Here is a 144,179-nt window from a genome sequence, read left to right as displayed (position 1 = left end):
TTATTTATAGTAATGTTTATGGACATAATGTACGTTGTCGTTAAACTAAAATAGTTGACGAAACAAATTCTCCCCAACGTAAAACTCCATAAGGTTGGGACCATAATGGTCCAGGAAGTTCAATTTATCGCGAGTCTTGCGCAGTCTATTATCAACCGTTTAAACACCCCACGTGACGCGCTCTCCACCAATAGGAGTAGATAAACCGTTTTGGGTATTTATGAATATTGATTAATATGATCATTGTGGTATTGAATTACGGCTAATAAAAAATAGGGCAGAAAAATAAATACAAAATTTGATACAAAATTAAAAACTTATCATACAAAAAATATACATTCATAAATACCCCCAGACAGTTCATCTACTCCTATTGGTGGAGCGCGTCACGTGGGGGTGTTAAACGGTTGATAATGACCAGCTGAAGCTGTTTATAGAGAGGTTGCGTGGGGGTGTTAAACGGTTGATAATGACCAGCTGAAGCTGTTTATAGAGAGGTTGCGTTGATACTGTGAGAAAAATACTAACGAATTTTAATTCGTTAAACAACAATTGTTAAAACAACAAAGATCCATATGAATTCAAACCTGCCGACTGGTCTCCAAACATTGAACTTTTCTCAGCAGTGTCGTAGCCAGATATTATTAAATACCGTTACTCTGGGCGCATTTAAGTCCATTGATGCACTATACAATCAAATTGGATGGGTGACGGAGGTAAAGGTGCACATCGAGGGAAATTTGCTGTGAAAGTAAACAAACTTTGCAGTTTTACTCTTGAGGCCGCACTTATTGCGAAACATTATTTATTTTGTATGGACGTGGACATGGCTACCAACTACCTACCACATCACGGTACCACCACTGTAGAAAACAAAATTATGTTCAAATCGGAACTGGGATTTTAGCAAAACGTATGACTTGTTTTCGGCAATGGTGGTGCGGTATTTGGCTGGCCTTCATCGGCACTCCAGATTCAACTATCTGAAGGGGGCGATTCACGTTGACAAAAAACATTGGCATAGATTTGATTTATTTTTAGATGGTTTATTCACAATACAACAAAAATATTCTCGGCCAGAGGCCCGAAAAACATTTTGTTCATGTCATGTACACATTTAAAAACTTCAATATACAAAAGACAAGATTGAAGAAAGCAAAGATGTCTTAAGCAAGTCAAAATTAAATTTAAAGGCAGTGGACACTATTGGTAGTTACTCAAAAATAATTATTAGCATAAAACCTTACTTGGTAATGAGTAATGGGGAGAGGTTGATAGTATAAAACATAGTGAGAAACAACTCCCTCTGAAGTGGAGTAGTTTTCAAGAAAGAAGTATTTTTTCACGAATTTGGTTTCGAGACCTCAAGTTTAGAATTTGAGGTCTCGAAATCAAGCATCTGAAAGCACACAACTTCGTGTGACAAGGGTGTTTTTTCTTTCATAGTTATCTCGCAACTCCGACGACCGATCAAGCTCAAATTTTCACAGGTTTGTTATTTTATGCATATGTTGAGATACAGCAAGTGAGAAGACTGGTCTTTGACATTTACCAATAGTGTCCACTGGCTTTAAGAGAGTTAAATTAGAGAGAAAACAACGATACAGGCAGTGGACACTATTGGTAATTACTCAAAATAATTAAACGTTACTTGGTAACGAGTAATGGGGAGCTGTTGATAGTATAAAACATTGTGAGAAACGGCTCCCTCTGAAGTAACGTAATTTTCGAGAAGTAATTTTTCACGAATTGATTTCGCGAACTCAGATTTAGAATTTGAGGTCTCGAAATCAAGCATCTGAAAGCACACGACTTCGTGTGTTTTGTTTCTTTATTGCTATCTCGCAACTTCGACGACCAATTGAGCGCAACTTTTCACAGGTTTGTTATTTTCTGCATAAATTGGTCTTTGACAATTACCAATAGTGTCCAGTGTCTTGATGAACAAAAAAAACATTGTGGACTGGAATGGAAGTTCAATACTCAAGGGTCATCTCAAAAGACTCTAAAGACATTTTAAGTCAATGTATCTTGGCTGCTCTAGTATGCGCCTGTGTGTCTACATATCCGTAACAAAAACAAGCAAATTACATTGGGGCAGCTGAGTGCTAAGCTTTGTTCTACTAATCCTACCTCCATGCTTTAAGATATTGCTTATTTTAATATTCCCCTTCTTTCATCATTTATATTTAAAAATGTCAGAAACCAGAGGGCTGGGTTGTCTAAGAAAATTGTTTCATTAATGTTTCCTTCAAATTCGTATTGTTTTTTATCTGTTGACACGTGGACGATCTGTTTGTCCTGTGTTTAGGCAACTTCTTCTTTGTCGTCGAGATCTCCAAAGCCCACTCCGATAATTCCTCATTTTAATTTAAGCCATGCTTTGTCGTCCTCCGCGGCTGTTTCAACAGGTTCAGATTGTTTGCCAGCCTTTGCTAGGCCCTGCTTGGTGCAAAATAATCGATTGTTGGCGAAAAAAATATTCACGGTCTCCTGGCTTACGATTTACATTTAACCGTGATTTAACTGAGCACATGAACTGCTTTGGTTTGGGTTTTTTGCACCGTTTATGCGTTACGTTATAGTACATATCATAACAAAGAACATTCCCATAAAATGTGCATTGTAAAAGCACAGTGCTAAAAACAAACATAGGCATACCCTTTATTGCTTAGAATAAAAATTTAAAAACCTGCAGGCAATATATATATTATACACATATATATATACAAGTATATGAAATGAAATCGTAAATATAAGTAAATATATGAAACACGTTTTTTAATAATGAAAAATTGTTATAATAAAACTTTTTATAAAAGTTTCAAATGTAAATAGAACTGAACTAACACATATAAAAGTATATGAAGCGAAATCGGTTCCTCTAAAATCATTCAGTTTTCCACAATTAAAAGGCTAAAAACGGAGCTTCAACGTTAACCAAAATACATCAACAGAAAGAGGAAAGAACATTGTAAACACTCACCACTCCATCTCGGCCACCATCTACACGGTACATGGTAGGTGGTTTCCCACGGATGCTGTAGAACCTCAATTCAATTGATGATGTCATCGTCAGCCAATCACCGTGCAGGAAAACCATCTTGTCTAGTTGCTTTTTTTCGTAATGTGTTTTTTTTTTTGACCACCGGTGGAAGTTGCTGTATCCTGACTGGACTACGAACGATCCGGTCTCGGTTTAAACATTTCCAGGTAGAATATGAAATAATCTACCCATACATACTAATTGGGGACTGTTGCCGACGTTCGTAACAGGAAAATTTGCCGTGTTTTTGTGACTTGTTTTCTCCGTTTTGGGAGCGTAATTTTTCACGTACAAATTTCTGTTAATATTATTATTATTATTATTTATTCGGCCAGTGTCAAAAACAGATACATACAAGTAGAACAAAGGATAATAAGACTTCAAAAAAGGTAACTTAAATACAGGGTTATTAGAGGAGCGGGATTAGACAAAAGGGTACAGGACAGGTACGGGATGTGGAGTAAGGAAGAGGAAGGGACAACAATCCATTCTAAGACGGCCAGGATAAACAAAAGCGTACTACTACACTATGACTCAAAAGCCTGCTTATCCAATCCTCGAATAGAGTATAAATTTAAAATAATCACTATAATAAACACTTAGATACGTTAAAATAAACAAATATAAATATATCTTTTAGTAAAACTAATAGAAAATTTGAAGCACTAGATAGATATTTGATAGATTATATAATACACATTATTTGTTCCCTTTTTTTGTTTCGAATTCAAGCAAAAACAAGTTCACATAAAAAGAAAAAATGCAATATGCACCCAGGAGTCATCATCTCATGCTAGACATGCTGAAATCAAAGATTGTTTTGATCAAATAAACTCAGTAAAATATCAGATAAGCCATGGAAAACACAGACATAGCAACAATTCTAAGTCAGACTTAGAATTGTTGGCTGTGTTTTGAAAAGTTTCTCTGATTTACTGTTACACACTTATCTTTGTTTGCAACCCCTGTTCCAGTTCCGCTAAGCATTTTTTTCTAGTCACATACTATTTTTTCTAGACTTCAAAATAAATAAAAACCAACTACAGCGTCCTTCACTTCATGGGATAGTAACTCAACCCAAGATTGCAATCTTTTCGAACGGCAGTGGACACTATTGGTAGTTACTCAAAAATAATTATTAGCATAAAACCTTACTTGGTAATGAGTAATGGGGAGAGGTTGATAGTATAAAACATAGTGAGAAACAACTCCCTCTGAAGTGGAGTAGTTTTCAAGAAAGAAGTATTTTTTCACGAATTTGGTTTCGAGACCTCAAGTTTAGAATTTGAGGTCTCGAAATCAAGCATCTGAAAGCACACAACTTCGTGTGACAAGGGTGTTTTTTCTTTCATAGTTATCTCGCAACTCCGACGACCGATCAAGCTCAAATTTTCACAGGTTTGTTATTTTATGCATATGTTGAGATACAGCAAGTGAGAAGACTGGTCTTTGACATTTACCAATAGTGTCCACTGGCTTTAAGAGAGTTAAATTAGAGAGAAAACAACGATACAGGCAGTGGACACTATTGGTAATTACTCAAAATAATTAAACGTTACTTGGTAACGAGTAATGGGGAGCTGTTGATAGTATAAAACATTGTGAGAAACGGCTCCCTCTGAAGTAACGTAATTTTCGAGAAGTAATTTTTCACGAATTGATTTCGCGAACTCAGATTTAGAATTTGAGGTCTCGAAATCAAGCATCTGAAAGCACACGACTTCGTGTGTTTTGTTTCTTTATTGCTATCTCGCAACTTCGACGACCAATTGAGCGCAACTTTTCACAGGTTTGTTATTTTCTGCATAAATTGGTCTTTGACAATTACCAATAGTGTCCAGTGTCTTGATGAACAAAAAAAACATTGTGGACTGGAATGGAAGTTCAATACCCAAGGGTCATCTCAAAAGACTCTAAAGACATTTTAAGTCAATGTATCTTGGCTGCTCTAGTATGCGCCTGTGTGTCTACATATCCGTAACAAAAACAAGCAAATTACATTGGGGCAGCTGAGTGCTAAGCTTTGTTTCTACTAATCCTACCTCCATGCTTTAAGATATTGCTTATTTTAATATTCCCCTTCTTTCATCATTTATATTTAAAAATGTCAGAAACCAGAGGGCTGGGTTGTCTAAGAAAATTGTTTCATTAATGTTTCCTTCAAATTCGTATTGTTTTTTATCTGTTGACACGTGGACGATCTGTTTGTCCTGTGTTTAGGCAACTTCTTCTTTGTCGTCGAGATCTCCAAAGCCCACTCCGATAATTCCTCATTTTAATTTAAGCCATGCTTTGTCGTCCTCCGCGGCTGTTTCAACAGGTTCAGATTGTTTGCCAGCCTTTGCTAGGCCCTGCTTGGTGCAAAATAATCGATTGTTGGCGAAAAAAATATTCACGGTCTCCTGGCTTACGATTTACATTTAACCGTGATTTAACTGAGCACATGAACTGCTTTGGTTTGGGTTTTTTGCACCGTTTATGCGTTACGTTATAGTACATATCATAACAAAGAACATTCCCATAAAATGTGCATTGTAAAAGCACAGTGCTAAAAACAAACATAGGCATACCCTTTATTGCTTAGAATAAAAATTTAAAAACCTGCAGGCAATATATATATTATACACATATATATATACAAGTATATGAAATGAAATCGTAAATATAAGTAAATATATGAAACACGTTTTTTAATAATGAAAAATTGTTATAATAAAACTTTTTATAAAAGTTTCAAATGTAAATAGAACTGAACTAACACATATAAAAGTATATGAAGCGAAATCGGTTCCTCTAAAATCATTCAGTTTTCCACAATTAAAAGGCTAAAAACGGAGCTTCAACGTTAACCAAAATACATCAACAGAAAGAGGAAAGAACATTGTAAACACTCACCACTCCATCTCGGCCACCATCTACACGGTACATGGTAGGTGGTTTCCCACGGATGCTGTAGAACCTCAATTCAATTGATGATGTCATCGTCAGCCAATCACCGTGCAGGAAAACCATCTTGTCTAGTTGCTTTTTTTCGTAATGTGTTTTTTTTTTGACCACCGGTGGAAGTTGCTGTATCCTGACTGGACTACGAACGATCCGGTCTCGGTTTAAACATTTCCAGGTAGAATATGAAATAATCTACCCATACATACTAATTGGGGACTGTTGCCGACGTTCGTAACAGGAAAATTTGCCGTGTTTTTGTGACTTGTTTTCTCCGTTTTGGGAGCGTAATTTTTCACGTACAAATTTCTGTTAATATTATTATTATTATTATTTATTCGGCCAGTGTCAAAAACAGATACATACAAGTAGAACAAAGGATAATAAGACTTCAAAAAAGGTAACTTAAATACAGGGTTACTAGAGGAGCGGGATTAGACAAAAGGGTACAGGACAGGTACGGGATGTGGAGTAAGGAAGAGGAAGGGACAACAATCCATTCTAAGACGGCCAGGATAAACAAAAGCGTACTACTACACTATGACTCAAAAGCCTGCTTATCCAATCCTCGAATAGAGTATAAATTTAAAATAATCACTATAATAAACACTTAGATACGTTAAAATAAACAAATATAAATACATCTTTTAGTAAAACTAATAGAAAATTTGAAGCACTAGATAGATATTTGATAGATTATATAATACACATTATTTGTTCCCTTTTTTTGTTTCGAATTCAAGCAAAAACAAGTTCACATAAAAAGAAAAAATGCAATATGCACCCAGGAGTCATCATCTCATGCTAGACATGCTGAAATCAAAGATTGTTTTGATCAAATAAACTCAGTAAAATATCAGATAAGCCATGGAAAACACAGACATAGCAACAATTCTAAGTCAGACTTAGAATTGTTGGCTGTGTTTTGAAAAGTTTCTCTGATTTACTGTTACACACTTATCTTTGTTTGCAACCCCTGTTCCAGTTCCGCTAAGCATTTTTTTCTAGTCACATACTATTTTTTCTAGACTTCAAAATAAATAAAAACCAACTACAGCGTCCTTCACTTCATGGGATAGTAACTCAACCCAAGATTGCAATCTTTTCGAACCACTGAAGTTGCCATTTCCAAATAAATTACACACTTCTTGCCCCTTTTCTGTTTCAAAGTTAAGCAAAAACAAGTTCACAGAAAAAAACAATATGCACTGCCCATTATCAGCTCATGCTAGACAGGCCCTTTGGTTGTTATGGCGAACGCTTCCTCGCTGGTCAGGGTACCATACACGCGAAATTACAATGCCGATATCAATCGATGATGTCATCTTTAGCCATTCAGCGTGCAGGAAAACCATGTTGTCTAGTGGTGAGTTTTGGTGGTTTTTTTCGTAATGTGAGATTTGGATTAACGGTGGAAATCGCTGTATCCTGACTTGTTTTCTCCGTTTTGGAAGCCATTTTTTACGTACAAATTTCTCTTTTTAAAAATTGAGTTGCACCGATTGTTTTTATACATAACGACAGATATGCTCTTCGTTTCAATTTACTGGGACATTATTTTGGTTGAGACTTTTCAGAAAAGGCTGACCGAATTGATATATATCATGGCATGAATACGCTTGACGTACGTGCGCTGCTTCCGCAAGCGCCAAATGCTTTGCCTACCATAAGCAGAGCCATGACATTTTGCCCTACAACATCATGCCTGGCGGAAACGTTTTCCTAACTCGTCGCTACCCTTTTATTTTTCTTATTCAAGCCGCGACCCGAGCGGGTGCCCCTTGCCACCTAGCTCAGCTGCTTACAAAACTGACAGTTTGCTTTTCTTTTACCTTAGAGCATGGAGGAAGGAATAGAAGGAGCTCGAACTACCCGCAAAACCGCAGAGTAACAAAAGAATACCCGGCCCTGACAATGCCCCTGTCTGACCAGTGGAAAAAGATAGGACACCTCCAGCTGGACGGCCGATTAACGAGCAGGATTAGATCTCCTTGTACAGAACGTGCGGTACCGCCACTCTGCACCGTTGCCTTCGTGTAAAGTTGAATCATTGGAGACCAGAATTGTGAATATACACGTTTTCATTTACCGTTCGTGGTGTTTCACTGAAACATCATGGCATATTTTTTCATTCTTTGTGAATTTCCGGTCACTAGCGGTGGTTCAAAATGTGGGTATTAGCACACGAGGGTGGTTGGTATTCAATTGTGTTTTTCGATTGGTGAGCACAAGTGTACACAAATTTTATCAGGTCTCAAAAAAGTTGTTTTTCTGTATTATATCCATACGACATACGACACCATGGTTGAGTGAAGAACCAAGTGCGCACGCGCAAACTCACATACGCCAGGTCGCCCATTGTCTGTATAAGGTATGTCGGTGATTACGAGGTGTTGTTAAACGACCGCGGTACCGCAGGTTCGACTTTTGAAGTCCCTTCGTTCGAGCTCCTTCTATTCCTTCCTCCATGCTTAGAGTAACTATGCATGGTTTATCACAGAGATGTATTGGCAAGCAATTGTACAGAAATATTTGTTTACAGAAAGATTGAGAAAATCAAAAGGTGAAATGAAAGTAATTGTTCATCAGTGCAGGTTTTTACGAGCAGATGTATAAAGTTTCGAGTGTATCAAACCGACCATGATAAATTGTTAAATTTATAAACCTTCTTTGATGTAAACATATCTTTACAGTTTCCGCGTAAATCGAAAGTTGTCTTCTTCAAAGGAAAGACAAACAAGATCTTTTTCCTCCCACTTTGAAATTGAAACCAATGACCGATTGAGCCTTAACTTTCACAGGTTTGTTATTTTTTTAATTATATAAGTTGTGATACACGAAGTGTGGGCAATACTGTTTACCGACAGTGTCCAATGGCTTTAATTAGGAGCTTAACAGTTTTGTAAAGGCTGTATTAGGGTTGTGATCAAAAGGTTGTCAACAGAGGGAGAGTGCAGCTTAGTCAAAATCATCCAAAATCATCCTGTGCTATAAGACAAAATATCAACTACCGAGTAGCAAGAAAATAGAAGGCACTTCAGGGTGCCAAAGCAACAACAGCTACAAAAACCGGGAAAAATAGGGATGACAAACAAAATGTTGAAGAAGGTTGCCAATGTGAAAGTAGCAGTACTGGGCTGTATTCGCTAGAAATAAATTGATCAAGTGTTGTTGGTTTTTTCATTCTATCTTACTGGATATTAAAGTCCCATCCAACATAATGCAGAAAAATCTGTATTCCTCGAAAATAAAACACAACTACAAACACAACCCTTATAATTTCGTGTGTGTGGCGGTGTGTGTGTGGGTGTGTGGGGGGGGGGGGGGGGGGGTAGTTGACCCACCCAAAAATGCAAAGAAATCAGCCAAATAAGTTGTCAAAGTATTTTAATACTTAAAAGTTTATATATCACTACAAATGAGAAAAACAAATCTCAAACGTGTGATGATTATTTTATCACTACATGCATAATGTTTTTACAACGTCACATCTGTGCATTTTATAGAGCAAAAATATAATATATAATATAGTTTATCATAGTAAGAATGTGGCAACAGGCACTGATAAGAAAAGAGATCGAACATTTTGTTTGTCGAAACAAAAATTACGATAGGGTGGGTTGAATATTTCTTCTCAATTAATTCTTGGTTTGTACACCTTAGGCCGACGAAATCTTCTTTTAAATCTTCGCCGTAAATTGTAAAATCACGAACAAGCAAGAGGTCAAGCTACCCTGTAAGGATCCTGTAACACTGCAAGCAATTGCTGAGTAACACATTAAGCAAAAGGTTTTTGTTATGTATGCTTATTTAGGCAATTGCTAATAAGGTGGAATTTGCTTGCAAAAACAAGCTTTTACTTTTTCTTCAAACTCAGGCTTTTGCTTGCTAGCAACTGCTTATTTTTATGTATAAAGATGTAAGCAAAAGCCTAGAAAAAGCAACTGCTACTTTTTATGAATTCGGCCCATTGCCACTGCTTCGTATAAAGAGCTTTAGCCATCACTCATAATGGGCCGAATTCATAAAAACTAGCAATTGCTTATAAGCACAGGCACCGAGCAAAAGGACCATAAATTATGGACAATTGACATTATACGCACACACCTGTTACATCAAAATCGATACAAAGGAAAAGGATTTCCACCCCGCGCCAAAAACAAGCTTCTGCTTAAGTTTCGTGATCGGATATGGGCACAAATTCTTAATTTGTTTCAAGTAACTTGACCTGAGGTCAAGTTTAAATATCTGTTTTTCTCCGCTATTTTGTTTAATTTATTTTTTACTTTTATTTGTTAGTTAGTATTACATTTTCATCAACATTATTATTTATAGTAATGTTTATGGACATAATGTACGTTGTCGTTAAACTAAAATAGTTGACGAAACAAATTCTCCCCAACGTAAAACTCCATAAGGTTGGGACCACAATGGTCCAGGAAGTTCAATTTATCGCGAGTCTTGCGCAGTCTATTATCAACCGTTTAAACACCCCACGTGACGCGCTCTCCACCAATAGGAGTAGATAAACCGTTTTGGGTATTTATGAATATTGATTAATATGATCATTGTGGTATTGAATTACGGCTAATAAAAAATAGGGCAGAAAAATAAATACAAAATTTGATACAAAATTAAAAACTTATCATACAAAAAATATACATTCATAAATACCCCAGACAGTTCATCTACTCCTATTGGTGGAGCGCGTCACGTGGGGGTGTTAAACGGTTGATAATGACCAGCTGAAGCTGTTTATAGAGAGGTTGCGTGGGGGTGTTAAACGGTTGATAATGACCAGCTGAAGCTGTTTATAGAGAGGTTGCGTTGATACTGTGAGAAAAATACTAACGAATTTTAATTCGTTAAACAACAATTGTTAAAACAACAAAGATCCATATGAATTCAAACCTGCCGACTGGTCTCCAAACATTGAACTTTTCTCAGCAGTGTCGTAGCCAGATATTATTAAATACCGTTACTCTGGGCGCATTTAAGTCCATTGATGCACTATACAATCAAATTGGATGGGTGACGGAGGTAAAGGTGCACATCGAGGGAAATTTGCTGTGAAAGTAAACAAACTTTGCAGTTTTACTCTTGAGGCCGCACTTATTGCGAAACATTATTTATTTTGTATGGACGTGGACATGGCTACCAACTACCTACCACATCACGGTACCACCACTGTAGAAAACAAAATTATGTTCAAATCGGAACTGGGATTTTAGCAAAACGTATGACTTGTTTTCGGCAATGGTGGTGCGGTATTTGGCTGGCCTTCATCGGCACTCCAGATTCAACTATCTGAAGGGGGCGATTCACGTTGACAAAAAACATTGGCATAGATTTGATTTATTTTTAGATGGTTTATTCACAATACAACAAAAATATTCTCGGCCAGAGGCCCGAAAAACATTTTGTTCATGTCATGTACACATTTAAAAACTTCAATATACAAAAGACAAGATTGAAGAAAGCAAAGATGTCTTAAGCAAGTCAAAATTAAATTTAAAGGCAGTGGACACTATTGGTAGTTACTCAAAAATAATTATTAGCATAAAACCTTACTTGGTAATGAGTAATGGGGAGAGGTTGATAGTATAAAACATAGTGAGAAACAACTCCCTCTGAAGTGGAGTAGTTTTCAAGAAAGAAGTATTTTTTCACGAATTTGGTTTCGAGACCTCAAGTTTAGAATTTGAGGTCTCGAAATCAAGCATCTGAAAGCACACAACTTCGTGTGACAAGGGTGTTTTTTCTTTCATAGTTATCTCGCAACTCCGACGACCGATCAAGCTCAAATTTTCACAGGTTTGTTATTTTATGCATATGTTGAGATACAGCAAGTGAGAAGACTGGTCTTTGACATTTACCAATAGTGTCCACTGGCTTTAAGAGAGTTAAATTAGAGAGAAAACAACGATACAGGCAGTGGACACTATTGGTAATTACTCAAAATAATTAAACGTTACTTGGTAACGAGTAATGGGGAGCTGTTGATAGTATAAAACATTGTGAGAAACGGCTCCCTCTGAAGTAACGTAATTTTCGAGAAGTAATTTTTCACGAATTGATTTCGCGAACTCAGATTTAGAATTTGAGGTCTCGAAATCAAGCATCTGAAAGCACACGACTTCGTGTGTTTTGTTTCTTTATTGCTATCTCGCAACTTCGACGACCAATTGAGCGCAACTTTTCACAGGTTTGTTATTTTCTGCATAAATTGGTCTTTGACAATTACCAATAGTGTCCAGTGTCTTGATGAACAAAAAAAACATTGTGGACTGGAATGGAAGTTCAATACTCAAGGGTCATCTCAAAAGACTCTAAAGACATTTTAAGTCAATGTATCTTGGCTGCTCTAGTATGCGCCTGTGTGTCTACATATCCGTAACAAAAACAAGCAAATTACATTGGGGCAGCTGAGTGCTAAGCTTTGTTTCTACTAATCCTACCTCCATGCTTTAAGATATTGCTTATTTTAATATTCCCCTTCTTTCATCATTTATATTTAAAAATGTCAGAAACCAGAGGGCTGGGTTGTCTAAGAAAATTGTTTCATTAATGTTTCCTTCAAATTCGTATTGTTTTTTATCTGTTGACACGTGGACGATCTGTTTGTCCTGTGTTTAGGCAACTTCTTCTTTGTCGTCGAGATCTCCAAAGCCCACTCCGATAATTCCTCATTTTAATTTAAGCCATGCTTTGTCGTCCTCCGCGGCTGTTTCAACAGGTTCAGATTGTTTGCCAGCCTTTGCTAGGCCCTGCTTGGTGCAAAATAATCGATTGTTGGCGAAAAAAATATTCACGGTCTCCTGGCTTACGATTTACATTTAACCGTGATTTAACTGAGCACATGAACTGCTTTGGTTTGGGTTTTTTGCACCGTTTATGCGTTACGTTATATACAGGCCAGCTGATAATAGTACTCAACATGGCGGCGGGTGTCAAAAACTGACGATTGTGACGTCACGCGAAACCTCTCTATAGGCCTTATAGACCTTTTCGCAAATACCGGGGCGCGCGTGTAAAGCTTGGAATTAGTTGCATTGTGGTCCAGCTGGTATCCAAATTTGATCCATATCTATCCCACAATGCACCTCATTCAACAGTCTGCGCTTGCGCATTGGTATTTGCGATAAGGTCTATAGACCTTTTCGCAAATACTGGGGCGCGCGCGTAAAGCTTGGAATTAGGTGCATTGTGGTCTAGCTGATTACAAATTTGATTCATATATATCCCACAATGCACCTCATTCAACAGTCTGCGCTTGCGCATTGGTATTTGCGATAAGGTCTATAGACCTTTTCGCAAATACTGGGGCGCGCGCGTAAAGCTTGGAATTAGGTGCATTGTGGTCTAGCTGGTAGCAAAATTTGATTCGTATCTATCCCACAATGCACCTCATTCAACAGTCTGCGCTTGCGCATTGGTATTTGCGATAAGGTCTATGCACAAGACGTCATTTCAGTAGGGCGCCCTCACCTAGAGGTCAAAAGGAGGTTGTTCTTTGGTCAATACTGTGCGCCGCGCGTACAAATCTGTGCGTTTCGATTATTTCGTCACCGTTTTTCCTCTAAGATGGCGGCTGGATGACGTCAATGCAAAAGGTCCGCGTGTCGGGCGCGGTCGCGCAAGATTAGCACGCAGAACGCAATTCATAGCTGTTAGTAACAGCGCGTTATTTATTTCTAACACAACCTACACACAACCTACGCGCATCAAACAGAATCTTCACCAAGTTAAACCAAAAAAGAAGAAGATTTAAAACCTGTCAAAGTGTCTATAATTGTATTTTTTTAACGTTAAAAAAGAAAAAGAAAAAAAGGCATTTATTGATGTAGCAGCTTGCTGTTTTTCGTGGGAAGGGTTCCCCGACCACCAAGGCAGCGTTAGTCAATAACAAAAGAGCCTGTCTACTATGGTAGACTATGTTATTGCCTAACGCTAGCCTTGCGGTAATGGGTACTCGCAATGGGAGTTTTGGATTAACGGTGGAAATCGCTGTATCCTGACTGGACTAGGTACGATCCGGTCTCGCTTTTAACATTTTCGGGTAGAATATGAAATAATCTATCCATATAAACTAATCTACATAACGATAGATATGGTCTTCATTTCAATGTTCTGCTACATTATTTTTGCCAATACTTTTCAGTAAAGGCCGAAAATTACCGAATTCCAGAAGCCCTTTTGACTAATTATATATTCACACAGAGGTCACGCACGAAAAACGATGCATAATTTGCAGATAAAATGAAAGGAAATTTGGTGACCTTATTGAAAATAAAGATATCATAAGTTATCACGCAAGCGCGAGTGGAATACGGGAAAAATAATTTCATTGAATACATTGTGAGGTGTTATATAAAAGCAATATTTGTAAGAGTTTTTGTGATATGTTGTTGATGTTATGGTTGGTTTTCACCATCTCCACCAAAATAATACAAATGAGTTTACTGACTCTCCTTTATTTTATTGTTTCGTGGTTAACCGTCGCCTTTCGCGCAAATTATTAGACATCCCCCTATGAATTCAACCATGGTATATATTTGGCTTGCATGGTTGAGTGGTATAATTGGCACAGCAATGCAGTAATCGCGGATTATGAGAAAGCAATAAGTTTATATTGTTTCTGCTACTCTTGATTAACACCGTTCTTTTCTTAGTTTTCTGTAGGCCTACTACTGTTCTGTCGATTCAAGGTAAAATTGGGACAATTTTAGCTGCCAGACTATCCTGTACGTTTAAGTGTGAAGTTTAACCACGCCTACTTCACACGTGTTGACTCCAAACATCACCTGAGACCATCAGAAATGCAATGGTTATACTTTGTTGAAGGATTAAAGGAACACGTTGCCTTGGATCGGTCGAGTTGGTCTTTGAAAAGCGTTTGTAACCGTTTTTTATAAAATGCATATGGGTAGAAAGATGTTGTAAAAGTAGAATACAATGATCCACACAAACATGCCTCAAAATTGCGTGGTTTTCCTTTTAGCTCGTCGACTAACACGTCGGCCATTTATGGGGGGTCAAAATTTTGACTCCCATAAATGGCCGACCATGTTAGTTCGCACAGTAGAAGGAAAACCACGCAATTTCGAGGCAAACTTGTGTGGATCATTGTATTCTACTTTTAAAACATCTTTCCAACCATATGCATTTTATAAAAAACGGTTACAAACGCTTTTGTTTTGACCAACTCGTCCGATCCAAGGCAACGTGTTCCTTTAATTACGTCAACCCCCCCCCCATACAAACAAGAATCCACCAAAACAAAACAAAACAAAACAAAACTAAAATCGTTCACAGGCGGAACTCGGAAGTATCGAAACCACCGTGTGTACTGTAGTTTTACCCATACGTAATAAAACTTAACAGCAGGATATTCTGTGACTTGGCCAAGTTTCCGCCAAGTCATAGTCTTTTAAAAAAGACTATGCCCCTCCCCCTATAATACCGATTAGACGACCAATCAGTGCAAATCATTTTACCCAACATTGCAGAAGCTGTGACTTAGAAACTGTATAAAAATGCTATATCAAGCCAAGAGAGAAGACAATCTGAACATCAAGCTCTTTCAGTTACATCAGCGGGATTCGACCTCCTTCACCCACTTCATACTTGAAGCACAAGGTAAGTTCAGTTCTATCGTGTCCATGTTTTTAGAGTATCTGCGGTACGACTTGGCCATGCATTATGTTGTTCTTCCCCGAAAGGCTAAAGAGTTGCTTAGTCTGTTGATGATTTGATTTTCTTCTACAATTTTGTACTGTCAGAAAGCTCGATTGGTGACGCTAGTCAATGGTAGAGGGCGTAACATCGATTGCCTCAGGGGGACTGACGAAAGCTTGGTCAAAACTAGGCAATTTTGATACAGATGTTTGTTTGATACAGAAATCTCTTCTTCAGTAATTCATGTTGCGAATACCGGTGACCAACGTAACGTTAGGACTCCCAACAAGTTTGGCGTCTCTGGTCAGACCAAAGTTCCGGAATCGGTGCGGTGATGACGCGGCTATTTGTTCTTTTCTTTCCCATGCTTAGATTGTAGAGGCAATGTAAGTCCTTGTGTCCGCATATACTCTGGTATCCTCCACCATTTACTTAGGTACCATAGATGCCTTCCTCATTGTGTCCTCATATACCCTGTCCTCCACCATTTGCTTAGGTACCATAGATGCCTTCCTCATTGTGTCCTCATATACCCTGGTATCCTCCACCATTTGCTTAGGTACCATAGATGCCTTCCTCATTGTGTCCTCATATACCCTGTCCTCCACCATTTGCTTAGGTACCATAGATGCCTTCCTCATTGTGTCCTCATATACCCTGGTATCCTCCACCATTTGCTTAGGTACCATAGATGCCTTCCTCATTGTGTCCTCATATACCCTGGTATCCTCCACCATTTGCTTAGGTACCATAGATGCCTTCCTCATTGTGTCCTCATATACCCTGGTATCCTCCACCATTTGCTTAGGTACCATAGATGCCTTCCTCATTGTGTCCTCATATACCCTGGTGTCCTCATATACCCTGGTATCCTCCACCATTTGCTTAGGTACCATAGATGCCTTCCTCATTGTGTCCTCATATACCCTGGTATCTTCTACCATTTGCTTAAGTACCATAGATGCCTTCCTTCATATTTTCCATACAGCCAAGGCAACTGTTATGGCTTGATGAACTCTGCCTACAATACGCATTTCTTAACATTTTTTTATGCATGAGGCACGTCACAACGCTAATCCAAAACGAGGCGATGGGCGCAGCCACTACAAGTTATGGGGGACGTGCGCCCATGGCCTCATTTTGTGTAAGAATGATGACGTCATGCATAAGTATTTAGAGAGGCATATAGACCAATCCTGTCGCACAAGTGATGATGGGCGCAAAGACATTATAAAATCGTTTTACCTTTTTACTTTTTATGGAAATTGATTGTCTTCCTCGACAATCTATGCAATTTCCCTGACATGGTTACATGATTCAACGATGTACTACATCCTTGATAAACATTTTTTTAAATTAAGCACAAAGTAAATTACTGAAATTCTGACAAAATGTAACGCATTTTAACGACTTTTTTTATGCAGTTTACGTGTCTTTTTCCTCGAACTCACCTCAGCAGACAATCACCGTTTTTAAGATGATTAGTTGCAAATATATGTGGTCAGTGATCTTCATTAGTATATCATGATGTCCTGGCAAGGAAATTGTGTAAGTCGTTGAGGAAAACATTAAATTTCCATAAAGAGTGAAAAGGAACATGATTTCCTCATGTATTGAATTGTGCACAAAACTAGGCACATGTACACCGCGGCAGTGGCGCGCGGTGCTCAACACCCGTACGCCCAGTGCGCGCCTGGATTTGTCTATACCGTATAGAATAGAATAACTAGATTGGCCGCGTGACATACGCGGGTTCTGGCATGGGGCCGCCGTTGCCTATCTCCCGTGTACATTTTCTGTGCGTTGCCGTCAGCACGTGATTTTTTGCCGTCAGCACGTGACATTTAGCGCGTCAAAAGCCTATCTCCCGTGTTCATTTTCGCGCGTAACATTTCGAACGTGAAATTTTTCACCGCGTCCATGGCGAACAAAAACTGTTTCTACACGGGCAATGGGGCGTGTGTACGCGCGGCCGATCTAGTTATTTTAATTATATATCTATGGAACTGGTGTAACGAACATAGATATACGCCTTTCTTAATATTTATGCATGAGGTACGTCACAATGCTAATCCAAAACGAGGCGATGGGCGCAGCTACTGCAAGTGATGGGGAACATGCTCCAATAGCATTTTGGGTTAGAAATATGACGTTGTGCATTAGTATTAAGAGAGGCGTATAGAATTAAATAACTAGTAACAAACATTTAAGGAGTTAAGCGGCATTTTTGAGTAGAAGTTGGTAGCATATGCCCAACTGGCCTAATCATCAAACATCAACATCATTTATCACCCTTGAACAGTGTCCCATTGACGAATTGCTTAAACCTTACAATACTCGCGAACTCCGTTCTAAACAATAAAGATGCAGCATGAGAAAGAGGTCGGTCACCTCCATGACCGATTAGATTTAGGCCCAATGAGGAGGTTTGTTAAATTTTATCGGTCATGGAGGTGACCATCCTCTTTCTCATGCTGCATCTTTATTGTTCAAGTTTCTTTAACTACGTCATCACGCAACGTTCATTTTTTGTTATATATTATTCGTTTTCAGTCTGTTTTCAAGGCGTTTCAACAAACATTTCCCTTTCGATAGTTAGTCTCTTCCACAGTCGTCATTATTCATACTGTACTGAGTTCCTATAAAAACCACACAAGCTATTTAGACAGTACATCATAATGAAGGGACTATACGTACTTTACAAAAATGCGCATGTTGGTGACCTTTTCTTGACCTTTTGACCTGTCTGAAACCGGAAGTGCCTGTAAAATGCTTTGAACATTCGTTATTTAATGGCTTGTATGGTGAAACGTACACTTGTTGATGCCTTACCATCACAGAAAACAAGTCTGGCAAAAGGTCTCGCAAGAAATGACTACTTTAAAATATTAATACAGATGACGTAATCAAATGTAAGCGCGCCCTAGCGGCACCGTCTAAAAATTCACTTTTACTAGATGTCTGAAACAGAGTTTAATGATAATTGTTTCAACATTGGTATACATATCTCCTTTATGATAGCAACATATTATGTGGAGTCTTAGCTTGATGACGTCATCATGTGCCACGTGGTATTGCTTTAAAGGTGCACTTTTCAAAGCTGTGTGTCTGCCAAACCAAAAGTTCGACTGAGGTGAAACTTTGTGTATTGTTAGTCAAGGACATTAACTGCTTGAACGCGTAATGACGTCATGATGAAGTCATCATGTTGTTTTCCCCAGAGTTTCCAATTACATTCAAGCCACTACTAGTTCTTACAAGACAAAAAGTACGGAACATCTTTGGCGATCAAGTTCAAACTTTGCATGTATTCAAGTATGGATTTGTTACATCAAAAACAAATAGTTCACACCACGATGACGTCATCAAGCGTCACATGACGTCACGTTAAAGGTACAGGTTCATGAACTATATACTGAGTAATAAATGCTTGGTCGAGGTGAAATGAAGCTGAAATGTATTCATAGCGGGATGTGTTACGACCAAAAATTGTACGACATTCCGCACACCTTGTTTTGTTCGACAACTTATAAGTCTATTTTTTTTTTTACATTTCCCCCCTTTTCCCCAGACTTCGCCATTTGGAAAGTTTACTAGAAGTACATTATTTTTTATATTTTAAGTTGATATCTATTTAGTATATATTTTGTGTAAACTATTTAATATATCTCTTTGCAGGATCTTTTGAAAAAGACAATGGCATCACAGAGCGACATCGTCACGAAGGCATCTGAAGGGGCACTGGAAGACATCCAGAAGAACTCCCCAGAAGACTACGCCAAATTAGAAGCATCTCCCGACCTGAAGGCCAAGATCTTCCAAGCAGCAAGGGCCACAGCCAACGAATGCGTGCAACTGACTAAAGAGTTTGCTGGGCAGCCGAAGGACATCGCCGAGCGTCTTGCAAAACACCTGTCGGCAGACAGAATCAAGCTGATCGAAGGGGGGCTCATCATCCCAACTTTCCGTCTGAACGTGATCAAGCAAGACGATGGTAAACATCGGGTAGATCTCACTAGAGGGGGTAAACCGTTTTCACCCTCAAAGGTACTCGAATCATCCAATGACATCGACTGGGCAACCATCATGCAATACGCTAGCATTATAGTGGAGGCCGTACTTATGGTTCTATCGGCAGTAGGCATTTCAATTACTCCAAGCGACAGCGTGATTGAGGGCACTATACGGGAAACAGCTACCATAATCCAATCCTCTTCACGCATGGAGCGTGCAGTCGAAGCATTTGTCTCAGCCTGGGATGCGGCTGGGGGTAGTGCGTATGCGAAAGCCAAAGCATTATTCTATCTCATCAAAGATAGCTACTCTGCTGGTATCCTGTGGACCATCATCAAAAGTCTGTGCAGCCAAATGAAATGGTATGATTGGTTGGAAACTGCGGCTAAAGTTTCTGCCATGCTCATCGCTAGTCTCCTCTCCGATGGGGTAGCGCTAATTGCCGAAATTGCCCTGATCGTCTTGTCGGCCGTGGATTTTGCAAGGAAGATTGCAAATGTTATCCATCTGGCCGACATCAAGAAAACCTTGTAGAAAAGACAAATTTGACAAATCAAAACTACAATCAAAAGGTATACACAGGACAATTTATTTGAAGGACAAAAAAAACATTGCGTCTTGATCACAATAAATCTATACACTTAAGTTCGGGAAACATTTCATAATAATGTAATTAATTAAAAATGCATCGGCCGACATATTAGAAAATTTGACCTGATGTTAAATAGCTACTTTTTAAGATTCAGTACGTAGAACATTTTACTGCTCAATTTTTGTGAAAACAGTTTACTCATTGGCTTACTGCCATGAACTGTCACAACAACAAATCAATAGAGAAAGTTTTTAACATCGAAATGTCAAAAATGCTGGCACCATTTTGTGCCACATTGAGGTTTTGACGCAATTGCTTATGAATATCGAAATTTGCATTGGCATAAAAAAAAACAATCAAAATACTCTTGAAAATGGCAACATGAAAATTTAAATTAAGGTAAAATGTGAAAAGGGATCATTTTCAAAAATTGCAGTTAAATATTCTACGCTTTCACCTAAATGTTTAGGTAGTAAGTATAAATTAAAAATGATTAGGCTCTACAAATAACTAGCAAGGGAGCGCATGTGCGCACTCAACTGCGACACTAGCTTCGGTGCTTTCTCACTTATATGCAATACTTGTGTTTGTGTTTTTTTTATAACGAACCCCAAAAGTTTGGCATAAACAAACAACAAAGGTCTCAAAATGCTCTTGAAATGGCAACATGAAAATGGATATTAAAGTTAAATGTGAAAAAGGTTCATATTCAAAAATTGCATTAAAATATTTCCATTCAAGGGTAAGGAACAGCTGTCAGCCGACACGTGATAGGCTATTGATTGGCCAATAAGAATCTTTATGCAAATAACGTGTTTTAAAAAAAGAGTTATAAATGTTATAATTTTTTTAACCGAAACACGGACTATGCAAGTTTTTTTAGCGTTGATTTTAACAGTAAAGTGCTTTTAATGCTGTCGACAGAAAGACAGTAGGCTAGTTCAAGTTTGTCGATGGCCTTGAATGGAAACTTACACTGCAAACAATAATAACACTTTTCGGTGTATAGAGGAGTGCACCGACTGGTGTCATTTTAACGCGTTATGTGTTATCGTCCACACCCATATATGTGTGTAAAGAATAACACCGATAGTGTTAAAATGACACCGCAAAATTTAACAACGGGGACAATTCTTGGTGTAGTTTTGTAGCAACACCGGGGGTGGTAATTTTAACACCCCATTTTTTGCAGTGTACTGTCCCTGTTTAATATGGCGGTGTGCAGCATTTACGACATCGTAGTATTTTCTTGAACGCTCCCCACAAATTGTAATTTAAAAAAAAACCGCATTAGATATTATAATATATTTGACGTTAAAAGTGACGTACATTTCACCTTGTGTTGATCACAGTGTGTTTTTACTTGCTTGACGATTAATGCAATCAATGTTTTAGAAATATTTTCTTAGCAGGTATATGCCTTGTGTCTGTAAAATGTTTGTATTGTTCTTGTTTATCCCTTTTATTGTTCACGCAATCAAACACCTATAATGTGTTGTAATTAGTGAGTGATTTAAACAAGCAACAATTTGCCTCCTTGATATATACGATCGACCCTTTTGTGGAGTCAACAATTTCGTTTTACAAAATGACGGACCGGGCTCTCTGTCATGAAATTAAACCAAATCTCCAAACAACGTTCAATAACATTCCCATTGATAACGTCACGCAATTTAAATATCTAGGTGTGTGGTTAGATCCATCTCTAACATGGAATGTACATATTGACAAACTTGCAAAGAAAGTTAACAAGCATGTGGGAGTTCTCCGGATGGTCAGAAGTGTTTTCCCTCAGCATACACTAAATTTGTTATACAAAACGGTTATCCTTTCTCATTTTGATTATTGCGATGCTGTATGGGGTAACACTTCCAATGTGTTCCTTCAAAACAGTGCTGCTAAGGTTATACTTAGCCCCCCCCCCCCCCCCCCGAGAACCCCTCAAAACACTATTAAACTACTTTTCGCTGGCAATCTCCAAGTGAAAGGCGTGTTTTCCCATTGACCACCTTAGTTTATAAAAGTTTATCTTTCAAAATGCCTCCCCAACTGTGCAACTGTTTTAATTATGTGTCTCACACCCATTCGTACAACACCAGATCCGTTTCCCAATGCAATATTGTTACCCCTTTAACCAAGTCTAATTCTGGTAAACGTAACATTTTGTGGTGCTCGGTGTTAATTTGCAGCCAATTTTAAATGCCAGTACAAAAATCTAATACACAAATAAAGGTGCATTATAATTTGTCTTCATGTGTGTACCTACGTGCAATTTCTTTGGTTGCCTTTTACTGATTTCTTGTAGTTACTGGCAGGTCTAAATTTTTTAATATTTTGTTTATTGCCTTTGTGGTGTTAGTTATTTTAACTTTTAGTGTTTTTATTGTAACTATATATTTGACAATGGTTGTTTTATTGCTGGGCTGGGCACCTTTGAAAATCAGTGTTTACACTGAAAGGTCTCCCCAGGGTGAACAGGAAATTAATAATCAAAAGACACACAATTTCAAGGAATAATAATTTAAATCATTGTTCTACTTTTAAAACATTATTTCCAACCATATTCATTTCATAACAATTAATGTGTTTAGAGCCCAAAGCGCCCAATCTGATGGCAACGTTTCCCTTTAAAGGCCCGAGCACCCACGAGTTCCCACTAACTTTTTTTTTCCAAGGCACTGGACACTATTGGTTATAAAAAGTGTCAAAGACCAGTCTTCTCACTTTGGTGTATCTAAAAAATGCACAAAATAACCAACCTGTGAAAATTTGAGCTCACCTTTGGTCGTCGAGTGGGGTGCCCCCCCTCCGTATTTTCCAAGTTTGCGACCGATTTTTATGGAACTTGCCGCACATGTGTATTTAACCAAGTTTTACACAATGAATCGTCACTAGAGGGCGTTTGGGCTGTGTTTTTGCCCATTTTTGGTCAAAAAATCGTTTCCCTCCCCCCATAATTTGGTATTTGTGTCCAATTGTTATGAAACTTGGTAAACTTGTTTATTTTGACATGATCAATAAAACAACAATATCTTATAACCTGAGTCTGAGGGCACTCTATAATCCATTAATTTATCGCATTTTGGGGGAAATATTGAATTCTGCGTTGTTTACTTGAAAGTCAATTTGGCCGCCGCCTTTCAGAGCCAGGGTGCCTTAATGAGGCTTGGTTGACAATTCTATACTATTTTTCGGCATGAAAAGTAAGAATTTGGCGTAGTAAAAACATTAAATTCCTCACATGATGGTACAATTTTAACTTAGGCCTTAAGTGGCGGCCATTTTGAATTCCAACAATGCATTAAACATTATCACGTGACTCATCACTATTACTTTTCTGGAATTTTTTTTTTTTAAAGTGGAAATTACCCAAGGTCAAACGAATGGTTGTCATGGCAGCAGCTTACCCCCGGCAACAACGATTGTTTTTGCCAAAATGACTGAGATACATTTTGGGAAAAGTCAAAAGAATTCGCGGTGATCGGAAGAAGCGTTAAAAGATTACGCGTCCCCCCCACCCACCAATTAATTTCTGGCCCCCGTCCTGATAGGGTTAAGGACCTTACTCTTGCTTTCTGATAAAAGTAGCGCCCTCTTTTGGGGCTCCGATAGTCAATTTATCAATCCATCGCGATCGTTGATCGACTACGAAGTCCGGGAAGGGACAGTATAGTAAGAAAAAAGTATTTTGTTCGCACGGTTTAGTAAATCGTTCGAACGGTTTAGTAATCCGTTCGAACGATTAGCAATCCATTCGCATGGTTTAGTTATCCGTTCGCACCAGTTAGCATGATGCTTGATTTCGTGACCTCAAAATAAAATTCTGAGGTCTCGAAATCAACTTCAAATATTTTAGTTAGAAATTACTCCTTTCATTCAAAAAGAACTTGAATAAATTTAGGCAGTACCTCTGAGGGAAAGGAATGAATATTCATAAACCTCCAAGCATTTGCATTTCTCTGTGACACTCAAAAACTACGCTACTTCACAGAGGGAGCCGCACAATGTTTTATACTATCAACAGCTCTCCATTGATCGTTGGAAAGTAATGTTTTTTTTGCTAATAATTATTTTGAGTGATTCCGATAGTGTCCAGTGCATTTAAGCGGGCCTCGGAAGTGTTGCATTCAAGATGCTCTGTGGTGCGATCTTTCGCCAAATAGAGGCATAATGAACGAACAGATCATAATTAAGTCTGCAACAATCTTAGGTCAATTAGAAAGCCTAATTGATAATGAAACAGAACAACAAGCCTTCAAAATTTGAGCAGTAGAATGTGGACCTTTTGGATTTTGGAAATACTTTAATTTTCACTTAAAGCCAGTGGACACTATTGGTAATTACTCAAAATAATTATCAGCATAAAACCTCACTTGATAACGAGTAATGGGGAGAGGTTGATAGTATAAAACATTGTGAGAAATTGCTCCCTCTGAAGTGACGTAGTTTTCGAGAAAGAAGTAATTTTCCAATAATTTGATTTCAAGACCTCAGATTTAGAATTTGAGGTCTCAAAATCAAGCATCCGAAAGCACACAACTCCGTGTGACAAGGGTGTTTTTTCTTTCATTATTATCTCACAACTCCAACGACCAACTGAGCTCAAATTTTCACAGGTTTGTTATTTTATGCATATGTTGAGATATACCAAGTGAAAAGACAGGTCTTTGACAATTACCAATAGTGTCCAGTGTCTTTAAACAAAATTAATATAAAATGGTATGTGTGTATAGACGATTGCTTGATGCAGTGTTTGTATCAAAGTTGAAAACAAACTAAACGTCGCTGCGGCAGGCAAGAGCTAGTTAATAACAGCCTTGGGTATAGGTCAACCAAGTAAGAAATGACCAACATCACTCGAAGAGTAGCCATGAAGGCCCGCAAGACGGCATTGATACTTGACAGACAAAGATAACTACGAAAGCCGTTTAACCCATTAGATGCGTATAAATTAGTAGTCACTGTATAAACCTCGTGTCTAACTTCAAACAGGTACTACAAAGCCTGCTTTTAGTTAGCCGCGTTTAAATGACCATTAGAGTTAATTTTGAGGTCTCGAAATCAAATTCGTGGAAAATTACTTCTTTCTCGAAAACTATGTTACTTCAGAGGGAGCCGTTTCTCACAATGATTTAAACTATCAACACTTGTCCATTACTCGTTACCAAGTAAGGTTTTATGCTAACAATTTTTTTGAGTAATTACCAATAGTGTTCACTGCCTTTAAATATGACACCAACGTGAGAACAGTTTATTTGAGTTCGATTTGGTTGTCATCATGTGATAAAATAAATAAACATATCTATGTGTGACAATAAAACATACTATTATTACATCGATATTTTGAAAATAACTTGTTGGATGTGTATGACATTCATGCTAGGTTATGCTTAGCTAGGCCTAAGAACAAAAATAGCATTTCTTTGGGGGAAAAAAACAGAATCGATTAAAGGACGATCATTTCATGATAAAAAAAAAAAAAAAAAAACGATGGATAACACAACTAAACTTCATGATTGTTTCTGATTTTCAAGTGACGCTGTGTCTTTACATGCAGGGACTGCTTTGCAGATGATACCTCCACATTATCAGAAATTCGTGACTTTAATCACAATTCTTTTCCTAACAATTAATTAATTAAGCTAAATTTGTAAGCTAAATCGCACGTTTATTTCACACCTAACAAAGTTGACCAGAGTCTTCAAGGACACCCATCAGTTCCATCCCCGTCCACCTCTTCTGGGTCTTTGGACTTGTCGATGTTTCTATATAGAAACAAAGGTTTATTTGGCACACAACCGCATTTTCTATTCCGGATTAAATTGCCTGTGCTGAGCGGTTTGTCTCTCTCGTCACATTAACCATTTACAATTTCTAGTTACCAGGTCTCAAGGTTCGACAATTATCCCAAACATCGAGTGCTGAAAGTGGAACATCAGTCTTAATTATGGCCAAGTGCGCTGTCAGACTACATGTTGCTAGTCAGAAAACAGGTTCCCGTGGGAGACCGATCAACCAACAAGCATCACAATCGGTATTATAACAAGTATTTACTCTTGAACACCCAGTATATCTAGCTGACGGAGTCTTGGTTAGCTGGGTCCCATTAATGCTGTGAAAACGTGGTATATGATGACAAACGCCTTCAAGAAGGCGGTCAATGGGCCTCAATCATACATGGTTAAATGTCTTCGTGACAAGCTTAATTATCATCCCAAGTTGTTGAATGGTACGTGAGGTAAATAGTGGTACTATTACTAGTATTAGTGGTGCGTGCTACTGTGATGACCAGAAACCTTTTTACACAGCCCATGGGCTGGGTCACAATCATTGTAGAATGTACGAACTAGAATAAGTAGCCTTTCAACTTTGTTACATAAAACACATCGATCGATCGAGGAAGCAATAAGCAGAGCGCTCAGAAACAAGTCCAGCAGATAAGAACCACATTTTGAGGCATAGATGGAACTGTGAGCCATTTTGAATAATGATGGTGTTTCGGCTTACTTTGTTATCCCGAGCATAGTACTTCATCGAATGCACCCACTGCCAATCTTGTACGGTGACGGATAAAATGTGAATAGCGTTCAAGACATTCTTAGATTAAAACTAGTACATTAGTTTTCAATCTAAACTTGTTTCGAAGCCGAGTCTCAGTCGGAGGAAACAACACTCATTTGAAAGGAAACCCATCATCGGACAAACTACATGCCCGTCAAGTTTTAACTCTTGATATATGACTACATCTCACGTCTTCTTTTCGAGGAAGGTTTCATCATTAGGAAGAGTTTATCTGTTAAGGCCGTGTTAGGTTGTAATCAGCGCCAGAATGAATAGTTATACAAAGAGATCGTTTTTGATACGGGACATCCTAGCAGACGTAGCTTCTACGCCACCTGACTCTTTGACAGAGAAAGCTTTCGTTATTCACCGACAAGGTAAGTTGCAACCAATCATATTATTTTGCATGAACGAACAGTACAGCTTTAGTGTGACGAACAATTACCGCGTGCGGCTAGATTGGTAGGTGAACCATTAATATTGGCTGCATATATAGAACAATAGAAAAAACTTGACGCGGTTTAAAATCAAAACTCAAGTTGTCCGTAAAGATGTCCTCTATTGGAAACCAAGGCCTGGGTTGAATAACTTAGTCGATATACATAGGTGTACTAAAAACCCCACACCCATCCCACAGCCAACCTCCGACCCGTATCCACACCCATCCCACAGCCAACCTCCGACCCGTACCCAGACCCATCCCACAGCCAACCTCCGACCCGTACCCAGACCCATCCCACAGCCAACCTCCGACCCGTACCCACACCCATCCCACAGCCAACCTCCGACCCGTACCCAGACCAATCTACAGCCAACCTCCGACCCGTACCCACACCCATCCCACAACCAACCTCCGACCCGTACCCACACCCATCCCACAGCCAACATCCGAACCGTACCCACACCCATCCCACAGCCAACATCCGACCCGTACCCACACCCATCCCACAGCCAACCTCCGACCCATACCCACACCCATCCCACAGCCAACCTCCGACCCGTACCCACACCCATCCCACAGCCAACCTCCGACCCGTACCCACACCCATCCCACAGCCAACCTCCGACCCGTACCCACACCCATCCCACAGCCAACCTCCAACCCGTACCCACACCCATCCCACAGCCAACCTCCGCCCCGTACCCACACCCATCCCACAGCCAACCTCCGTCCCGTACCCACACCCATCCCACAGCCAACCTCCGACCCGTACCCACACCCATCCCACAGCTAACCTCCGACCCGTACCCACACCAATCCCACAGCCAACCTCCGACCCGTACCCACACCCATCCCACAGCCAACCTCCGACCCGTACCCACACCCATCCCACAGCCAACATCCGACCCGTACCCACACCCATCCCACAGCCAACCTCCGCCCCGTACCCACACCCATCCCACAGCCAACCTCCGACCGGTGACCACACCCATCCCACAGCCAACCTCCGACCCGTACCCACACCCATCCCACAGCCAACCTCCGGTATTTTATCAGGGAGTGGGTTAGCCGACAGTATTTTTGCGTGGAGTGAGTTAGCCGACAGTATTTTTGCGTGGAGTGAGTTAGCCGACAGTATTTTTGCGGGGAGTGAGTTAGCCGACAGTTTTTTTTGCGGGGAGTGAGCTAGCCGACAGTATTTTTAGCAGGGAGTGGGTTAGCCGACAGTATTTTGGCGGGTTGTGACTAATAGCCGATAGTATTTTAGCGGGGAGTGAGTACAGCCGACAGTTTTGTTTTAGCTGGGAGTGAGTTAGCCATCAGTATTTAGGGGGAGTGAGTTAGCCAACAGTGTCTTTATTTTTTAACAATCAAATTGCAGAACAGCCATGCACACAGTATGGACAAGAAAACATGAAATGGATAAACCTGTCGTGATTGTAGTTAGTTTTTTTTATTGATTGAACCAGTTAGCCGACAGTATTTTGGCGGGGAGTGAGTTAACCGACAGTATTGTAGCAGTGAGTGAGTAAAGCCGACAGTTTTTTTAGCGGGGAGTGATCAAGTAGCCGACAGAATTTTGGCGGGGGTGAGTAATAGCCAACAGTTATCGGGGAGTGAGTTGGCCAACAGTATTTTAGCGGGGAGTGAGTTGGCCGACAGTATTTTAGCGGGGAGTGAGTTGGCCGACAGTATTTTGGCGGGGAGTGAGTTAACCGACAGTATTGTAGCAGTGAGTGAGTAAAGCCGACAGTTTTTTTAGCGGGGAGTGATCAAGTAGCCGACAGAATTTTGGCGGGGGTGAGTTAATAGCAGACAGTATTTTGGCGGGGTGTGAGTAATAGCCAACAGTTATCGGGGAGTGAGTTGGCCGACAGTATTTTAGCGGGGAGTGAGTTGGCCGACAGTATTTTGGCGGGATGTGAGTTAGCCGAGAGTATTTTGGCGGGGAGTGAGTTTACCGACAGTATTTAGGCGGGGAGTGGGTTAGCCGACAGTATTTTGGCGGGATGTGAGTTAGCCGAGAGTATTTTGGCTGGGAGTGAGTTTACCGACAGTATTTTGGTGGGGAGTGGGTTAGCCGACAGTATTTTAGCGGGGAGTGAGTTAGCCGACAGTATTTTAGCGGGGAGTGGGTTAGCCGACAGTATTTTGGCGGTATGTGAGTTAGCCGAGAGTATTTTGGCGGGGAGTGAGTTTACCGACAGTATTTAGGCGGGGAGTGGGTTAGCCGACAGTATTTTGGCGGGATGTGAGTTAGCCGAGAGTATTTTGGCGGGGAGTGAGTTTACCGACAGTATTTAGGCGGGGAGTGGGTCAGCCGACAGTATTTTGGCGGGATGTGAGTTAGCCGAGAGTATTTTGGCGGGGAGTGAGTTAGCCGACAGTATTTTGGCGGGGAGTGGGTTAGCCGACAGTATTTTGGCGGGGAGTGGGTTAGCCGACAGTATTTTAGCTGGGAGTGGGTTAGCCGACAGTATTTTGGCGGGATGTGAGTTAGCCGAGAGTATTTTGGCGGGGAGTGAGTTAGCCGACAGTATTTTGGCGGGGAGTGGGTTAGCCGACAGTATTTTGGCGGGGAGTGGGTTAGCCGACAGTATTTTAGCTGGGAGTGGGTTAGCCGACAGTATTTTAGCTGGGAGTGGGTTAGCCGACAGTATTTTGGTGGGGAGTGGGTTGGCCAACAGTATTTTAGCTGGGAGTGGGTTAGCCGACAGTATTTTAGCTGGGAGTGGGTTAGCCGACAGTATTTTAGCGGGGAGTGGGTTAGCCGACAGTATTTTAGCTGGGAGTGGGTTAGCCGACAGTATTTTAGCTGGGAGTGGGTTAGCCGACAGTATTTTAGCAGGGAGTGAGTTAGCCGACAGTATTTTAGCAGGGAGTGGGTTAGCCGACAGTATTTTAGCTGGGAGTGGGTTAGCCGACAGTATTTTAGCAGGGAGTGGGTTAGCCGACAGTATTTTGGTGGGGAGTGGGTTGGCCAACAGTATTTTAGCGGGGAGTGAGTTAGCCGACAGTATTTTAGCGGGGAGTGGGTTAGCCGACAGTATTTTGGCGGGATGTGAGTTAGCCGAGAGTATTTTGGCGGGGAGTGAGTTTACCGACAGTATTTAGGCGGGGAGTGGGTTAGCCGACAGTATTTTGGCGGGGAGTGGGTTAGCCGACAGTATTTTGGTGGGGAGTGGGTTGGCCAACAGTATTTTAGCGGGGAGTGAGTTAGCCGACAGTATTTTAGCGGGGAGTGGGTTAGCCGACAGTATTTTGGCGGGATGTGAGTTAGCCGAGAGTATTTTGGCGGGGAGTGAGTTTACCGACAGTATTTAGGCGGGGAGTGGGTTAGCCGACAGTATTTTGGCGGGGAGTGGGTTAGCCGACAGTATTTTAGCTGGGAGTGGGTTAGCCGACAGTATTTTAGCTGGGAGTGGGTTAGCCGACAGTATTTTAGCAGGGAGTGAGTTAGCCGACAGTATTTTAGCAGGGAGTGGGTTAGCCGACAGTATTTTAGCTGGGAGTGGGTTAGCCGACAGTATTTTAGCAGGGAGTGGGTTAGCCGACAGTATTTTAGCTGGGAGTGGGTTAGCCGACAGTATTTTGGTGGGGAGTGGGTTAGCCGACAGTATTTTGGCGGTGAGTGAGTTAGCCGACAGTATTTTGGCGGGGAGTGAGTTAGCCGACAGTATTTTGGCGGTGAGTGGGTTAGCCGACAGTATTTAGGCGGGGAGTGAGTTAGCGACCAATGTTTTTTTATTTATCAAATTGCAGAACAGCCATGCACACAGTAGGGACAAGAAAACATGAAATGGATAAACCTGTCGTGATTGTAGTTAGTTTTTTATTGATTGAACCAGTTGTGTTGATTAGTTTCAGATCATTCTGGGAACATCAAGAAAAACTGAAACCAAATAAGTGTTGACCAATACACCAACGTAGTTAATCTACTGCATTACCCGGTTAAACGATGAAACTCATTGTGATTGTGCCAGTAAAGCCCGGTTCATACTTCCCGCGAATGCGAATGCTATACGAATGTTGACGTCACAAATTCGCAACGAAAAATTCGCAGCAGGGCAACTCTACTCAATTCACTTGCGAATATCGCTGCGAAAGGAGGGTTGTGACGTCAAATTCACGTCAAATTCGCATCGCATTCGCATTCGCAGGAATCACGAACCGGGCTTAAAGGAACACGTTGCCTTGGATCGGACGAGTTGGTCTATAAAAAAGCGTTTGTAACCGTTTGTTATAAAATGCAAATGGTTGGAAAGATAATTTATAAGTAGAATACAATGATCCACACAAGTTTGCCTCGAAATTGCGTGGTTTTCCTTTTACTGTGCGAACTAACACGGTCGGCCATTTATGGGAGTCAAAAATTTGACTCCCATAAATGGCCGACCGTGTTAGTCGACGAGGTTTAAGGAAAACCGTGCAATTTCGAGGCATGTTTGTGTGGATCATTGTATTCTACTTTTACAGCATCTTTCTACCCATATGCATATTATAACAAACGCTTTTCAAAGACCAACTCGACCCATCCAAGGCAACGTGTTCCTTTAATTGGGAAAATTGTATCACTCAGTTTCGAATGTCTATTACAGACGCAACCAGAAAAAAAACAGTACTACAATCTTCCTACAATCGTTGTATCTGTTTTTCTCAAAGTTAATCAACCACATGCCAGTTGTGAATAGTTCTCAATGGCAATTTGTAGAGCAGTACCGAAGTTAATAAACAAATTATGTTTCTAATGACAACCTATAGACCTACCCTTCGTTTCGTTTACTACATCTACTAGTTTATTGCTCCATGTGTTGACGTCATCTCGTACGAACAGTACTACTAAACAAGAGAGTAAGTTGAACATGCGCACTCTAGCCGTTTCTGTCCCACGTCAAGACTGAACGACAATCCCTATCGTGATTTAATGGGACATTTTAATCTCTTAAATGCCTGGTAATTGCTCAATACTTAGGGAAGCGGTCACCTCCCTAATTGGTTTGATCACATTTGCTGTTGTACTTGCTCTATGCTTGGTGCAACAGGAGTACACCATCAATCTCCCTAGATCGAAAAACGTTTGTTTAGTGGTCTTACTGCAAACGCCAGAATGGAGCATGTAGCACGTTTGGACGGTCTTCTGCTGCGAATACGATACTATAATGAATTAATGAGCTCTTTACTACACGCTTCAATTGGAACGCTGTCAACACCAATCGTTCTCTTTCTTCCTTCGCCATGAATTGTCGTCTTACTAGACTTAATTTGCCATGTCAAGAAAACGGAAACAGACACTGCAGAAATACTTAAAGAGTATTTAATCATTTTCCGTTTTATGCGTAAGACTTAAAACTTGTTTAAAATCTCGGGTAGGTCTATACTTCTGTGTGGATAGTGTACATGGGACAATGCACCCAAGCAGTAGCGAGGTCCGTCCTGATCTAATTACATGCCACGTCAATTATTGTACGACAACACATTATTCAGATTATAACCATTTCCGACAAAATCATTACATTTTGAACAGTCCATTCATAATTTGCTCTGAAACTAAATTTAATGAATATTACAGAACGTTTTTTTTGCTAACAAAACAGTTGCTGGGAGTGCAAGCACTTCATATGTATTCCAACATATCCTACATCGATTTAAAAGAAATATTAATAACACGCTCAAACGGGAAATTCGTTTTATTTATTTCTCATCAAATATGAAATTTCAGACAGAAATATTTCAAGGGATGTTCGCTACTATCTTTATCATTAGACCGTATAAGTTTTATGTTAATCTGTAATCTTAGACGATTTTTACCTTACCAATTATGTAATGTTCCTTAAAGCTATTCATTTTTGTTATTTCCTTTCCCACGAATATCTTAGCTCCTGTTTTTTTCTTCACCCGAATTCAAACGTCAGTGAAATACAACTCGATATAACATATGATTTCGAGGCCGCGGATTAACATTCATTGGAACAAAATAATACATATTTTGAGTGAAATAATTATGTACATGTATTCGATATTTTTTACTTGTCCCTTTATAGGCTCTGTAGTGAAAAACATACATGCTTCTAAAGCGTAACACATGGATTTTCTTGACGTCGAATGTGTACCTGTCTTTGTATTACACTTGAAAACCTATATACACTACTTTGTCCAACAACTTGCATTTAAAGAAACTGATTAAGTTAACAAACGGTGAATTTTATATCTTTTTGACAGTTTTTGGAGGCTCAATTGGCCGTTGCATCAAGATTTTTCGTCCGACAATAGTGACTGTCAGCCCCAAGCAGCTGCGGTTGGCCATACCCAAACCAATCTGCTCTCGAAACATCACCTTTACATCGAAACAAACTACACTAGAGGTTGGGCAGACCGAAGCACCTCTTCCTGCCACGCTACCAATCAAGCCTAGACGACCCCGTCGAAGACGTACAACTTTCACACAGACGCAACTCGCTGTTTTGGAACGGAAATTTTTGTGCCAGAAATACCTTAGTGTTGCAGAAAGGGGAACTTTGGCTGAGCGTCTGAACTTGAATGAAACCCAGATTAAGACATGGTACCAAAACCGACGGTAAACTGAATCCTTTTTTATTTTGATTGATTGTAGTGTATCGATTGGAGTAACTAGAACCCTATACATCATGTTTTGAACGGTAGTCATCGTATTGAGTTGAACGAGGTTCGCCAAATGAGACTGAAATCACTAGATAGCTGCGTCTATACCTTTAGCACTTGTTCACCCTAAGCCAATGGCGGATCCAGGGGCGGGGGAGCAAGTTGTCTATTTACTTGGTTTTGGATGCAGCTCGGGAAACGAAAATGATTTTGCGTGAGCCATGTGGTCCTTAAAGTGGTGTATAAGGAGCCTATAGGGCACGATGAAGGTCTTGGCATCGAGGCTGATGTTGATGGTGTCGGCGTATGAGGAGTACCTTGATGAGCTCGTTGGGGATCTGTTTAGGGCATACAGCTCGTACAGTCTCCGGGCGTTTTGGCTTTCTGTTCGACCTTGTGGGAAAGAAATATAGGTTGTTTTTTATGGGAACGAAATAATGTTTCGAGAGAACAAAACATATATCAGGGGAACGAAAACATATTTCGAGGTAAAGAGGGGAAACTGACTGCGGGGTTGAAACATAGACAATGTTAGGAATTTGAACCAACGATCTTCGGTTTAACGTGCCGGCTCAAGCCCTATGTTGGCGGCTCCTTATTATGTTGTTTTGTTGGTTAAAAGACACGGGGGCTCCGTAGTTGCTTTTATTTATAGTTTTACTCTGTTCTCATTCACAAATTTTATGGGGAAATTTTGAGGAGCTTGAAAAAATAAATAAAAACACGAGCAACATAAATGTACATGTTGTACAACGACACATTGATCTAACTCACATTTTGGATTAACAATTGATTTCACGATAAATACGCATGAGACTGATGGATTAACACTACTTTTTTGACAATCACACAGGACAAAATGGAAACGGCAGACTGAGCCATCAGATCGGATGGAGCAACTTCGACATCATTGGTGCGAAGAAGATAGCTGCCCGGGAAGACTGCGAAGACACGTAGATTTAGTGAATCAAAGTACACATTGCCTGAAGGGTGCCAACATACCATCTCAACAACTCATGAAGGATTCTGACCAGCTAGATTCTCAAGATCACTCAATACTTCTGTGATTATAATTAGAACCAAGTACTGTTACACTGACATTTGTAAAAAGTTACGTAAATCTATTATTAAGTGACTTCATTGAACAAAATAATAACCAGGGTGTTTCCCCCGTAGAGCTTCATATTGGATGTGGTGCGTATGTTCATTGGGTCAATGCTATTAATTTACTCGAAACAATTTGTGATTTTGAAGTTATCATGGGATCCCAACCCAATCAAGTACATTTCGGTATCTTGCCGTGTGCGAACAAGTCATTTTTGGTTTTCTCGGTCAATTTTGGAAAATGTGCAGCCAATTTAATTTACATGCGTTCGAATTAAAGCTATTTTGCCGCTCCGGTTTTTACTGCGTTTCAAATTCCGAATTCGGTCATTCAATTTCGTTTTGCAAGTTCCTAGCACACTCATTCTTTTTCATGACACACAATCATCATTCAATTTAGCAAAGCTGGTTCGACTAGAGATTTTGCTGATTTAATCATTTTCAATTTTGTAAAGAGGCAATCAATTTCGCTCAACGAGGATTCAAATAGTGTACAAGTAAAGAAATACGAATAAAGAGAGAAACTGTAAAGGGCAAACTGTTTCGTACTTTCACTTTTAAATCAATCAAACCTTATTTTCTTTATTGTATGTTTCCAGTAGACTTTACCTTGGGCCCCATAAGTTTTTTTTTTTTTTTTTTTCGGGAGACCTTTAATGGTTATACTGATCAAGACCTGATATTTGAATGTGTCTGAATGTTTTTTTTTTTTTTTTTTTTTAAATGTTTTTCCAGTTTTTTTGTGTAAATATTCACCAGCCATTTGTTGGCGTGCCAGACATCTTGGCATATTATGTTCAAGAGTGCAAAAAGATTAACCACATGCCTTTAACGTAAGGAAACAACAAGTTAACCAAGCGTTTTTAAGATTGCACAAATTCCAGAATTGACTGCCCAAAATGAAATTGAACGACTAAACACACGCCTCAAAAACACTCCTGCGAATTGAATGCAGCTTCGATGAATTGTTAAATTGAATGATTATTTTGTTAAATCGAATGACGTAAAAGTAGATTTAACAAGTCTTAAAAAGAAATCGAATGACTCTTTTCAAAAGCATTCGATTTCGTGCGAAATAGAATAGGCTGGTGGTTAAACTGGCTGCTTATTTTCCGAAATTGACCGAGAAAACCTATAGTATACACATATTGACTGGCAATGAGGTAACTAGTGTACGTCTATTCCCCCGAGGGACTTTGAGTGACCAGAAGAGCGGCCGAGTTCTGCGCTTACGATCACCACTCACCGCTTACTGTGCATTTCTGTGCTAGGTGTATGCGTAGAATGCCTATAATAAACGTGGAGTACGCACGCGCACAAGCAAAAATTCCCTGCTAACCCGTGAAGTATGCTTGGCGTAAGCGCGGAATTCCCTGCTTCCGTAAGCGCTGATTCTTTACTTGCGGTAAGCAAAGGCGTGCAACTGGGCCCTGTCCATGAAGCTGCGTGAATTATTGGACCATTCATTGTTGGGACCTCTGGTCACGAAAGTAACCATATCTACGATGACGTCATAGCTCCAGTGTCTCTAGTACAGACTTCCAGTTGGTGGCAGAGTCCGGGCAATCTCGCTGGTCTAGTGGTAAAAATACACTAACTTGCTCTAAAATTGGCAAAAGTCGTGAGTTCGAATCCCACCCGACTACACTGGTCATGTGGGAAAAGTTTACATGTTGTGTCAGTATTTCCACATAAATCCAAGAGTTATGAAAGTAAAAGCTGGACAAGTTGTAGATGTGCCCTCTCTCAACATATCAAAAGTTGATGAGAGTTGGACAGTGCAATCTCCATAAAATATAAGATCTTATGTTGTGTACAAATCACGCCTGCAAGAAGTCGAGGCTTGGTGGCTCTTTTGTAAACATGCGATGTCACTGGTCACATAGTCTAATGGCTATGTATAAATCTAAGGCAGCATAATGACATAAAACGGCGATGGAACATCCATGACTTTTGACTACCACGACATGTGCTCTGCTATAGTTTGAAACATTGATCATTTTTCTTGTCTATTTTGTGCGATATACTGGAATAAATGCCTCGTTTATTGTAAACTTAATTACTTAATAAAAATTTGCTTTACGCCTGGTTTTCTTGCAGCTCACAAACTGTCCATGGAAAATTAGACTACTGTACAGAATGTTCAAGTCAGCAAATATAATGCCTATATAGAGCAGCCAAGAGCACTTTGGTTAAAGGAACGAGGTACCAACATTTGAGTACAGGAACATTGATAACCTGACATAGTCAGAAATGGATGTCTGCCAGGGACCCCCGCTGCGTGTGGCGTAGGGACCCCAACAAAATAATGGGCTGAATCAAACACTGAGGTACCACATGAAACCAAGTGGAAATGGTCATTAACATGATACTAAGTAAAAAATAATCAACCGCCAGACAAATTGTCTGCTGCATTAGGCCTGCCCCAAATTTTTACAGTGTACAAACCTAATGGGTTGAAATTAACCAGGCTTAGTCAAATTAATTAGCTCAGATTTACATGAAACTTTGTCTATAACTGTTCCACTATGGCTAAAATGAACACACACCAAAAATTGATTCATACTCTCTATCGTTTCCGAGATACAGACTCTCAAAATATGCTAAAACCTCCCCTTTTTGGAGGTCGTCGTGGTATTTTTTCAAACTTTTTAAGAACGACACCAGCTGAAGGACTGAAAGGGTGTATGCTATGGCCCCAGATTCAAAATTTTGCTGCATTGGGCCTGCCAGACACCCCCCCCCCCCCGGGTTGGACATCGGAGGAACCACCTACAACCAAGTTGAAATGACCAATAACGCTATTCTTAATACCAGCATTATCAATGCAGCTAAATATTTGTCTGGCGGCTGATACTTTGTATTGGGAATAGTGTTATTGGTCATTTCAACTTGGTTTCAGATGGTTCCTCGGATGCTTAAACCCAAGGGGGGGGGGGGGGGTTGTCTGGCGGGCCCAATGCAGCAAAATACTTGTCTGGCAGCTGATACTTTTTATTGGGAATAGTGTTTTTCCGTCTCGGCTGCAGGTGGTTCCTCCGATGTTTAACCCAGGGTGCAAATTGGTGCAAATCGACCAAGTTGATCATCTTGAACAACTTTCCTGTGCGGAGAAATTCGCAAAACTTGGGGAATTACACCGTGACGGAGTTCAAATTTGCACCAGCACACTCGTGTGGGGTATCCGCAAGAATTAATCGCGCTAATTCGGCTTTTCGGTGTGGCTCGAAAATTAAAATGTTTGCCTCTTTGTTGGGGTCCATGCGCCACACGCAGCGGGGGGTCCCCGGCAGACATGCATATCTGACCATGTCAGGTTATCCACTAAATGTTCCTGTACTCAAATATTGGTACCTCGTTCCTTTAACCAAAGTGCTCTGGGCTGCAATAATCACTGGCCATGGAAATCGCGTTTTGACGGTGCAAATCGACCAAATTGAGCATCCTGAACAACTTTCCTGTGCGGAGACATGAAAGATTCGCAAAACTTTCCGAATTACAACTTTTTCGTACAAAAGTGACGTCATAATTTGACCAAAAATCGTCAATTACAGCCAAAATATAATAGTGACGGAGTTCAAATTTAAGGATAGTATGTAAAGAAAAATGTCAAAGCTTCTATCTTATTTGTAATCCCATGATGTTGCTGAAGTTAAAAAGTGATGCGACTGCTTTTTATTTCTGTGGAAAACACATTTCACTGCAAATTAGTAAGATAGAATCATGACAAAACCAACAATACTTGATAAAATCATTTCTGATTTCACTACTACTTTCATGTTGGTAACCTTCTTCAACATTTGTTAGTCATCCATTTTTGCACGTTGTTTGAAGCAATTGTTGCTTTGGTATCACGAAGTGCCTTCCATTTCCTTGCTACTCGGTAGTTGAGATTTGTCTTTGATGATTTTGACCAAAGCTGCACGCTCTTGTTGATTGCATTTGACAACGGTTTGATCACAACTCTGTGCAACCTTTTTGAAAATTGTATGAGAAACTTGCTTCTATTAAGCTCCACATTGTCGCATGCCTCACATGAATAGCGCTTTTATTAAGACAAATAACTTTAATGCAAAGAGGGGCTTTTAAGGCACTAACACATTGGTAATTATTAACACTTATTGAATAAAATTGAGTGACTCAATCGGTATTTGCTCCAACAAATAATTTTTTAATTAAGAGGGCTAGGTGAATTCACCTCTAAAAGAGAAAAGATGAAGATAACATGGCGGCAAGGTTGCAGGGCTGATGAGATGGCCATGCTATAAAACACATAACAAAAAAATCACAAAAGTTTGATTCAACAAATATCAACAAGATATGGTATGAAGCTAAAAGTTGACACAAGTTTTATTGTTATTTATTTGTTATTCAAACTATGTACACTCAAACTGCTTTGTATTTAAACAATTCAGAAAGTCTTTGGGCATGACATTCAGTAAAATACTCACCATTTTTGATAAATGTTGCAGCAATATTTCTTGCAGTAAGCCTAGTTTTACAAGTTAAAACAGTTAATGTAATTATGCGTGAAATGAGTATTCAATTTACTCAAAACCATGTACATCATAAAAGATACCATAGAGGATTGGCGGGGATAACAACCATTCATTGTTTAAAGGAACACATTGCCTTGGTTCGGTCGAGTTGGTCTTTGAAAAGCGTTTGTAACCGTTTTTTATAAAATACATATGGGTAGAAAGATGTTGTAAAAGTAGAATACAATGATCCACACAAACATGCCTCGAAATTGCGTGGTTTTCCTTTTACCTCGTCGACTAACACGTCGGCCATTTATGGGGGTCAAAATTTTGACTCCCATAAATGGCCGACCATGTTAGTTCGCACAGTAGAAGGAAAACCACGCAATTTCGAGGCAAACTTGTGTGGATCATTGTATTCTACTTTTAAAACATCTTTCCAACCATATGCATTTTACAAAAAACGGTTACAAACGCTTTTGTTTTGACCAACTCGTCCGATCCAAGGCAACGTGTTCCTTTAAAGTCACCTGGAAATAGATTTTTTTTTCTTTCAAACATAAGAGTATATGCTTACGAACAATAAAACAATTTATTTAGTAATTGTTTGTCACGATTTATGTTTAAAAAATATATAAAGTTGTTTGGGGGGCTGACTCCGCCTACCCCTTTTGTGACGTCAATCGAGGCAGACTTTGCCTGCAATGCGTATAGTAAACACACGTGCAAAGTACATGTACGTCCAAGTCGTGAGTTGGTACATTTCAAAAAGTGTTTTTCTGCATTCAGCAGCAATACACCTGGTCGGCATTGCCGGAAAAAAAACAAAAAACAAAATTTTTGAAACGTACAAACTCACGACTTGGTCCGTACATGTACTTTGCAATTGTGTTTACTCTACGCATTACAGGCAAAGTCTGCCTCGATTGACGTCACGAACAGCGCCCTCTCGGGTCGGGGTCTACTCTTAAATTTGTAAATAACACAAGAACTGATTTTTTAAAACCTTAGTTAACTGTTTGTTCACATTCCACTCATCAAAACGCATATATTAGTGACAAAAGCTTTATTTTGAAAAAATACCACTTCCAGGTGACTTTAATTTCAGTCTGAAACTCCCTCTTATTTAAATTCTAATCATGAAAACTTCAGAAAACTTACAAAATAAGCGGATGATTGGGTTTCAAATCAAGGACAATGGACAATGTGTGTGTTTGCATGCTGAAAACTGTCAATGGTATTTCACTTTTTTCCTCTGACTCACTAAACGGACTTTGCCAAAACTTTCAAAGGTTTGATATTGCATGTATGATTGATCACACAAAACGTGGCTACTGTCTGCAACTATTTTGCCAACTCTACCAATCATGTATAAATCACAAGTACATTTTTTATTGCCAACTGCCCCTAAAGGTACAAGATTAAAAATGGTCGCCATTTTCAGGGAGGACGTAATTTGTAGGAAAAATGCCCAAATTGAAAGATATGCCCCCCACCTCTCCATCATAATGGCATTAAATTTACTCATCTAAACAGGATACTAACATATTTGTACATGCTTTTTTATTCAGAAAAGCTAAACACAGCACCGAGTGCATGTTAACACCATGTGTTCCCAAACCTAAGGGCTGCCCAGGTTGATTTCTGGTAAGCTTTGACTTATAATGTAGATGTCAGCCTGTTACATGATATAGTATATTACTACATTTAAATAACAAGCGCATTGACCAAACCTTTAACTTGTAATGTTGCGTGCTCCCCAACTGAAAAAATGTTTGCGAGGTGACCAATGGTTGACCACCCTCGTCAAAAATATCACGGTCTAGAACAATAAATACGTGCTGTCCAGATATAATGCCCCAGGTTCACAAAAATTGTGCAAATCATTGTTTAATTAAAAGAAAAGTGCTTTTGTTACAAAATGTTCATTATGCATACACTATGGATACACACTTCACACTGTACTGTCTAATAATGTGGGTTAGGATTGTTTACCCCACATGTGGTTAGCTTTTTGCAGAGGCAGTCTGGTGATCCATGCTTCCAGAGCAACCCAACTCCATACATTTGACACAGTCCATTGGTTTCAATTTCATTAGTTATGCCGGAATGTGTTTTTGGCTTTAACAAACTACAATGAGGATGTGTAACATAAAAACAATCAGCATTTCTTTGCTAGTGATGTATCAACCTTACACTCTAACACACTAACACATCAACCCTACCATTGCCCTTTATGAAATAATTAATGCCATGCATTTAGCCCGACTCGAGGAGTTACCGGCACAAAGGAAAATATGATCTTTCTTTTGCATGCTGTGATAAGATGAAATAATAATGAACCATTCTTATAGAGCGGATATCATTGTGTGGTCCCTATGCGCGGTCCTTTTTTTCCTACAATTTACATGGAGCTACGTGCTGAAGTATGAGATTGTTTTTCTTTACATAGCACCATGTAATGGTTTACAAGTTGCTGATGCTCAATATGCTGCCAATCAAACCAATCAAGATACATGTGTAAGTGCACTGGGTATATTGACATGCATTCACAACACACGAGACCTACGGTTTTACGTCCCATCCGAAGGATGAACCTGTTGTTAAAAGAACGTTACAGAATTGGTAAGAAACAAAAATCGTGAAGATCACAGATTTACATAAAACTTACACGGTCTAATGATGATGATAGTAGAAAACATCCCTTGAAATATTTCTGTCTGAAATGTCATATTTGATGAGAAATAAATAATCTAACGCGTTTGGAGTTTATCGCTCAGTGAGCGTTTTATTCATTTTTATTTTGGCATCGATGCAATGCAAAATTGCAATCTGTTTTTCACTATTCTCTCAAGACGAAGATGGCCGATCGATCTCAAACTTCTACAGGTTTGTCACGACTGGACTCGAACCCACACTCTGCTGATCAGAAACAGAGCTAAGTTTGGTGCTCTTATCTGCTCGTCCACGACACGCCACAGACTTCCAAAACTTTCCAGCAGACTGTTCTGGGGTAAAAACTTAAACTTTCACATTTGAAATTATTTTTAGCCTTACACCGATGTGTATTAAGCCTAAGCAAGTTCCCAACTTACCCTTTCATAAGCCATTATTATAATTCAAACGGCCATGTGGAGTGTTGTTACCAATCAAAATGCATTATACGGTCATTTAATTGGGGCTGCCAAACACTCGCAGTCTAAACAAACTCAGCGCTCCACTCAAAAAACATTCTGCTGAACCGAAACTTGTTTAAAGACTCTTGACACTATTGGTAATTGTCAAAGACCAGTCTTCTCACTTGGTGTATCTCAACATATGCATAATATAACAAACCTGTGAAAATTTGAGCTCAATTGGTCATCGAAGTTGCGAGATAATAATTGAAGAAAAAAAACACCCTTGTCACACGAAGTGTGGATGCTTGATTTCGAGACCTCAAAATCTAATTCTGAGGTCTCAAAATAAAATTCGTGGAAAACTACTTCTTTCTCGAAAACTACGTTACTTTAGAGGGAGCTGTTTCTCACAATGTTTCATACTGTCAACAGCTCCCCACTACTCGTTACCAAGTAAGGTTTTATGCTAATAATTATTTTGAGTAATTACCAATAGTGTCCAGTGCCTTTAATAGCTAAGTTAATTTCAACATTCAACTATTAATGGCCAAAAATAAATGAACTGATATTGTTAATCTTGCAAAGCTACTTTAGATTGCACTATTTTATACAAGGGCCCCTCTTTCACATACTCCATCATTTTTAACACAAATGGTCTACCAAAAGTATGGGCAGAAGTTGATGACTTTGCTAGTACCTTAATGACATCATATTTTGCATGTTTACCTGTTTGCTCATGTTCAGTTTTACGATCAAGTAGATATTCATGAAAACCACAGTGCTGATTCATCAATCTCTGTGCCCACTCCTGATTAGCAAGTGCTTTCAGGACTGACAGTGCAGCACATTTAAGCTCAGGAAAAGGTTGCTGGCATATTGCAAGAATTGTTTGAAGAGAATTGTTGCTGATTTTCATGAACCATTGCTCGAGGATGGAGAGCATTCCACTTGTTTGTTCATCATCCTAAAAAAACAACACAAAAATATTAACTTTAACAAGTCTAATGTCTTTGACCAACTAAACACACAGAATGAGAAAATGTGGTAGAACAGGGATCACTTTCATGCTTTTGCTTATTGCATTGTACATGACACATTATTGTGCAAAATTACTTGCTAATGTTTGAAATAAATGTACGCTATTAGAATAAATTTTCACTGCATGTGCCACACACTTCAGCTTATTATAATAATTATTATATACTTTATAATATATAGAATCCTCTAATCTGATTGGTTAAAAACTGAGTCATTGAAATAGCAGTTGACGATGCCCGGGGCATAGTCAATCAACTGTGCCCGCCCTGAAAATAACGGACGCAAATAGGTCGCTCATGTACATAATACGACTATACGTTCCGTGTCACAGCGCGACTTTTCTTTGCAGACAACCTTTCATCGTAGTCAGGGTTGTTGATAAGAAGAATCTTTATTCAGTATATAAAAGAAATATTGACTGCTTAATAATCGGGGCACAGTTAAAATTATAGACCCTCGGTGATGTCAAAACCATGACTATGCCCTCGGCTTTGCTTCGAGCACAGTCATGGTTTCGACATCACCTTAGGCCTATAATTTTTAACTGTGCCCCTATATAGAATTCAATATTTCCATACTGTTGCCCATGGGGTCTAATAGTGAGGCCACTAATTTACACAAAGGGAGAAAAACATCAACATCTTGATAACAATTTTGGCAATTAGCATTTAACCCAATCAGGACGGAGCCTCCACCAATTGTTGCCTGTAACTTGTTAACGCTGCATTTTATTCAGAGCTTTGAACTACGATGTATATATATTTGTTTTTCAATGGAAAAATTCTAACTTTTTATTTTCAAACATTGTTATCAAATAAATCCTATAGAATCAGAAACTAGACCTCATCACTGCCCCCTCCCAGAAAGCTGACAAGAATATGTTTTTTTTAGTGGAAAACCAAAAATGAATTTCATTTTGATAAACCAATTGAATCCCCCAAGGGTGACCCCAGGAACTCTGGGGAAAATATGAATTTTTAGAAAAATGGCCAAAGACTCACATAATTTCATTTTGTTGAGTGGCGAACTAGAATGAAATTAAGTTCTTACTGGTGGACTATTACAGACCAATATGGGGTTTGTGGACATAACAGGCCAGGCATGGCAAGGACTATGAGCCATCTGCACACCAGACTCACAAGTTCTCAAACGGTAGCTAGTTGTTCCTGTTATCAGTACTATTATTTAATGAAATGTAAATAAAGCTCACCCTCAAGGAGAACAAGTTTGCAAGTGCCATCAAACTCCTTATTCTAACCTCTACAGGAGGACGCTGAATAATAAGACCCATTTGGGCGAGTCCTTCATTCATCAAAAGACCTATAATCAAAATGATATAATGAGGAAATAACTGTATGAGAGTTCATTTTAAAAACTATAAAGAACATTGTTATACACTATAAGTCAGGGATGAGTTTCTGAAAAAAAAACAACAACATTTTGTTGTCAGCCTCTTTTTTTTAACTCGCTCGCCGGATGAGTCAACAAAAATTTTCAGTTCCGCCTAGTAGATTGGACCAAATATTTTCCTTACATGTAGATGTTCATGTATGTTAACTAATCATTTTCACTTTGAGGCAACTTTGCAAAACCCTAGTAAACGTTTGAGTTCAAAACCAATAAATGCTGAAAGTCAGTGTTGTAGTCGAGTCACCTGTGTTGAGTCCGAGTCTGAGTCCCGAGAGTCACTTGGTCCGAGTCCGAGTCATGAGTCTGGTTCGAGTGGGAGTCTGAGTCATGAGGCACTTGTTTAAATAACTAAATAGTAAGAAAACTTCAATTGGAACACTTGACTGCAAACCAAATGTCGACAAATTAATAAAACATTAATAAAACACACATAATTTTACCAAAGTTCTGTACCTGCAGCTTAAATTTCATTTCAGGTTTTACAAATACACAACATGTAGGGCCTACTCCTTGCCCCAGAACATCTTCTAGTGATGTATAATGATTATATACTGATTTATTATTTCAGAAAGATAGATATTCAACAAAGTTTTATGGTTTAGAGAAAGTAAACCTTTTTGAAAAAAATTAAAAACTACCATATTCCAAAAAATGTTCTTGTTACACTTTAAGAAAACAAGCTATGACATAGTGGAGATTCCAATGCTAGGCCGATGAGGACGCATCGGTAATATGTGTCAATCATTGACTATGGTGTTACCGTTGACAGAATACCCACATTGGCGTCGTGCACAATTATGCTCTTACATATATATTATGGCCGTACATGGTCATCTAAGGTCCTACTATTTGCCGTCAACTCGCTTGGTGCTGTCAACTAGCCGTCAACTCCTCCAACATAAATTTAAAATCCACAAAAGAGGCATAGAACTGTAAAGACTAATCCATATCTGCCATGTGCGGTGTGGTGGTTGAGTTGACAGTGAGTTGACGGCAAGTAGGATGGGCCATCTACACGATAATCACAAACAATTTGAAACACCATACGCCAGTTTACGTATTGTGCTAGACGCTAATATTCATCCATGTGCATTCTGGGCATGACGATTGTATCGTCAGAGTTGTTTTAATTTAATATTCAAAACTTAAGGTACGGTTTTTGCAAACACTCGACTCGCAAGTCACAAGTCCTCAGGGACAAGTCTGAGTCATGATGATCGAGTCCTAGTCTTTTGCCGACGTGACTCCAGTCAAGTCTGAGTCACCGAAATTGTGACTCGAGACGGACCTGAGTTCAATTCCTGGACTTGAGTCATACAACACTGCTGAAAGTGCAACAAAAGAGAATCATAATCTTCAACATGCTTTCATAAAAACATGAATAAATTGAGCCTTCTACAGACTAGTTCCTATACTTCACAGTGAACAATTATTTTGTAAAGAATCAGCTAATAAAAGATAAATTAATCTTAACATTATTTCCAAAATTGTTATGAGGGCAAGTGTGATTATTGATAAAATGTTCACACTAATAAATGATTGATCTCATACCTTGTTTGAGTAAGGCCTCTTTTCCTTCCACACTCAATCCAACTACATTGACAGCATCCACTGCATTGGCAACTAAGCTCATGTCATGACTGCCAAGGAGGTCAAGGCTCAACTTCAAGAAGCAATTCGGTAACAGAGAAACTTCACTTGATTCAGCCTTGCAAATGGTGATGAAGAACCGGAACAATGCTGCAAAAAAGTTGCCCAATGCTTTCTATATTACAGCATAAATAACATTATAAACTGTGTATAAACAAATTAAAGGACTCTAACCTTACATGTAAAAATGGAACAATATTCACTCTATACATACTAATAGACAAGTCAAGTATGTAAGGATGATGGGCAAACGATGTAGAAGTAGTATTTATAACACACTAAAACTGTGAGTAAATACATACAAGCACAAATTTGTTTATATTTATGCTGAAGAAAAAATAAAACCGGTTGGATTTTTTAAAAATAAAACACGCTATAATAAAGCATGTTGGTTTGTTCTTCACAAATGTACAAAAAAGCCTTATTAAGGCTTACTGTTCATAAAATCAGAGGGAGTCATTTTTGGAAAAAGTGAATGCATTTGGGTAATTCCATGGTCAGTCGCATGACACTTTTCTGTGTCGTTTCTTGATCTTGGTGCTAGAAGTTCTGTGTGAGATATTCTTTCCACTAAGTTTATAGACTGATTTGTACTTGACACCCAAGGCTTTGAATTGATGATATTAGAAATGTTGTGGGCGTTGTACTCTGGACGTTATAACGTTGTAAAAAGCGGTCAGTCGCATTACACAAAAAGGACATGGTAAAAAACACACTTGTCACAATTCAAAAATTCCTCTAACCAAAAAGCTTGCGAAAGTGTTACTATATGTAACACATAACTCTTTTAAATGAGATTCCAACAGGATACTTATAAATGGTCAGCAACTTGAACTTTTAGGTATACATGACAAAACCATGGTCAGTCACATTACGGTCAGTCGCATTACAGTTTTCCAGTCAATTAAACCACACCTACATGTACATGGAGCCCAAGCTGAGTTCTGATTTAGCAAAATTGGGTTAATTCCTTGTCAACAACTAAAAATAAATTGGTTTCATATGTTGCCGGGCTACTAAAAATGGGGGAAAGGGTAGCCTGGTAGTCAAAACTAGCGGGCTACGAAAGGGTAGCCTGGTAGTCCAAACTAGCGGGCTACCGCAATTGTTTTGACCCCTGCTATATTCCTAAAAGGGACATGTGATGAAAAAAACAAAAAAAACTTCAGAAATAGTTTGAATGATCACAAAATCATTTTGCTCATTTTTTTTAAGTCTTCAAATTAATGTTGACAGCAAAAGTAAATTAAATTTCGCAATCATTCATTTTTGAGCATTCGCACAATTTCATATTCAGCTCTCATGGTTATTTGTTTGAGCATTCAAAATGGATCCAATCGACACCATTTTGAGACCACTAATTGATGTTCCACTAATTTATTTTGAGCTTTTGCAAAAATTTATTTCAAGCTTTGGCAATAAGTTATTCCAAGTGCACAAACAAAATTATTTGGAGTGTGCAAAATGTTTTTGAGCAAAGTGAATTAGTGCTGACAATATAAAATAGTGAACTTTGATGGTAACTTACTGTATACCTACATGGAAGTAAGATTGGTTTGACCTCAGAAGCAATCAACATGTTCTCTATTGTGGACAGAACACCTTGCTGATTCATATACAGTAACCCATGTTTACTGCACACAAGGTTACTCAGCATCTCAATAGAATTCATTTGAATAAGTTCATCATCAGTGTTCAGATCCAAGATGAGGTCTTGCAAAAGGCCACAATTTCCAATAACCATCATAGATTCAGAGCTGTAAGTAGCTACCTTTGTTGCCAGCTGTGTACAAATGAAAACAACAATGTAGATTGTTATATTGTCAAGTTAGTTGTTATAATAGATGTTTAATTTGCATCAGGGATAAAGAATATTAGTTTTGGTTTTTACCCATACATCGATGTGTGTTAGCACTGTATACTCAGTACTTTCCCCGAGTCCTGTGAAAAAAAAAATATCACAGGCATGTTACTCGGGTGGGATTCGAACCCACGACCCTTGCAATTCTAGAGCAGTGTCTTACCAACTAGACTACCGAGGTTGCCCGGTAGCTAGAGGCAGTTCAAATCCTATGTTTTGGCAGCAGGTACCGCAACGATATAATAGATGTTAAATTTGCATCGGGGATAAAGAAGTTAGTTGCTGTACTAGTACTTGCAAATATGGCACACAAATACTATACATTTTGCATTTGTGTAAACACCTACAATGTACATGCATTACAGAAATACTGTGCTTCCACTGTCTGAAACTGTAATGTAGTATAATGTAATGTAATACGACTTGTAATGCGCACATATCCACACTGCTGGGTGTTCAAGGCTACTGTATGTAGCTTTCAACTGTTTAATGATTGCTCATTGGATTGTTGATATGTATTTGCCCTTTTAAATGGTCTTATATAACCAAATCCACTTGATGTCATCATCTCAATCAATCTTGGTAGTGAGCCTTTTTTTGTGAAAGGCTAGTGTGTTCACAAGCCCAAACAAGAGCAATTCATATAAATCCAACGTACCCACCATCAGACACATACTGTGAGAAATGAGGTCAACACTGTCATTAAAATAATTTATTTAGCACACAGATTTTCATGACATTGTTTTACTCATTTCCCCAAAACTGCATTACCAGCAACTCATATGAAAGGGCTTTCTACTATCATTATCTTCAACTGGTGTAAGTTTAATGTAAATCTGTGGACATTGTGTTTTGTGTTACAAAAAGTACCCAAATCCTTTAACCATACATGTATTTTGTTAGGCATGCTTCGCGCGGCCACCCTTAGTTAACTATGGTCATGGTAATTTAGAACCCCCCTTTTTGGGGCAAGGCCTTTAAACATGTTATATTTTTCATTGAAACAGTTGGATAAAGAAAAAGGACAGTTAATGTGGATTGTGATAATGTGTTGTAAAGGTTAAGAGCAATGTGAGCGTGAGAGAGAAAAGAGCGTGCGGCATGAGTGTTAGGTTTGCCGACCATACCAGCAGGTGAGTGGATACAGCCACAGTATCGGTATTGGGCCGGCCAACCAAAGTTATGGCCAAAAGCCACCTGTCGAGTTCTCAGTCAAGTGAGTTGACCAATCTCTACATTAACGGCAGCCTGAAGCCAAAGACTCCACTGAAATTACCGTAAGTTTGTTTGGTTTAACGAAACTTAAGAACTAAAACTGTATAACTTGTAATGCGCATTATATCCACCCTGAGGGTGTTTAAGGTGCAGAACACCTCCAACCATTTCACATGGAGATTCACAGTCAAATCCTACATGTACATATACCTACTTATAAAACATCATTACATGTTACACACAAATATTATGCATGCTGCTTGCAGACATGATGACCGGAAGTGCAACTGACAAATATCACATCGAACCATTCAAAACACAGACATGTGGATAAATGAGAGCTGTTGTTAAACTTGTTGAATTTGAAATCATTCTGTATTACATTCTAAAATATTAAATTCAATACTTACTTCAAAAAACCTGTACTTTACTATATCGCCCTTGGAGGCAACTCTACCGATGTGACCAAGTAAGGATCCACTGAATATGAAATGCACAGCCATGATGTGATTGCTACAGATAGCATCCAGTGTAAATGATGCCTCTTGAGCGACTAACAAACAATCATCACCAATCCTAGTTATGATTGATGTCAGTAAACCAACATCATTACACAAAGCCTCAACCTCAGAGAGACACTTGATATCACCTGCTATTCGCTTCACCTGCATCAAAATATATCAAGAAATAAAAAGCCTTTAGTATGGTTCATTTCAATGGACATATTATTGGCAAATACACTACATCTAGGCATACGTCTGTGTTTCTGTTTGATAAACAGAACTCGAGAATTTTCAGATTTGCTTTTATATTCAGAATTTAGACAAGAAAACTAAAATTAGACAAAAAACAAAACATCATCTCACTTTTTACCTACAAAATGTTTCTGTCTGTTGAGATACATGTACCAAGATTTACCTCAATTATAGTGTACATCAGAGATGCCAAGTTCAGAGGCCAGCTATGCGTGAGATTTTTCGAAGCCTAACCCCCCCCTCCCCCCCACCTAAAAAAAAAGCCATTTTGGAAGGCCTGTTTTTCTCTCTCGGAGAACAGAATCGCCGCCTGAAAAAAATCGTAAAAACAACAAAGTTTTTTTCCCAGAAATTTGTTTATGGACAAAAAATTGTTTCAAAACGCATCAAAAACCTCTTCAGTATACTTCAAACTCACATGAGGTACACAGGAGATGTTGCTGCTTAATGTGGAGGGTCGATTGTGTCAGATTCTTTCCCCCCAAAAAGATCAATTTTCGGCTAAAAATTATGCCTAAAATCCTCCGCTCACTACTTCTGCCTGTTGTTGAAGAGTTTATGCTAATGGAGCGCAATGAACGAATTTGCTAGACAAATCGGGACAAACTTGTGCGCAATGTGCGTTTTGCGCTCTGCCGAATTGTCCGCTGAATCTGCTGGGAGAGCAAAAGCATGCGCAATCTGCAAATTTGCGCTATGTTTGTACGGCAGCTCAAGTTGGTGATTCTGATAAACTGCGTGCAATCTGAAGATTGTGCAAACTTTGTTTTTGTACACACGTGTGCAATATGGCAATACATTGTTTTTTTCTCCGGTCTGGCCCCAATGCGTGAGAAATAGGTTGCGGTGCGTGAGAACGTGAGACAGAGCCCAAATGCGTGAGTCTCACGCCTAATGCGTGAGTCTCACGCCTAATGCGTGAGACTTGGTACACTTGGTACATGCAGACGTACATTGCAATGTACATGTAACATGCAGACATGATGACATCACCCTTTCATGTATATATGCATGTATGACCTACATGTACCATGTTGTTGCAAGAATTTTGAGTAGTAACATGCTTCAATCTCAAATTATGCTGAATGGTCAAATAATCATGATAATGTGAGGCAGGGAAATAAATAGACCTGTAGGGCAACGGGCAAATTTGCCCCAGAAACACCAAAAAAGGGCCCCGAAATACATGTAGGCCAAAAATGTGATTACTGCATGTACTGGGGCGACTTCAAAAAAGGATATGGTCCAAAATCGCCCCCAAATCAATCGCCGCCACGACTACGAGTCACGATCAGTCCTACATGTAGCACCATCGTAAAATCCACATGAAATTTCTTTTTATGTTTGTGAAATGGTTTGACAAGTCTTGATATTTTTATGTGTCCATGATCGCTCATCTCAGTATGACCACATGGTGCTGTGTAGTGTGGATATCCACAGGCCCCATCCACAATGTTCAATCACCCGCTGGTCGTGATTGTAATGTGCAGTACAACAGAGCAGGTCTAACATTCGACACGCTGTGATTGGCCCATTGATAATGACCACAATACATGTATGCATAAGAAAGCTTGGCTAGACTCCAAATCGATAGACGTTCACGAGCCGGGTGAAGAGATTGCACAATGTGGCACACGCCTGCCATTTATGTACTCTACACAGCCTTGGATTAAGGCTATTTCAAGCAAAGACAACTTTGACCGATGCAGGGCAAAATTCATTTGATATTTTTCAATGTGCGTCATTGACCTATCATTGAAGACAAATATTTTCTTGCAAAAGAAGTTCTTTAAAACCGATACTCAACTCACAAATCCATGCAAGTGCTTGTTGATGAAAAAAGTATTATTTAGGCAGAAACTTGGGATAAAATCGTCCAATAATGGCAATTACGCGAACTTCACTTTTTTTAGCCAGGTGTGTTTTGAAAAAACAGTTCCTATGTACTTAGTCACTACAGACTTCAGAGTTTTTCGCGTCACGGTGAACACACACGGAATCGCAGGATGTATTAGTGTAGAACACAGAATCGATCCAATTGCATGGAATTTCATGGAATTAACGAAAAAGCTATGAATTCAACAGGAATTAAAACTGTAAAATATGGATTTATATAATGGCTTTTAATAAAATGAGAACTTACAAATACAACATTCTATACACACTCCAAACCCTTCAAATTCTAGTGGAAATTTTTTTGTTAAATAAGAATAAAAACAATTAGGCTTTTCAGGCAAGTGTGTTGGAAGAAGAAAAGAAGATTTCACCAACAGAGGAAGTAACGGTATGTGATAAATGCATTATGCAAATTCATTATCTACAGTGTATGCAGCTCAAACTTTTTGAACTGCCTCTAACTACATGTACCGGGCACTCTTGATGGTCTAGTTTGTATGACACTGCTCTAGTAGAGATGCAAAGGTCATGGGTTTCCAATCCCATCCGAGTAACGTGCAAGTGATTGTTTTTTCACCAAGTACTGAGATGGGTAAAACCAAAATAGCATTTGAGGAACTAAAATTGGTAGGCCTACTGATTGTTTCGGAAATTTAGCATGCAGCATTGACATTATCGAATTCCATAGCATACTCAGCAACTTTTGCAGGCTTTCTAAAATTCATATCAAACTCACAGAGTTTCTAAAACTCATATCAAACTCACAGAGTTCCAAAAACACCAGTGTTCAAAAACCGCACAAGTGATGTTTATAATGGTTACTCACCTGTTTCAGACAAACTAGTTGGATTGACTCATTGGAATGATCTAAGCACAGCAGTAACTCTTCTCGGAACTGGTTCAGAATCACGTCTGCTTCCATACAGTCAAAAATCTTACTCAATATTGCTCCAATCACTGAATGTTTCTCTCTGTTAACAACAATACAAATGAATATGGTATGAAATAAAAAAAGCAAATCTGAATCAAAATGGTTTTGTTCCTACCATTTCAACTTGTCATGTGCACCATGATGATCTGACACCAGAAATATATGATGGGTCATACAAGTAGTCATGTACTAACAAAAGTTTACTTCAAATTCCCATCATAAAGTTAGATAAATCCCCATACTTCAGAACATCAGGCAGGGTTGTCCACAGTTTTTGAAGAAGCAGGTGAAAAAGTATAAGTAGCCGGTTTTTGTCTAAGCACTTAGCAAGTGCACAAGCATTTATAAGCTGCTCTGTGGTGCATTTTGAGAATTTTTTTGTCTTAATCCATAATTTCTTTTGCATTTAGATGCTCTGTGGTGCAATGTTAGGCCAATTTTGAGGGGGCACATGGGGGGAAATTTGATATAGTGTTTCCCACCCATCAGAAAATAATGTCCGTTTCCCCCCGGATTGATACCCATGGCGGGACACAGTGCATAGTTGAGCTGGTCAAAAACATGGGGGAATCAATTTCTGTTTTGTTACATGGACTCCTGAACCTGTCTTAGATTTTGATTCCATTCTTGAAGTATTTGTTTTGGGTGTAATTTTTTGACAAATGGTAAAAAGGTTTCTTTTTATTTAAAACAGATTTTTGAGGCTTTGACAGGAAAAAACTTTGGGGGAAATGGAGGAAGCCAAAACAATTTTGGATTGTCTGCTCGGTGGTTATCATTTTTACAACCCAAGTAAATTGTTAGGCAAAGTAAAATAAATAACATGTTGCTCGTCCGGACTTTTGAAAAAGTTGGTGAGGGAGGTCCTTGTTATTTGCTATATCTTAAAAAATTGTCCTCCGTTATTTTTTCAAGATGGCCACCATGTTTAAGATGGTCGCCTTATCGTATTTGAAGATGGTTTTATGGTTTTGTGAATATGTTCTGTATGTCCTCAAATTCTGTGTGTGTTTCTGTGTCCATTTTGATACATTGTTGTTCTTCCAAAGAGTTATTCATTGCTTTTGCTCCAAAGTTATTCTTTGTGTGTGGCATCACATCCTGGTGCCTACATGTAAGAAAGATGATGAAATTTCTCAATAAAAATGAAGAGTTCATTTGAAATAGCTTTTAGAAATGGCCTTTAGATTTCTTTTGGTCTTTCACCATGTTCACAGTAAAAACAAGCTTTAAATAGTCCAACTCGGTCGCTGCTCGGCAGTTGGATGATCCAATAGGCTAGTACTTGCTGGTACAGGGGCCTAGCCTGTGACCCCAAACATAAAGCATTGAGTATATTTTAGAAGTAAACAAACGTGCGATGTGACAAAAATACAAAACTGAGTACTGAGCAGAAAATTGCATTTTTTTAAGAGGTTTTTCAATTTAACTCAACAAAATCACAAAAAGGCAATGCAAGCATCATGAATGTATATATACAAAATTGAGTGTTTGGGATAAGTTTTGGTTACGGGATGTACAATACAAAAAAGAAAACTGGAGTTATTGATGTCGAACGTAAGTGTCACCTATATCGAAGACGATTTTATAACTAAGCGTTTTGTCAATCAAAGCCATTGGACTCTTTTGGTAAACAGTATTGTCCAAAGGCCCACACTTCGTGTATCACAACTTATATATAAAACAACAAACCTGTGAAAATCTATGCTCAACTCAATCGGTCATCGGAGTCAAGAGAAAATAACGGGAAACCCCCCCTTGTTTCCACACGTTTCGCCGTGTGTTAAAAACACATGTGTTTAAAATAAATCTGTAATTCTTGATATCGAGAATTTATAATTGTTTTAATGTTTTCTCAAAAGGTAAACTGGAATAATATTTCAAGAGAAGTCTTTCACCATTACCTTCTGTAAACCCTGTAAGTTATTTGTAAATCTGTGAACTTTTTTTTTTTCTGTTTCAAAAAGGCCAAATAAAAAAAATACCAGTTGATCATCCGGATTTTTAAAAAAAGAGGATGAGGGGCTTATCATTTATTATTTACTATTTATTTTCAAGATGGCAGCTTAGTATTTCAAATCAAACAGGCCACCAATTCTTCAATTTGAATCAACCGCAAACTTATTTTATACCTATTACAGACCTACCAAGTCTCACGCATTAGGTGTGAGACTCACACATTTGGGCTCTGTCTCATGCTCACACGCACAGCAACCATTTTGTCACGCATTGGGGCCAGACCGGGAAAAAAATAAAAAATTACGGCAATGCATTGCGCTTGTGTGTACAAAAACGCAATCTACAATGTTTGCACAATCTTCAGATTGCACGCAGTTTATCAGAATCATCAACTTGAGCTGCCGTACAAACAGAGCGCAAATTTGCAGATTGCGCATGCTTTTGCTCTCCCAGTAGGTTCAGCTAAAATTTGGCAGAGCGCAAAATGCTTATTGCGCACAAGTTTTTGCCGATTTGTTTAGCAAATTCATTAAATGCGCTCCACTAGCGAAGACACAACAGGCAGAAGAAGTGAGCGGAGGATTTTGAACATCATTTTTAGTAGATTTTATTTTTATTTTGGAAGGAAATAATCTGACACAATTGTACCTCCACATTAACCATCAACATCTCCTGTGTACCTCATGTGAGTTTTAATTATTCTAAAGAGGTATTTGATGCATTTGGAACACTTTTTTGTACACAATTAAATTTCTTTATTTTTTTTTATTTTATAAAAAAAAAAAAAAAGTTGGGTGGCGATTTCGAAAGGCCTGCTAAAACTGACCAAACAAAATGAGCTTTGAAAAATCTCACGCATAGCTGGCCTCTGGACTTGGCATCTCTGCTATTAGTTGCATGAGGACCTGTGTTAACACTAACACTAACCATTTTATACTCTTGCACTATTCGACTCGCACATGTTTTCGACCACAAACTTTGATTCCCATTTACCGCGCGACTGTGCAAGCTTCACCGGTGACAGAAACTCAGCTATTTTATACTCGTCTGTATTTAAGTCAGGCTTAATCATATTGAGAATAATGCTCACGTTTTACGTGAACTAGTTCCCGACCGGACACTAGTCTTTGAAAATAGTATCTGGTTACATTTGCATCGAGAACAGCAACTACAAATCTTCCCTTTCTTTTCAAGAAATCTGTTCTCATTTCACAAGACCGAGCTACATGTATGTTATAAAACACATATATATTGACTGGCATAAATAATTCGGTAACTAAACTAGTGGAGTGTACGTCTGTTCGGGATGTTCTAAAACCCTTTCGACCCCCACCCCCTTGACGTGTTCCGTGTTCAAAGAATGCCCCAATTCCGAATTCATAAAATGTCGCTTTACAGCCGAGTAAGAATTAAGTCCCCGATTTAGAATTTACAGTGTGTGATCCGCGACGCAACTTCCTTCCACGACTAGACTTGATTTCAAGTCTGAGACTGCGCCGGTTTTACGGCCGAGTAAGAATTAAGTCCCCGATTTAGAATTCACAGTGTGTGATCCGCGATGCAACTTCCTTCCACGACTAGACTTGATTTCAAGTCTGAGACTGCGGTTATATTTATCTGCATCAGCCACACAGAATTGGGAGTATTACTCTCCGCTTCCGCACGTCACGCACACCGATTGGGGACCCCAAACACGTCCAGGTGGCCATTTGGTCGGTCGGGTCTACAACCTTGAGCTCCGCTTAGAGAAACTAGTAACCATGAAGGAATAGTACACAGGACGGGAGCGATCGGCCGGAAATGGGTCTGCCTGATCATCACGTAATGAGTTGGCCGTAAACGTATTCGGGCGGTACACGCAGGTTTCCAGTTGGGATAATAATCTCGGATCTGCCAAGAGATACACGTGGAAATACCGCGTTTTTTTATTTGTACATCACAATTGCCACAGGCCCGATCTCAGCAGCCAATCACGCAAAGTTTGCTCCGTGCATACTACGTGTGTATGGTATCGTCGCTGTGTTGTTGTGATGTGCGGAGCATACAAAATTGTGTGCGAGATTGGCTGAGGTTGTGAACTGTGGCAATTTCGGTGTGTAGAAAAAAAGATCGCACAAAAGTCGAGGGTCGAGGGGGTCGTGGGTCGTGGGTCGTGGAGGTCGAGGGGGTTTTAGAACAACCCCGTCTGTTCCCCCTCGGGCCTGTGAGTGACCAGAAGATGGCTATATCCATCAGCCTTTTCTCGCGGAAATAGGTCGCACATCAGGTCACGCAAGTCAAAGTCCCTCGGGGGAATATATGAACACTAGTATAGTAACCTCATTGCCAGTCAATAATGTGTATAAATAATACGGGGGCTGGTCATCTCGCCACCTAGCAAGCTCGCCACCAACAAAGTCGCCCCCTAACCGGCTCGCCCCGAGTTGTTACAAAGTTGCCCCCTGACAATTTCGCCCCCAAACAATGTCGCCCCCCCCTAGCAAGGTCGCCCCCTGACAATGTCGCCCCCAGCCAATGTCGCCCCCTAGCAAAGTCGCCCCCAGAAAATAGTTAGGGTTAGGGTTAGGGTTAGGGTTAGGGTTAGGGTTAGGGTTAGGGTTAGGGTTAGACTTTCCACAAGCACATTACTTCATACGGAATTTTTTCTGAAAATGTTTTAACTATATTTTTTTACCATAATTATTGTAGCCTTAATTAATAATTGTTTTCCGAACAACATCTGGGGCGACTTTGCTAGGGGGCGACATTGGCTGGGGGTGACATTGCCAGGGGGGCGACTTTTTTGGTGGCGAGCTTGTCAGGTGGTGAGATGACCAGCATTCAATAATACATGTAATTTTTGTAAATAAAAACGTTTTAGTTTTTTATTGTGAATAATTTTCCCGTTATCCTGGATTCCTGGAAACCCATGACACCAACGGCTCATAGAGCAAGGACATGGACTGACCTGTCAGTTTCACTGTAACTTGTTGAACGTGCCTTGCTTGAACTTGAAGTTGTTATTGAGGAGGAACAACAAGTTGACGTGGTTGAGATTTTCAAGCATGCAAACAGTGGCTGCAGAGAAACATTCCTAACAAATGTTCGAAGTTGGGTTTGTGTTACAGCTGTGAGCGCTGTCCTAAAATCAATGAGCAATAATAACGACTTATTAGTGTTACTGTTAAAACCTTGTTCAAGTAATTTTAGTAGATGAACACTGCTTGGATCATCTGTCGTAGAAAGGTTGGTGGCACTCATGGCACTGCCGTTCACGTTGTTACTGTTTGACGCCATTTTGGAACATACACACAATATTAATTAGGCCGGCCGTGTCCGAAACGGCGACTTCGGCTACAGCTACGGCTAGATCGCGCGCGTCTGCTATTCCTCAACACTGGTAGACGCGCTGATCTAGACGTAGCTGTAGCCGAAGTCGTCGTTTCGGACACGGCCATACACAAACCTAAAGCGAAATATTGGGCCCGCGTATTCCTGAGGTAGCCGGCCAGTCGCGTATTTGGAAAATAGAACACATACAGTACAGGGAGGTGACATTGTTGCATTTTGCTCGATTCTGAACGTGAATCCGTCATTGACAGTGTAATCGAGCGAATTCTGAAGTATAAGTAAAAAATACAACTTTTTACTTGATAATTATAACAATGAGTTGAAAGCAAAAAAAAAAAAAAAAAAAAAAAAGACTAGACATAGCATCTTTTTTTTTTTTTTGGGGGGGGGGCAGTGTACTCCCGCCCACCCCAAAATAAATGTCGATTTTTAAACAAGAGAATCAATGTGTGGTGGGGAGGTTTTCAACTAGTGGTTTAAACCCAACGAGGCTTGGTTTCGAGGTAATTAATTATCAAGAACCTGCTGCCAGGCCTCGGCAAGTTTAAAACATTTTTGAAAACCAATTCAACACACTTTGATTCCCATTTATAAATACCTTTTCGGTCCAAAAACATCAACACATCAAAGTTAAATAAATGCAAAAAGTATTGTTCAATGATTTCTTTCAACACAACACCCCTCCAGCTATGAAATGGTAAGGCCCTCGGGAAAACAACATAATATGCTGTGCGCGTCGCGCGTATCACGTGATGTGGCGCACACACCTGTCCCGGCCGTTGCTCTCGACCAATAGGAATGAAGAAACTGTCTTATAAGCACAGGTGCAAGCTCGCGTGTCACGCCCATGTTTCAACACTTTTTACTGGTCATTAAAAAGTAATGAGAGAAAAGGTTCAGTGGAGAGCAAACCTGTAAGAATGTACCAATGTTGTGTTTTCCCCTCCCCTAGACACATCGGTCCAATCCCCTCTGTATCCTTCCTTGGCCCGAGCACCTTTGATATCAAATTGTTTCGCTATATAATTGAAGGAACCCGATTACTATGAGAACGTGTGTGTGCGTGCGCGCTCACGCCGAAAACGAGCAAGTTGTCACAAGCCGTTGACCTGCAGGTCGGCGGCGATCATAATTCAAATCGTACAGGGCGAAATGGTCAAACACGTCGACAGGTAGTCAACAGATTCGCTCCAGTTTTACCACCCTCGAAAATCATGACACTAATTCTATGAACACGAACTTGGTACTCATTGTCTAATGAATCGTTTTGTAACACCCGTTGAAAAAGGAAAAAGGACAACAACTTACCAGATCCCGGATTGAAACAGACACAAATTTCCCAGGTTTATACTTCAAACTGTTTTACTATCTTTGGCTTATATTTTAGAATTCGTTCTAAGGAAATAAAACAAAACAAAAATCTTTAAACATTAGAGTATGTTTTTGAACAACAAAATAATATTTTGAGTAATTTATTTTAACGATTTATATGTAAAAAAAAAAAAATTAAAAAAAAGTTGTGTGGGGGTGACTCCGCCTACCCATTTTGTGACGTCAATCGAGGCAGACTTTGCCTCCATCTAACATCGAACACACGTATGTGCAAGTAAATTCAAGTCCTAGTCGTGAGTTTGTACGGTTCGAAAAAGTTTGTTTCCTACAACTAAAGATGGGATCAGTTTGCAAGTCTTTTCCAGCGCTGTGCAGCAATAACTTCGAGCCGTCGTGCTTCGAGAATCCGGAATACACTACACATTTTGACATGAAGAGAAAAGTCCTTTTCTAAAACATGACGCCATCCCAACAATTTTTCCAGCTAGTGGGGGGAAGTTGAAGAAGGTACCTGAAAGACGTAACGTACCTAAGCGGCGGTCCCACCCCGCCGTACGTGCAAGTGCGTGCTGTCTACTTGCAAAAACGTGGGCAAGATTTGGGGATCCGTACGACGTGGTGAGAACCGCCTCATTGGGAGCACGCAGACACGACGTAGCACTTTTAGTGCATGAGGAACTTTCTCTGCGTCACCCGTACGGATTCACCCCCAGTACGGGTGAAGTACTGGTGACGCGCGCCAACGTGTGCACAACGCACTGACTCCGTGAGTTTTTTAAGTTTTTCCAATGTTCACTTGCTCCACGGCCGGCGCACTTAGCACGTGCGTGTCACGTCATAAGTGCGTAGTCCGTGCTTTAATACTCGGCACTTCCCGTAGTTCAGCTGTCCAATGAGCACGCAGAACTCACGTGTACCGTACCGAGTAAGTACGTGCTCCGCACTTGCAACGTACGTACGTTGTGCGCACTGATTTCTGCAGTATAAAAAACCGACTGACGAGTGCCATCATTTCATCTCCAAGATGCCGAAGAAGACACAGAATAACGGGCCGCGGAAGATGAGATGGCCAGAGGGGAAGAGGAGAGGAGGATCGAAGAAGAGTCAGACGGTGACGCCAGAGAGTGGGTCACAATAAGAACAAAACAAAACCATTAACTTTATTATTTGTTTGACACATAAACTTCTACATGTTTATTCACACATGAATACATAAAACTAAATCATGAGTTCATGGGATGTCCCCAGAGTTCATAAAATTAAATCACGACTTACATGAGTTCATGTGCTGAAACAACTCGATCTTGCCATGGTAGGCGGCCAAGTGGGGAACTGTAATGCTACTCTCACACTTGGGCGAATATCTTGCGAATATGAATGTTTGATATTCGCGATGAATTCGCCCAAAAGTTGCGACTTGTAGTGAATATATTCTCGGTCACCCTTAAACCTCTCCTTACCAATATATTACGCATAATATGCACGCTTTACCAACAGTACCAATTACTCACCAATGGCTTACCAAATGCTTGCGCAAATCGATGGCGAATTACCGTCTTCACAACGTTCGCTGAATGTACGGAAGCGCTTCGTATTGCTGCTCTCACAGAATGGCGAATGTTCTTGCGGACATGAATATTTGAACTGCGCGTAGAATTCGTCCAAAATGGCAGTTGGATAGTGAATAATTTCATCTCGGTCTCACCCCTCGATCGTCCTCGGTCGGCCCTCTCCTTACCAATATCTCTCTAGTATATTACGGATGCTTACCAACGCTTGCCAATGCCTTTACGAACGTTGCAAACGCTTACGCACGCTTTACCAACGTTACCAATGCTTACGAAAATCACGCCCAATGACCGTCTTTGCAACATTCGCTGAAATCAACAAACCGGTTTGTAAATTGAGCGATCGACGTAAGGAGGTGGGGAATAATTTGTGAACGTTCCGAATTTGATACCAACGCTAACGAAGACACGGCGAATACTGCGAAGTTAAGCGATTGTCAAATATAGATAGATAGATAGATAGATAAAATGTTTATTGACAATAGCCATCACAGCATAAAAACTGAATTGCAACTATGATACAATATTTAAAAAGATTAAAAGGACATCATTAAGAGAACAACAATTTATATACAAAAATTATTATATAAAATTCACAAGCAAAAAGGGGAATAAAATTAAACAGCAACCACACACCTTTGGCAAGACACACACCACACCAGCACACACAAAAAGGAACAAAAACGCATGTAAACACTTGGACTAAACAAAAACAGCATTTTACAAGAACTCTGCAACACAAACAAGACCAAAAGAGTTTTATAAAAAGGAATGCAATAAAAAATTAATTAATATTGTACAAATCGAACCAGGTAACAAAATACAACTAGCCATGAGTCATACGCACAGGCCGGATAATTATGGGGTCCGGATGGGAAAAAAAACATTTGAAAAATAAATCAAAGTCAAACAGAACTGTTGTTCCACATATTAGCCATAAAAATATGAGAGGGTTTTTCTGACAGCGAGTTGTTCTACATCTAGGAACGGACAGTTTGTTTGAGTTCCTTAGATCTCTATTGTGGATGGTGCTCTTCTTTGGAGGGACCCAACTATGGAAACTCTCTGATTTCATTAGTGATGTGAAGAAATTAAGGCAAAGCTGTTCTCGTCTATAAAACAATGTGGATAACTTACAGAGTTCAAGTGCCTCATCATACTGTGTGTACTGATTGCCAAGGATGATCTTACAAGCCCTTCTCTGAACTCGTTGCAGTGCAGCGCTCTCCTTGGCAGTAAGACCAGGATGCCACACAGGGGCAGCATATTCTGCCAGGGGACGTATAGTCTTGAAGTCAAGACGGTAATTGTTAAGCGCGGTGTGTAGTTACAGCGCGGTGTAGCTGCGGGGACGATACACACACCCTCGATTTGAAGCGCTTAAGAAGTTTCAGTAGATACAATCTGCCATTAGCCTTTTTAAGCATTTCTGCAATCTGACTATCCCATTTTAGATCAGATCGTATGTGAACACCTAGAATTTTTGCAACTTCCACAGTCTGTAAAGTAGTCCTGAACAATGGGACAGGGATGTCGATCAGGTCGATACACAGGGAGTTGAGAAGTGTCGAGGGCTTCCAGATCTTTAGCAACCGAAGCAAAGGTGTCGTTAATACCGCTTGCAATGGCTTGAAAATCTTGGGAGTCAACGCCTGGAGGAGGTTGTATACATGATTGAGAGTTGTTCAAGTTAGCCATGAGCTTAATCTGCGTATACCACTCTGCTGGGTTAGCTTTTTTGTGTCGTTGGACTCTCGTTTTGAAATGTTCTTCTTTGGCCTTGGCGATTTCACGACGGACCTTGTTTCGTAGTCGTTTCCATTTGCAAGAACGATGCTCGTTGTGGAAAACGTGTTGGCGCTTCCGGATAAGACGTTTGACGTAGGTGGTCATCCAAGGTTTGTCGGTTCTATGGAGTGTCATGGTTTTTGTAGGGAAGTAGTAGTCTATTTTGGATTGCAAGGTGTCATAAAACGCATCACATTTCTCGATAGCACTTGTTTGTTCATGAACTTCTGGCCAGTCATGATCCACAATCCAAACTCCAAACGCTCTGATGTCTGAGTCTCTCATAGGTCGTACAACTCGGGATCGCGTTGTGTTGATCTTTGTGAGGGTGCTGTGCAGAGGCGACCAAAGAACTGAAGAATGGTCGCTTGTGCCAACCGGGGAACATATTTCAGGGACATTGTAGTAACATGCCAGGTTGGTGATGATTTGGTCAAGGATTGCGTCTTTACGTGTAGGTTGGTTCACCACTTGGGACAGCCCATTCCCACAGCAAATCTGACTGGTTTCAGAAGGTGGTTAAAGTCGCCGAACAAAGTCACACCAGCGTGCAGGTAGTTGGTGTGAATATAATCGAAACCATCCAGTAAATGATCAATAAGTTCACGTTCATGGGTACTGTTAGGTGGGTGATAAATAATTGCATAAATCAGCACAGCAATATCACGAGGTAGTCTTTGCGGTCTGGCTTTCACCCACAATACTTCAAGATGGTCTGGTACTGTAATAGCATCAAATCTTTGAACCCCAAAGTTCTCACGAGCATAAATGGCTACCCCACCTCCACGTCTATGTGAACGGTTCTTTGTCATGAGGGTGTAATCTTTGATTTGGAAATGTTCCATTGGGTTTCCGGTAGAGAACCATGACTCACACACTCCAGCAATATCAATATTCAAGTCTTTCAACATTGTACTGAATTCGTCAAACTTGTTGTTTAAGGACCGGGGGTTGCAGAGGTAGACTTTGGGCAGTAAAAGTGCTTTAGGTTTTGTTACAGCTGCCGGTATAGCAGTTAGGTTTGCATGGCAAACTCCACTTCGTTTTTGATAGTTGTTTTGAGGACGAGTTGCAATACGGATAGTTATTCGTCTATATTTTCTTTTGCCAGAGCGACAACCACGACGAGTGACTTTGGCTATCTTTAGTTCTTTCATCAAGTTCCACACTGCTGGCACAATAGTACTCTTTGTTCTAACAGGCACACTGGAATCGCGTATGTTCAAAAGAGCCTCTTTTGTATAGCTGTACATTGTCTGATTGTCAGTCACTGATGTATGCAAAGCTTATGGTACAGTGAAGTAGTATAGACGATGTGACCTCTGACGTCACACGAAAACCATAACATGATTCGCGCGCATACCGCCGGGCAAAACCTTTGTGTTTTGGCAGCCAGCTAGAAAGTGTACGCAATCTTACTATGACTACGCAACTCAGTGCCCGGCGAAACATGACGTATATAGTGTTTTGTCAACAGAGGGCGGTTTGAATGTAAACATAGGTCACATCGTCTATAGTGCATCACCCAAACAGGCGTGTACATGTACATGTACATGCATGCATGTATATACTGCGTGTAATGAATGGTGGTCAATCTTCTAGTCCAGATCAAGTGAAGTTGGAAGCAAAATTGTGTTGGATGTGCAGAATTATAAGTTCAAATTGCACCCAAAAAGTCTAGCATATACACAAGTACTCCAGATCAAGTGGAGTTGGAAGCAAAATTGTGTTGGATGTGCAGAATTATAAGTTCAAATTGCACCAACAAAGTCTAGCATATACACAAGTACTCACGCAATCAGCACACACAAATCTTGGAGGTTAAAAATCAACAGGAGACATAAACAGGACGAAACAATTTACAAGACGGTAGAGCGGCCTTGCAACCGTGCAGCGCTCCAAAACACAACATTGACATTGAAAGACATTGAAAGTCAAATATGTCCTTCCGATAGCAATTCGCTAGCATATTCGCCGTGTGAGAGCAGCATAGAGTGACCAATCTTCGTAAGGAGGTGGAGAATGACTTGTGAACGTAGTGAATTTGTGGCGAATGTTGCGAAGTTTGATAGCCTTGCTCAAGACAGTCGCATTATTCGCTCCAAAAAGACGCAGCTGTAAACCCACCCGCCGTATACCCTGTGCATGGTGTGTGCGAACACACCGAATGACCCACCCGTATACACACTGTCACATCGCACGAATACTGTTCACACAAGTCATCGCACTCGTACACCACTAACCGCATGCGGAGGCCGTCAGGCCGACAGCCTTGTCGGGTCTGTATCTTCCCGTTTTAATGTGTTGTATTGAAAAAATTCCAATAGTGGACGAAATTGGGGGGGGGGGGGGGCTCTAGGATATGCTAGTATGCAGCTCATGAATATGTATATCGTTCGTCAGACCTATCAGACAACACAGGATGTGAGGCAAATGAATTGTTCATTTTGACGTCCAATCACGCACTTCCCTTATCACGACCTTTGGACCCTATCATGCGTCCGTGGTGGTGGTGTGTGAGGTAAACATGTCTCGTCTTTCGCGGGCATTATGGTAATGAGCTGACCGTGGGAACTCTTCGCTTATTATAGTAATGAGGTCAGTGGCTTCAACACAGATCCTACAAGGCTGTCGGCCTGACGGCCTCCGCATGCGGATAGTGTACGGGGGGCATCGTGTCGTGCGATGTTACGCACAGTGAATACGGGTGGGTTTTACGCACAGTGAATACGGGTGGGTTTTTATACAGCGGCGGTCTTTTTTCGGAGTGAATAATTCGACTGCCTCGAGCAAGGCTAGAAGTTTGAGCGATTGTTAAATATTTCCGTTCGTAAGCACATTCGCTAGCATATTCACCCTAGTGTGAGAGTAGCATAATAGTCCGCCAAATAGTTTCTAACATTTTATATGTAACATACTATGGTACAAACATGTAATCATTCATTTTAAATTTCAGAACATGTAAATTGAAGAAAGGAAACTAATTAGTGTGTAAAACTTATGTTCACATTCAGCCGGAGTTCGTCCTATTACCCCCCCCCCCCCCTAGTCTTGGCCCAAGACGATGGTGCTTGATTCTGGATAGTGTACTACGCGCGGTTGAATCGCCAAGGCGCGCCCGCCACGGTATGATTTAGTTACGTGGACGGCTCGAAATCTAGACTACACTCTGCAAGCTATCCAGAATCAAGCACCATCGTCTTGGGCCAAGACTACCCCCCCCCCCCGACATCGGGCGAAAAACTCGCGTTCATAGCACTTGCACGCACTTACAACATGCAAGTGAGTAAGGACACCGTACGTGACCAGCACGTGTTAGTACGGCCTCCGTACGACAACGTGGCAATCGCAAGATGAGCCTACATTGTAAAGCACGTTGTAAGCACGTACAATTGACTTACAACGTGCGCAACGTACGATGCACGCAACCGCTCACGGCCAGGCGGTGGCGTGCGGGCCACATACTTACACCTTGCGCAGACCGTCGCGAGTGACGTGCGTTGACGTACTTCCTCCCTGCTCTTGCCACTCCCTCCCCATGTTTTCAGAAAAAAACGTGGCGGCCGTGGCCTCCCCAAAACACGTACGGACAAAAAACACGTACGGTGGGTTGTGACCGAGGCTTAAAGGAGCATTTGTGAAAAAAAAAAAAAAAATCAGGTTTTGTATTTGGCTGCTTAATGCGCCGTAGCAGCACCTTGTAAACCTTTATAAGGCGATAGTGCTTACGAACCTTTATAAGGTGCTAACTATAAGGTGCTAACTAATTGGGTCTCAAAATTCATCACTGCAATAACCTATCTTTCTGAAAGTTTGTATATACTCAGCGCCTAGAGTACCTTGTTTGGTAGATACGTGTGGTATATAACTTATAAGACTTCGATATTCAACTTTGAAGGCATTTTTTATTAGCTTGCGCCAATGCGTCACTATCTTCTATTGGCACTGCATGCGATTCATCGCGCCTCGATTGACGTCCTCTCGGGTCGGGCTTATTTTCAAATTTGTAAATAACATGTAATTTTTTTTTTTTTTAACCTTAGTTAATTATTTATTCATATTACACTCGTCAAAACACATTATTTTAGTGACAAAAGCTTTATTTTGACAAAATGCCACTTCCAGGTGACAAATTCAAGCAAAGCAACATTTTGTCACCTCCCTGTACTGTATCTGTTCTATTTCTATTTTCCGAATATGCGGCTGGCTACACGCGCGGCGGCTGGCTATTTCGGGCCCAATACTGGGCCCGAGTTTGCAAGGTACCGAGTTTGCAGGTGACGAGTTTGCGATGTGCCGCTGAAGTGTCCGTTTACGTATGTTTCTCAGTCCTTCACCGTCCGTTGTTCCAAAACCATTTTCTTTGTTAATTTTTCCCATGCATATTTACCAACCATGGCGGCGGAGCATGATAATTCAAAGATCATTATGCAGGCACTACATTCTACACAAAAATTAAGAGAAAGTGTAAACAAGACTTTCACTTGCTTAACAGACGGCGTGAAGTCTACGAACGATGCAGACCAAGCGATGGATGTGAAGAATTTTGTAACTCAACTGCAGATTAATTTATGTATTGTTAATGATAACTTCAGGTAACGTTAACGATAACTTTTTTATCCCTTTTACTTATAACAGACTACCAGTGACGATGTACTTCTGTATACGGAAAAGTGTCCGTATCATAACCCTGCCACCACTTTTTCATTTGATTTAATTTACTACTCGTGGGATCTTTGTTTTCGATCGTCATATATTTTCGACCCCAACTTTGATCCTGTTTACCGCGAGACTGTGCGAGATCCACTGGTGACAAGTCAATAGAGTTGCGATGACGTACCCTCTGCTCGATGAGGAGGGTTACAAACATAGAGTTATATTATAAGAACTAGAGGGCGCACTGGCCTATATACGCACTCCGGCATGCGCGCAGGCGGCCATTTTCTAAGTTGACAAAACTGGCATCTCACAGCGTGTGTTTGTGCGGCCATTTTGTAAGTTGAACAAACAGCATTGCGTGAGCGTTCAATAAAAAAAACTCAAACGTGTATTTCATATTCAACGCGCGTGCAGAATGACGCGCTTGTCATCTTGTGGTCCCGTGGTGTTTGTGCACGAAGCATCACTCGTGCGCCCTCTAGTTCTTATATATAACTATTATGGTTATGAACCAGTTTCGAAACGAACAGGGCGAAATGGGTCAAACACGTCACGACATAATACCATTATTATTACTTTTTACAAATCAAAGTGAAAGGCTTTACCATGTTGCACCGATTGTTGCACCCAATTTAGGGTAAAATCAATCTTAGCAATGTGATCATCACATGTCTGATGGTCCCCTCTGATGTTAGTTTGACAGGTGTAGAAAGACCCAGCCTTTTAAAGTCACATAGAAGTGGTATTTTGTCAAAATAAAGTTTTTTTCACTAAGATAGGTATGTGTTTTGATGCGTGGAATGTGAATAAACAATTAACTAAGGTTCTAAAAAATTGGTGTTTGTTTTATCTACAAATTTAAGAGTTAGTTGACTCGAGGGGGCGCTGTTCGTGATGTCAATTTAGGTGCGATATTTGAAGAGAAAATGTGTAGTCTGGCCCCGTACACTACGTCTGGGTACCTGATCGGTGTGATGCGTACATGCTGTGTGGCGTGTAAGACATGCGTGTAAAATAGCTATAGCAGGGTCTCGATGAACATGGCACATGACAACAAAATTAGGCACGATTTTACTTAAGAAATTATCGAACTATGTACGTACGTTGAAACTTGAATGCCTAGTGATTTTACAAAAGCTATTGCCATTATTTTCTAGAAGAATTTTTAGTGACCAAATGGGCTGTAAAACATGCAGTGCCAACAAAAAATCGTGACGCTTAGCGCAAGCTAAAAACATGCCCTAAAAGTTTGCAAATTCTCCTCTAGGTTCATCACGTATTTCAGGTACCCTTTTCGACTTCCCACTAGCTGGAAAAATTGTTGGGTTGGTGTCATGTTTTTAAATAACTTTTGGATTCGAAGCACGACAGGTCGAAGTGTTTGCTGCACAGCGCTGTGAAATAGACGTCGGAACAGTTTTAAGCGGCCGTTAACATACATGTCCTTTTATTCCCTTATTAAACACAACCAGTTCTATTAAAATCTACACAACAGCTTGTTTAAACTTCATTCATGTACTTAACATTTCTTTTTGATTACAGTGAATTGGAAAAACTTAGCAATAATATCAGTAAATTCAACCAAGGCAGCAGCATAGGGTTGACAGGCTTACTGAGTTTGGATCCAGTGTTGGACAAGACACCATTGTATCAGCAAATATTACAATCCTACAAATGGTCTTACAAGGTAAACAAAATCATATCAAATCTTTTTTTAATTTCTGTATTACAAGTGTTTCGTCTTGCAGGGGTGGTATGTTTTAGGAAGGAGTTTTAGAAGGGTTTTACAAACATGCTGAGTTTAAGTCATTGCCATGGTTTATCAGTTGAGCTCCACCTTTGTGTCCTCTCTAAACTGTTGTGAAAAAAAATGATTCATAATAAAAAAAGTCTTCCCCATTCCTCAATTTGGCCCCTTGAATTGGTTCAGTTCGAGACAGAGGTCTCTTCAAATTCTTGATTTTGCGGCACAAGGGATGTGGTCAGCTCTGAGCATGCTCAGAGTCATAATGGGTCGGCTGTACATGGTTGAACACTGCCCTTTTGCCGGTTGGTCAGAGGCGAGTCAATTGCGGTGTCCGCACAGAGCGATTCCTTAGCTTATAGGGATGCTCACCTCGGACTTCCTAGAAATCTCCCTGACAACAGCGATCTTTTAATTGAGGTTGCATACCTCTTACATTTATAACTTGAAACAAAATTGTTTAACAGCATGATGAATAATAGTATAATCCTAGCCCTATGTCAGCTTGCATTTCAAGAGACATTTTCAAAGTGACAGTCCACGCCTGTGATTGTCCACCCCTCCCCCTCCGCCCCCGCCCGATTCGTGTTTGTAGTATGCAATTACATGGCATGCTCGTCAGCCGACGTACATTAACAATACCAACCTACGAGTAACCTACCTTTAACAGATGTCAGCTCATGTCGACTTTCAAATGTATGTCTAACACAAATTGGGGAGGTAGTGCTTTCTGCTCTACCGGCCAGGCTTCGGACTGAGGATACCCAAGCCTACATTCGTATGGACTGTGAAAGGGGTAACCCTGTTTCAGCCCTAGGAGTATGTGGCAACGGCCTCTGGAAAAAATTATTGTAGCCCACACCTTGTAGTGGCCTTCAGGCCTTGTGTGTCGGGCGACTTGCATTAAAAAAAAAACAAAAAAAAAACGAACTTCCCCTGCAGAGACATGAAGTCTTTATGTGCGAGCTGTGAGATGACAGAACCGCACAGAAAGCGTGTTTACTCGAGTCGACGCATAAAGATAAAGATGTTGATACTATGATACTTTATTTTTTTAAATTTTTACAGTTGAAGGAGCATTGTGGCCACGCTTCATCACTCATGTCTCAATACACAATGAAAAGATCCTCAGGTATTACTGTAAAAAAGCGCAAGATGCAGCCAAGCCCTCTGGCCATCAGTCCACAGTAAGTTTACTGAAAATCTATCATTCAGTTTTTGCTGAAATTTGTTATTTACAGGTACGATGTCAGTTGCAGACATACATGTATTGTGACAGTTTTGTTTCAATAGACTGCAAGTCTTGCCCGTATTTGTCAATTATTTTAGTGTAACCATAGACCATGAGAATTATATATGTTTTTGGGAATGTAATACTAATTAACAAAACCGACCAAGTAAAATCGATTCAATAATATAACAAAGAAAAACAGGGAACAAAACTTGACCTCAGCTTCCGGTTACTTGCAAAAACTTAAGAATTTGTGCCCACCTCCGATCTTGAAACTTGTGCAATGCTTTTTGGTCGCTCATGATGAAAAGCCTTTGAATTGTCGATAAGGCGTCAGCATCCATTTGAAAACTGCATTTTTACATCCTCCTTCAAAAACAATGGTACAACAAACTTGGTTTGTGGACTGGTCTTTGTTTGTGGATTGGTCTTGGGATCCCCAAGAAGCCTATTGCTTTTTGACTCTAGGCCAAACTTTTAGGTCATTATGACTAAAACAAAAGAAATGTTGTCTCGAGAAGTACTTGTTATACATGTATCAACTCCAAACTTGGTTTGTGGACTGGTCTTGGGATCCCCAAGAAGCCTAGATCGCTTTTGAACCCTAGGACAAATATGAAGGTTATTACGGCTAAAACAAACTAAATGTTGCCTTCCCACCGTACTATCCCCTCTGCCTACCCTCACCCCTCCTTACCTTTTCACGTATCCTTCCCCACTCATCTTTCCCAGCCTTCTACCCAACACACTTCGACAATGATTAAATCTCCTTTAAAAAATGTAATAAATTGGGGGGGGGGATTGTAGTGTGTTAGAGTGTTTTCACCCATTGGTCTTCCCCACCTACATACATGGCAGAGTAACCGCAGCACAACATAGCACAACACTTAATAATATTAACAATAATAACTCTTATGTAGCGCAAGAACCGTATCAATGCGCTTTTACTTTACGATAGTGCCCTGGTCATAGGGCCAATAACATCCGTTTTAATGTTTCTCAGCTCCCTTGGGAGTATACAACCTGGGCGATAGTTTATATCGCTCCAAAGGCTTTTTCATTCAAAATTTCAACCTATACCTCACAGGTACCCATTTATACCCCTGGGTGGAGAGAAGCAATTATAGTAAAGTATCTTGCTCAAGGACACAAGTTTCACAAACGGGATTCGGACTCGCACTCTGGGGATTTAGCACCAGAACTTGAATATGCTCTTAACCACTCGGCCATGACACTTGCGAAGAGTATTTGTGGAATAAAAAACACTCTGTTCTACATGTGTCAAATGTCAAGAAACGGACTGGCTTGCAGGGCATTTGTGTTTTCAAAAACAACTTTTCTTGTTTTGTTCAGTTATAGTCTCCTTGGGCATTGAAGATTAGCCTTGAGAAGCCTTGACCTCATGTTGACCTTAACTTCCGGGTCAACCGGAAGTGGGACCATACACTCAAGAACTAAACAACCAATTTTTTTTCTTCTCAGTTATATAGATTCCTTAGGCATTGGATATTAGCCTTGGGTGGGCGTGACCCCATGTTGACCTTCACTTCAAGGTCAACCGGAAGTGGGACCATTTACATATCTAAAGAACAACCTAACCGATTTTCAATTTTTGTTTTGCATTAAAGATTGAACTTGGGTTTAATTTATTCAAAAATATTAACATGACCCCATGTTTGACCTTTATTTCTGGTTTAAAGCTCCTTTCCATTTAGTATGAGAATCAACACCAGGTTTGGGTGTTTAGGCACACTTTGATAACCAGATGAAGCTCAAAAATTCAAATTTATAAGCATTTATAACTCCTGTCCCACATTTTTTCTTGTTTGTTTTCTCAGGGTGAATGCAAAATCAGAGTTTTTCTTGTTTGTGTTTTCAGGGTGATTGAACAGATGATATCCACTTTAAACAGACAGTTTATGGACATAATGGTCATCAACAAAGTTCCTAACACACGAAATGTGTATCAGGTAAGTGGCTTAAGGTTGGGTCACACCAAACTATAGTTCTCAAAACGACTGAATCATCCTAACAAAATTGTGAAATGGGTTTGGTCTGGCTAGATCTAGGGCTTTGGCTAGCCTTGCTCAAGGCAGTCGAATTATTCACTCCGAAAAAAGACCGCCGTCGTATAAAATCCACCCGTATTCACTCTGCGGAGGCCGTCAGGCCGACAGCCTTGTAGGGTCTGTGTTGAAGCCACTGACCTCATTACTATAATAAGCGAAGAGTTCCCACGGTCAGCTCATTACCATAATGCCCGCGAAAGACGAGACATGTCTACATCATCACACACCACAACCACGGACGCTCGGCGAGCATAATAGGCGTGCGTGATTGGACGTCAAAATGAATAATTCATTTACCTCACATCCTGTGTTGTCTGATAGGTCTGACGAACGATATACATATTTATGAGCTGCATACTAGCATATCCGAGAGCCCCCCCAATTTTTTCCACTAGTGGAATTTTTTCAATACAACACATTAAACCTGGAAGATACAGACCCGACAAGGCTGTCGGCCTGACGGCCTCCGCATGCGGTTAGTGGTACGAGTGCGATGACTTGTGTGAACAGTATTCGTACAATCTGACAGTGTGTATACGGGTGGGTCATGCGGTGTGATCGCACGCACCACGAACGGGGTATACGGGTGGGTTTACAGCGGCGTCTTTTCGGAGCGAATAATGCGACTGCCTTGAGCAAGGCTAGGCTTTGGCTGGAGTTAATTAAATACTGGTAATGAGTTTGTGGAAAAAATGAAAGTGCTACACAGACCCAGTCTGTGTGCACAGGTACATCCAAATGACGGTGGACCTTAACATGTCTAGTATGATCCAGGTACCGCAATTCCGTTCATAATACGTCCTTCTCGTTTAAAGACGTTGCTACTCCGTCTATTTGCAGGATGGGATGGTTGCCCAAAATTATTTAGCAGGCATTTAAGTTCTGGAGCACTCCCAATCAAACCAGTCCGAGCCCATCTATTAACATGAAGTTTGTAAACAGACCGTAAAAAGTTATGTAGTTTCTGTTAGTCCAGTTTAAATCCATTCAGCTAAATTTTGTTAGAACATAGTGAGAACGAGTTTGGTGTGATGGGGCTTTTTCATGATAAGAGAAATTGCATGTAGATGTATCACAATAATAATACGTATGTAAACATGTGATCATCCTCAAAAAGGTGAAGAACAATTGTGACAATTTTCTGTATACATATCCATTTGAATAAGTAAAATTTGTAAGACTATTCATGATTTCAGATTCATAATTGGTGTTTGATGTCACACGGTCATGCAGGTGGCACTTTGCTTACTGTGCTTAGCAACATGTACTGTATGTAGCAAGTATGTTGTCGTTGAGTATATTTTTGATTTTTTTTTTCAATTCCATCGTGTAGTTGAGGAGTTTATGAGTTGCTGAGTTTGAAAGAAATATTATGAAGTCTCCTTCAAAATCCTGTGAGTTGGATCCAGTGTCAACATCCATGATGAAGCAAAACATTGATATATTTGTACCCTACATCACTAATCTTAAAAACGGATCTCTCAGCTCCAGTTGATCTCTCAGCTGCAATGGACAATGGTAACCTTACAGCACTAGTCTTGCTAGACTTGAGTGCTGCTTTTGACACTGTTGATCACCACATTCTTCTCTCTTGGCTCCAGAATCACCTTGGCATAGAGGACACAGCCTTAGCATGGTGCAAATCGTATCTCTGCAATAGAACTCCACACAGCGATATCAGACCATGTTGTCCTGAATTACCTTGTGCCACAGGGGTCGGTACTGGCACTGGGAGCACATCATCTTGAAATTTAATCTGAATTACCATGTGTACGCAGACAACACTCGGCTATACATCACGTTCAAATCTTCTCAAGAATTTGACAAAGCCTCTAACGCAAGACTTGAGAAAGAGATTCGACGTTGGACACAACAAAACTTCCTGAAGTTGAATGATGATAAGACAGAGTTCCTTCTATTTGGGTCACAGAAACAGTTAACAAAGGTTTCAGTGCCATACATTTCCATCGGTGATGCTCAGATAGCTCCCTCGCTGCAAGCTCTGAACTTTGGGGTTATTTTCGATTTACCAATGACACATCAACATTATCATTCGTCTGTCATCATTTCACATCAGGAATATTGGTAAGATGAGCAAGTACTTGGACAAGAGTGCTTCTGAAAAAGTCATTCATGCATCTGTTACTTCTCATCTTGACATTGGCAATGCTCTTTTCTACAGTCTTCCTTACAACCAGATTTCCCGTCTTCAACGCCTCCAAAACACTGCAGCTGACATCGTGACACTGTCTAAAAAATCCTGTTCTATCGCCCCAATTCTGAAACAACTTCACTGGTTCTCTATCTCTCAACGAATCACCTTCAACAGTTCAAGCTTATGCTCATTGTCCATAAAGCACTTGACGGCAAGGCTCCCCACAGGTCTCTTTTTTCAGTGCACCATGCATCTGGAACTCTCCACCACTTAATCTTAGATCTTGTGTTTGTACCACAAAATTCAAGTCTCTTCTCAAAACTTATCTTATGTCGCAGGTTTTCAAGGACTAATTTTTTTGTGTGTCTGTTTTCTTTCGTTTTGTTTTTGGTTTTACTGCGCCTTGAATACCCAGCAGGGTGGACATGTGCGCATTATAAGTCTTTATTATAATATTAGTAAACTCTGCTCAGTCTTCAGATGATGTCTAGAGCAGGCTAGTCAATATGTTGAGACCGTTAGAAAAGTCACTCAGTGGCATTGAAGTTAATAAGGAGAAATTCCTTCCACGAAGCGGAAGTACATGTAGTAGTCTCCGGCCAATTTCCTACCTTCTGCCCAGGTATTAATTAATAAGCAGGACTGATATTTTAAGAACTAAAGTAGTCTCTTTGTGACACAGCGAATTCATTTACCATGTTTACAAGTGATTCTATTCATTCAAAAGTTAAACCCAAAACAAAAAAAGGTTGAAACAAAGGGCATCTACATCAGGTGTTGATCAATTAAGAAAATGCTGCTGAAGCTATCTATGTATCTCAATGTGTCCATGTAGGTCATGCTCAAAACAAGGATTGAATTGAAGAGCAAGAATGGCTGTAATGTGATTAAACAGTGTGTGTGGACTGAAAAACTGTGTGCAAGGGTGCCTTTGCATGCGTGTTCGCACACTATAGGCCTGGGCGACTGGTGCGACTAGTGTTGTAATCGAGACTATTGATTGCTTAGTCGAGTCGCGACTACCATTTTTCATTTACTCAGATAATCGTGTTGCCACGACTACTACATAAATTTGTGCGACTGCCTGTTTGGTGAACCAATTGTTTCACTCATGACTAAAAAAAAGGTCATGCAATTGTTACTTCTCGTTTTGACAATGGCAATTTCCCGCCTGTATTGCCTCAAAAACACTGTAGCTCGCATCGTGACACTGTAGAAAATCCTGTTCTATCACCCCCATTCTGAAACAACTTCACTAAGGCTCCCTATCTCTCAATGAATCATCTTCAAGCTGATGCTCATTGTCCACAAAGCTCTCAACGGCAAGGCTCCTCACTACATGTATCTCAAAGAACTACTTCAAGTTCAAGTTTACACTTCGTCAAGAATTTTTTTATCAAGTTCCATGCTTCCAAGTCTCGACACTCCTGGGGTGACAGGTCTTTTTCTTCAGCTGCGCCGTGCATCTGGGACTCTCTACCACTTAATCTTAGATCTTTGCTTTGTACCACAAAATTCAAATCTCTTCTCAAAACTTACCTTACATGTACATGTATGTCATAGGTTTTCAAGGACTAAGTTTGTTGTGTTTGCTTTCTTTCGCTCTGTTTTTGGTTTGACTGCTTTTTAAACACCCATCAGGGTGGTTATACAGTGTATGTGCGTACTAGAAGTCTTTATTGTTATTATTATTCTTAATATTTCATCTTATCACAGCATACAAAATAAAGATCATATTTTCATTGGTGCCGGTAACTCCTCGAGTTGGGCTGATCCCAAAACCACCACCTTCTGCAACAGATCTATTCTCACTTTTGTCCCTATTTTGTCCAGATGATTCCCCAGTGCTTTGGAATGGTGCCGAGCGCTTCAACCACCATACGTAGATACTACTTTCACTTTCACCTGCCAAATCTTACAAAGTTCCTTGGCCAGGTCTTCGTACTTTTGGATCTTGTCCATCTCCTTCGAAGTTTCCCTTAAATCTCCTGGCACAGCTACATGTATGGCTCTTAAGATGACACATCTTCTTTGCCTTAAATCTAGGACTACAACATGTTCTATAAAATAATCAGTCTGAATGTTAAAGTCCCAGAGGATCTCGACCTGGTTGGCCTCTGCAACTTTCTCCGGAACATGGTCGTACCCTTTTGCAGTCACTTGGACACCCCATTTCTTACACAGATCCCAATGAATTACCTTAGCCAACTTGTCATGTATACCTTTGTACTCCGTCTGGGCCATCTTACTGCACTCGCTGACAATATGAAAGACAATCTCCTCTCCGCCTTGTTACACATCATGCACATAGGAGAGACATTCGCTTTCTCTATCCTTGCCTTCATTACATTTGTAATGTGTTCATGTGTGTAGGTTTAAAATAACTGTTGCATTACCTAGTTCAAAATGACAGTGCACTTGCAATTTGGACAGTTAACCATTGGTCCTTTTGATCACAAGGTATGCTAGTGCAGAGTATGACACCTTGGTTTACATGTAGCTAAACTTTTGTTGTCATTGTTGATTTTGTTTACATTTCATATTTTTAATTTTCTATTGATGTTATCTGCTAACGTTGTTAATTTGGTCAAGGTTGGTTGACAATATTTTGCGTTTGACAATAATACGACTTGAGACTTCTTGCCCGAGTATGATGTAATTAAGTTGTAAAAGAATAGAGTCAGTTGTCATTTCATACAAAGAACATTTTAAGGCTTGTAAAAAAAAAAGTCACTTCAACTTCTAGTTTGGACATGACATGAGAAAGAGGTCATGACCTGAAACAGAGGTCAGTCAAAATTGGTCATAGCTTTCAAAAATAAAAACACAATTTTAGGATGAGAAGTTTTAAATTTCTTACCAAGCAAAGTCTGGCTTCATGTAGAATCTCATGAACAAAGTTTGTATGTAATTATAATCTACGTATATACATCATGTACATCATGTACATCATGTACTACATGTACTACATGTACAGTTGTGTATGTCCAAATATCAATACCCCAATATGATGTTTGTTTTTGTTCCCTAGGTTACTCTAGGAAGAACATTTCATGCTATTGTAGGATTGAGGCGAATTTTGATTGAGCGAGTTGTTATTCGTGGACAACATGAAAACATTAGCATGGATGATAGAATGGTAGGTACATGTATGGTTTTTGCAATGCGAAATATGTACAAGTAAATGAATTAAAAAAACTATATAGGGCCCATCAATCTCATTTGATCAAACATGTCAAAAGTTGCTTATGTTAATGTTGATAAAACGACAAAGCTGCACTAGGTTTGGACATTGCACTCAAAAGTCTTTTTTCTTAATAGTCCAACACAAACTGTCGCCCCAATCTTTGTTATTTTGCCTTTTAATCAAAATAAATTCAGAAGATGTTTACTTTGTTTTCTTCTATTCATCATTTTGGGGATCTATTATGCCCTGTATAACATTTGTTGTACACATTTCACATTATACGTCTTCAATATTTGATGCTAGTTTACTTTGTACTGTACTTAATTTATTTTATTTTATACAGCATCCAAACAGCAGGCACCAGTAAAAGGATGGATACAAATATTAAACATTATAAAACAACAAAATATAACAATTAATTATAGGAAAAACAATAAAAACATAAAAACATACACGTGGCACGAGGGTAAAACCGTAAAATAGAACAGACAAAAAACCATACATGACCCATTCATTTGATGCGTGTTTTATTTTATTTCTTTGTGAAGGTGCAGAACAAGGAAGCAATTTTTATGTTGATCATGATAAATAAAACCAATTGAAACACATTTAGTTAAAAACTAGTTTAAAATAATGCAAAATATTGGCCATACAAAAGTTCTTCAATATTTTTACTAAAAATCCCATTGTTTTCCCATTGTGTTTTCAGCTGGTTACTCTAGCCGGAAATGCTTACTAACTCAATGACCTTCGTTTAGAAACGTTGTTATTTGTGTTATTGTTTTTGTATTAACTTAACTTTTGTGTTGCATTTCAGGTTGATATGTGGGCCCCATCAAAATACAAAGTATTTCAAAAGGTGGGTACCTACGTGTACATGTATGTTTGTAGATTACCAATCAAAGTTGTTATTTTCTTTGAGAGCATCGCTAGCAAAAAGAAACCCTGACTTGAGAAAGCCAAGGGAACAAAGATTCTTTTTGCAGCTCTGGCTGTTTTAAAACAAAACTGAAATAAAAACCAGAACACAAAAAGACAATTTACCTACATGTATATCTCCTTGATTTTAAACTCATGATTTTGTGATCAACGGCGTGCGTAACTAACAGGTTCCTTTCACCCAACGACAGAAACCAACAATGCATTGCATAATGCGCACATGTGTGTACAAGAAACGCATTCTACAAAATGTGCACAATTTGCAGATTGCACAGAGTTTTTTTCGCATAATCAGCAATAATAATCCGAACTGCGAACATAGCCCAAATTTGCAGATTGCGAATGCTTTGGCACTCTCAGCAGATTCAGCTGACAATTCGGGACCGGTATTGCTGACCTTCAGAATGTCATTTTGAATACATAATAAAGCCGTTTCAGTGCTATGGTCGGCTTTGTAAGCTGATTGTAGGGGGTCTGCTAGAGAGTACTTATTGATGTGTTGTTTGAGTTGAGTGCTGACAACCCTTTCGATGAGCTTGAAAGGTAATGAAGATTCGACACTGGGCGATAGTTACAGAGTTCATCTTTTTCTTTACGATCGGTATGATCACAGCGTTGCGAAGTGTTTTGGGGAAAAGTCCAGATGAGAGTGAGGCATTGACAATTTCAGTTAGAGCCGGGAGAAAACTGGCAATGTGCTGTTTGAGAAGCCAGGTCGGAACAGGATCTAGCTGGCAGGATTTCGTAGTAGACTGGTTAATGATCGTGAGCAGATCCTCTGGGCTAACAGGACAGAAATCTGACAAAATACAGTCTGGGTGCAGGGCTGGTTTCTCAAAAACACCGGAAGTCACATCGATGCTGCTGCGAATGTTTTTGACTTTATCTTTGAAGAATTTGCTGAATTCATTGGCGAGGGTCTGTGGCGTGTCTAACATTGCAGGAATTTGACGAGGAGTGGTTGTCAGCTCATTGACAATCCAAAAAGCATCCTTCGAGTTAGCGTTGACAAGCGAGTTTCTGAAGTAGTTGGACTTGGCTTCCACTAGGACGTCTTGCATGGCCTGCTTGGTGGAGTAGTAAGCAAGACAATAGAAGACAGTAGAAGAGCCGGTCTTGTGCCAATTGCGTTCTGCTCGCCGACGTACACGTTTTGCTTCAACTACAGATGTGGAGTACCATTTGGGCTTTGAGCGATTAGGTTTCGTTGTGACTGTTAAGGGTGTGTGTTTGTCGAGAACATGAATAACCGATTCATCAAACTTGTTGATTAAATTGTCAATGTCATGGCCGTGGAAATGAACATCTTGTAGGTGGCAGGACAGATCTTGGGCCAGGGACTCTTGATCAACTCTATGGAAATGACAACGTGATGATGCTACCATAGTTGGTACCGGCTTTTCTATATGAAGCGAACATGAAAATTTGTGGTCTTAAAGTGAATTTGATTTTCGAATTTGGTTTTTGGGGTATAAATTTGGATTTCTCTAAATCCCTCTTCTCTAATCAGACAATGTAAGACTACCTTTGTAATCGTATATTATCACAGATCCGTACGGCGTTCGTGAAATAAACGGCACGCTAACAGTAAGTTGCCGCCCGGCAGCTGTCCCAATATGCGGCTTGTCGTCTTCCAGGCATCGTGCATGCAGCAGCGACAGACCCCCAATGCATGTATAAACCTGTCTCATTCCTGTCTTCATTTAAAGGCAGTGGACACTATTGGTAATTACTCAAAATAATTATTAGCACAAAACCTTTCTTGGTGATGAGTAATGGGGAGAGGTTGATGGTATAAAACATTGTGAGAAACGGCTCCCTCTGAAGTGTCATAGTTTTTGAGAAAGAAGTAATTTTCCATGAATTTGATTTCAAGACCTCAGATTTAGAACTTGAGGTCTCAAAATCAACCATCTTATCGCACACAACTTTATGTGACAAGGGTGTTTTTTTCTTTCATTATTATCTCGCAAGTTCCATGACCGCTTGAGCTCAAATTTTCACAGGTTTGTTATTTTATGCATATGTTGAGATACACCAACTGTGAAGGCTAGTCTTTGACAATTACCAATAGTGTCCACTGCCTTTACTAACGGTGCGGTTCAATAATGTTTGTGCGTAATAGGTTTGCTGCTGCTGCAGCAAAGATAAAAGATAACACGTGTGGAGACTTAGTAAAGTCTACTGCACGTGTTGTGCACCGTGTGTATTTGCAGGTCACGAACCAATGAGCGGCGCGGCAAGACTGAGGCCCTTTTCGAAACCACGCCTTAAGCCCTAACCGCGTACGCAAAGGGGAAGTGCAGTTGTCAAAACAACCGCGGGGCCCAGCTAGCCTGAGCCGAATCCAAATCTGAAGCTGTAGTTTAGGCGCAGCAAGCCATGGGAACTTGGTACGTGTACCTGTTATTCCCTCACAATCAGCGAAAAATATACTGGGAACCAAAGAGCACATCGCTCTCGCTAAAAAAAACCTTACAAACATGCGTCACCAATGGATCGTTAAATCATGAACATCTTATTGCAAAAGAACAACCGAACCTCAAATCAAGAACCTATTAAAATGGTGGATGTACATAAGATGAAAACAAACTTCTTTTTTTTTTCTGTTTTGAACTTTTCTGGAATTGTTACAAAATTGGAGGTGTTTAATCACTGGTGTCAATTAATATAAAGCAAATACAGTGCACAATTCTACATTCTGTATTTTCCAAACCTTTTACTTTTGTTCAAAAAAGGAATTTATTTTTACAAAAGTAGCTCACTTCTACGTAGAAAATTACTAGGTGTCAGAATTGCAACAGAGACCACCACAAAGCTTCTAAAATCCCAGAAGATTGTGTTACTACCATTTTAATTATTTTTGCGATACTTGTCATATATGTGCGACTTTAAGAAATATGTGCGATAATCTACGTAATGCGATATTTGTAATATGTGCGCCTTTCAAATATATGTGCCATACTGTACACATTGTATGTGATGTCCGTAGTATTTGTGCAATACATGTGCCAAAACAGACTTGTGGGATATGGTGCGGTTTCCAGACTAAACGATTCAGAATAATAATAATAAGTCACTTTAGGAACTAGACTACCAGGGACTTCCTTTCTCCCTACATGTATGTGTTTTACTCCTAATAATATGAAAATGGTCTGCTCCCAAAGACAATACTTTTTTCCAGCTAAGACTGTATCTGCTCAATGGTGTTGTACTCTCTATCTGGCTTCTGTTCTAGGGTATGAATAGCCAAACAGTTTGCAGTGGAATTTCCCCGTTTCTTCTGTCTTTGTGTGACATGGCTGGATGTGGGGCACTTTGAATCAAGGCAGGATTAATTTGGACATTAATTGGAGAACTTTTAATGACTAATTTTTTGTTGCTTACAGATAACAGATCATGCTACGTCTGCTATGCTACATTACCACTTGCCACTTAGAGCAGATATATGCTTCCGCTCATTCATGGTGAGTTTCCTGTCTAATAACGTTCAAACATACATGTTGTTAAATCAAGTTGATGACATGTACTTGGGGAAATGCAACTTAACTTTAATTAAAAAAATACCAATTACTGGCACAATGATTTGAGACTTGACTTAATCATAAAATAATGTCTGTAAGTGCATATTAATATTTGTAAGATTGGTTTTGAAGTTTTGGAACTATGAGATTCATCTATAGCACTTCATAGAGGTGCTCTGACGCATTCAGCAACCACTGCTAGAAATGCAAGGGCAAACCCATTCGCTTAGCAAGAATTTAAAGACAAAAGCCCTTAACCCTTTAGAACACAAACTGCCCGCAGCCTAAGCATGTTTAGTGGTGTGCAATTAGCCCTTTATGTTGCATGCAAGGCATTCGTGCAATATTTTAGAATCAAGTAAAATACCATAAGTGAAAATAGAGCATTTTCTCTTCTCATGCTGCTATATACCATTTTTTCATGAATTACATAATCTGGCTTTTACTTACCGTAACATTTGACCAACCGGGCAACTCGGGCACCGGTTGTCTATGGTGGCTCTTACACAACTTTTTCTTACAGTCTTATATTACTTTTTGAACCTTGCACCCACGACTAATGGCGCCACTAACGCGCCATCCCAGTGACCTTGCAACCATGACCAATGGCGTCACTAACGCGCCATCCCAGTGACCTTGCACCCACGACCAATGGCGTCACCAATGCGCCATCCCAGTGACCTTGCACCCACGACCAATGGCATCACTAACGCGCCATCCCAGTGACCTTGCACCCACGACCAATGGCGTCACTAACGTGCCATCCCAGTGACCTTGCAACCATGACCAATGGCGTCACTAACGCGCCATCCCAGTGACCTTGCACCCACGACCAATGGCGTCACCAACGCGCCATCCCAGTGACCTTGCACCCACGACCAATGGCATCACTATTGCGCCATCCCAGTGACCTTGCACCCACGACCAATGGCATCACTAACGCGCTATCCCAGTGACCTTGCACCCACGACCAATGGCATCACTAACGCGCCATCCCAGTGACCTTGCACCCACGACCAATGGCGTCACTAACGCGCCATCCCAGTGACCTTGCACCCACGACCAATGGTGTCACTAACGTGCCATCCCAGTGACCTTGCACCCACGACCAATGGCGTCACTAACACACCATCCCAGTGTAGCTTCCTATACGTGAGCTGTTTAGGGATTATTATACTTATATACTTAAGATGGAACAGCACTGTGTGTTTCTGTGTAGATGCATTAATTAAAACTATGCATTGTTTTTTTTTTCTCGCCCACCCTCTCTTTTACTTAGACTTGGCTACGCAGTTACCAGAAGTTATTTTCAACACCTTGTCGACATTGTGGGCAGTTCCTGATGGACAATCTTCCTCCAACATGGCATGATTTTAGAACATTAATCCCGTACCATGAATGCTGTAGGCAATAGCACGCTGTCATCCATCAATAAATGCTCCACTCAAGGGGAAGCCAATGCTTTGTTACTGACTCACCAAATACCTTATGTATTCAAACAAGCTATTGTAGTACTTGATAAACCAACTAGAATGTTGTCAATAGAATAACATCCCTAATTGTGTCACCATGGCAAAGTTTCTCAGAAAGTTACATACCCTTTTTTGTTTCTGAAAGGCACTCACTTGATGCATCCCAACATATGCATAAAATATCTTATCTGTGAAAATTTGGACACAATTGTTCATCAAAGTAGTTGCAAATTATAATGAAAGAAAAAACACCCTTGTTGCACAAATTTGTGTACATAGTTTACCTAAATATGCTTCAGGTCAGGGGTATGTCAACTCGCTCAAACCAATCGCAACTGTTCGCGCAAACGTTGTTTGTCTTTGGAACAACTGGTGTGCATTACGCGATGTCAATATGATGGCGCCCAGAAATGAAAATGGCGCGCACCGTACAAAGTTTTTTTAGGCTTTGTTTTTGCTGCAATAGTCCTCTTTTTGACATCATTACATCAACTAACTAACTTTGTTATTTCAAATCTGCATTATCATCCACCAAACACAATGTAATTATGTTTGTGACACCTCAGAAGTATGTTTGCGTATAGTTGCCAACGTTCGCGAAAGGTGGCGGCACTCAACTCGCTCCACTTGAAGTTGTTGGCGAACATGCAAAACTGTTGGCAACGTTTGCTCAAGTGGAACGCACCCCTGAAGTCTTTTAATATTTGAGTGGGAAATTACCTCTTTCTCAAAAACCATTTGACTTCAGAGGGAGCCGTTTCTCGCAATGTTTTATACTATCAACAGCTCTCCATTGCCCGTTAACCGAGTAAGTTATTTTGCTAACCAATTATGCTGAAGTACCAATAGTGTCCACGAAAGATGACTGTGCTTTTAACAAGAATTTGAAATTTAAAGTTAAACTGTCCATCACAAACAAAACACCTGTAACAAGTTAACTTTTCAAATGTATCAGCAGTTAAAATAAACATATCTCATGCAAATTTGTGCTTGTACTCCAATAAAATTCATGTGGCGTTTGTCACCACTAGATCATTGTCCTATGAAGCTCATGTCTTACTTTTTAGTTTGTGACCACATAGTACAACAAACAAAGTCAATCAATTAAGTCTAGATTTGCAGTATTTTATTTTTTTATTGCTCCTCAAAAACTAAAAGCATAAACAAAATACAAACTACAAGTACAAAAGTATTAATAAGCAGCACCATAATCTAAAGTAACAAAGAGTTAAACAAAAGAAACTACATACTTGATCATTCTTAGCCAAGTTTCTTGGAGTTTGCTTATCAAGTTCCTCTTAAATAGTTATTTTTTGGTTCATGAAAGACAGTGGACACTATTGGTAATTGTCAAAGACCAGTTTTCTCACTTGACATATCTCAACATAAACACAAAATAACTAACCTGTGAAAATTTGAGCTCAATCGGGCGTCAGAGTTGCGAGAAAATAATTAAAGAAAAAAACACTCTTGTCACACGAAGTTGTGTGCTTTCATATGCTTGATTTCGAGACCTCAAATTCTAAACTTGAGGTCTCGAAATCAAATTCGTGGAAAATTACTTCTTTCTCGAAAACTACGTCACTTCAGAGGGAGCCGTTTCTCACAATGTTTTATACTGCCAACCTCTCTCCATTACTCTTTACCAAGTGAGGTTTAATGCTAGTAATTATTTTGAGTAATTACCAATAGTGTCCACTGCCTTTAATGTTGCATTAGGAGCTTCTTTTGCTTGCTAAATGTGTGTAGGTACCATATATAGCTGAAATATTACAAAAGCTCTCACAAATATGTAAAATAATATGCATACTTTTTCAATTTTTGTAGTTACTTTTACAATGTACCAATTTGATTTAGTTTTCCATGTACGTACAACAAACTGTTGTGCAGATTGCTCTAAAAATGTGACTTCTTTATTTGCTTTAATCTAGTTAAGGGACATTTTACTGCAAACATGACTGCTGAGGTACATGTATAGACAGGAACACACATTAAACTTCCAATTGTCAATGATTGAAAACCACATCAATGACATGTTTAAGAGATGGCACAATGGTGAAAGAATGGTTTTTTGAATGTACATTTAAATGTATCCACTTGACGTGACCCATAATATAATATATTAAATAATAAACCTCTGAAGTTTGAAACTCAAACGCTCTTCAGAGTCTGAAGAAACCTGTGTAAACCCAAACTTTATGTTTTCAATGTTCAAACAGGTTTTGTTCACAACCAATCAAAAATAATAATTTTACTCATAATTTCCCCTACAGAAAATACAGCATTTCAAGCAAGTTTTCCACAATGTCCATCTTATCTGGGAACAATCAAATTCCCTATCTTTCCAATGTTGTGCACAACCTTAGAGAATAAATTAAGTGTACTTGCTGGGAAACGTAAGTTAAACATATAACTTTGAGTGCTTTAAAAAAAAGGGTAGAATTTGGCATATCAGTTACATCTGTCCTAAAACCATACAAAATTGCAAAGATTTTGGCACTGAGGTTTGCATCCGCACATAGTAAAGAGAGAGTTATGATTACTTTGAAATGAGTAAATAACCTAGAACAGTGGAACATTTGCTCTGGTCATCTTCAGGAATGAGCTTGACTATCCTGCTTTTGCTTGCCGCATTGAAGGGGCAATGGACAGAGCATATTATTTACATCACTATGAATTGGAACAGCTTCAAAATAAATTTAACTTAACAAAGGCCCCTAGTGATCTTAAGTCTAAATTATCAGCAATCAAGCGTAAACAAAACTGAACAAACATTAACAACTAAATCATCAAGTGGCGGGCTGGTCACAAAACTAGCATTTCCTGGTAAACTGCAGGGCCCCCTCTATTGGGAATTGCCTGTATTGAACAACCATAGTTGCTCAAGCAAAAAAAAACTACACTGCTACTTGTCTTCTCTACTGTGCTCAACACCCCCAACCCACCACACCAACAGTAATAACAGACTATAAATAATGACATTCAAAGTATCCATTGCATTAATTTCTATACTGTATCAGAGAGATGCAAATTGTTGCATGCAAACCTGCCTATGGATAGACGTGTCAACAGTCTATGTTTGGGACATTCATGTACAGTACATGTGCTTTTCACATTTAGTATGGATTTATAAATTTAAAGCTTTTAAGTACAAATATCCAAAGAGAAGCAAACTCTACAGGAACTTGAGATATAACAACAGTTTCACGAGCATCAAAGGTTAGATCAATCAATGCACAGGGTTGTTACATTTTAGATTCATGCTTTTTGTTGTTTAAACTGCAAATCTCAATCTCTCATTTGCTTGAACTACAATTGTTACCACTGACATCCTATACATGTAGATCATTTTGAACAAACTTAATGTATGAATATTGAATGTCTAACTATGGTACAGGACTTATAGACTCTGGACACCTGACATGTAGGTAACTGTCAAAGACCAGTCTTCTCACTTGGCATGCTTGGTGTATCTCAACACCTGTACAAACTTGAACTCAATTGGTTGTCAAAATTGCAAGACAACAGAAGAAAAAAACACCCTTGTCAAACGAAGTTGTGTGCTTTTAGATGCTTGATTTCGGGACCTTAAAATCTAATTATGAGGTCTCGAAATCCAATTCAAATATTTAGAGGAAAATTACTTCCTCGAAAACTGCGTTACTTCAGAGGGAGCCGTTTCTCACAATGTTTTATTCTATCAACAGCTCTCCATTGCTTGTTACCAAGTAAGTTTTTATGGTCTAACAATTATTTTTGAGTAACTACCAATGGTGTCCAGTGCCATTAATATTTATAAATAAATTTTAATTAGCTATTGTTACCATGGTGAATCCTTTGCTTAGGGCACCCTGTAAAGCACATTATTCCAGTAGCCATCACAGTATACATGCATGAAGCACAGCCACCGGGCCCTTGTGCATCCATGGTTCAAACAATACGTACATGTATGGCATGATTATGGCATTAAACATAAATATCAAGTTACAAAACACAAGGAAAACTCTCTCTGGGGTAACATTTTAACAATTTCTTTGGGTTGAACAAAGACAAATTGACTAGAGCAGGATTTAAAACTACGACATCCGACATGTATACATTCAGTAATCACTCTTAAAATTAACAGAAACACCTTTATAAAAACACCTTTATACCCCCCCCCATCACACCGTACTCTTTATCACAAATTCTAAAAAATGTAGCAAAACAGTTGCAAATGGAGTGGATGTAGCAGCAACTTTTTAGGGTCTATGTTTACAAACTTCCTGAACGGGCACGGACAGGTTTGATCAGGATGGTGCTCCAGAACGTTGAGCCTGCTCAAAACTTTTGAGTGACCATCCCGTCCTGCAATAAACGGAGTAGCAACGTACTTAAAATGAGAAGGACGTACTACAAACAGAATTACCATACTTGGATCATTTGGATGTGAGTGTACAGACCGGGTCTGTTTGTAGCACATTCATCCCATTCACATACAGACCCAACTCAATAACAAAAACTTCACTACACGTAACAAGGTCACACAGTAAACATAATGTACATACATTTGTCGGCCAAAGCTATACGTTCCAGCCAGACCGAACCTGTTTTACAATTATTTTTTTTAGGAGGAGCTCGGATGTTTTGATAACTAGTTTGGTGTGACCCAGGTATTACATGTAGTTCCAAGCCTACATGTACAGCAGCGTTTATAAGCATATTGAGAAACATTTCACCTCAAAGTAATGTGGTTATGTAAATGATACAACCTTTCATGCCCCAATGTTTGAATCAGGGGATTATTACTCCTGTCTGGAAATCTTCGCTCAGAGTACCTCAAAAGCGCAACCACCTTTTGTAAATTTCATATGTATGTCCATATGAAATTGTTTTGTGTACATCTACATTATGGAAATAAACCAATCAAAGGCTTCTAAGTACCAATGGTAATCCTGCTCTAGACAATTTTCTTGGTTCCACCCAAAATCATATTACTTTCAGATATATTTAAAACACTGATATATAAGTGATAACCACTGCAACCACTGCATACAAATGCTTCCAGAATCAAACCGGGTAAACAAATCCACAAGATACTCAAACAGCATTCAAACTCACTTGTGAGTTTGAATGCTGTTTGAGTGTCTTGTGGATTTCTTTACCATGCATTAACTAGAAAGTCATTTTGTTTCAATTTCCAGTTTGACTCATTTTGTTTCAATTTCCAGTTTGACTCGGAAATAAAGGTCAACTTGCGATAACATTAAATTTGTGAAGCGTTTGTTCAGTTTGAAGACCTTTCTGATGATGAATCAATTCAACAAAATCCAACATTGGGCGCGTTCGTTTAGCTTCCCTAGGTCGACCCCGGTGTATGGCGTATTTTTGACAGGACGAACATGTGCAGATAATTACCCACGTTCGTCCTGGAAATAAAAACCGCCACACACCGAGGTCGACCTAGGGAAGCTAAACGAACGCGCCCATTATATGGTTTAGTAGGGGTTATGATGATGTCATAAAGATGTCATAACAACTGTTTTGTCTTCCTATTGATATTCAAATATTTTTTTTCTTCTGTTTAAATGTACCCAGGAACAGGCACATTGAATGGTCGTTTCAATTTATATTGTGTCTATATTTCCTTCTGATTGTTTCTAATTCTACACAGGCACTTTGAATTGTTGTTTCAACTTGTGTTGTGACAATGCTCATGCAAGTTTGGTAAACATTTACTTTCAAGCAATTAATTTTGTTCTTTTTCACTACTCTGCTATTTAAACTTTCTGCACATAATTTATCATTCTATTTTATAATTGTTTCATTTCACCAACTAGCTTCGGCTCCTTCAAATGCTTTCAAACACCAAATGTAATCATTAAAATATGAACCAAATAAGGTACAAAACTAAATCTTACATACTACATGTACATGTATGTGGGATCATGCAGTGTCAATTATATTCATGTCATAATTCTGTGTGAGGGTTAACTTCATTTTGAGAGCTTTTTTCATTACCCATTCCAGAAACTGATGACTCAGCAACTTTGTCAGGTTGCTTGTCAGGCTCAACTTGCTGATTGGATGTACCATTTAACTTATTTGTATCACTCTGCTGGCCAGTCTTAGTCTGTCCATCTTTAGCATTACTTGAATCTTGATTGTCTCCTCTAACAGATATGTCTGGCTTTCCTTTGTTCAACTTTGGAGCATTGCTGCTATCTTTTAGGTCGTTCCTGTCATCTGTTGAATAGAAAAAGAAAACTGATAATTCTTCCCTTATTTCTAATGGTTTCTCCTACACGGATAAAGCTTCTCTAGTGATGAAGATCAAGTTGGACAATACAACTTGACCTTCAATCAGTGTGCTCCAGCAGTCCTTGTTAATGTTAGGGTGTACATTGTATATTGCCATTCTAATCAGATATATACAGTAATCACACAACACAGGACAATTTTGTTTTAAACTGTTTGCCACAGTTCCAGCTGTTTTTTATTTCATGCACACAAACATAGTTTAAAGTCCTCCAAACCCATTTGAATGAATCCAGTTAATGAATACAGGGCAAACTGGCTAAGACTAACACCAAAAACCAATAACTTGAACAAGGTGTAGTGTATGCAGAGGAAACATAACAGAATGGTTTCATGTCATGTCATGTAAACTCAACAATTCCAAGATGTAACCCCGATCTAAGAGTATAAGACTAGTAGAGAGTGTACTTGTATTTAACCAAGGACCCGACACAAGGACTACCACGTTCTTACTAACATGTACATTAATATTGAAGTACAAAAATGTTTACCACAACACATAATGTACCTAAGTCACCACCTCCATCAATGATGCCACAGTGTAAACTATTGGTTAAGCATGAGAATCTTACAGATTTTTCACTTCAAAATTTGTGGTCTCTCCGAGTTCAGTGTGAAGGCCCAGGTGGTGTAAGAGCAAACTTTGAATAAATTAGTAAAATCTTGGGGTTTTTTTTCATCCAAGTGTTTATGGCAAATATCGAAAGGACGTTGTTTGTCGGATGCTGAAAGCGAACGGCTGTTTATTAAAAGACGCTCAAAGTGTTTCTCAATCGGATTCGGATCCCCTGCTAGATGTTGACATCACCGGAACATGCATGTGTGCAGAATTTGTCACGAAGTACATGTACATTATGCATAAAATAACAAACCTGTGAAAATTTAAGCTACATTTTGTTAATTGGTCGTCGAAGTTGCAAGATAATAATGAAAGAAAAAAACACCCTCAAAATCATATTCAAGGAAAATTACTTCTGTCTCGAAAACTTTGTAACTTCAGAGGGAGCCGTTTCTCACAATGTGTTATACTATCAACAGTTCTCCATTACTTGTTACCAAGGTTTTAAGCTAATAATTATTTTGAGTAATTACCAACAGTGTCCAGTGCCTTTAAAAAAAGTATTCTGTGTGTAAAAAAAACCAAAAGTTTATCCCGAAAAAGCGAAAGGTCTCCATTACAGAGTACATTGCGCGTGCAATTATATGAAAATATAAAAGTACATCCACAGAGTACAAACAACTCGAGCTTCAAATGTGTTGTGATGTAAGGACTTCCAACCTTTGAACTTTTGGAGGTGAGGTTTGCTTATGGGCACCATGTGCTATTTTTAGACTGTTGTCATGTCGAGATAGCGTTCTATCGAAGGCCATTTGCTGGATGATGAAAATCGCATGTGCAGAACTAAAATTACAACTAGTCAAACTTAACTGGTCGTCGAAGTGCGAGATAATAATGAAAGAAAAAACACCCTTGTCACACGAAGTTGTGTGCTTTCAGATGCTTGATTTGGAGACCTCAAATTCTAAACTTGAGGTCTCAAAACCAAATTTGTGGAAAATTACTTCTTTCTCGAAAACTATGTCACTTCAGAGGGAGCTGTTTCTCACAATGTTTTATACTATCAACCTCTCCCCATTAGTCATTACGAAGTAAGGTTTTATGCTAATATTTATTTTGAGTAATTACCAGTAGTGTCCACTGCCTGTAAACATTGAGCTTTAAAATAAGTAAAGCATAGCTTTTGCTTTTTTTCAGATGTATACAAAAACAAAATAAATTGCTTGATCGCATCATACTCTCTTCCCGTTTTGTAATTTACCTTTAGTGGCTGAGATTCCTTCTCTCTCCAAAACATATTCCCAAATGTCTTTTGTTTCTGTATCACTAACGTAGTTCTCTGCCCCAGTGTAGTGTGTTGGCTCAACCAGCAATGGATTGACAGAATATGCTTTCAAGTTACGAGGGTAAAAGCGATCAGCCCAATCAGTTCTGGGGAATAAATATTTAGATTTCAATAGCTTGATTACAGCAAGTAAGTGGTTAGTAGAGTTCAGTAAGTAGTACATGCATAAAGAGATCAATCAAATGCAAAAGTACCATGTATGTTTATAGAGGTCAATGTTTATAGAGGTCAATGTTTATAGAGGTCAATGTTTATAGAGGTCAATGTTTATAGAGGTCAATGTTTATAGAGGTCAATGTTTATAGAGGTCAATGTTTATAGAGGTCAATGTTTATAGAGGTCAATAAATAGTCTTTTCTTCAGCCTGTTCTGCACAAGTTCCTTTTACAACATAAAAACACAGAATGCTTGACAGAATTTGTTTGCTGAAAATAATATAAACTGCTCACAAAAAGTAAGGAAACTTTTTTCAATCCAGTATATTTGTTATTATTTAATACTCTCTTTGTATATGGTATATTTCATTACAAAGCTGAACTGTTCCTCTTCAAAATGATACCACAATTGCAATGTTTACATGTTGCTGGACTTGACCACGTTAATGAGAATGAGACAAAGTAACAAATCAAATGTGCCAAAATTAGCAATTTTGTGTTACTGTGTGAACAATCAAATTGATACTGTAATTCAAACAAGCAAGACAACTTACTGATCTTAATCCACTTTATTGAGACAAGAAGTTTGGTATAGAGCAAGACAACTAATACTGATCTTAATGAAGAATGGAACGCCATCCCTCATCGTCAGTGCATCACAAGACTTTTGTGCAGCATGAGAAGAAGGTGCCAGGCTGTCATCAACGCCTTCGGATCATCCACTCGTTACTGAACTTCTTGTATCAATAAAGTGTATTAACCCTTAAGGAACCTGGTTAGGTCAGCCACAGTTGATGTGTTGGTGGTTCTGGGGCGGACAGCGAGGCCAAGCTGGTCCCACAGATGTTCCATGGGATTCAGGTCTGGACTGTAAGCGGGCCAATCCATCCGGTGCACCCCAACATTGTTCAGGTAGTCAGTCACCAGTCGGGCTCGATGGGGGCGAGCGTTGTCCTCTTGAAAGATGGCATTTGGTACAACAGTCTGCAAGTATGGGACTGCATCCGGCTGTAGAATATCGTCTTGCAAATACCCATCAAACAAGGTGTTTTTTCATGAGATAAGGGTTAATTGTGTCTGATGAGCTCACTGGTGCAAATCTTTGGCTAAACCATTAATGGTTCTGAAAAAGCTTGATCGGTTTGATTATTGAGCATTACCTGTTGACCATTTAGCACAGACAACGGTAATTTTGGCACATTTGATTTGTGACTTTGCCTCATTGTTATTCATGTAGCCAAGTTCAGCAACATGCAATCATTGCAAATGTGGTATCATTTTAAAGAGGAACAGTTCAGCTTTGCATTGATATATACCATATACAAAGAGAGTAATGAATAATAACAAATATACTGGATTGAAAAAAGTTTCCTTACTTTTTGTGAGCAGTTTACATAAAGGTAATCAATTTATATCCCAACTGGTATTGGTGCAAGACTTTCCAACGTTGTTGTACACTCAGCACTACACATGTATGTTCACCAAGCATGAAATTAGACCCTTTGGAAAAATGTAAGCAATTTTTTATTGAGCACACAAGGGCCAAGTTACATGACATTTGTAGGCTTTAAATAGTCTTCAAAGCCAAAATAATCACAATTATGAAGACTATTTGTTTGTTTGTTTGTTTGTTTGTTTGTTTTTTTGTATGTTTTTTTTTTTTTTTTTTTTTTTTTTTTAATTTTATTGTTCGTTTGTTTTTGTTTATTGGGGTGTTTGAAGCTTATCAAGTATTTTACTTTGTTACATGTCAGCATGTAGTTTGAAGTTTACCAAGTAATTTACAAACTGTTCAACTCCAAAATTTCAAACTCGAAAATCTGTGCTGCATAAAAGAACGCAATATGTAATACTCCAGTACCCCCCCCCCCCATAACTGGTTTTTCAAATGATTTAGTTTTGCTCAACGCAAAATTGAGGTGTCATTTTTAAGTTAACTACCCAGGTTACATTTTTTCAATGACACCATCACACACAACAAATATCTGTTTAAATAACTTACTCTGGATGAACATCAAACATAATGGGGAGGTACTCATCAACTGGTATCATTTTACCCAAGGGTTTTTGTGCCAGTAATTTTTGAGCTCCACTTAAGCTCAACATATAACTCAGAGTCCAATATGTGTAGCTTGGTTTCACCACATGTTGGAAACCATCAAGATAGCTTTCATAATCAACCTCCATGATTTTGCGACCAATGTACCTGAAAAAAAACCAAAAAAAACAAAAACAATTCATTTTGAAATGCTACAAAGAAAATGTTCCATAGTTACAACAGCACTTTTTGCAGAAAGATACAAAACGTTGAAATAATGAACAGTCACACCAAGCAATATAATTGATGTTCCACACCTGAGATCTATCAAATTGAGAGAAACCGAAGTTTGAAATTTTACACCAGCTAGATAAATTATTAAGGTGATCCTGTATAGAGGATTGTTGATCATACTTAAAAACAACTTCACCTGAAGTAAGATCATCCACATATTTCCACCGCCCACATCCGCCAACTGATGCATCTATAACTAACATAAGAAACAAATGGGCCCCAGCTTTGTGCCTTGGGGTACACCACAGGAAATATCCCGAGTGGTAGAAACCACACCAAGTTTAGTGTTCTGAGTACAGTCAGTGAGGAAGCTGCAGACAGTGGAATGATGGATCTTCTTACTCCTAATTGAATAAGTTTATTAATCACAATGTTATGATTAACCCTGTCAAAAGCTTTCGTAAAGTCAACAGTACAGAGTTTGGCATAACAGTTCTCTGATGAACATAGTTGAGCATATCCACAAGGTAGTGAACAGTGCAACTGCCCTTGATATTATATTATCTTACTGCTTGGGATCAAGTTTGGTTGAAATGTCCTCTAGCAGCCATCTAGCAATGAAAGTTTCAAAAACTCAAGTGAAAATTTGAGGGAAATTGGTCTCAGCTGAAAGAGGAAATGTTTCTTTCCTTTGAGATTGGTACAGTCACTGTTTTTCACATAAATTATTTGGGAAAACTCCGATAGGCATTTGTTTGATCAAATTGGCAAGAGGCGTTAACAACTCATCAGTAAACTTTCTGACCAGTCTAACTGGCACGTCTTAAGGATGGCCTGCTTTTGATAGTTTCAATCTTTAAGTTTCAATAGTTTCTATCTGTAGATAGTGGAAGCATGGAGGCCATGGTGGAATGTGGGAGCATGTTAGTAGATGACATGGAAATTCTTGAAGCTTAAGTGAAGGTAGCTAGTTGCCTATTTTCTCGGACTTGCACTGGCTTCCGGTTAGACAACGGATTGCTTACAAAACCCTTCTTCTGACATACAGCTGTATCCATGGCCACACACCTACATACTTGCAAGAACTTGTTCACAAATACCAGCCTTCTCGAAATCTCCGCTCTCAATCACAATCTCTACTTGCCTGTTCATCCGCTTCTACTAAGTCTTATGGCCAGCGTGCATTTTCTACGTCTTCTCCTACTCTTTGGAACAAACTCCCCCGCAACATCAAAGACGCTAAAACTCTGGATAAATTCAAACGCCTTCTCAAAACTCACTTGTTAAACTCCAACTAGTTTTGTCTGTTTTTTCTTTCTGACTTTGTACAGCGCATTGGGACTCCGTGTGTAATGCGCTTTAAAAGACAGTTTATTATTATTATTATTGCAAATGTTGGCAAAGAGATGATCGATGGGGGGGGGGGGGGGGTGGTGAAGGTCTGCTACCAGAGAAAAGGGACAACGATCCAGCTCTGGTCAATTATTGAAATACATGAAGTTGAGACCTTGACCTTTGACCTAGCTGGTTAAAGAGGTCATTTGAGTGAATTTTATTTCATTGAATGTCATTGATAGAGGTCAATTGGTACAGGGGGAATCGTTCAACCCAAAGAATTCATTCATGGTGTTTATGATTATGCCATGTAAATGCATATGAGGGGAGAAAACCATTTAGATGCATGTTTGACCCCTTGACCTTTGTATGTATTTTAGATTTTCAAGGTCAGGTTTCTATCCACCTCTTAGACAAACCTTGTCCATAAAATGAACAGTTTTAGAGATAATTGACATTACAGATTGCTAATTACCACCCAATTTAAATATGCAAATTAATTAGGTCACTTCTGGTTTGAAACTCTTGTCCGATTTTGGATATGTCATCAATAACCACCCAGTATGACTCAACATGAAAAAATATGTCTAAATCTGGTCCTCTATAGGGGATGCAGGAGCTTTTCCACTGCCAGGCTGTCAGTGGCCCTACTGAGATATTCCAGAGTAGGCTTTTCGTCCAGCTCATCTAAAATGGGCAGGTACATGGCATAAGGGCTGAGTGTGTGACCATGTACCCTGGAGCAAGTCACCACTGTGAGAGCTGTCACCTACTAATTGGTTTTTCATATGCCACATCTGGAAAAAAACAACACTGGACCTGCTATTTCAGGTTATCATGTACTTGGGCATCTGACAACAACTCAAAGTTGAATCACAGATTTTGGCGCCAATTTAGCCTGGGGTTAGGACAATACAGCTGGTTAGTCCATCAGTGCCCGTCTTGGAGATTGCTGTCCCTATACAGTATTTAATGTAAAAAAAAAAGTGTTTTTAAATATCTTCTTCCAAAATTAAATAAATACTATCGACATCTCCTCAGGATTCTTATAGCACCCATAGTGAGAAAAAGCATAAAGAAGTCATTTTTTCCACACTCTATAAGACTCACAAACTATAAGAATATAATTGTAAATAGTATTAAGTATAAAGAACCAGATATAACATAACAATTTCCAATTAAAGAATTCAAACTTACAGTAATTCCCAGTCGAGATGGTTGACATTTATTTCATGTAGCAATGCCTTAATCTTAGGTACGAATGACTCCTTGAATCTCACATCATCTTCAAAAATCAGTATTTTGTCAAAGCCCTCTGTAACCATCTGAAAAACAGGGGAAGCAATTAAACGATGTTTAGAGTTACACAAAAGTTACATTCAAAACTTGATATTGTTTTGGTTTGCACTTACACTATGAGGTGGAATCTACTTCCTTTCATAATAGTTTTGTCCTCTCTTCCTTACAGCTGTATAGTAACTTGGGGCTTCCAGGACTAACACTTGCAAGAGTGGATCAGTTGAATCTCAATCAAGCTCAATGCCAATGACAATCACTTACAAATTACAACCAGAACAGAAGGGGTTGGAATGCGCCCACCTTTTAGTTTAGTTTGTTTAACAGCCTTTACTTAATCAACCTTCTGATTGCTTTAAAATGCATCACATGATGTGTTTAATATAACTAGTGAACAGTGTGAAAATGGCGCACTGTAGCCATAACCAATGTATAAAACCTGTAGCAACCAATGTACCCATAGCAACAGCTGCTTTATGGTAGACGTCCAGGCAGAATCTATGTCTGGGGCACGTCGGGTGTGTTATAAAACAGATATTGATTGCTTTTACTGGTCACAATGGTTGCAGGATCTCTTGACAACGTCCAACAAGTAAGCTGAAGATCGCTAATAGAGCTAGATGGAGAAAAGCGTAAGATGGTTGAAACAGAATATCGTGCCTCCAAGGCAAGGGAAAACCTTTTCAAGATTTCTTATTGATCTGTACAACATTAAAGGCACACACCGGATCACCGTTTACGCAATTTAGGGCTGTAGAATCATAAATCACATCATTCTTAATGAACACACTTCGTTTTCATTTAAAATCGCTTTCAAAAACCATCTTATCTCCCAGTATATAGCATAGTTTACATGTAATTTGTCTTGGTTTAAATGTGCTTTATTGGAACGTAACCATATCTTTTGGAACGTACATGTAAGCATATCTTGGAACGTAAGCGTAGCTGGGTATCTTGGAACGTAAGCGTACATGTAGCTGGGTATCTTGGAACGTAAAGGTAGCTGCGAATGGAACGTAAGCGTAACTTGACTCAGGATTGAAAGCGTACCTTTTGTTATTATAGCTAAACTTGAAGAAACATAAGAGTATCTTGTAATGTAAGCATAGCTGAGAAGTTGTGTAGCTTAGAGCGTAACCTTATCTTTTGGAACGAAAGCATATCTAGGAACGTAAGCGTAGCTGGGTATCTTGGAACATAAACGTAGCTGCGTATGGAACGTAAACATAACTTGACTCGGGATTGAAAACGTACCTTTTGTAATTATAGCATAACTTGAGAAGGAACGTAAGCAAAACTTGAAATGTAAGCGTAGCTTGGAACGTCATATCTTGGAAGGTAAGCGTAGCTGTATCTTGGAATGTAAACGCAGCTGCATATGGAACATAAGCGTTGCTTGAATCGGGCTTGAAAACGTACCTTTTGAGTTATAGCGTACCTTGAAGGAACGTAAGCGTAGCCGAGTGGCTGCATAGCTTGGAACGTAACCAAATACTACCTCAACAATCTCAAAAATAACACTTCATTCACAGAGTTAAACAATATTTTTTTGACAAAATTATGCTTTGAGTGATTTTTTTTCATTTTTTTTTCCAACCTTTTATACAGAATTATTATTCACCTGTTCTTTTTTCGATCGGGGGTTCCGTTTTTTTTAAATCCTTTTTTTCTTCTTCATAAAACATTTTCAAACTACTCACACAATAACACTGTCAATATAACAAAATGCGGTATTCCTACGTTTTGACATCATCAATCTTTTTTTATTGTTACCTGAAAACTCCTAGCAAAAAGAAATTAGGAGCCATGAAACAAAACAGAGCATAATATTGGGACATTGCGATCATAAGAAATAACGGATTTGACACAAGGTGTACCGACTGACAAACCCACGATGACAAACATGTACTCCCAACCCCTCCCAAGCTCACGGCGAGACCCGCAAGCTGGGAGTTCATAGCGCCCGGGATTACACCTCCAGCCCCCCGCGAGACACGGCATGTGCGGTACGTGATATGCCCTGAGGCTTACGTTCGGATTGCTCCACGCCCTGGGGCCATAATAACAAGCTTCCGTTACACAGACTCTTTGAATGCGAATCTTACGTTAGATTTTTCACCATTATTTACATTTTGTAGTGATAATTTGAGCACATAATCTTTTTCGTCAGTTATTCGTAAATAATTTTGTAAAAAAAAAAGATTTAAATTTGGTTTGGTAAAGTTACTTTTAAACGGCTAGAATAGAACTAGCCCGGAAGGTGTTTGTACCACTTTTTGGTTAGAACAATCACGCGACCTTTGTTTTTGTTTCAAAATAATCAAAAACGGCCAAATTTGATGATTTTTTTTAGGGACTGTTCTTCTTCATTCTCGTTGAATTCATTTCTTGGTCTATTTTGTAGCCCAAATAGCCCAATTCGGCCGGTGTGTCCCTTTAAGGTTGGGGTTTACATGTAGTACGTACCTTTTACCTATGTGGATCCTAGTTCAAATTATTTGCATGTGGATAGGGTTTTCAGTTTCAACTTGACTGCATGGGTTTTCCCAACATCTAAAACTGCCATTTCTGAATATTCTCTACTGAAGTGGTTCTCAGGCATACAGGTCACAGCACTGTATGTCTTTTTTAGGATCCCTTGGTCTCCTTACCAGAACAGATTACAAAATAAAACATGTCTTACCTCTTGCCAAATGAAATAGTGACTTAAGAAGCAGCCAATCTCTCCTCTGGTAAGTACACGCTCATGATAGGGGTCTCTGTAGCCAGGTAGCATATCAACACCCAATTCTTTTAAGTCATCATCAGTCAGTGCTCTAGAAGAATCAGGGTTGATAAGTAGGTCAAGTTAAAACAACTACTCACTTGTGTATTCTCTTTGTGTTACTTCATTTGCCTTGTGCCATATAAAGATTTTCAGAATCTCAAATTCAAATGGGTCTCAACAAAAACATAATGTCCTCGTGGATGGTTTTATATTTGCAATCATTATGATAAATATTCAACGTTATAGAAATTGATTTATTCCTGTTGGTCAAAGGCCTCACACTGTACATGTAGCATGTTTGTTTGTGTACCAAAGCGCCCTCATTACCTTATAAACTGTCCTAACTAAGGACAAGTTTGGGGGCCATTACCATGGAAGTTAGGAGGTGTTAAACCGTTCTTATCTCTTGTAAACTCGTTCCTAGGACGAGTTACTCGTTCTAAATCATGATACCAAAAATGATGTCAGGCACATGACATTTTGAGATCCAATATTTAAAGTTATTGGGGAAATATACTCAGATATATGAATTAATTAATTCTGATTATGAATCCAAGGATTCTCTCAGAAAAGCAAACCTAATCTCTGAACCTTTTTTACTAGCAAAGAAACCCATGGAGAGAAGACAAAGAAGCCAGTCTCAGTTTTAGATGTTAGAGGAAATTTAAACCCCACATAATTCATCCATGGAAAACCCACAGCATCATGTAGTGCTCACAGCGTAATGCGAACCTGGCCCCTACAGGTGGAAGGTGAGGAAAGATTCCACAGCATCAGGTGGGCACTATAAACCCAGTCACTGTAGTGCTCCCAGCGTAATGCGAACCTGGCCCCTACAGGTGGAAGGTGAGGAAAGATTCCTCTACGCTAACCTGACAACCAAAATTAAAATTACATGTTGTACACTCACTCACCTGCCATCAACAGCATCTACTATCTTGAAGTCTATTCCTAATTCTTCAAGACTCAATACTATTCTTTGTCTTCTCTCTGGACGCCTTTTTAGATTGATCATGTAAATTTCATCAAATCCGAACTTAGTCTTTAACTTTGGAGATACAGGTATGAACTCTGATGATGGCAAATATGCATCAGCAACTGAAGAAAAACAAATCAAAGCATTCACATAAGATAATTAAGTAAAAGTCAACTTTGAAATAACCTACATGTACGTAAAGATGAAGTAGGACACAATTTTACTGTGTGACTTCAATACAAAAGTCCTTGGGCTCGAGGAATAATTATGTCCAATTTCCCCAGTAGTTTTAAAATGCAAATATACCCAAACAAATATGCTGGGCAATACACATAGTGCGAGTGTAAGGCACAGTATAAACTTTACAGAGTAGGCACTGTAAACTGGCTTATTACTAAATAACCTAAAGCCTACAAAAATACAACAGGGAATACGTACAAACGCAGGTATACACAATATGTGTAATCACCTAAGTTTATATTTTTCCATCTAAATGTATGTTTGTAATGAGGTCCTTAACCCAAACAGGGAGTAAACTTCTCCCTATAAATACAGGACCCCTATTTCAATATGTAAGGTACATTACATGTATATCTTAACAAACAAACTGTAATCTTTGGCTAATAGGTCTCGACTTTTGGCCCTTTTACGAACTCCTGCAGCTCATGTGCCGGGTGGCTTATATGCCGATGTATTATTATTGAAGGAAAACACAGCATGACAAGTTTTTAAGAAGGATCGTTTGTAAAACATTCTAAATGAAAACACTGCTCTTAAAAGGATAAAACACGGGCCTGGCGGGTCACTTGTCTTATCGGCCGCCGCGAACTCCATTTCACAAAGGGAGCATGTTTGTAAAATAGACAATTTACGAACGAAGTGCCCAAATAATTATATTAATTGATATTTATTTCAGTTATGAAATGCGCTAATATAAGAATTAGCTTTATTATAATATAATCCGCATGAAATAACGGTAGTTTAACTAAAAAACAAACATGAAAGGTGGTAGGGTGTTACACCATGGAGGAAGGAAGAGAACCACAGAGTAACAAACTAAAACCCCGACAATGCCACTGTCTGACCAGTGGGAAAAGATAGGAGACCTCCTGCTGGACGGCCGATTAACGAGCGGGATTAGATCTCTTTGAACAGAAGGTGTGGTACCGCCACTCTGCACTGTTGCCTGCGTGTAAAGATAAATCATTGGAGACATGAGATGCGATTGCGATTGATTTTTTCTGGTTCTTTTGGGGTTTTTTCACATGAAAATATGACGGGTAGAAGGTGAGTTGTAATTGACTTCTTCATTTACCGTTTGTGGTGTTTTCATGGAAATATCATAGCATATTTTTACATTTTTTGTGACTTTCCGGTCACTAGCAGTGGTTCAAAATTTGGGTATTAGCACACAAGCGTGGTTGGTATTCAATTGTACTTTTCGTTTTGGTGTACAAAAGCGTACACAAATTTTATCGGGTCTCAAAAAAGTAGGTTTTTTTCTTTATTATATCCATATGACATACATGTACGACGCGCAAACTCACAGACGCCAGGTCGCCCATTGTTTGTATAAGGTATGTGGGTGATTACGAGGTGTCGTTAAACGACTGCGGTACCACAGGTTCGGCTTTTGAAGTCGAACTCCTTCTCTTTCTTCCTCCATGGTTACACCGACCTTAAGAAGTTACACAGGTTACGGTGCTGTAAAGTTTAGTGCTGTAAATTGACTGCATGTATACTGTAATGCATTGCCTAATAACAAATTTCAAGACTTACCCATGGATTCTAATTTAAGGTGAAGCATTTGTTCAGCATCATCAGTTAAGGATTTTTTGCCGTCTAAAGGAATAAGTAGACTACCATAATATTCCTGGTTGCTCACATAAAATGGAATTCCTGTATTTAAGAAATAAATATTATCATTTCCACAAAATCTACAAATAATATTGTTATACCTCGGTAACAAACTGCGAAGTTTGATTGGTCGAGAACCAATCATGTGACGCACAACAAAAACGCATGTTACATGGCTCGACGGGCCGGGTAACATGAAAAGTGACATCACCTTGATCGTTCCCAGCGTTGGTCGATTTCCAGCGCTGTGTACGAAACAACCGCGGGTTCGAGGGAATTGTTTCTTGTTCGTCTGCTTATTAAACAATGAATAGTCCGTCGTAATAATGTTTGAAGATGAAAACAGAACTTCGAGAAGAGGAATAAAAAATGATACAAAGGTATAACGAGGGAAAATGACACCCTCGGCTTCGCCTCGGTGCCATTTCCCCCTCGGGTGTACAAAACGCCATGGATCCCGTCACAGCGTGCAACAATTGTATACTGTTCAATGAAGAAGTACATTTATGTTAGTCCTTCACCAAATTCCTGATAAAATACACCACTTGTTTTAGAAAAGCCCCTTTTCTCACGGTTAAAAATCCTGCTTTAGGATAGGGAGGTTGTGGTTGCTATTAAATTGTACCATTACTCACGTCAGAATAGATAAAATCTACAAAAGTTAACTACAGCCGTACAGTAAAATTAAGAAGTACTTAGATTTATAAGGAAATATGAAAGGATACACAAATTTACAAAACAGATTCTCATGTAGCGATTATTCTATGACTGGGCCACCTTTTACACACTATGCAGAATTAAGTAACTGTCAAACATAATTTTGTATGGTCTTTCAAATTTATAATCAAAACTTGTTTCTGTATGTTGTAACTTAGTTCTAAAAACGTAGTACATGTAGGTATGAAACCTGTGGTAATTCTCAACAGTAAAAAAGTGATGCCATTTATCACTGTTTTGATAAAATTGTATTTCAAAGAAAATTTCCTTGGAAATACTGTCATCCCCTTAAACCACCAATTTTTTTCCAGAACTTGTTTTTCGAATCAACTTCAAGTTCAATGGCATGTTTGTACCATATAAGTGAAAATGCATTGCATTGTTCAGGAGTGTTGGTTCTTAAATATTGAACTTTGAATTTATGTTTCTTGACAATTGAAGATATCATCAATATATCAATGGTTGGCGTCTACTAGTTGTATACAATGTATATCTTTATGTGTGAAGTTTGCAAGTTCTAAAGACCAAACAAAAGAGAAAAGAAGGGGAATGTAAAAAAAAATGTTTAAACATCTGGACATTCTTGGATACATCCATGTGTGTAGTGTACAATAAATACACTGTGTGTACAGGTATTGGGTAGAAGTAATGTTTAAACATCTGGACATTCTTTGATACATCCATGTGTAGTGTACAATATGTACTCTACAGGTATTGGGTAAAAGTAATGTTCAGATTAGCCCTGGCGGCCTTACAATTCCTTATTATATACTACAGTGACGTCCTGGATATCAGGGTCCTATTTCTGGGGCGGAAAATTTTCATAACTCAAATCTTACCTGCAAGAACCGACTTATTTCAACAGATTCACATTCCATGGCAGCATATATTTTTCTGCGGTGGGTTTTGATCGTCATATATTCTTCACAAATCCGTCATTTTCATGAAATAATGCAGCTCCCAACGTTAAGAAATTCAAATTTGTGTTCGCACTCTCACAGTCTGCCGTGTGTACGCAAGACGCACGACGCGCAAATCTTGCATTGCTTTGCGTGTTAACGCTGTGCAGTCAATACACGGTGACCAAGAATTCATGCGTCTTGCGTTGTGCACGCGAACGTGTATACGTGTACGCACGGCAGCAGACAAAACTGTGAGAAAACGTTCAAAACGGGAATTGTTTAACGTTGGGAGCTGCTTTATTTCACAAAAATTACGGATTTGTGAAGAATATATGACGACCAAAACCCACCGCAGAAAAATGTATGCCGCCATGGAATGTGAATCTGTTGAAACTAGTGGCTTGTTGCAGGTAAGATTTGAGTTATGAAGCTTTGAAAATTTTCCGCCCCAGAAACGGGCCTTAATAGTTAGGACTCTGTATCTGTGTACAGAGATAGAGTCCTATATAGGGCTATGTTCAGATGTACGTCTACACAGAGACCAATACATGTACATGTACATGTATGTACCCAGTGACGTTAACTGTAGGATCAAACCAGTGTCATCTCTGTGTAAAAACTTGAGCAGGCTTAAAGCCATTGGACCCTTTCGGTACAGAAAAAAAAAAAAAAAGTTCACAGATTTACAAATAATTTACAGGGTTTACAGAAGGTAATGGTGAAAGACTTCTCTTGAAATATTAGTCCATGAAATGCTTTCCTTTTTGAGAAAACGGTAAAACAATATAAATTCTCGTTAACGAGAATTATGGATTTGTTATAAACACATGTCATGACACGGCGAAACGCGCGAAAACAGGAGTGGGTTATCCCGTTATTTTCTCCCGACTCCGATGTCCGATTGAGCCTAAATTTCCACAGGATTGTTATTTTATATGTAAGTTGTGATACACGAAGTGTGGGACTTGGACAATACTGTTTACCGAAAGTGTATAATGGCTTTAAACCTCTACAACTTAAAAAGAAAATGTTGTTGTAATTGGGGCTACTTTAGTTTATCCGGGACAACTTGAGCCCTTACCTCCTAATGGAAACCAAGGTGACCAGGATTGCCTATTGTTTAGCCTAGTCAACTGCAGCACCTTCCATTAAAGGCACTGGGAGCACCATCAGCTAAGCGTTACTTCCGGCTTGAGGGCAACCTTTTGCCCCTGTCAAGTGTCAGGCCAATGGTGCCCTAACCACTGCTCTTCCCAAATTAACACTCTAGAGTAATGCTAGCAGTCTCAAACACCCTCGAACATTCCCGGACAAATGTCTGGGGTCCAGCAGTCCTGGTTTGATTCAACAACACCACAGTACGTGAATAATTACCCACTAGAGGGGCAAACTTTAGGACCAACTGTTTGAGCAATATGAAGACATTCCTATCACTGGTGCGTACACACATCATGTCATGCATGTCATGGGATCACACTATCAGACATGTCAGACCACTGGGTAAAGAAAAGCATTTTACTCAAGAAAACAAGAGTTACAACCAGGGTTTGAAAGCCACCCTGATCACTTAACCACCAGCAACAAGAGTTACAACCAGGGTTTGAAAGCCACCCTGATGACTTAACCACCAGCAACAAGAGTTACAACCAGGGTTTGAAAGCCACCCTGATCACTTAACCACCAGCAACAAGAGTTACAACCAGGGTTTGAAAGCCACCCTGATCACTTAACCACCAGCAACAAGAGTTACAACCAGGGTTTGAAAGCCACCCTGATGACTTAACCACCAGCAACAAGAGTTACAACCAGGGTTTGAAAGCCACCCTGATCACTTAACCACCAGCAACAAGAGTTACAACCAGGGTTTGAAAGCCACCCTGATCACTTAACCACCAGCAACAAGAGTTACAACCAGGGTTTGAAAGCCACCCTGATCACTTAACCACCAGCAACAAGAGTTACAACCAGGGTTTGAAAGCCACCCTGATCACTTAACCACCAGCAACAAGAGTTACAACCAGGGTTTGAAAGCCACCCTGATCACTTAACCACCAGCAACAAGAGTTACAACCAGGGTTTGAAAGCCACCCTGATCACTTAACCACCAGCACTTGAATTTTTGGCTCTACGTATACCACTCTGCCATGGTCATGGTTCAAATCATCCGTAATTGTTATACCTCTGTGCAAATTGTGAAGTTTGATTGGTTGAGAACCAATCACGTGCCGTGCAACAAATACGCATGTATCATGGCTAATGATGCGTGCTACGCGTAATGCACAGCGCGCCAGGTAACATGAAAAGTGATGTACACCTGTGTACATCACCTTGATCGTTCCCGCCGTTGGTCGATTTCAAGCGCTGTGCGAAACACACGCGGGTTCGATTAACAGGTGAAGAATTGTATCTTGTTTGAACTGTGCATTGCTCCGTCTTAATAATGTTTGAAGATGACAACAGAACTTCGAGAAGAGGAATAACAATGATACCAAGGTATAACAAAACAATTGTTGCACGCTGTGACTGGGGTCCATGGGTTTCAAACACCCTCGGTGGCAAATGGCACCCTCGGCTTCGCGTCGGGTGTTATTTCCCCCTCCGGTGTACAAAATGCCATGGATCCCGTCACAGCGTGCAACAATTGTATAATGTAATGTGTACAGTAAACCCGTGAACTGTTTTCAGTTCTCAATATGGGTTGCACGAATGTCCAATAACATGAATCGGGTCTATCGGGCAATCCAGAAAGTAAAGGCTCATTATTGGAAGTCCGTTCTTGCCAAAGGATGCAAGAAACAGAGTTCCAACTGTCCAAGGGAAAAGGAACCTTTAATAATAATAATAACAATAATAATAATAATAATACAAATCTAAGCATTTATAAAGCACAAACAAAAGGTACTACAACGCTTTACAAGAATAAATACAAGTAATCAAAAACCTTTGTTAATTGTCACCCTTCAATTTCATAAAACCCCCAGTTGTAACATTTTAATTTTCACACATAAGATCATTTCCCCCCCCCCAACTCATTAGTTAATAAAAATAAGGTTAACTTTCAGTTATCCAGGTCAAATCTTGTCACTAACACTAAAACAAAACTTTCATACATCAAACAAAAATGCAGAGCTGAAATAAAAATAGATTTCTCAAGAATTTGCTTTCGAAAAAGTAAACTTTGATTAAGCCAGATTTTTAAACGCAATTTTAAGTCAATGAAGTCATAACCAAGTTCTTTAAAGTTGAACTTACAAAATGTTTTCAATGAACTAACATGGTCAGCCATTTAAGTAAAAAACCCTAACCCGAACTCCACAAAAAAGCACAAATGGCATTGCCAGTAAGTGGCTTGAGGGGAACCTAACAAAATTACATTACACTAAATGGGACACTAACGCAAACTGATACATAAATAACAGTGCGATCAGGCCACTTCAGGCCACTAACTAATTTTTTTTCTTCATTTTAACCATTCGGTTGGCAAGCAGTTTGCGAAGGCTAATTAATAATTTCTTAAAAAAAAATTTTTATAAAAAAACCTTGACAAATTATTGTGAATGGAACACTCAAACATTAACTTATATGGCAGTTTAAGTATTGGGGTAATTTCATTTTCCTTACTGAATGTTATTAGTTACATGTTCATATAAATTCAAAAAATTTGTATTTCTTTCATGAGCGATGAGTGTACATGTACAGAGTATGGTCTTAATGATTGGAAATATGTTATCATTAAGGCATGCTCAATAATTTAAACCTACAAAAATACTTGATAGTGGTAAAAGTAATAGTTTTACTTTTGTTTTTAACAACAAAAGTATACAAATTAAAACCGAAAAAAGGCAAAGCTCTAGCCCCCCCCCCCACCCCTCCCGCACAGAAGTGCGGGTGGGGTTTACAAGCGATCATTACCTGTAAAGCGAATTCCTACATTTGCATGTTTCCATTCTTTGGGTTATACCTTTTCATATGAACCTACAAACATGTAAGAAGCAATGTTTGACTTTTAAAAGTTTCAAGTCAGTACATTATTGCAATATGGAGTTATGACCATTTAAAGTGTTGTTCATAGCCTTGCTCAAGGCAGTCGAATTATTCACTCCGAAAAAAGACCGCCGCTGTATAAAAACCCACCCGTATTCACTGTGCGTAAAACCCACCCGTATTCACTGTGCGTAACATCGCACAACACGATGCCCCCGTACACTATTCGCATGCGGAGGCCGTCAGGCCGACAGCCTTGTAGGATCTGTGTTGAAGCCACTGACCTCATTACTATAATAACGAAGAGTTCCCACGGTCAGCTCATTACCATAATGCCCCCGAAAGATGAGACATGTCTACATCATCACACACCACCACCACGGACGCTCAGCGAGCATGATAGGCGTGTGTGATTGGACGTCAAAATGAATAATTCATTTGCCTCACATCCTGTGTTGTCTGATAGGTCTGACGAACGATATACATATTCATGAGCTGCATACTAGCATATCCTAGAGCCCCCCCAATTTCGTCCACTATTGGAATTTTTTCAATACAACACATTAAAACGGGAAGATACAGACCTGACAAGGCTGTCGGCCTGATGGCCTCCACATGCGGTTAGTGGTGTACGAGTGCGATGACTTGTGTGAACAGTATTCGTGCGATGTGACAGTGTGTATACGGGTGGGTCATTCGGTGTGATCGCACACACTATGCACAGGGTATACGGGTGGGTTTACAGCGGCGTCTTTTCAGAGCGAATAATGCGACTGCCTTGAGCAAGGCTATGTTGTTTAGTGTGTTTCATTGTTTAGCTCAATCAACTGAAACCTGTGATTAATTCTTTGAGTTATCTCTTTTCATATGAATCTACATGTAAGAAGCAATGTTTGACTTAAGTTTAAAGTCAGTACATCATTGCAATCAGGATCATTTATATTTTTCAAAAACTTATACAATTTGTTTTATTCCAAAAAACTTTTAATATTTGTTTTATTCCAAAAACTTTATTTTGAAAACATTATTTGAAAACATAGGTGAAAATTACTGAAAATGACCTGTACATAACAATCTCAATTTGGTTTGTATAGTTTATCAAAACAACTCAACTCCAAGACTTTAATTTATACCAAAAACTTTAAACAGCTACCTGAGCGGAATGTTTTCAACGGAAATGATATTTTAACTTGTTTATAATGCACTTGTTCACCATTTTAATGTAATTTTGATATGTGTACACTTCTGAATTTTTTCGTAATTATTGATTAAAAAATCAGGCCCAAACCTAAAGGTTTTGAAAAACTAAAAACACTTCTGCCGTTGACGGCGCGAGTCAAAGGACAATGCCGCTGACGTCATGTCTGGGAGTTTGCTTTGCTTTGTTATACCTCCACGCTGCCACAAAGCGGCTTTAGAAATTGGAGCTCCCAACTATGATGTTTTGAGAGTGATTACATAACAGGGCTTGCAAATCTCTCAGAAAAGTGCTGGATAAGGGCATTCAAAACGATTGATTTTTACACAATTGAAATCTATTTATAATAATATGACTCGATTTCCTTATTCATTGAAAACATGTTAAGTGAAATTCAGCAAAGTTCACGACATGACAATTTCGTTCAAGCAGGTCTTCCATTTCCAAAAACTTTGACGCGGACGGCCGGACAGGCGGAGGGACGGACAGACGAACGGACAAAGAACGGACAGACGAACGGAAATTGGTACTACATAGGCTCGCACTGCTCTGCAGCTCGCCAAAAAGCACCCACTCGTACATGCGTTGTTTGATTGTGAAATGACTTTCGACCTTTAAACCTTACGTCATTTTTTTCTTATGTGGACCATGTGCTATTTTTAGCATGTTGTTATCCTGAGATCGCGCTCTATCTACGATTTATAACTCAAAGTATACCATGTCAAACTGCACGGGCACGTGTGGGCGGTATGCATGGTAATACGCAGGGCGCCTCCGGGCGGTATGCAGGCTAAAGGGTTAAACCACCCAGCCATGACCGACAACGACTGGTTGAGCAGCAACCCCCAAAGGGCCCCGGTTGTCCTGAGGGGGTAAAATTCCCTTCAGTTGTGATAGCGGGGTTCTCAATAAAAATTTCATTTTCTACATAATATGTACATGTATCAAAATATACTCAAAACTACTTTACATAAAACAGTTTACACTCAAAATAATCTTCTATTTTTAGTTTATTAAAACTCTCTTGCGAAAACAGGAAAGTAAATGTGTAACAGGAGAGTTTCAATAAAACACGTCTTTACCGCTACCACCGCTAAGAAAGGAGAATGTTCACAGGGCATGCATGAAAGGCCCTTTAAGGGGTGGCCTCCGGAGGGTGCTATTGGCAAACTCTTAGCGACCGTAACTGCTGGTCTAGGAAATATGCAAATTAGCTCTACAGGTAATGTATGGGCAAAGTAGAACCTGTAAATACTAAACAAAAACAAACAAATTTAAGTACCTGCTTTTCTGGCAGAGAAGGCAAATGTCAACATATCATCTACATCACCACTATATTCTGGAGGAGCACTGTACATTAACTGTGTCGATTTCTTATCTCTCAGATTAATAAGATATGTGGAATGTACCATGGGTACTTGGAAGATGCCTGTAACATTTCTCTTTAATATGTGTACATACTGCTCAGTCCTTTTGTAGTAACCCTATAAACAATGTAGAGAAAGCTATAGCTCATTAACATGCATACATGTACCTGCACAGTATATTAAAGGGTCTGTGTACTTTTTGTAGGACACAAAACACAATGTCCACAGATTTACATCAAACTCACACAGTTTGAAAATAATGATGCTAGAAAGCTTCACTAAAACTTTTACTTGCTGAGATGCTGAAGTTTTCCATTAGAAATGAGTAAAGCAAGTCACGAAAAAAGAAAGAAAAAATTGCATGTAAAACATATTTTCGCGACATTGTTTTACACATTTTTCTTAAAAACTACAGCACCACAGCAAGTGATATCTTTTTAAAGGTAAGCTTTCTACTATCATTATCTTAAAACATATAAGTTTAATGTAAATCTGTGGACATGATGTTTTGTGTTACAAAAAGTACCCAAATCCTTTAAGAATACAAATATTATTAAACTGAGCATGTTTAATAATTAAAAAAAAAAAACAGTTACATTTAATACCACAGATGTTCCAATGTTTTCCTTTCAGCTTGAATGTCTTTGAAGAACCAGGATTTGTTGTTTCTCTATAAAATACTTTATCCACACTTGGTATCATGTATGCCTTGTAAATACCAGCACCTCGTCCATGAGACTTACATGTACCTTTATTGAGAATTAATAAAATACAACAGTGGCAGCCTCTGGATACCACACTGCCCTCATCTCACAAGGATAAAGGTCTGGTATCAGAGGTTACACAATAACATCAGAACCAAGGCAGAATTTAGCATTATTTCTGAACACCATGTGTACTTTTTGTCACAGAGAAAATAGTGTTCCAATGGAACGAAATTCCATTTTGTTTTCTCTTACTTTTTAATGTTTAAACATACATGTATATCCCTAAGAATTGAGCTACATGTGTAGCATATCTGTGATGCTGGTTTTAATGTTGGTATGTTTACTGAATCGGCCACATCCAACTACATGTAGCAAAGGTCCATTGCCAAACCGTTTTACAAACTTAAAAATAATCTCCCTTTAGGATTTTACCGCTGTACCTCTCATTTATTATGAAAAATATTTGTGGGTTCACCCGCACAGCGAACTACGGTAAAAGAAGGGATTTGACCCATCCAGTAGCATTTATATAGCAACCTGCCGGCTCGCTTGACAAACATACACACAATTATCCCCATTTAAATGCTGGTCTGGAGAACCAACAAACAAGACTTTATAATCCAGTTCCACTTTTGCTATCTTTTTGTCTATTTCCATAACATTCAACTTCACGTTGCGCAAATGTAACAACACCGAGTGCCATTTTGATTGCAGCAAACTCAGGAAGTGTAATCTGTAACACACAGTGCAGAAAGACTTGACGACAGTTAGTAAAGGCGTTTCTATATGTGTGTTCAATTAAAGTGTTAAGGTGCAACACATCGCGTGCATCACACACACAAGACATTGTAGGACTGTTCTGCAGAGTCTTTGGAATGTAGTGAGAACTTGGCTCATCAATCTTTGTTCATGTACAGTACATGTACTTCTTGAAAAATACAGGAAATAAGAATCCATCGCGATAAACCTCAAACATCTTTTTGAAGGTACATGTAAGTACATTACATTCTCCAACATATACAAAGAATACAATGAGGATGGAGAACATTTACTTCTCAGCATCCGACATCAATACAAAAATGGCATGTTCAACAACGCCTTTTCTCAATAAATTCTTTGCCATAAACAGTTAGTTTATCGGGTGACAAACACTTTTCCAACGTTTGAACTTACATGTATACATGTACCACATAGACCTACTGTACCCCCCCCCCATTTTTTAAAATTCATATTGAACTCTGGGACCACATATTTTGAAAGTTCTGAAATCCTGAAAAAAAAACTTGAAGATTCTTACATGTCTGTTAAAGGAACACGTTGCCTTGGATCGGTCGAGTTGGTCTTTGACAAGCATTTGTAACCGTTTGTAATGAAACGCATATGGGTGGAAAGATGATGTAAAAGTAGAATACAATGATCCACACAAACATGCCTCGAAATTGCCAGGTTTTCCTTTTACCTCGTCGACTAACACGGTCGGCCATTTATGGGGGTCAACTTTTTGACTCCCATAAATGGCCGACCGTGTTAGTTCGCAAAGTAAAAGGAAAACCACGCAATTTCGAGGCTATGTTGTGTGGATCATTGTATTCTACTTTTAAAACATCTTTCCACCCATATTTATTTAATAACAAACGGTTACAAATGCTTTTCAAAGACCAACTCGACCGATCCAAGGCAACGTGTTCCTTTAACCATGGTCCTGGGATATTCCTCTCTATCTAGTTATTTTTGGGGGCGACAGATTATTCATCGTGTGTTTCATTTCTGTACAGCGCATCATGATTTCCTTCAGCTTATCAAAATGGATAGGGGCTTAACAACTTGTCTCCACCCACACGGCCCTTTTCACACAGGAGCCGAAGACCAACGTCCCTTGTTGTGGGCGCCAGTTTTCTGTCCCAACATTCACACGATCACACACATTGCGTTCCCGACAACCCTTGTTTATGTGAGATAACACTGTTCGATGCAGTTCGCTGGAGCACCGTCAGTGTCCTGTTTAGTGTAATGTTTAGCGTTAGGTTACCATCGATCGCTTTCTTAGCGCACCATTGTGCTTTTTAGGCGACTTCTCAGCGTCCCGACTCAGAAGATGAATGTATCCCAAAGCATTTTTTTGGAAATTGCAAGCAGAAAAGCCAAGTTGAAGGCTTTCTTGATCGAAAGGTTCTTGGTCATAGCATAACATTTTTGAGGAAAGCAATATAAACTAATGTTCAATTTGTGCGGCCAACACCATTTTGTTGGATACCTGGAACAAACAAACAACCTTTCTCCACAGGTAATGACACTGCTTACAAGTTTGAGCATAAAGAAGGGAAACTCCATGGTTTATGCATGCGTAATCGTTGTGCGATCACCAGGGACCTTGGTACGTAATCGTGCTGTGTGTAATTTCACACGAGTGATCTCGTCGATTCTAAACAGGGTTGCGATTTTTTAAGGAGGTCTTGATTTCGCGTTTTCGGTATTTTTTAACAGGAATGCAAATTCATTCCCAACGACCATGGTTTAGAAAGCTTGTGTAAAACAGGCTAAACAGAACATTTGGCAGTAGAAATAATGCTGAAATTCTGCTTTAGTGCTGTGGCTATTGCATAATCTCCAATTCAAGGCCTTGGTCCTTTTGTTGTGAGAAGAATTTACACACTGTACATGTACATAGACATAATAATAACAAATTCTTAGTGCATTTCACAATAGCCGTATCAATGCGCTTTACATTAGTGCCCTGGGCCCAATTTCATAGAGCTGCTAAGCACGAAAATTTGCTTAGCATGAAATTTCTTCCTTAATAAAAACAGGATTAACAACCAATTTTAGTATTGTTGCATATTGCTTGTTACTGGTATTCAGATGTTGTTTGCTTATCCTGAAAATCACGTGGAAATTGGGTTGGTAATCCTGTTTTTGTCAAGGCTAAAAATTTCATGCTTAGCAAATTTTTGTGCTTAACAGCTCTATGAAATTGGGCCCTGGTCATAGGGCCAATAACATCCCTTTTTAATGTTTCTCAGCTCCCTGGGGAGTATACATCCCTGAGCTGCCTATAAGGCGCTTGTGGCTTTTTTCATACACAATATCAACCTCTACCCTCGCAGGTACCCATTTACCCCTGGGTGAAGAGAAGCAATTATAGTAAAGTATCTTGCTCAAGGACATGACCGGGTTCGAACCCACACTCCGGTGTCAGCACTAGAACTTGAATTTGATGCTCTTAACCACTCAGCCATGACACTCTACATAGCATCCAGAGGCTCCACCATTGTACACACATTGCATTTTGGTTCAAAGTCCAAGCGTACAGTGTACCCCGATACCAGCCATGTGTCTCACAGCCGAGTTACATGTTGGTGTTCCGATTCACGATGCGACAATTATATTTTTTTGATAGAGATATACAACAAAACCTGGTGCTTCAGTTATGTTTTCTTTGATTCTGGCAATTTCCCTCCCCCATTTTTATGTGGGAAGGGTCTACGAGTGATACTTGGCCAAATAGCACTACTATTGCAAAGGGGTTGAAACCAACACTTCTTTTCAGAGCCACCCCAACTCATTTAGAGATAGTCATTACAGCGTGTTAACGCAAACCTTCCCGTATTGTATTTCCACCATGCAACGTTTCAAATACTACTCGTTGAATATTTAATACCCAAAACGCAACTTCGCTTAAAGTATAAAAACTATAAAGGCCACCCTATTGGACCCATCCATCGTGCTATGCAGCGGGTCTGCTATCCTGCTTCCTTTTTTTTTTTCCTCGGTCCAAGGAATAGTGGATGCTGGCCCGTAGGGGGCCACTGTTAAATAGTCCAGTGTGGTTGTCCCTCAGGTATTTAGCATGTGCCACATACCACTTAAAGGCAGTGGACACTATTGGTAATTACTCAAAATAATTATTATCATAAAACCTTTCTTGGTGATGAGTAATGGGGAGAGGTTGATGGTACCCGTATAAAACATTGTGAGAAACAGCTCCCTCTGAAGTGCCATAGTTTTCGAGAAAAAAGTCATTTTCCACGGGGGAGTGGGGGGATCGTGAGGGATTCAAAAGCTTCCTTGTGAGAATGTATTTTTAAACGTAAGCATAGCTGCAAATCTTGAAACGTAAGCCTAGCTTGACTAGGGATTGAAAGCGTAATTTTTGATTATAGCGTAACAACCTAAACGATGTATATGGATTGTATACAGCGTAGCTGAGTAGCTGCGTAGCTTGGAACATAACCATATCTTTTGGAACGTAACCATATCTTTTGGAACGTAAGCATATCTTGGAACATAAGCGTAGCTGGGTATCTTGGAACGTAAACGTAGCTGCGTATGGAACGTAAACGTAACTTAACTCAGGATTGAAAGCGTACCTTTTGTTGTTATAGTGTAACTTGAAGAAACATAAGAGTATCTTGTAATGTAAGCATAGCTGAGAAGCTGTGTCGCTTCGTAACCTTATCTTTTGGAATGTATAAGCATATCTTGGAACGTTAGCGTAGCTGGGTATCTTGGAACGTAAACGTAGCTGCGTATGGAACGTAAGCGTAACTTCACTTAGGATTGAAAGCTTACCTTTTGTAATTACATTATAGCGTAACTTGAGAAGGAACAAAAGCAAAAACTTGGAAGGTAAGCGTAGCTGGATATCTTGGAACGTAAGCGTAGCTGCATATGGAACGTAAGCGTAGCTCCACTCGGGCTTGAAAACGTACCTTTTGATATGATAGTGTAACTTGATGGAACGTAAGCGTAGCTGAGTAGCTGCGTAGCTTAGAACACAACCAAATAATACCTCAACAATCTCAAAAATAACACTTCATTCATTTTGAGAGAATTTTTTTTCAACCTTTTATTGGAACGTAATTATTATTCACCTGTTCTTTTTTCGATCGGAGGCTCCGTTTTTTTTATCCTTTTTTTCTTCTTCATAAAACATTTTTAAAACTACTCACACAATAACACTGTCAATAATAAAATGGGGTATTTCTACGTTTTGACATCATCAATCTTTTTTTATTGTTATCTGAAAACTCCTAGCAAAAAAAAATTAGGAGCCATGAAACAAAACAGAGCATATTTGGAACATTGCGATCATAAGAAATAACGAATTCGACACAAGGTGTACCGATTGACAAACCCATGATGACAACATGTACTCCCAACCCCTCCCAAGCTCACGGCGAGACCCGCAAGCTGGGAGTTCATAGCGCCCGGGATTACACCTCCAGCCCCCCACGAGACACGGCATGTGCGGTACGTGATATGCCCCGAGGCTTACGTTCCAATTGCTCCACGCCGTGGGCCATATAACAAGCTTCCGTTACACGAACTCTTTGAATGCGAATCTTATGTTAGATTTTTCACCATTATTTACATTTTGTAGCGGTAATTTGAATACATGATCTTTTTCGTCAATTACTCGTTAATAGTTTTGTACAAAAAAAGATTTAAGTTTGGTTCGATAAGTTACTTTTTGACGGCTGGAAGTAAAACTAGCCCGGAAGGTCACGTGATTGTTTGTACCACTGTTTGGTTAGAACAATCACGCGACCTTCATTTTTGTTTTAAAATGCTCAAAAACGGCCAAATTTGATGATTTTTTTTAGGGACTGTTCTTCTTCATTCCTGGAAGACCGTTGAATTCATTTCTTAGTCTATTTTGTAGCCCAAATAGCCCAATTCTGCTGGTGTGTCCCTTTAACATAATTACACAACTGTTTTTTTTTTTCTTACTTTGCACAGAAAACATCAGTGTAGCTATAAAATTCCAATTCACCGCTGTTCAGAATAAACAAATCCTCACATGTGTCAAAACAAGCATACATGTAGTCTGGTTGCAAACCAGTTGACTGCACAGCACGTAATATGCTACATGTATGTAGAGAAGAGAACCAGACCATGCAGATGTCTGATATGTGCACCGCGGACGGTTCCATGTTCCTCTATGGTTACGGACGTCACACGCTTTTGGGATCGGATAGAAGAAAATTCTTAGGCTTTTAGATGGCTATCGCATTGGCCTTCTTCCAACAGATGGGAATAGTTGACCTTTAAAAGCAGTTCGGACAAGAAAGATCTGAGCCAGAGTGTACCGATGGGTCCAAGATTCTTTTAAATCAAAACAACTCTAATTTAAAATAAATTTGTAAAATAACGAGATAATAATCGCTTGTATATAGCAATGTAGCAAATATAGCAAATCTAGGGAGACTCAGGTTGGGAGCGTGTTCAGAACACTTCCTAAAAAGAGGAAGCAGCATGGCGAAGCTGCAGCATAGCATGATGGGTGGGCCCAATAGGGCACCCTCTATGGTTTTCGGCTAAAAAATATGCAAGAGTAGTGCTATTTGGATAAGTGAATAAAAAAGACTTGAGGAACAATAATATCCTGATATCTGGGGAATCAAACAAAAATGTAAGATCACCACATGACCTGGTTAACAACATAAATTAGTTTTTGAAGGATTGAAATTGACTTCCTTGACAAGACCACCTGGGATAATTCAATTAAGTTAAACATAATTTCCATAAAAGGGCTAGATTACGTTCCCCATTCATCAGGAAATATTTAACACGCCATTAGATGAAAGCACTTTGTGACCCAGTATTAGTCCAAATGTAAAATCTACATTCAAAGTATAATTACCTTTTGATTCATGCCTCCCCAAAAGTTGGAGTACATTTTTGTTGATTCCAGCATTGGAGCTATTACTGTTTTCTGATGAGCCATTAATTGCATTAAAACATCTGGGTTTTCAAGAAAGTTATCTACATCAACAGCCTGTATTTAATGCAAAAAGATAATTAAAAATTATTATCCTTAACATCCCAAACGAAACCATGTGATAATGGATTTAACCGTAATAATGTTGATGATGTAAAGCATGTATGGTACTTTCTCAACATTGTATTTTGGCCAACTAATTGTTTCACTAAGTACATTGTACATGTAGTTTTCTCAAAAACTTACAGCATTTGAAGCAAACCTTTCTCAAGGTAAGTTTCCACCTGGACCTTCTTTTAGGGCCATCCTTCCCCAAGCGTTTTTTAACTACCAGGAACTGGCATAATTCCTTTGTGTATGACTGTCACAATTAGCTTTTGCCCAGGGTTCTCCACACGCGGTTTTGTCCGGGCTCTGCGCCCATTCAAAATTCTCAAAATACCAAATGCGCCCTGTTCAAAAATGTAGAGCCTGGACAAAATCGCCGAGCGCCCGGGCAAAAAACTTTGAGAAAAAAAAATGCAACAACTCAAACCATCATTTCAATGCGCTGGAGTAGATCGATCTTTTTGTATAGTGTGGAGCGACTGCATGGTACCCAAAAGAACCTGGCAATTTCTTAATGACCCTTCACGTTAATTTTTCTCTGTGTCGCAAGGCATCCTGACTACATTGTTAGCCAATAAACAGAACCTTGCATCCGAGACTCAACAATTGAGTCGACCCCATGCTATCATGACAGATATTATAATTGGATTTGTACATTGTCCATCAGGGGCCCGAGTTTGACAATTCTTTGAATGCTGAAACGAACAGGGTGGATTCAAAGATCGAAAAATACCCGCACGCAAATCTGAAACTCGCATTCCAAGTAGAATCTATCGTGCGATCTTGCACAAAAAAATTTGATCAGTGGTTTGGTTCTTGCTGAAATGATTTCCACAAAGATGTTTGCAGAATCAGTCAATCTTGCAGGAATATTAGGGAGGTTTATCTGCACATTATGCGAGCAAAAACATGAACGTGAACGTCAGAAAACTGTGTCGTTTCTAGCAACGTCACCACTTTGGGCTTACACATGTATATTCATGTTCACGTATGTACACCAAAGATTAAAAAGTGAGGATTTTTTTCTTTAATTGTAGTCAGCAGTACATGTAAGCAATTTTGTTATAAATGCAACAATATATCAGAGCAGACAAAGACATTTGTTTTACAAAAAATCGACAGCCCTTTTATGACGGGAAGTAAAGGTCATACGATTTTGGGAAGCTTTTAAAATATTGTCCCAATCTTAATCTATCTGATATCCAACTTTTAACATCTTAGCTTTCACATTCAATGAGTTACAGCAAAAAGCAAATGGTAAATTTTCAACTTTAAAAACCTTGTTATTCGACACCTGGTAACGTCAGCATGACGTTATGAAAACTATCCGTCTTCATATTGAGGTTTATTTGTCTGATGAGTTTCAAGGTTCAATTCGTTTTCAATCTTGAGTTATGCTGTAGTGAAGAGTTCTAGGGAAGAAGTAGATGGAGAACACAAACCTAGTGAACTACATGGTAAAAAAACAAAACATGAAATACTTACAAATAAGTAATCCGCCCACTGTCTTCTGGCTTCTTGTAAAGCCGTTTGTCTCAACTGGATTAAATGAAGGAATCGTTCCTCAGGCCAATCAATTGGGCCACTTTCCCAGTCATATGCTTGCGGCTCTTCATTTACTTCAATATGAACATTGTGATAAAGGGATTTGGTTTTGTTCACCCAATCCAAAAGCACATTAGATGTGTTGTCTATGTTGTGATCACTAGAGATCCTGAAATCAAAAGCCATAAAATTGAAGTCAAGTGGTGAATGATTCCAAACATTACAAATATGTGCCAGCACTTCACACATACAGGCTAATAAGGGAATAAAAGGGTAGCGACAAGTTCTTTAACGGCCGTTTAAAACAGGCAGGGTCGTTGCCGGCAATGACCCTTCAAGGTTTTAAACGGCCGTTTAAGAATGAGTCGCGATCAAGTAAGAAACTGTGTAAAACTTATCCGTTTCCGACGTGCTTGAGCTCTGTACGTCCGTGTATTGCACTGTTATGACTGAGACGCTTATTTCCGACAGTTTCCGGATTCATTCGTGCGCGTAAAGTCTTGGTGTAAGACGTTCTCGTTTTCCTTTCACAAACAGCGTGACCAACTCACCGACAGAGGCCGCATTGCCCGTAACAAGAAATGTCTTGCACTAAGATTAACCGGTTATAAACAGAGTCCAGCTGGTCATTATCAACCGTTTAAACACCCCCATGTGACGCGCTCTCCACCAATAGGAATAGCGAAACTGTCCGAGGTATTTATGAATGTACATTAACACCCGATTATGTTATCATGTCGTCACTGCAGTAGTTGCATCTAGTCGTAATAACTACATGTACAATGTATAATGAGAAATTAAAGGAACAAGTTGCCTTGGATCGGTCGAGTTGGTCTTTGAAAAGCATTTGTAACCGTTTGTTATAAAATGCATATGATTAGAAAGATGTTTTAAAAGTAGAATACAATGATCCGTACAAGTATCACTCGGAATTGCGTGGTTTTCCTTTTACCTCGTCAACTACCACGGTCAGCCATTTATGGGAGTCAAATTTTTCACTCCCATAAATGGCCGACCATCAAATCATTTTTTTTTCCTCAAAAACAAAGGTTATTGAATACTTTTAAAATACTATCCAAAATCATCAAGTGGGCAATTCCACGCAAGTGCGACACGAGGGTCAAAATTTCAAAATGCTTTTTGCTCAAACATCTTTTGCAAAATTGATAAGAGTATATTTTGAAGTTTCTAGAAATGAAAAAAAAAAATGATCCAGACCAAATATTTTGAAAGTTACAGCACTCTGAAGTTGACGCTACGTTAAATGGCACCAATCATAGGTAAGAACACAACATTTATTTCTTTTTGTAGTTTTCATTAATCTAAAGGCACTCATTTTATTTTGTTGGGTAAAAATAACAACTCTCAGTGCCTATCTTTAGGAAAACAACTTTAAAGTCACCTGGAAATAGAATTTTTTTTCTTTCAAACATAAGAGTATATGCTTACGAACAATAAAACAATTTTTTTAGTAATTGTTTGTCTCGATTTATATGTTTAAAAAATATATAAAGTTATTTTGGGGGCTGACTCCGCCTACCCCTTTTGTGACGTCAATCGAGGCAGACTTTGCCTGCAATGCGTACAGTAAACACACGTGCAAAGTAAATGTACGTCCAAGTCGTGAGTTGGTACATTTCAAAAAGTGTTTTTCTGCATTCAGCAGCAATACACCTGGTCGGCATTGCCGGAAAAACAACAATTTTTTTTTTTAAACGTACAAACTCACGACTTGGTCCGTACATGTACTTTGCAATTGTGTTTACTCTACGCATTACAGGCGAAGTCTGCCTCGATTTACGTCACGAACAGCTCTCTCGGGTCGGGGTCTACTCTTAAATTTGTAAATAACATAAGAACTGATTTTTTAAAACCTTAGTTAACTGTTTATTCACATTCCACTCATCAAAACACATACATTAGTGACAAAAGCTTTATTTTGAAAAAATACCACTTCCAGGTGACTTTAATTAACATGAAACTAATGTTAGATACATAGTACATGTATGTGCCGTCAAATGAACGCTTTTTGTCATAAAAGTATACATGGTAGCAATTAAAATCTGCCCTTCATTATTTTCTTAGTAGGGGGTAAGGGTAGAGCAACAATGTTATCAAACAGGTAAATAATTGTTGTTTAAATTTTTTTATTAATTAAACAAAAGTGTAATGTCAGTCACGTTTAATGTCAGTCACGACAATGTAATGTCAGTCACGTTATTACACAAGCTAATAAAACAAAAATTGAAAATTGGATGGACCATTAAGTTGTCTTTTACTCACAATGCAATTAAAATGAAGCTATATAATCCTGAAACAATGTTCTTGGATCTGTTTATTTGTATTTTTAGTCCAATTCATCCATATTTTACAGGTAAGTGAAAAACGAATTTGTAAGGTGAACTGTACTCCAATCCATACATGCATAAGGCGAAGTAAAAGTAATACAATTGTTTTCTTTTTAAATAGGGTCAACATTATTACAAGAGTCTCACACTACACAAGTTTTACAAGAGAGTAAGGAGGATACTAAAAGACAGCAGCAGAGATGGGCTGCCGAGTGCATGAAAACAAAGGAAGCATAGGTCAACAAAAGGACAAAAAGAGGAGTTCAAGCTGTTTAAGACTGATTAGAAGAAATGTAAACCGAAATAGAGAGTATCCAGATGTCATAATCTTAAGATGCAGAGAGCAGCTCAATCAGCTGATCCATCTCCTTCAAAGTTGAGGATACTACAACAGCTCCTACACACACTAGATCGACTTGATGGATACGAAGTGCTGTTTCGATGGAAAGGACAAGACTGTTTTGTGGAATGTGGAATATTGTACTTGATTGTGTGCAAAGTAAATGCAAACTGGTCTGCTACTCCACCAAGGTGGAGATTACAAAGTGGTGTTGGTTGGTTGGTTCAACCTTAAATTATGTCAAGATTTAACAACACAGGTCTCAAAATACCCACTCCACCCACAGCAATTGCCACAGTACCCTGTGCTTTGCATTGGTGCCCTTCTGTAAAGTTTCAGTACAAATTTACAATTTCGTTGCAGAGTGCCCTTTACATGAGGAACATTGCAGTGCCCCTTCAAGAGCCATGTTCAAGGCCTGGTAACAATGTAGCCAATACCTTGGAACCTGAACACCATCTGACAATGTTAGTGTTCAATTTTTTTGTGCTTTTATATGGTATCTATTTTGATCTAAGTACATTTTATAGATTGGCTCGTTAACTACACAATATTTTCTTAGCAATAGTTAAAGTACCGTAGATTAAGGCATTGCAAGTTGAACAAATAAAATAAATAGAATCTTACAGAATATTGCTTACTGGCTAGGATGTAAGAGTCCATGTAAATGTTTTGATTACAATATAGTAGCAGTGTGTTTTTAGCAGACTTATTAAATATATCCCAATGCTTGAAAATTCTGAAATAGCTGAAATAGCAGTTTTACACTTTTCAGTCTTTTCTTCTCTCAGTTTTTCATGCATGTGAAAAGCTACATTTACACAATTGTTATTATACTGATAGAGTTTATTTCACTAAAAAAGGGAGCACCTATCTCTTCCTTCATGTGTCATTTTTTTTCAATAAAAACTTCATCCCAATTCCCAAATTCCAAATAGCAGCTTATGAATACATGTTATCACAATTAATGCATGTTCAACCTTTAAACATCTACAAAAATATAGTTATTCCCTTAATATAGAATTAAACAGTTCATTGATACTCACTTGTGGACAGAATTTTTAATTTTGTTTTGCTAAATTGTTGTTACTGTTATTCCAGCAGATGTTATGAACGCGTAATGTCAGTCACGGTAATGTCAGTCACAGAGGTTAATTTGCATAATTATCAAAAAATTCATTAATAATTTTTCCCATCTAACTACAAGTTTTGGTTACCCTATCAGATATAATGTTAATATGGATTTAGATCTGTAGCACTTTTAACTTGAAGAGAAATTTTAAAAACATATCAACACTTTTTGGTTGCGTCGCTTTTTGTAATGTCAGTCACGGCAGTTAACGACCCCCCTCACACCTAGTCAGAAAAGCTGAACATGAAATTTAAAAGTTTCAATGCTGTATTGTGTATTCAGGTCCTAGTATCCCCCATGCCAAACATGGTTAAGATGGCTGTCATTGTTTAGACATGAGAGCTGATTAGATATTCAAAATTAGTAAAAAATGTAATGTCAGTCACGCTGGAATTGCCCAGGTGATGAAAGTGGTGATTTTTTTAGAACTAAGGAGCGTTTGGTATGACCATTGAATGTCAAACAAGGAGGTAAAATTGGGTAATTTATGGGGATGTTGTGATCGTTGGTTGTGTCATTTGTCAGAAACGATCAGACTGATGAATGTTTTTCGTCAACTATGTTTTGTGACATGCATATTTAAACAAGAATGGTGTGTTGACAACACAAATGTCCCGATGAGATAGGAGTTGCTACACCAAGTCCTTTTTTGAGTTATTGTTTTAGCCAAAAAGAGCGACCGGTCGGCCATTGTGAGGTACAGCTTATGAGCTGACCGGCGGAACCGCGGAGGAACGTAGGTGGTTAACAATGGTTTTACCTTTGCAGATTAAAAAGCAAAGTAAGGGTGGATGTGTAACTAAAATCCATTTCCTCCAATGTGTGATTTTTAAGACTTGGTTGGGCCTACATAACCAAAACATGAATTTCAAAAATGGTTGTCTTTATTCCCGGCTTCGACTGACAAAAGTTCCAGGCTACGTGCAAACTCCGTTCCAAGTGGGTCAGAGTATCCAGGGGACAATTTTAACTGTTCATTCTTACTTTCCAAGCAGAAAACATTAGTTTCTTATTTATAAAATCCCAAGTCACCGTCACCAATAAACAAATCTACACACCTGTGCAAGTGTGTCTCCATGTCAAAACAACCAGATAGTCTGGTTTGTCCAATGTCTGAGGGGGAGGAAGCCACAATTTCAGAGACCGGTGTTTCTATTGGCTGTTGAATTTCCATAAAGCGCGTAACAAATGTTTTCATTTGTCGATTTTGCCCTACTGCCAGAGCAGCATATTGTATTCAACATCATGGAAGCAAACGTTTAGTAGTTGCGAAGGCGGTGATTTCTTAATATTAATTTAGCATTGTTTTTCTTGCGGGAAAATTGATTAAATGTGAATGGTTTCAAGTTAAAAATCGATATTTTTGTATCAAGCATAAATGTTGCAAATTATGCTTCGCAAATTGGATCGCAACATTTGCGATGCACTTTTTACAATTGCATAGCAAATCATCAAAATTGCATCACAAATTGCGATGTGATACAGGCGCAATCGTTCCCTGATTATCACATGCGCTGGATGGTGTAATTGTCTTGTCGGTGCGGCCTGTCCGCTTCCAGGAGAATGGTATTCGTGAGTAGAAAATAAATTGTTCTGGGAGAGCACGGCCTGTCCGCGCCCAAGCCGCTGATATTCATGACCTGAAAATATAACTTGTTTATTCATGAAACTTATTGTTATACCAACAATAGCGCCCGACATGGATAGCTCATTAACTTCGCTGCGCTTCAACGCACATGGCCGTTCTTCCGCGGACCGACCGCAACTGCGGTATTTACTGTCCAGTCCGCACTCTCCGCGGAGGAACGCTCGGGAGGTTTTGACAAGGCGCCTTATCGTAAAGAGAATGGGTTTGCCACGGTGTTCCTGGTCCGATCGGTAGCAAATTGCGCCTCAGCACCTTGTACATGTTGTACATGTAAAGCATTACATGGTGCTATCAGAATTAGGTCTCATATTTCAAACGTATTCCCACATCTTGCAGGAATTACTGTATGTTACAGCGCCAGGAGCGTCACTGTTAGAGGACCAGATTTAAACTTTTGAGTCAAACAAATTGCAAAAGTTTGTTTTATTGTAGATTCTTGTTTATTGGGTAGTTATTGATGACATATCCAAAATGGGACAAGAGTTTCAACCCAGAAGTGACCTAATTTGCATATTTAAATTAGGTCGTAATTATCAAACTTTAAGTTCAATTATCTCTAAAACTATCAATTTTTAGGACAAATGTTGTGTTAGAGGTGAATAGAAACCTGACCTTGGGAATCTAAAACACATATTTGTATACTCGATTGACCCTTTCCCAAACAACTAGGTCAAAGGTCAAGGGGTCATACGTACGTGAAATTGGTTTTCTTCACTTAAAGGAACACGTTGCCTTGGATCGGTCGAGTTGGTCTTTGAAAAGCGTTTGTAACCGTTTTTTATAAAATGCATATGGGTAGAAAGATGTTGTAAAAGTAGAATACAATGATCCACACAAACATGCTTCGAAATTGCGTGGTTTTCCTTTAACCTTGTCGACTAACACGTCGGCCATTTATGGGGGTCAAAATTTTGACTCCCATAAATGGCCGACCATGTTAGTTCGCACAGTAGAAGAAAAACCACGCAATTTCGAGACAAACTTGTGTGGATCATTGTATTCTACTTTTAAAACATCTTTCCAACCATATGCATTTTATAAAAAACGGTTACAAACGCTTTTGTTTTGACCAACTCGTCCGATCCAAGGCAACGTGTTCCTTCAACTGCATCATTACATGGCTTCCCATTACAGTGAAACTAATAATAAATGAATGATTTGGGATGAATGATTCCACCCTGTCCCAAATGACCTCTATTGATGACATTCAATAAAATCAAAGAAGTTAACATGGTTAATAGTCAAATATCAGATGGAATTGTGCTGCAAATGCCTTCTTCTAGTCATTTCCCAAACGAGTAGGTGCAAATTGAACCTATTTATTTTACACAAACATCATGGCATTAATAATCCTCTGGGGCTGGATTGCTGTACATTTTCTCTGGTAGCAAGCAAAGTTTCAAACTGCCCCCCCCCCCCTGCAAGTATATACCCTGTATTGGTGTTACTTTGAAGCATCATCTGTTGAGTGTGGTCGTTCGATTGCGACACTATTGTGACTCTTTGCCGCCATGTTGAGTGGCAAATCAAGGTTTATTCTGACTGAAGATTGACTGCAAAAGGTTTGCACATTATTTTGGTTTCACGATGCTGATGTATGTGTTGATTATATGTTTGTCCATGGCACACGTGGAAGAACAGACGTTTGACACACTATTTTATGCGATGCCTGCATGATAACGTCTTAGAGACAGTGATTCTTTTCAGTTGTTGCCTCCCATGTTGCTGACCTCCCGGTTGTTGCCACCCAAGTTGTTGCCCCCCCCCCCCCTGTTGCTGCCTCCCTGATTGTTGACTCCACCGCTGGTACATGTACCTCCTCACCCAATGCCTCCCCTGTTGCTGCCTGGTGAGGCAACAACAGTGGAGGCAACAACTGGGGAGTTGTTGCTGCCCCCGGTTGTTGCCTCCTTGGTTGTTGCATCTCCTGTTGCTGCCTCCACGGTTGTTGCCACCCGAGTTGTTGCACCCCCCCCCCCTGTTGCTGCCTCCCCAGTTCCTGCCCTCCCCTGTTGTTGCCCCCAGTTGATGCCACCCCAGTTGATGCCACCCCAGTTGTTGCCTCCTCCCCAGTTGTTGCCTCCCCTGTTGCTGCTTCTTCCCTGCTGTTGCCTCCTCCTGTTGTTGCCACCCAAGTTGATGCCTCCCTAGTTGTGGCCACCCCAATTGCCGCCACTTTTGTTGCTACCCCTTTTGCTGCATCCCAGTTGTTGCCTCCCTGGTTGTTGCCTCCTCTGTCGCTGCCTCCCGGATCCCCTGTTGTTGCCTCCCAGTTGTTGCCTAAAGACATTGTTATACTACCTGTTGGTATTCATCTTGTATGAACCGCACTTTCAAAGGAGATCAAGAGAAGCTGTCGCTCCCAGAAGCTACCAGAGAAGCCTTCACCCTGGTGTTTTGCTACAGACCCTTTGAATAGCGGACCTTTATTACAGAACAGACTAAAGCCCGCCCCTTTCTCATACAACTTGTTGATGAGTTCCTTGAAACCAAAGATAAAATGCAAATACACTGGCAAACTTCTGGTACACTCCTGACAGTCGCCGCTTTCCTGTTTACACATGCAGATACTAATAAACTGCGATGAAACAAAGCTAGCTGTACTATTAAGGCCCATCACACCATACGTTTTGTCTTTTTACGTAAATTGTTGTCATCTTGACCTTTGACCTAGCTGTTTAGAAAGGTCATTTGAATCTAGTTGATTTAATTGAAGGTCATTGATAAAGGTTTATCATTTCAACCAAAGAATACATTCATTTTTAATTTAACTGATGGTATGCCAAGTAACAATGCATTTGAGTGGAGAAAACCTATTTAACGTATGTTTGACCCCTTGACCTTTGACCTAGTTGTTTGGAAGGTGTCAATCGAGTGCACAAATATGTTTTATAGATTCTCAGGGTCAGGTTTCTATTCACCTCTAACACAACATTTGTCCTAAAAATGAATAGTTTTAGAGATAATTGACCTTCAAGTTTGATAATTACGACCTAATTTAAATATGCAAATTAGGTAAGTCTGGGTTGAAACTCTTGTCCCATTTTGGATATGTCATCAATAACTACCCAATAAACAAGAATCAACGATAAAACAAACTTTTGCAATTTGTTTGGCTCAAACATGAATTTTTTTTCTAAACCTGGTCCTCTATGTGTGACGAACATGTGCGCTATATAAGAAGCCACAATTATTATGATTATTATAAAAACCTGCAGTGACGTTTTTCATAAGTTGTAAATTTAAAAAACAGTGAAACTAGAATTTAGTGTTTGTAGAAACAAACACAAGGTGTTCAGATAGTCAGTGTTTGAGTCAATTAAATAAGCTTGTCAAATAGCTCGTCAAAATGCAAAGTTTTTTTTTCTCGATGTGTATTATGGTAATTTAGCATCAAAAAGGCAACTAACAATTAAAGGAACACGTTCCCTTATGAGGTGCCAAGTGTAAACTTATTATTTAACGCAACTATTTACAAATAATTCATTATTTAATATATAATTCATTATTAACCATTATTTAATCTTTGTTCACAAATAATCAGTTTTTCACAACACAATTATTTATATATTTAGTCGTATGAAATCTTTCTCTATATATAAATAATCCTAATATACACAATTTCATTATTTGTAAATAATGTAGACGGATATTGGCCAACCAGGTTAGTCGACGAGGTAAAAGGAAAACCACGCAATTTCGAGTGATACTTGTGTGGATCATTATATTCTACTTTTAAAATATCTTTTTAATCATATGCATTTTATAACAAACGGTTACAAACGCTTTTCAGCGACCAACTCGACCGATCCAAGACAACGTGTTCCTTTCAATGGAGAGCTAACATTTTTTTTCGTAATGTCAAAAGTTGCACTAATAGTTGCTAGCTCATAGATGACAATAACAAAACATTTACACCGGCTGTTGGAACCCTGGATTAATTAATAACGTTCCAAACATGAATAATTCACCAGTACAAACTATAAAGTGCAAATTTTACCATGTGACCTTTACTGATGTGGACTCCAGTTAAAATCTAGGGACGAAGCCTTGCATCGTGTAGATTGGTTGTTCAGACCCTACGTGATTGTTTGGGGCTTCCCTCTACCAGGGTTGCGCACCACATCTTAAACTGATATTTATTTACTCCTTTTCCACAAAAGAATCTTCGGGTTTATGGTTCTTTCGACAAAGACGAATAAAGAACAAAAACATGTTGCGTTTCTTAGCGACCATTGTAATATTGACAAGCTGTATGGGGACATGTCATCAGCGCAAAGAACGAATACGATTTATTGTTTTAAGTGCTGCTCAAGCATTATATGAAACGGCCGGCGCAGATATCCAGTGATTTTCAACACACTGAACAACAAAGTGGATGCATATCGGAAAAATGATTCCAGCAATTTTCCAGGCATTGTAAGTAAGCATGGAAAAAGCGGTTCGGTCCGTGCTTATCCCAGACGCTTCCAAAAAGTATGGGAAACGTTGGGCGCATTTCCGAGCCGATTCCAAAAGATGAAAAATGATGGGTACAGATCAAAGCCGTTTTCATGCAGTGGTGCACAATTCAGGCCGTTTCGAGACTCCTTAACTTTTGAATTCGGTCGGTGTAATTACGCTTGTCGAAATGATCTTTGAACAAAATGTCAGAAAACGTAAGGAATAAAGAAATAGCTTAGCTCTTGGCCCATATCGTAGGAATTTGCACATGCAGGGGAGGTGTCCGACCAAAGAGCTATAGAAAGAGCAAACATTACGACTCGATGACACATGGTTCAGGAGATATATCTTTGGTTAACTATAAGCATTGAATTCGCGTGACCTGACATTTAATGATGTCATGCTAAAAAAAAATTATAATTAGGTCTCCGTTCTACAAACTGGAGTTAATTCGAATTTCATCTTGCACTGCTGTTTGACATGATTATTCCACTTACTGCAAGTACTGATTTGTACTTTTCAGATTGATATGATTGCGAAGATAATATTATTAAAATTTCCACCTTAGTTTGTATTTGTGAATTACTCATGTTTGGAGCATTGTTAAGGTTCCAACAGCCGGTGTGGACGTTTTTGTATTGTCATTTATGAGCTAGCAACTATTAGCTCCCTATTTAACTGTTTACATCTGTTTTCATAAATATACAAGTCATTAAAAAAAACTTATTAAGTTTTTATTGATGACTTTTATATTCATGAAAACAGATGTAAACAGTTAAATGGGGAGCTAATATTATTTGTAATGTCAAAAGTTGCACTAATAGTTGCTAGCTCATAAATGACAATAACAAAACATTTACACCGGCTGTTGGAACCCTGGATTAATTAATAACGTTCCAAACATGAATAATTCACCAGTACAAACTATAAAGTGCAAATTTTACCATGTGACCTTTACTGATGTGGACTCCAGTTAAAATCTAGGGACGAAGCCTTGCATCGTGTAGATTGGTTGTTCAGACCCTACGTGATTGTTTGGGGCTTCCCTCTACCAGGGTTGCGCACCACATCTTAAACTGATATTTATTTACTCCTTTTCCACAAAAGAATCTTCGGGTTTATGGTTCTTTCGACAAAGACGAATAAAGAACAAAAACATGTTGCGTTTCTTAGCGACCATTGTAATATTGACAAGCTGTATGGGGACATGTCATCAGCGCAAAGAACGAATACGATTTATTGTTTTAAGTGCTGCTCAAGCATTATATGAAACGGCCGGCGCAGATATCCAGTGATTTTCAACACACTGAACAACAAAGTGGATGCATATCGGAAAAATGATTCCAGCAATTTTCCAGGCATTGTAAGTAAGCATGGAAAAAGCGGTTCGGTCCGTGCTTATCCCAGACGCTTCCAAAAAGTATGGGAAACGTTGGGCGCATTTCCGAGCCGATTCCAAAAGATGAAAAATGATGGGTACAGATCAAAGCCGTTTTCATGCAGTGGTGCACAATTCAGGCCGTTTCGAGACTCCTTAACTTTTGAATTCGGTCGGTGTAATTACGCTTGTCGAAATGATCTTTGAACAAAATGTCAGAAAACGTAAGGAATAAAGAAATAGCTTAGCTCTTGGCCCATATCGTAGGAATTTGCACATGCAGGGGAGGTGTCCGACCAAAGAGCTATAGAAAGAGCAAACATTACGACTCGATGACACATGGTTCAGGAGATATATCTTTGGTTAACTATAAGCATTGAATTCGCGTGACCTGACATTTAATGATGTCATGCTAAAAAAAAATTATAATTAGGTCTCCGTTCTACAAACTGGAGTTAATTCGAATTTCATCTTGCACTGCTGTTTGACATGATTATTCCACTTACTGCAAGTACTGATTTGTACTTTTCAGATTGATATGATTGCGAAGATAATATTATTAAAATTTCCACCTTAGTTTGTATTTGTGAATTACTCATGTTTGGAGCATTGTTAAGGTTCCAACAGCCGGTGTGGACGTTTTTGTATTGTCATTTATGAGCTAGCAACTATTAGCTCCCTATTTAACTGTTTACATCTGTTTTCATAAATATACAAGTCATTAAAAAAAACTTATTAAGTTTTTATTGATGACTTTTATATTCATGAAAACAGATGTAAACAGTTAAATGGGGAGCTAATATTATTTGTAATGTCAAAAGTTGCACTAATAGTTGCTAGCTCATAAATGACAATAAAAAACGTCCACACCGGCTGTTGATGGAACCCTTGATAATGCTCCAAACATGAATAATTCACAAATACATGTAATGTACAAACTAAGGTGACAATTTAGCATGTGAACTTTTAGTGCACCCCAGTTAAAATCTAGGGACGAAGGCTTGAATCGTGTGGATTGATTGTTCAGACCCTACAGGATTGTTTGGGGTTTCCCTCTATAATGGTTGCCTACCACATCTAAAACTGACATTTCTTAACCACTACACGAGTATCTTCAGGTATATGGCTCTTTCGAAAAAGATTTATAAAGAAAATTTTTACATGTAGTGGTTGTATATTTACAAACACTTGTTCGGTGTACACATCTAATTTTTTAAATCAAACTTAACCCCTTTAATCCTAACACAATGTGTTTTATAACATTGGTGGGATTCGAACCTACAAGGTTTGCACTGCTGGAGCAGATCTCTTACCGCTGCTAGAATAGGGCCCGATTTCATAGAGCTGCTTAACGGTCGATTTTGTGCTTACTGGGCGCACCTAGCAAATTTTTCATTTCATAGCCTTGCTTAAGACAAGTCAAAAGGTCAAGAGAAGGTCACCAACATCTCCATTTTTATGAAGTACGTAAAGCTCTTTCGTATGATGTAAAGATTGACAAAATAGCTTTTGTGATTGAGGAAGTATGAACTTATTAAATACTGACGACTGTAGAACAGAAGAGACTAACTTACTGAAAGAGGGAAATGTATTTTTGAAAACGCCTTGAACGCGACTATACACAAGCATTAATGCGTACATTTCAGCCTAAAAGCCATTAGTTAACGCCTTTTTCAAAGCGTTCAAAGCATTCTAAAGGCACTACATACGTACGTAGAGCCCTTTCATATGATGTAGATTGTCAAAATAGCTTTTGTGGAGAACTGGAGAAGAGACTAACTAACCGGAAGGGAAATGTTTGTTGAAAACGCCTTGAAAACAGACTACGTACGTAAAGCCCTTTCATATGATGTATAGATTGTCAAAATAGCTGTTGTGGTTGGAGCCTTATTCATAATGACGACTGAAGAAGAGACTAACTAACCGGAAAAGAAATGTTGGTTGAAAACGCCTTGAAAATAGACTAAAAACGAAGCTATTTACAGGAGTAGAAACAATTACATAAAAAAATAAATAATTCAAAATTTGGTCGCCAATTGGTCTCCCATCCAAGTATTGACCAAGCCCGATTTTACTTAACTTCAATGATCTGACAGGAACCGGTGTTATCAATGCAGTACAGTCGTAGATAATATACAATAAATTCGATTTGAACCAGAAGACAAGGTCAAAAGGTTAACCACCTTGAACGAAGACTATTCTACATGAAGCTTTTTCGCGCTCTATGGATGATCACTGGAGCGTGACTCTCCCGCACAGCTTATACATTACACGTTGTGTGTATGCCTAAGTGTAATGTTTATGCACATACCAACGGGGGATTTACGTTGTTCTTTAGACGTGAATTTTGAAATTTTCAACCTCTCTTTTGAGCCGGAAGACAAAATCAAAATGGGGTCATGTCTGTGAGGCGTTTACGGAGTTTTTAATGCCCTTTCCGATTGTGTATTGATTGTAAAAATCCCTCATGTACATCAAAAGTTATGATTTTTTGAAATAATAAACTTTGAATTAGTGTATCTCGTCAACTGATGACGTCATCGTGACGTAACAACTTGTGCATCATCTACTGGTTATTGTCTACCTGTGTGCAAAGTTTCAACTTAATGCAAGCTTCGCATCTATGGTTTTTCTTGCGGACAATCGACTCTGAGAGGAAGAAGAAAAACTAAAAAACAAAAAAACAAAAAAACGAACAATAACAAAGAGTTGTTTGGGCTGTTGTCCGAACACCTAATTAATAATTTCATTTATATATAGTTATAAAATGGGTTTTTGTTTATTTTAACAGCCTCAGCTTGAATTGATTTTCCTTGAGACTTTGTTTATTTTTCTTATTGTTTTTGCTTCTTCAGAATACAGCCTTGGATCCAGTGACAGATTTCCACTAGTTCAGTTGCATTCCTTATTTCCTTGATACACCCTTAAGGTAGAAAAAGAACTTAACTCATTATGTTTTTAGTCATAATTAACAAGGACTTAGATTTGCAGTCCTCATGATTTGTCTTCGTTGTGCATCTGGTTTAAAACAAGTGCCCTTTCCAATAGTCTAAAAATAGTCTACATACACATGTAGCATAGTTTGTGTTAAATTGTGATTTAGGCTACCAAAATCAAACCACATTAAAAAATATATCAAATTATGGCTTCATTGAACATGATACAATCATAGAGTAAGGACTACTCTATGTCCTTCTCTATGATACAATGTACAAAATTGTACTTCAAAGAGTAATTCAAAGGGTAGTTTTGAGATCTGCAGCAAAGATGATAAAAATAAAGTAAAACAATATTGCTCTCGTATGAAATGACAACTGAACCTTTCAAACCTACAATAAGATGAATTGAAACAAATATTCCAGGGCATTGTTTTAAAGGTCTGCATATTATCTGGATTTCCAACATGTTCTAGCTCACTGTATGAAATTAAGTTTGACCCAAAGCTTTCAAATTTAAAGATAATGGTGTCAACAGCCCTCCTGTGAACAAATAAGTAATGCTCTCTTTTGCTGAACATTTTTTAAAGTTTACTTGGCACATACTTAAAAACCAACCCCTCGATAAGAACTTATAAATGTAGCTATTAAAAAAAGCCCTTTTCACACGAGTGCTGATAACCAACGCCCTTGGTTACGGGCGCCAACTGTCTGGCACCAGGATCATTTGCTACATTATTTCACAACAGCATTTCACACGAAAACCGAATCGACAGGCCTCGGCAGCTTCATGCCACTCTTTATTAGGAACTGTAGTTTTGAATTTTGGGAGACAAAAAAATAATTGAAATTAGTTTCACTTATCATGGATTTGGATCTTTCTGGCAGTTTTTTTGACAAACACACTGACCGTTCAATCCCTGTTGGGAACTGAAGACGTGCAGAAAGAAATAGAGGGAATGGTTCATTATAACCACAAAATATAGAAGGCTGTCTACGACACGACAAATGGACGTACCTGGCAATCGGCGAAAAAAAAAAAAAAAAAGTCTTAAAGATCTGTTTTAACGGTGGTCCTTAATTAAAATCACTATCAGAACTTGTTTATGTTGTGTTCAGCTATCAATTCATTGTTGTGGCCATGTTTTTCTCCAAATAATTTTGCTACAGTTTGACCGAAAAAATTTGACCTTGATTCTTCGATTTTGAAATTTCTTCCTCTGTACTGGTTCCCGGCTATTAAACCAACACTAAAATCCAAGCGGATTTGTAAACCAGCGAACGTCATGAACGTGGTAAAAAAATGGTGACGTATTACCCATGAAGCAACGAGAGTAAACAAAGATTTACTATGTTACTCCGTGTGTTGTGTATGCGTTTTCATCCACACTATAGGCGTGCGTGTGTGCTACGAAGCTTTTTGTTTCTAGTGTATCAGATATAAATACTGCCGACTATTTGGTTGTTTGTGGATGCACTAGAAGTTTCAAAGTTTGTGTAAGAAACCTGGATCGATTCCGAAATTTAAAGCTCAGCATCGAGATAATTCAGGGGGATCTTCTACCACACGGCCCCAGCCAGTGCTGCTTGTGCATGCTACGCAAAGAATGCATGCACAATGCACTGGTTCATTGTCAGCAGGGTGACAAGACATGAAAACAACTCCATCCGCAGCTTATGTGTAACCCTGTGTCATTGACATCAACCTTCACCAGCCGGATGCAGCAGCTTTTTTTTTTTTTTTGGGGGGGGGGGGGTTCCAAGGTAGTAGATCAACTTTGTTTGAAGAAAGAATGACCTGTGCCCAGTTTCATGGATCTGTTCACCACCAAATTCTGCGCTATGATCACCGTTCTGTGCTTACGTCCAAAGGCTAAATTTCTGCGCTTACTTTGTAAGCGTAGAATGCCTGGTATAAACCAAGTATGCACCCATGACCCGCAAAAGCCAAAATTCGCTGGTAACCTGTGAAACACGCTCGACGTAAGCACAGAATTTCCTGCTTCAGCAAGTGTTGATTCTTTGTTTACAGTAAGCAGATCCATGAAATTGGGCCCTAGCTTTTACACATTGATGTGGGTGTTAATTTTTTTTTGTATTTTTTTTTTTTGGGGGGGGGGTAACCAGGGTACATGTAGTACAATCAACTTTGTTTAAAAACAGAAGGACATGGTCTGTACACAATGATTTTATTATATTCTTTTAATGTGCAACTTAATTTACAATTTACAAAGAGAACCACAGCTAACTTGGTACGTAACATGGCTTAGGTTGTTTTTTTTAGGGGGGGGGGGCGTTGACAGGGTTGTATAGTTAACTTTTTTTGCAGACGGGATGTTCAAATGATTTTACTATCACTAGGCAACCTTTTTTCAATTTTGATATTTTAAACTAAAAAATAAACTATGGTTGTTTGCAAATACATACATTTTTTGTGTTGTCGTTATTATGGAATGTACATGTAGGCTTCTGTTTTTTAAGTTTTTTTTTATATTTCTGCTAACCCAGTTGAATGTTGTTACCATGTTAATCATAGTGTATTGTTGACAACAGGGGACAAGTTTATTGCACATAAGTGCTAAATTAATCAATTTGAACCACACACCTAATTTTATAAGCCATAGTAATTTACATTTTGTGTCTTTCAGAGGGGTGGGTGGTTCAAATTAAATTAATCAATTTGAACCACCTACCCCTCTGAAAGACACAAAATGAAATAATATACATGTACTTGCGTAAATTATTATGGCTTATAAAATTATTTGTCACTTCCTCCGGATCATTATAACTAGGAAAATTGTTACGACTGAAGACAAATAAACCAAAGCAAAGCTGCCTAATCCGTTGGTGGATACGAAAATCCTTCCACTGTACTGTACACGAGGGTTTGGAAACGTCCTTCGTGTTGCTGCCATCAAACATGATGTCAGTGGCAGCGATTGAACGGCCAAGATAGTCCTAAGCTCAACACTTGCTGATATTCAACATTGCAATATTTTCTGTAAAACAAAACAAAAGAATTCATACAAAAGTATTAACAAAAGAATTCATACAAAATTATTAACAACAGATTTGTGGTTTGCATGGTGAAGTGTCAATATTGTATGTGTGTACTTGAATTGCTTTAAAACTATACCCATGCCAGAAGGCAATCATAATCCAAAGTAACAGTTACATGTACATGTACATGTAATGAATGCTGTGAGATATTTGTGTAGATGCACATGTGTCAACCACCACGCAGTAACTTGGTGGAGAAAAACAACAACATAGCTTATCTAATGTACTATATCAGTTTAAATTGATAATGTATGAATTTTGCCAATAAGTTATAAAACGCAAGACAAAATTACCCCTCCCCTCACATTTCTACTGACTAAGTGCATGTGTTGTTCACACACACATGTATTATAACATGAATGGAGGTAAACAAAAAACCTTGTCCATCATGTTCGTTCATGAAATTAATTTAGTCAAGGATAGCCTTCAACTATTTTTGGCAGCAGAAATAAACTGATCAAACGAAGCATCATTCAGTATAATTCATGAAACGTTTTGTGGCCTTACCAGTCTGTCTTTATAGCCGTCGATCATCAGGGTTTGGCTCATCGTCTTCGGCCTTGACGATCATCGTCCCCAGGCTGGTTAACTACATGTACTCGTAACACGTCTTCGGCTTCTCTCTCGTCCGGTGAGCTCCCCTTATCGCTAGAGCCCTCACTTTCCTCTGAAGTGCCTCCCTAAGATGCCTTTTCCTCATCTATACTGTGGTTTTCCCAATACTCGCTGCCATCGGACATTTTCGCTGTTTTTTGTGTCGAAAAAATGCAGCCGATGTAGTGTCCGATGTTATTCCACATTCAATGTACATGTACAGTATATATAAAAATGCACGCACACGATCGACTTGACACACTGTGTACAGAGCTTCGGTACGTGGTGTGACGTCACACACTCTGTATGAATGGTTCGTGGGTCACCGGCTTTTGCCGAAACTGAGTTTTCTGGGTCAGAATACGCCGCACGAATTTGTAGGTTTTTTTTCATGAAGGAAAAGGTTTTATTGAATACTACTAAAATATCAGTCCTTATTTTACATTTCTTGAACAAAAATAGTAATATATAATAGGCTATTCAATAATCCGTAGTACATCTTTAACTTGCAAGCGCAATAAACAGCCGTAGGAAAACATTTGCCAACGCACGCACATAGCTGGACAAATTATTTTACTTTTTACTATTTACTATCAAGCTACATGTAAGTGATACGCTGTGCGCAGCTGTGGTGGTCCAGGACCTGTGAGCTTGTTTTGCACACAAATCATGCAACTCCGCCGCCCTTTTTGTTGTCGCATTGTTTAGATGAATTCTTATCAATCACGGATACTAGAGCGGCAGCCCAGAGCACTTTGGTTAAAGGAACGAGGTACCAATATTTGAGTACAGGAACATTTAGTGGATAACCTGACATAGTCAGATATGGACGTCTGCCGGGGACCCCCCCCCCCCGCTGCGTTTGCCGCATGGACCCCCAACAAAGAGGCAAAATAATGGGCTGAATCAAACATTGTAGGTACCACATGAAACCAAGTGGAAATGGTCATTAACATGATGCTTACGTAGTAAAAAATTTCAACCGTCAGGCAAATTTTCTGCTGCATTAGGCCTGCCAGACACTCCCTCCCAAAAATATTTACTGTACAAACCTATGGGTTGAAATTAACCAGTAGTCAAATCAGCTCAGATTTACATGAAACTTTTTCTAACTGTTCCACTATGGCTAAAATGAACACACACCAAAAATTAAATCCATACTCCATATATCGTTTCCGAGATAAAGCCTCTTAAAATATGCTAAAACCTCCCCTTTTTGGAGCTCCGCCCCCGCGACCGACCCGTTTTTCAAACTTTAGCCCGTAATTTATTAACGACACCAGCTGTAGAGGCTGAAACGGTGTATGCTATTTAAGTTGTGGCCCTTGATTCATAATTTGGCTGCATTCGGCCTGCCAGACACCCCCTACCTCGGGGTTAAACATCGGAGGAACCACCTAAAACCAAGTTGAAATGTTGATGCACTATTCTTTATACAAGTAGTATCACCCGCCGGAAAAAAAAAGTTTTGCTGCATTGGGTCTGGCAGACACCCCCTCCCCCAGGTTAAACATCGGAGGAACCACCTAAAACCAAGTTGAAATGACCTAACACTTATTTTCTTAATACCAGTATCAACCGCCAGACAAAAGTTTTGCTGCATTGGGCCTGACAGACACCTCCCCTCCCCCGGGTTAAACATCAGAGGAACCACCTGAAACCAAGTTGAAATTACAAATAACAACACTATTCTTAATACTAATAATAATACATGTAGTATCAACCGCCAAACAAACTTTTGCTGCATTGGGCCCGCCAGACAACCCCCCCCCCCACCCCATTTTGTATAGTAATAAGTTTTATTGGTAGTTTATTAATTTAATTCAGGTGGTTCCACCGATGTTTAACCCAGGGGTTGGAGGTGTCTTCCGGGCCAAGTGCAGCAAATAATAATTGTGTGGCAGTTGAAACTTGTTATTGGTCATTTCAACTTGGTTTCAGGTGGTTCCTCTGATGTTTTACCCCGGGGGTGGGGGTGTTCGCCGGGTACAATGCAGCAAAACTTTTTTCTGGCGGTTTATACTGGTAATGAATATTGTTATTGGTCATTTTCAACTTGGTTCCAGATAGTTCCTCTGATGTTTAACCCTGGGGGAGGGGAGGTGTCTGCCGGGCCCAATGCAGCAAAACTTTTGTCTGGCGGCTGATACTTGTATTTATAAAGAATAGTGCATAGGCCTAATGGTCATTTCTACTTGGGTCGTTCCTCCGATGTTTGACCCCGGGGGTGGGGGGGGCGGTTGTCTGGCAGGCCTAATGCAACCAAATTATGAATCCAGGGTCACAGCCTAAACAGAATACACCTTTTCAGCCCTACAGCTGGTGTCGTTTTTACATTAATGGGCTTTTAAAGTTTGAAAAAATACCACGACAACGCGCAGGGTCGGTCGTGGGGGCGGAGCTCCAAAAAGGGGAGGTTTAAGCATATTTTAAGAGGCTGTATCTCGGAAACGATATGGAGTATGGATTTAATTTTTGGTGTGTGTTCATTTTAGCCATAGTGGAACAGTTAGACAAAGTTTCATGTAAATCTGAGCTGATTTGACTACTGGTTAATTTCAACCCCTAGGTTTGTACACTAAATATTTGGGGGAGGGAGTGTCTAATGCAGTCAGACAATTTGTCTGGCGGTTGAGTATTTTTTACTTAGTAGCCTATCATGTTAATGACCATTTCCACTTGGTTTCATGTGGTACCTACAATGTTTGATTCAGCCCATTATTTTGCCTCTTTGTTGGGGGTCCATGCGCCAAACGCAGCGGGGGGTCCCCGGCAGACATGCATATCTGACTATGTCAGGTTATCCACTAAATGTTCCTGTACTCAAATATTGGTACCTCGTTCTTTTAACCAAAGTGCTCTGGGCTGACGGTCTATACACTTACTCGTTCAAATGACAGTTTTATACTTGTCAATGACTTTAACATTCACGTTGACAATCAACACTACACTGAGAGCATTAATTTTGCTAAAATTCTAGAGTCTGCTGATTTGGTACAGCATGTGTATGGTCGAACACATTTGTCAGGACATCACTCGATCTTGTCATCACCAGAGCAGGCTCAGACCTCTTAATAGAGCATATTTACATAGGTCCATTCTAGTCAGACCTTGCTGCTGTTTCATTCACTTGTCGCCTCGATAAACCTTCAGTGCCGGTCAAGAAGGTGCATTGCAGAAAACTGCGCGATGTCAATCTTGAATTATTTTCGGAGGAAATTTGCACCCCCCTCTCCACAATAATTACTGAATATGATGCATCCCATCAAGCCAGTTTATACAATACTACGGCTTGTGCAAACTTGCATACATGCACCGTTGAAATCAAAGGCAATTCCTTTCGGACAGAACATTACATACATTCATACAAATACATACATACACAAAGGGCATTGGGGCCATTGTATAGTGCCACTACGTCAAGAACGCAGCGTTTAGATAGAATACAGACAATGTTTGATACACTTCTTAAATGTTCAAAGAATATTGGGGATACGAGATGATCATCTAGACCAACTTCCCGATCCAAAACAAATTCAATGCAACGTGTCACTTTTTAAAACAATTAGCATGATTAGGAAACATGCAATGATTTGCCTACCATAATGAAATTCTATCCTTTGGATATTGCAGGCGCTCCAAACAACCAAAAAAGGGTGCCAATGTATGCTCCTTGTTTCTTGCTAGAATTGGAATAAAAACTGTTGGATGTAACGTCATCATTTCTCTCGATCCTGGTTCTGCTGGTTTAGATACTTCGTCATGTTCTTCGATGTTCCAAGAACGGTTCGACGTCGAGTCATCTGAAACTGAGGATCCCTGCGCTGTTCCCTCCCCCAAAATATGTTGAATATGAAGAACGAGCAATATCGTGAGAATTAACAACTTCGTTACGGAATTTTGCTGTCGGGGCATGGTTACTTTGTTTCCTTCCTCCATGAACATTTATGATGAATGCTTCGAACAAAAACTTTGACCGCTGGCCGCCACCGGATGCCAATGTTTTTACACCTCACTTTGCAGACTTTTTGTCATCTGAGCTAAGATCGCGGTAGTCTTGGTCCCAAGACCATTGGTGTTGCGCGGTCACACACAACCAACGTTCCGATTATGCACGGCAAAAACTGTCCACGCTTGTAATGAACGAACGCTAGCGGGCGCTCTGTTTCTCTGATTTAGATCTCACCATGGTCTTGAATATTTGCAGCGACGGGTCTTAACTTTTTTATTGTTTTTCGGCAAATCTCCCCCGACTTTCCGGTGGAGCCAATCAGAGGCTGCGTTGCGGTTGGCTCATGAATAACTCATCAGTGTCGTGCATGTAGTGTACAATGCATGCAGTAATTCCGTTGCATGACTTTTGCTTTACTCTGTGTGTGGGTATATATGTTTTTATCGGAGTATAATAATGTCCAGATCAGTAGGATTTGAAACTTTGACACAGGGTGGAAATACGATAAAGAAAGGTTTGTGGTACCAGCACAAACATTTCTATGTATAATGTCCAGATCCAGACTACTGCATTGCCATGATATGCAGCTTGAAATGCGATCGTGGCGTTATGCTCCCGACGTGCCAGAGCCCACACTGATGAAGCCTGTATTGGCTAAACAATTTGCTTATAGTTAGCACAAAATAGTATTGCTTAGCAGAAACTGGTTGCCAGCCAATTTTTAATTAAATTTGAAATTTTGTAGTGCCCAAGTAAATTTTTGGATAGTAAAGAAATTTTGTACAGTATTTTCTGCCAAACGGGTATTAACTGGTGGGCCCTGTAGTGTTATTCACAGTGAAAGTTTTTTAATCTTGGGGGAAGGAAATCTTGAGGGATTCAAAAGCGTCTCTGTGAGAACGTATTTTGAAACGTAACCGTAGCTGCATATCTTGGAACGTAAGCGTAGCTTGACTCGGGATTGAAAGCGTACTTTTTGATATTGTAGCGTAACCTATTAGTATCTTGGAGTGTGTAAGCGTAGCTGAGTAGCTGCGTAGCTTGGAACGTAACAGTATCTTTTGGTGGAGCGTAAGCATATCTTGAAACGTAATTCGTAGCTGCGTATCTTGGAACGTAAGCGTAACTTGACATAGGATTGATAGCGTACCTTTTGATATTATAGCGTAACTTGAAGGAACGTAGAGCTAAGCGTATCTTGGAACGTAAACGTAGCTGCGTATCTTGGAATGTAAGCGTAGCTTGACTCGGCTTGAAAACATACCTTTTGATATTATAGTGTAACTTGAAGGAACGTAGACCTAAGCGTATCTTGGAACGTAAACGTAGCCAAGTAGCTGCGTAGCTTGGAACGTAACCATATAACATTTTTTTGGAATGTAGTCGTAACAATATCTTTTGGAATAACTCATGAGAAATTTCGAATTTTGATTGCTTGTCCAGCGGCGATTACTGCTATTCAACTCCCAGTTATTTGAGGCGAATAGTCGGGTCATTAAATTCCACTAGTTGCCCAGTTTAATCATTACCTCAAAAATAACTCTTCATTCACAGAATTAAAAAATAATACTTTGTTTGACAAAATTATGCTTTGAGGGAATTTTGTTTTGGCATTATTTTTATTTAAACCTTTTAAAAAAAATGCTCATAATTTTTTTAAGCTACTCACACAATAACACTGTCAATATAACAATATGCGATATTCCTACGTTTTAACATCATCAAAATTACCTGAAAACTCATAACAAAAAGAAATTAGGGGGCCATGAATCAAAATGGAGCATATTGGAACGTTGCGATCATAAGAAACAACGGATTCGACACCCGCAAGCTGGGAGTTCATAGCGCCTGGGATTTAACACCTCCGACCCCCACGAGACACGGCATGGGCGGTACGTGATATTCCACAAGGCTTATTTCACGTTCCGA

At 39.3% G+C, this 144,179-nt stretch overlaps 4 protein-coding genes across 4 annotated transcripts; 2 read left to right on the top strand and 2 right to left on the bottom strand.

Moving 5' to 3' along the window:
- Positions 1–15,501: 15,501 nt before the first annotated feature.
- LOC139947963 (uncharacterized) lies at positions 15,502–22,522 on the top strand. Its single transcript, XM_071945855.1, has 2 exons — positions 15,502–15,628; positions 19,346–22,522. Exon 2 carries the CDS (start codon positions 19,364–19,366, stop codon positions 20,213–20,215), a length of 852 nt encoding a protein of 283 aa, XP_071801956.1. The 5' UTR covers positions 15,502–15,628; positions 19,346–19,363; the 3' UTR covers positions 20,216–22,522.
- A 17,355-nt stretch (positions 22,523–39,877) lies between these two features.
- On the bottom strand, positions 39,878–58,623 carry LOC139947962 (26S proteasome non-ATPase regulatory subunit 5-like). The gene is made up of 7 exons (XM_071945854.1): positions 58,261–58,623; positions 53,250–53,394; positions 50,183–50,437; positions 48,236–48,479; positions 46,598–46,786; positions 44,847–44,956; positions 39,878–43,562 (listed from the first exon to the last, which is right to left on the bottom strand). The coding sequence occupies exons 1-7, from the start codon at positions 58,587–58,589 to the stop codon at positions 43,170–43,172; spliced, it is 1,665 nt and encodes a 554-aa protein (XP_071801955.1). The 5' UTR covers positions 58,590–58,623; the 3' UTR covers positions 39,878–43,169.
- An 8,980-nt stretch (positions 58,624–67,603) lies between these two features.
- Positions 67,604–89,415, top strand: LOC139947946 (mediator of RNA polymerase II transcription subunit 27-A-like). The gene is made up of 8 exons (XM_071945825.1): positions 67,604–67,926; positions 69,533–69,677; positions 70,803–70,921; positions 72,845–72,935; positions 78,221–78,328; positions 79,194–79,235; positions 82,705–82,782; positions 84,119–89,415. Exons 1-8 carry the CDS (start codon positions 67,727–67,729, stop codon positions 84,251–84,253), a joined length of 918 nt encoding a protein of 305 aa, XP_071801926.1. The 5' UTR covers positions 67,604–67,726; the 3' UTR covers positions 84,254–89,415.
- On the bottom strand, positions 85,427–142,329 carry LOC139947943 (procollagen galactosyltransferase 1-like). Its single transcript, XM_071945819.1, has 11 exons — positions 141,900–142,329; positions 120,360–120,588; positions 118,689–118,823; positions 111,254–111,455; positions 103,093–103,212; positions 101,252–101,435; positions 100,254–100,386; positions 97,472–97,599; positions 94,670–94,873; positions 92,429–92,598; positions 85,427–90,536 (listed from the first exon to the last, which is right to left on the bottom strand). Exons 1-11 carry the CDS (start codon positions 142,241–142,243, stop codon positions 90,262–90,264), a joined length of 2,124 nt encoding a protein of 707 aa, XP_071801920.1. The 5' UTR covers positions 142,244–142,329; the 3' UTR covers positions 85,427–90,261.
- Positions 142,330–144,179: the final 1,850 nt, after the last annotated feature.

This window comes from Asterias amurensis, chromosome 15, assembly GCF_032118995.1.
Source record: "Asterias amurensis chromosome 15, ASM3211899v1".
Lineage (NCBI taxonomy): Eukaryota > Metazoa > Echinodermata > Asteroidea > Forcipulatida > Asteriidae > Asterias > Asterias amurensis.
The sequence above is the reverse complement of the archived record's forward strand: the minus strand, read 5'-3'. Positions and strand labels throughout refer to the sequence as shown.

Excerpts from the sequence above, each read along its gene's own strand:
- LOC139947963 (XM_071945855.1), top strand. The coding sequence starts at position 19,364 with ATGGCATCACAGAGCGACATCGTCACGAAGGCATCTGAAGGGGCACTG.
- LOC139947962 (XM_071945854.1), bottom strand. The coding sequence starts at position 58,589 with ATGGCGTCAAACAGTAACAACGTGAACGGCAGTGCCATGAGTGCCACC. Across the intron at positions 50,438-53,249 it reads AACTAGTTTGTCTGAAACAG|GTGAAGCGAATAGCAGGTGA; the intron begins GTGAGTAACCAT and ends ATTTTGATGCAG. Across the intron at positions 44,957-46,597 it reads AGAGGCCTTACTCAAACAAG|GTCTTTTGATGAATGAAGGA; the intron begins GTATGAGATCAA and ends TTTTGATTATAG.
- LOC139947946 (XM_071945825.1), top strand. The coding sequence starts at position 67,727 with ATGGCGGCGGAGCATGATAATTCAAAGATCATTATGCAGGCACTACAT. Across the intron at positions 72,936-78,220 it reads ACACACGAAATGTGTATCAG|GTTACTCTAGGAAGAACATT; the intron begins GTAAGTGGCTTA and ends TTTGTTCCCTAG. Across the intron at positions 82,783-84,118 it reads TATGCTTCCGCTCATTCATG|ACTTGGCTACGCAGTTACCA; the intron begins GTGAGTTTCCTG and ends TCTTTTACTTAG.
- LOC139947943 (XM_071945819.1), bottom strand. The coding sequence starts at position 142,243 with ATGTTCATGGAGGAAGGAAACAAAGTAACCATGCCCCGACAGCAAAAT. Across the intron at positions 103,213-111,253 it reads CTTCTCTGCCAGAAAAGCAG|GAATTCCATTTTATGTGAGC; the intron begins GTACTTAAATTT and ends TCTTAAATACAG. Across the intron at positions 94,874-97,471 it reads CATCTCGACTGGGAATTACT|GTACATTGGTCGCAAAATCA; the intron begins GTAAGTTTGAAT and ends GTTTTTTTTCAG.